The following is a 144,179-nucleotide window of genomic DNA, read 5'->3' on the forward strand; positions in this document are numbered from 1 at the left end:
CTGGAGGCCGGGGGCAGCGGGAGGCTGACGCCAGGGCTGGGGGTGGTCACCTGGGGGGGGAACATATAGGGACAGTATAGGGGCCATAGGGGTTCTATAGGGGCTCTATAGAGGGACATAGGGGTCTATACGGGTGAGGGGCTGAGAAGGGACATGGGGGTATAGGAGGAGAGGGCCCATGGGATGTATGGGTGCCATATGGAGACCTGGGGGCATATAGGGACTAGGGGACCATATGGGGACAGGGACCATATGGAGGCAGGGAGTAGGTGTTATATGGGGCCATATAGGGATGAGGGACCCTATAAGACCCAGGGGTTCCGTATAGGGATGAGGGACCCTATAAGACCCAGGGGTTCCATATAGGGATGAGGAGCCCCATAGGACCCATGGGTTCCATATAGGACCATATAGGGATGAAGGACCCCATAGGACCCATGGGTTCCATATAGGACCATATAGGGATGAAGGACCCCATAGGACCCATGGGTCCCATATAGGACCATATAGGGATGAGGAACCCTATAGGACCCATGGGTTCCATATAGGACCATATAGGGTTGAGTGGCCCCATAGGACCCATGGGTCCCATATAGGGTTATATAGGGATGAGGACCCCATAGGACCCATAGGTCCCATATAGGACCATATAGGGATGAGGAACCCTATAGGACCCATGGGTTCCATATAGGACCATATAGGGATGAGGACCCCATAGGACCCATAGGTCCCATATAGGGTTATATAGGGATGAGGACCCCATAGGACCCATGTGTTCCATATAGGACCATATAGGGATCAGACACCCCATAGGACCCCATAGGCTCACCACATGTGGGCTGTATGCAGGCCCCTTGCTGCCGGTGCCGGTGCCGGTGCCATAGGACCCCATAGAACCCATAGGACCCCATAGGCTCACCACATGTGGGCTGTATGCAGGGCCCTTGCCGGCGGTGCCGGTGCCGGTGCCGCAGTACCCCATAGAACCCATAGGTCCCATACAGGATCAGACACCCCATAGCACCCATGGGTCCCATATAGGGTTATATAGGGATGACCATAGTCTCACCACATGTGGGCTGTATGCAGGGCCCTTGCTGCCGGTGCCGGTGCCGCAGGACCCCATAGAACCCATAGGTCCCATATAGGACCATATAGGAATGAGGACCCCATAGGACCCATGTGTTCCATATAGGACCATATAGGGATCAGACACCCCATAGGCCCCCATAGGCTCACCACATGTGGGCTGTATGCAGGGCCCTTGCTGCCGGTGCCGGTGCCGGTGCCAGTGCCGCAGGACCCCATAGAACCCATAGGACCCCATAGTACCCATAGGTCCCATATAGGGTTATATAGGGATGACCATAGGCTCACCACATGTGGGCTGTATGCAGGCCCCTTGCCGGCAGTGCCGGTGCCGGTGCCGCAGTACCCCATAGAACCCATAGGTCCCATATAGGATCAGACACCCCATAGAACCCATAGGTCCCATATAGGGTTATATAGGGATGATGACCCCATAGGCTCACCACATGTGGGCTGTATGCAGGGCCCTTGCTGCCGGTGCCGGTGCCGCAGGACCCCATAGAACCCATAGGTCCCATATAGGGATCAGACACCCCATAGGACCCATAGGGATGACCATAGGCTCACCACATGTGGGCTGTATGCAGGCCCCTTGCTGCCGGTGCCGGTGCCGGTGCCGGTGCCATAGGGGTTGATCCTCTTCTCCTTCTGGCGCCGGTTGCAGAACCAAACCCTGATCACCTCCTTCTCCATGTGCAGCTGCTCCGCGATCAGCAGGATCTCCTCTGACGTCGGCTTCTGGTTCTGGGGGGGGAATACACACAGTGAGGGGTATTGGGGTGTATTGAGGTGTATTGGGGTGTATGGGGGTGTATTGGGGTGTATGGGGGTGAATGGAGGGGGTATTGGGGTGTATGGGAGTGTATTGGGGTATATTGAGGGGGTATTGGGGTATATTGAGGGGGTATTGGGGGGTATTGAGGGTGTATTGGGGGGTATTGGGGTGTATTGAGGTGTATTGTGGGGGTATTGGGGTGTATGGGGGTGTATTGGGGGGTATTGAGGGGGTATTGAGGGGGTATTGAGGGGGTATTGGGGTGTAGTGAGGGGGTATTGGGGTGTATTGGGGGGTATTGGGGGGTATTGGGGGGTATTGAGGGGGTATTGAGGGGGTATTGAGGGGGTATTGAGGGGGTATTGGGGGGTATTGAGGGGGTATTGGGGGTGTATGGGGGTATATGGGGGTGTATTGAGGGGGTATTGAGGGGTATTGAGGGGGTATTGGGGGGTATTGAGGGGGTATTGAGGGTGTATTGAGGGGGTATTGGGGTGTATTGGGGTGTATGGGGGGGTATTGAGGGTGTATTGGGGTGTATTGGGGGTGTATTGAGGGTGTATCAGGCTGTAGTGAGGGGGTATTGGGGTGTATTGAGGGGGTATTGAGGGGGTATTGGGGTGTATTGAGGGGGTATTGGGGTGTATTGGGGTGTATTGGGTGTATGGAGGTGTATTGAGGGGGTATGAGTTTGTATTGAGGTGTATTGAGGGTGTATTGAGGGTGTATTGAGGGTATATAGTGATGTATTGAGGGTGTATGGGGGTGTAGTGAGGGGGTATTGAGGGTGTAATTGGGGTGTATTGGGGTGTATGGGTTTGTATTGGGGTGTATTGAGGGTGTATTGGGGTGTATTGGGGTGTATTGAGAGTGTATTCAGGTGTATTGAGGGTATATTAGGGTGTATCAGGGTGTAGTGAGGGGGTATTGGGGTGTATTGAGGGTGTATTGAGGGTGTATTGAGAGTGTATTGAGGGTGTATTAGGGTGTATTGAGGGTGTATTAGGGTGTATTTTCCCCCTTTTTCCTCCATTTTTCCCCATTTTCACCCATTTTTCCCCCATTTTCCCCCATTTTTGCTGATTTCCCCCCATTTTCCCCCATTTTTTCCCATTTTCCCCAGTTTTTCCCCCATTCTCACCGCCAGGAAACTCTTCTCCAGCGCGAACCGGACGTTGGTCTCGATGCTGGTTCTCTTCTTGCGGCGCCGGCCGGGGAGGGCCTCGAACCCCCCCAGGGACCCCGAGCCCAGCGCGTGGGGGCTGGGCAGGGCCGAGTCCACTGACATGGTCTCTATGGGGGACACAGGGGGTATAGGGATATAGGGGGTATGGGGTATATGGGGGATATGGGGGGTATAGGGGGTATAGGGGCTATAAGGAGGTATGGGGGTGTAGGGGGGTATAGGGGGTATGGGGGGTATGGGAGGCATAGGGGGGTACAGGGGGGTATGGGGAGATATAGGGGGATATAGGGGCTATAGGGAGGTATAGGGGTGTAGGGGGGTATAGGGGGTATGGGGGATATGGGGCTATAGGGGGATATGGGGTATATGGGGGCTATGGGGGGTATAGGGGGTATAGGGAGTATGGGGGATATGGGGTATATGGGGGATATGGGGGATATGGGGTATAGGGGGGATATGGGGGCTATGGGGGATATGGGGTATATGGGGGATATGAGACCATATGGGTTATATGGGACCATGGGGTATATGGGATCATGGGGGATAGGGAGACCATGGTGTATATGAGGACTATGGGGTATATGGGGGATATGGGTCCATCTGGGATATGGGGACTATTGGGTATATGGGGACTATGGGGTATATGGGGCCATATGGGGGATAGGGGACCATGGGGTATATGGTGATGGAGACCATATGGGGATGAGGACCAGATGGTGACGGACCCCATGGGCTCTATAGGGCTGAACCCCATGGCTCCCTATGGGTCTGTGCCCCATGGCTCCCTATGGGTCTGTGCCCCATAGCTCCCTATGGGTCTGTGCCCCATAGCTCCCTATGGGTCTGTGCCCCATAGCTCCTATGGGTCTCACCAGCATCATTGAGCCACTTCTCGAGCAGGGGCTTGAGCTTGCACATGTTCTTGAAGCTGAGGTTTAGGGCCTCGAAGCGGGAGATGGTCGTCTGGCTGAAGTCGTTCCCATAGAGCTTCCCCATGGCCAGACCCACATCACCCTATGGGGAGGGGATGGGGTGGGGATGGATGGGGGGTCAGGAGGTGTTTGCCCCATCTGTTCCCATGCTGGAGCATCCCAGAGCATCCCATTGTATCCTAGAGCATCCTAGAGCATCCCACTGTATTCTAGAGCATTCCAGAGCATTCCAGAGCATCCTAGAGCATCCTAAAGCATCCCAGAGCATCCCAGAGCATTCCAGAACATTCCAGAGCATCTCAGTACATCCTAGAGCATCCCATGGCATCCCATAGGTGTCTATGGGCTCTATGGGCTCTATCGCCCCCATTGCATCCCACTGGATCCCATTGCATCCCATTGCATCCCATAGGATCCCGTAGGTGTCTATGGGCTCTATGGGCTCTACGGGATCCCATTGCATCCCATTGCCTCCCATTGCATCCCAGTACATCCCATAGCCTCCCAGTTCACCTGGGTGAAGCCCAGTTTGATGCGCCGCTGCTTGAAGGTCTATGGGTGTCTATGGGTGTCTATGGGCTCTATGGGTTCCCATTACATCCCAGTACATCCCAGTACATCCCATAGCCTCCCAGTTCACCTGGGTGAATCCCAGTTTGATGCGCCACTGCTTGAAGGTCTATGGGTGTCTATGGGTGTCTATGTGCTCTATGTCTCTATGGGTTCCCATTGGATCCCATTGCATCCCAGTACATCCCAGTACATCCCATAGCCTCCCAGTTCACCTGGGTGAAGCCCAGTTTGATGCGCCGCTGCTTGAAGGTCTATGGGTGTCTATGGGCTCTATGGGTTCCCATTGCCTCCCATTGGATCCCATTAGATCCCAGTACATCCCACAGCCTCCCAGTTCACCTGGGTGAAGCCCAGTTTGATGCGCCGCTGCTTGAAGGTCTATGGGTGTCTATGGGTGTCTATGGGCTCTATGTCTCTATGGGTTCCCAGTACATCCCATTACATCCCATAGCCTCCCAGTTCACCTGGGTGAATCCCAGTTTGATGCGCCGCTGCTTGAAGGTCTATGGGTGTCTATGGGCTCTATGGGTTCCCATTGCATCCCAGTACATCCCAGTACATCCCATAGCCTCCCAGTTCACCTGGGTGAATCCCAGTTTGATGCGCCGCTGCTTGAAGGTCTATGGGTGTCTATGGGTGTCTATGGGCTCTATGGGTTCCCATTGCCTCCCATTGGATCCCAGTACATCCCATTGCATCCCAGTACATCCCAGTACATCCCAGTACATCCCAGTACATCCCATAGCCTCCCAGTTCACCTGGGTGAATCCCAGTTTGATGCGCCGCTGCTTGAAGGTCTATGGGTGTCTATGGGTGTCTATGGGCTCTATGGGTTCCCATTGCCTCCCATTGGATCCCAGTACATCCCATTGCATCCCAGTACATCCCAGTACATCCCAGTACATCCCAGTGCCTCCCAGTTCACCTGGGTGAATCCCAGTTTGATGCGCCGCTGCTTGAAGGTGCGTGCGAACTGCTCCAGCTCCTCCAGGTCACTGGGCTCCTCGGGGGGGGCTGGGGGGGGGTCCACACACTTGGGGGGCCCGGGGGGGTCTGGGGCACCCGCTCGAGGCTGGAACAGAGGGGGAATGGGATGGGAATGGTGTCTATGGATGTCTATGGGTGTCTATGGGTGTCTATGGGGGTCTATGGGGTGTCTATGGGGTGTCTATGGATGTCTATGGGTGTCTATGGGTGTCTATGGGTGTCTATGGGTGTCTATGGATGTCTATAGGTGTATATGGGTGTCTATGGGGTCAATGGATGTCTATGGATGTCAATGGATGTCTATGAGGCCGATGAATGTATATGGATGTCCATGGATGTCTATGGGGTCAATGGATGTCTATGGATGTCTATAGGTGTATACGGGTGTCTATGGGGTCAATGGATGTCTATGGATGTCCATGGATGTCTATGGGGTCAATGGATGTCTACGGATGTTTATGGGGCCCATGGATGTCTATGGGGCCCATGGATGTCTATGGATGTCTATGGGTGTCTATGGGTGTCTATGCGGTCCATGGATGTATCTGGGCTCTATAGGCTCCATAGGGCTCTATAGGCTCCATAGGCTCCATAGGGCTCCATAGGCTCCATAGGGCTCCATAGGGCTCCATAGGCTCTATAGGGCTCTATAGGCTCCATAGGCTCCATAGGGCTCCATAGGGCTCTATAGGCTCCATAGGCTCCATAGGGCTCCATAGGCTCCATAGGGCTCTATGGGGCGCATACCTGTGCTGGCAGCCCCCCCCGGGGCTGGCTGGGGAGCAGCCCCCCCCCGGGGCTGTGCTGAGGTAGCTGAAAGAGGTTGGGGGTGGGGAGCAGCCCTGCAAGAGAGGGGGGACCCTGGAGACCCCAATGCATCCCAATGCATCCCAATGCACCCCAATGCACCCCAATGTACCCCAATGCACCCCAATGTACCCCAATGGACCCCAATGCACCCCAATGCACCCCAATGCACCCCAATGGACCCCAATGCACCCCAATGGAACCCAATGGAACCCAATGCACCCCAATGCACCCCAATGCACCCCAATGTACCCCAATGGAACCCAATGCACCCCAATGCACCCCAATGCACCCCAATGGAACCCAATGCACCCCAATGGACCCCAATGCATCCCAATGCATCCCAATGGAACCCAATGCACCCCAATGCACCCCAATGGACTCTATAGGACCCCAATGCACTGCATGGGACACCGATGTTCCCATTACTCCATAGGGACCCCAATCCCTATGGGGACGCCAATGCCCCCATTACCCCCATTACCCCCATTACCCCATTACCCCCATTACCCCCATTACCCCCATTACCCCATTACCCCCATTACCCCCATTACCCCATTACCCCATTATCCCCATTGCCCCCATTACCCCATTACCCCCATTACCCCCTCACCAGTACCTTGCTGTCCCTGCTGGGCGGGCGGCAGCAGGAACTGGGGGGGCTGCAGGGGGTGCCCGGGAACCAGCACCAATTGCTGGAGCTGGAGGAGCTGCTGGATGTCCTATAGGGGGCAATGGGGCAATGGGGGTAATGGGGGTGATGGGGTAATGGGGGTAATGGGATAATGGGGGTAATGGGGGTAATGGGGTAATGGGATAATGGGGGTAATGGGGGTAATGGGGGTAATGGGGGCAATGGGGATAATGGGGGGCAATTGGGTCACAGACACACATAGAGAGGACCTGAGTAACCCTGGGGCACTTGGGGGACCCCAATACCCCCCCAATATGACCATTACCCCATTACCCCCCATTAACCCCATTCCCTCCATTCACCGCCATTCACCCCATTGACCCCCATTCACTCCCATTCACCCCCATTCCCATCATTCCCTCCCATTCACCCCATTCACCCCCATTGATCCCCATCGCCCCCATCCCCCCTATTCACCCCCATTCACCCCCACTGACCCCCATTCATTCCCATTCACCCCATTCACTCCCATCGATCCCCATTCACTGCCATTGATCCCCATTCCCCCACATCACCCCCATTCCCCCCATTCACCTCCATCCCCCCATCCCCCCCATTGCCCCCTATTCCCCCCATTCACCCCATTCCCTCATTCACTCCCATTCACCTCATTCCCCCCATTCCCCCATCCCCCCATTGCCCCCCATTGCCCCCATTCACTCTCATTCCCCCCATTCACCCCCATTGATCCCCATTGCCCCCCCCCCACCTGCGCTGTCAGCTGGATGGGCTGGCTCAGTGCAAGCTGTGGGGCTCCCTCATTGGCCGGGGGGGTTCCGGTCTGGGGGGGTCCCTGTGTGTGGGGGGGGGTGGGGGGGGGCGGGGCGGGGGGGGGGTGCGGTGGGTGCTGCTGCACCGCGGCCGCCAGCAGCTGAGCCTGAGCCTGGTGCAGCAGCAGCTGCTGGGGGGGGGGCAGCAGTGCGGCCAGCTGCCGGCAGGGGGCGCCACAGACAATGGGAGCCAATGGGAGCCAATGGGAGGCAATGGGAGTGAATGGGGGTGAATGGGGATCAATGGGATCAATGGGAGTGAATGGGATAAATGGGGGTGAATGGGGGAGAATGGGAGCAGTGGGATCAATGGGAGGTAATGGGAGCAATGGGAGTGAATGGGAGTGAATGGGCATCAATGGGAGTGAATGGGGAGCAATGGGATCAATGGGAGGCAATGGGGGTGAATGGGAGGCAATGGGGAGCAATGAGAGTGAATGGGAATCAATGGGAGTGAATGGGGAGCAATGGGTGTGAATGGGGGTGAATGGGATCAATGGGATCAATGGGGGTGAATGGGGATCAATGGGGAGCAATGGGATCGATGGGAGTCAATGGGGATCAATGGGAGCAATGGGGGAGAATGGGGGTGAATGGGGAGCAATGGGGGGAATGGGGAGCAATGGGGGTGAATGGGGAGCAATGGGAGCAATGGGATCGATAGGGGTGAATGGGAGTGAATGGGGAGCAATGGGATCAATGGGATCAATGGGAGTCAATGGGAGGTAATGGGAATGAATCGGAGGTAATGGGAGGGAATGGGGAGCAATGGGGGTGAATGGGGAGCAATGGGGAGCAATGGGATCGATGGGGGTGAATGGGAGTGAATGGGGGGGAATGGGAGTGAATGGGGTGAATGGGGGTGAATGGGAATGAATGGGGGTGAATGGGGGGGAATGGGGGATGTATATGGGGATGCATAGGGGATGTATAGGGGGTGTATGGGGTATGTATAGGGGGCATATAAGAGATGTATAAGGGATGTATAGGGGTGTATGAGGGATGTATAGGGGCATATAAGGGATGCATAGGAGATGTATGGGGCACACATATGGTAACACACAGCAATGATCCCATATAGGAAGGGGGGGGGGGGGCAGCAGGTCAGTATCAGCCCCAAGCGCCCCTCCCCCCCATGCAGCAGCAGCGAAGCCCCCCCCAAGCCCCTCCCCCTCCCCCCCCATTGCCCCTCCCCCTCCCCCAGCCCCTCCCCCTCCCCCAAGCCCCTCCCCTCCATGCCCCTCCCCCACTCACCCCAGCCAATTGGCTCCCGGCCAGCATCAGCTGATGGGGGGGGGTGGGGGGGGGGGGGGGTGGGCCTCGCCGGGGGGGCCTCGGCTTTAACCTGGGGGGGGGGGGGAGATTTTGGGTTCATTTCAGGCGATTTTGGGGCTTTTCCCCCCCCCCCCCCCCCCCATTTGAGGTGTTTCCTGTTTTGATGCTCTGGGATTTCCCCTCCCCCCCCCCCCCCCCCCATTTGAGTCATCAGAGGCCAAAACAGGAACCGGGTGGGGGGGGGGGGGGCACTTATGGGGCTGGGGGGGGGCAATTGTGGGGCTGAGGGGGCAGTTATGGGGCTGGGGGGGGGCAATTGTGGGGCTGGAGGGGCAGTTATGGGGCTGGGGGGGGTACTTGTGGGGCTGGGGGGGCAATTGTGGGGTTAGGGGGACACTTGGGGGGCTGGAGGGGGGGCACTTATGGGGCTGGGGGGGGCAATTGTGGGGCTGGGGGGGCAGTTATAGGGCTGGGGAGGGGCACTTGTGGGGCACTTATGGGGCTGGGGGGGGGGTCACTTATGGGTCTCTTACCTTGGTTCCGGGCGCGGGGGGGGTTGGGCTGAAGGGAGGGGGTTTGTTCTGCTGGGCCTGGGGGGGGAGGGGAGAGGTCAGTGGTGGGGGATGGGCACAGGGACCCCATGGCTGCCCTATGGCTGCCCTATAGCGGCCCCATGGCTGCCCCATGGCTGCCCCATAGCGGCCCCATGGCTGCCCCACGGCTGCCCCACGGCTGCCCCATGGCTGCCCCATAGCGGCCCCATGGCTGCCCCATCGCACCTGGTGGTTGGTGTCGGGTCCATTCCTTTGTGTGTCTGTGGGGGGAGGGCACAGATCCCATGGGATACACACATCCCATAATAACCCATATCCCATAGTAACCCATATCCCATAGTAACCCATATCCCATACCCCATATCCCATACCCCATATCCCATAATAACCCATATCCCATAATAACCCCAGCCCATAATAACCCATATCCCATACCCCATATCCCATAATAACCCATATCCCATAATAACCCACATCCCATAATAACCCATACCCCATATCCCATAATAACCCATATCCCATACCCCATATCCCATACCCCACATCCCATAATAACCCACATCCCATAATACCCCATATCCCATATCCCATAATAACCCATATCCCATACCCCATATCCCATACCCCATATCCCATAATAACCCACATCCCATAATACCCCATATCCCATACCCCATAATATCCCATATATCCCATAATATCCCATATATCCCATAATATCCCATATATCCCATAATACCCGTGCGCTCCCCGTGCAGCTCCACTCGCTCCTTCTCCAGCTCCAAGGGCTTCGACATCCTTATTGCTGGGGGGGGAAACCCCATAGGGATGTGATGGGGACCCCAATATATGGGGGGACCCCAATGTATGTGATGGGGACCCCAATGTATAGGGCGGACCCCAATGTATGTAATGGGCACCCCCATATATGGGGCTCCCCCCCTCATTTGCATATCCCATTGAGTCACTTATGGGGGGGGGGAACACGCATGCGCAATGGGGGGCAATGGGGGGGTAATGGGGGGGGTAATGGTGGGTAATGGGTGTCAATGGGGATCAATGGGTGTCAATGGGGATCAATGGGGGGCAATGGGGGTCAATGGAGGGCAATGGGGGAGCCCCATTTTGCCCCCCCCTTCCCCCCCTTTCACTTCTGTTCCCATTTCCCCTTTTTTGTGCTTTAAATGGGCCCCAATTTACTGAAAACGGCCCCAAATTGGGTGGCCGGAACCCGCCGGGGCCCCCCCGGGACCTCCCAGCCCCATAGAGCCCCATAGAGCCCCATAGAGCCCCATAGAACCCCATAGAGCCCCATAGAAACCCATAGAGCCCCATAGAACCCCATAGAGCCCCATAGAGCCCCATAGAGCACCATAGCATCCATAGAGCATCCCTATAACATCCCTAGAGCATCTCAGAGCATCCCATAGCGTCTCCATAGCACCCGTGGCATCCACACAGCCTCCATACAGCTCTATAGGGACACACAGGACCCCATAGCACCCACACAGCCCCATAGAGCCCCATAGAGCCCCACAGAACCCCATAGAGCCCCATAGCATCCCCACATCCCTATGGAGCCCCATAGCATCCCCACAGCCCCATAGCATCCCCACAACCCCATAGAGCCCCATAGCATCCCCACAGCCCCATAGAGCCCCATAGCATCCTCACAGCCCCAGAGCATCCCCGCAGCCCCATAGAGCCCCATAGAGCCCCATAGCATTCCCACACCCCCACACAGCCCCATAGAGCCCCATAGACCCCCATAGAGCACCATAGAGCCCCATGTATCACCATAGCATCCCCATGTAACCCCATATCACCCCCATAGATCCCCCATCGCTACCTGCGCCCCACATGTTGGGGTTCACCATGGCCCTGGGGGTGTCGCTCGTGCTGCTCCCGCCCCACAGCTGCCCCCGATGTGTGGGGCGGGGAACGGGGGGGGGCGGGGGGGGGGGGGGGGGGTTCCCCTTCCTCCCCCTCCCCCCCCCCAAGACAAAGGGGGGGGGGGAAATGGGGGGGGGGCACCAGGAAGCAGCTGAGAGGAAATGATGGTGCACGTGGGGCAGCCCCGAGCACGTGAGCGAGAAACACCCAAAACCGGCCCAAAATGGCCCAAAACTGACACAAAATGGCCCAAAACTGACACAAATTGACCCAAAATGGCCCAAAACGGACCCAAAACAGCCCAAAATGGACCCAAATTGACCCAAAATGGCCCAAAATGGCCCAAAATTATCCAAAACGGACCCAAAACTGACCCAAAGTGACCCAAACTGGCCCAAAAATGGCCCAAAATGACCCAAAACAGCCCCAAACTGAGCCAAAACAGCCAAAAATGGCCCAAAACAGCCCCAAAATTGCCACAAATGGCCCAAAGTGACCCAAAATAGCCCCAAACTGACCCAAAATGGCCCAAAAGTGGCCCCAAATGGCCCCAAAATTACCCCAAATGGACACAAATTGACCCAAAACAGCCCCAAACTGACCCAAACTAGGCCAGAACAGCCCAAAATGGCCTGAAATGGCCCCAAACTGACCCAAAACAGACAGAAACGGCTGAAAACAGAAGAAAAGGCCCAAAAAGGCCCAAAATGGCCAAAACCAGACCCAAAACCAGGCAGAAACAGCCCAAAACAACCCCAAACCAGCTGATTGTGTGTTCCCATCACACCCAGACACATGGACACGTGTGTACACCCCCATGGCACTGCATTGGTTGTACCATCGGCTGTTACCGGTACCATTCACTATACCAGTACCATTGTCCATTACCGGTACCATCGGCTGTTACCAATACCATTGTGATGTAGGGATGCAGGGATGGGGATACAGGGATACAGGATACAGGGATACAGGATACAGGGATACAGGATACAGGGATACAGGGATGCAGGGATACAGGATACAGGGATACAGGATACAGGGATACAGGATACAGGGATACAGGGATGGGGATACAGGGATGCAGGGATACAGGGATGCAGGGATACAGGGATGCAGGATACAGGGATACAGGGATACAGGGATACAGGGATACAGGGATGCAGGGATGCAGGATACAGGGATACAGGATACAGGGATACAGGATACAGGGATACAGGATACAGGATACAGGGATACAGGGATACAGGATACAGGGATACAGGATACAGGGATACAGGATACAGGGATACAGGGATGCAGGATACAGGGATGCAGGGATGCAGGGATACAGGGATACAGGGATGGGGATACAGGGATGGATGGGAAGGGTCTGGGTGGGGGTTTGGCACCGTGCCTGTATCCATATGTGTCCATACATGGATACACATGGAAAGACATGGACATACATGGAAATGCATGGAGATACATGGATATACATGGAAATACATGAACATACATGAACACATATGGATATACATTTAAGCACATGGACACACATGGATATACAGGGATATACATGGAAACACATGGACATACATGGATAGACATGGAAATACATGGATACACATGGACATACATTGAAATACATGGATACACATGGATGGACATGGAAACACATGGATGTACATGGATATACATGGACATACATGGATATACATGGATATACATGGACATACATGGATATATATGGACATCCATGGATCCACATGGACACATGGAAACACAGACGCCTGTGCTCCCCTCCCCCTCTTCCCCTCCCCCTCCCCCTCCCCCTCCCCCATCGATCGGTCTCGCGGCGCCGCCAGGATCGATCGGGAATTTTCCGGGATTGGATTTTGGGTCTTTTTTATTTTTTTTGGTGTTTTTGTTGTGGTTTTTTTTTGGTTTTTTTTTTCCCTTCCCTCGATTTCATTTTTTTGGGGGGGGGGAGGGGGAGGGGGAGGGGGAGGGGGAGGGGGGGGTGGGGATGGGATGGGGGTAGGGATGATGGGGATGGGGGGAGGATGAGGATGGGGATGAAGGCAGAGAGGGGGGATGGGGATAAAGGGAATGGGGATGGGATGGGGACGAAGGGGATGGGATAGGAATGGGATGAGGATGAAGGCAGGGAGGGGGGATGGGGATGAAGGGGATGGGAATGGGATGGGGATAAAGGGAATGGGGATGAAGAGGATGGGGATGGGATACGAATGGGATGGGGATGAAGGCGGGGGGGGTGGGGATGAAGGGGATTGGATGAAGAGGATGGGGATGGGATGGGGATGGGGGGAGGATGGGGATGGGGATGAAGGGGATGAAAGGGATGGGGATGGGATGCAGGGAATGGGGATGGAGGGAATGGGATGGGGATGGGATGAGGATGAGGATGGGGATGAAGGGATGAGGATGGGGATGAGGATGGGATGCAGGGAATGGGGATGGAGGGGGGGGATGGGAATGGGATGGGGATGGGATGAGGATGAGGATGGGGATGAAGGGGGGGCGGTCCCTGCTCTTACCGGTGGCCACAGCCTCTGGGTCCCTTCGCCGCAGCCTCCATCGGCGCTGTGGGGCCACCGGAGCAGGGAATGGGAATGGGAATGGGAATGGGGATGGGATGGGATGGGAATGGGGGGGGGGGGTCGGGATCCGAACGGCAGAGCCCCCCCGCCCCCCCCTTCTGCCTTCCCCCACCCCCATAACCCCATAGACCCCCCCTCAGTACATATGGAACCCCCCCCAGTACATACTGGGACCCCCCCCCCCAGTTCATAATGGGAACCCCCCCAGTACATACTGGGACCCCCCAATACACATAAGGACCCCCCAGATTATAATGGGACACCCCCAGTTCATAATGGGTACCCCTCTGGTACATAATGGGACCCCCCCAGTACACATGGACCCCCCCCCCAGTACATACTGGGACCCCCCAGTACAAATAAGGACCCCCCCAGTCCACACCAGTACCCCCCCAGTTCATACTGGACCCCCCCAGTGCGCCCCCAAGCCTGCAGCACCGGCCCCATCGACCATCATGGACCCCCCCATTGCCCCCCCCCATCCCAGTCCAACCCAGACAAAAGCCATTAATGGGGGGGGGGGGGGGGCACTGTCCCCATAGAGGGGAGATGGGGGGGACATGACAATGGTCACCATATAGGGACATGGTTACCATATAGGGGCATGGTCACTATATAGGGACACCATAGTGATGATGGTCACCATCATGGTGACACCATAGAGATGATGGTCACCATAAGGACACCATAGGGATGATGGTCACCATGGGGACACCATAGTGATGGTCCCCATCATGGTGACACCATAGAGATGATTGTCCCCATCATGGTGACACCATAGAGATGATGGTCCCCATCATGGTGACACCATAGAGATGATGGTCACCATAGGGACACCATAAAGATGATGGTCACCATGGGGACACCATAGAGGTGATGGTCACCATGGGGACACCATAGGGATGATGATCACCATGGTGACACCATAGTGATGATGGTCACCATGGGGACACCATAATGATGGTCCCCATGGTGACACCATAAAGATGATGGTCACCATAAGGACACCATAGAGGTGATGGTTACCATGGTGACACCATAGTGATGGTCCCCATCATGGTGACACCATAGAGATGATTGTCCCCATCATGGTGACACCATAGAGGTGATGGTTACCATGGTGACACCATAGAGATGATGGTTACCATCATGGGGACACCATAGAGGTGATGGTTACCATGTTGACACCATAATGATGGTCCCCATCATGGTGACACCATAGAGATAATGGTTCCCATCATGGTGACACCATAGAGATGATGGTCACCATGGTAACCCCCTATATCCCTGGTGTCACCCCACGTCCCCCTGTACCTGTCAGGCAGAAGCGGCCGCTGTAGGACATTCACTCCGCTCCAGTGCAGGACCTGTGGGGACAATGGGGGGGTTGGACCCCAACATCTGTGTGACCCCCACCCCCCCCCATGTCCACAGGGGCACCCCAACATCTGGGATGGGGGGAAAGAGGGAGGGAAGGAGACAAAATAGGGGTGAATGGACCCAAAAGAGGGGTGAATGGACCCAAAATAGGGATGGAAGAACTCAAATCAGGCCGGAACAGTTCCAAATCAGGGCTAAACAGCCCCAAAACAGCCCTAAACAGGCCCAAAACAGCACTAAACAGCCTGAAAACAAGGCTAAACAGCCCCAAAACCGGGCTAAACTGCCCCAAAACCGGCTTAAGCAGCCCTAAAACCGGCTTAAACAGCCCCAAAAAAGCCCCAAATCCGGGTTAAACAGCCCCAAAACAGCCCTAAACAGCCCCCAAACCGGGTTAAAGAGCCCCAAACAGCCCCACATCAGTGTTAACAGCCCCAAAACCAGGTTAAACAGCCCCAAATCAGTGCTAAACAGCCCAAAACCAGCCCCAAAACAGCCTCAAACAGCCCCAAATCCGGGTTAAACAGCCCCAAGACCGGCTTAAACAGCCCCAAAACAGCTCCAAAACCGGGTTAAACAGCCCCAAAACAGCCCCAAAACCGGGTTAAACCGCCTCAAAACTGGATTAAACAGTCCCAAATCAGCACAAAACAGCCCCAAAACCGGGTTAAAAGCCCCAAAACCGGGTTAAACAGCCTCAAATCCAGCTTAAACAGCCACAAACCAGCCCTAAACAGCCCCAAAAACGGCTTAAACAGCCCCAAATCAGGACTTAACAGCCCCCAAACAGCCCCAAAATGGGGTTAAACAGCCCCAAATCAGTGCCGAACAACCCCAAAACAACCCCAAAACAGAACCCAAAACGGGGTTAAACAGCCCCAAATCAGCACTAAACAGCCCCAAAACAGCCCCCAAACAGCCTCAAACAGCCCCAAAACAGCCCCAAATCAGTGTTAAACAGCCCCAAAACAGCCTCAGCCCCAAAACCAGCCTCAAACAGCCCCAAAACAGCCCCCAACCGGGTTTAACCCCCCCCAAGCCGGGTTTAACCCCCCCCAAGCCGGGTTAACCCCGGGTGACCCCCGGCGGGGGGGAGGGGAGGGGTTTCCCCGTGTCCCCCTCCCCCCGCGGTGTCCCCGCGGCCGCTCCCGGCGGAGATTTAGGGCCGGGATCGATCGGGAATTCCCGGATCGATGAGCGGAGCAGACGGATCGATGGGTGCATTGAGCGGGGGGAGGGGAGGGGGAGCCCTGAGGGGGAGGGGAGAATGGGATATTGGGAATGGGGATGGGATACTGGGATAATGGGAATGGGAATGGGATACTGGGAGAATGGGAATGGGGTAATGGGGTAACTGGGAATGGGGTAATGGGAATGGGGACGGATCGATGGGTGCATTGAGCGGGGGGAGGGGCAGGGGGACAGCCCTGAGGGGGAGGGGAATGGGGATGGGATAATGGGGATGGGATAATGGGATAACTGGGGGGTAATGGGGTAACTGGGATGGGGATGGGATACTGGGAATGGGGTAATGGGGATGGGGTAATGGGGTAACTGGGAATGGGGTAATGGGGATGGGGTATGGATCGATGGGTGCATTGAGCGGGGGGAGGGGAGGGGAGAGCCCTGAGGGGGAGGGGAATGGGGATGGGGATGGGATAATGGGAATGGGGATGGGATACTGGGATGGGGTAACTGGGGGGTAATGGGGTAACTGGGAATGGGGGAATGGGGATGGGATAACTGGGGACGGATCGATGGGTGCATTGAGCGGGGGGGGAGGGGGGACCGGGAGAGCCCTGAGGGGGAGGGGAGAATGGGATAACGGGAATGGGATACTGGGATAATGGGAATGGGATAATGGGGATGGGGATGGGGGAATGGGAATGGGGTAATCGGGGAATGGGGATGGGAATGGGGATGGGGTAACTGGGGGGAATGGATCAATGGCGTTCATCGAGCAATGGGGTTGCAATGGGAGCAGAGGGGGGACACTGGGATAGCCCTGATGGGAAATGGGAATGGGATAACGGGAGAATGGGATAATGGGAATGGGACAACGGGGATGGGGATGGGATAACGGGAATGGGAATGGGGTAACTGAGGGGAATGGATCAATGGCGTTCATTGAGCAATGGGGTTGCAATGGGAGCGGAGGGGGGACACTGGGATAGCCCTGATGGGAAATGGGAATGGGATAACTGGAATGGGATAGCAGGAATGGGATCATGGGAATGGGGGAATGGGAGAACGGGATAACGGGATAATGGGAATGGGATAATGGGGATTGGGGAATGGGGGGGATGGATCAATGGCGTTCATTGAGCAATGGGGCCACAAGGAGAGCGGGGGGACACCGGGATAGCCCTGATGGGGGATGGGAATGGGGGAATGGGAATGGGAATGGGATAACAGGGATGGGATAACGGGATAATGGGAATGGGAATGGGAGAATGGGGGGAATGGGGGTGATGGGGGCTGATAACAGAGGGGTAAGAGAGGAATGGGATGGGGATGGGATGAGGATGGGATAATGGGGGAGAATGGGGGGAATGGGAGGGAATGGGAGTGATGGGGGTAATGGGGCTAATAGGGGGTATTGGGGGTAATAGGAGGTAATAGGGAGGTATTGAGGGGCAATGGGGGGTACTGAGGTGCATTGGGGGAATGGGGGGATTTGGGATAATAGGAGGGTATTGGGGGGTAATGGGGGTAATAGGGTTTATTGGGAATAATAGGAGCATTGGGGGCTCATTGGTAATGGTATTAATGGTGGTACCGGTGCTATTGATGCTGGTGTTCATGGTGGTACTGGTGGGACCCCAAGATGGATGGGACATGGATGCGGACACCCCCAAAGGTGGCTTGATGTGGGGAGAGATGGAGAACAGTGTGAATACAGGCAGAAACAGGCCAAATACAGGCAGAAACAGCCCAAATACAGGCAGAAACAGCCCAAATACAGGCAGAAACAGGCCAAATACAGGCAGAAACAGGCCAAATACAGGCAGAAACAGGCCAAATACAGGCAGAAACAGCCCAAATACAGGCAGAAACACCCCATATTTGGCCCTGGGAACACCCTGAATACAGGCAAAGAACACCCCAAATACAGGCAGAAACAGCCCAAATACAGGCAGAAACAGCCCAAATACAGGTAGAAACACCCCAAATACAGGCAAAGAACACCCCAAAGGCAATTGGGGTCCAGGCAGAGCTGCAGCCCAATGGTGGCTGTGGGTACCCCCACAACTACACCCTGAACACCCCCTGAATGGAACACCCTGAATACAACCGGAACAGGCCCAAACAGGCCCAAAACACCACAAAACCCACCCAAAACAGCCCAAATGGCCCCAAAACAGCCCAAATGGCCCCAAAACAGCTCCAATGCACACCCTGAGTACAGCCAGAGACACCCCAACAGCATCCAGAGCTAGAGCTGGGCTACAGCTGAATGCAGCCAGGGATACAAGTGGGATACAGGCAGGGATGCAAATGGAATACAGGCAAGGATACAGGCGGGATACAAGTGGGATATAGGTAGGGATACAAGCAGGTTACCAGCGGGTTACAAGCAGGATACAAGCAGGATACAGGTGGGATACAGGGGGGATAAAGGTGGGATACAAGTGGGATACAATCGGGATATAAGCGGGATACAGGTGGGATACAAGCGGGATACAATCGGGATATAAGCGGGATACAAGCGGGACATAAGCAGGATACAAGAGGGATACAAGCGGGATACAAGTGGGATACAGGCATGGATACAAGTGGGATGCAAGCAGGATACAGGCGTGGATACAGGTGGGATATAGGCAGGGATACAAGCAGGATACAAGCAGGATACAAACGGGATACAGACAGGGATACAAGCGGGACACAGGAAGGGATACAAGTGGGATACCAACGGGATACAAGCAGGATATAAGTGGGATACAAGTGGGATACAGGCATGGATACAAGTAGGATATAGGCAGGGATGCAAGCGGGATACAGGAAGGGGTACAAGTGGGATACAAGCAGGATACAAGCAGGATACAAGTGGGATACAAGCAGGATACAAGTGGGATACAAGCAGGATACAAGCAGGATACAGGCATAGACACAAGCACATTACAGACACCCCCAAACCCCACAGCACGACGGGGGTGTCACCGTCACCACTTGGGGGACACACACACAAACAGCCCCCCCCAGACCCCCCCCCGGACACAGGCACAACCGGTTACCCCCTTGTCTGCCTGACGCACAGGCGGCCGGTGGGGCTGATGCTGACATGGAGCCGCGGTCACTCTCCGGCCAGCAAATGGCTGCTGCCAGGTACAGGCGGCAAAGGGGGGGGGGTACAGGCAGCAAAGGGATGGACAACAGGCGGCAGAGGGGGGGGCAGCAAGGAGCTAATGGGGGGACACACACACAGGCGGCTATAGGGGGTTACAGGCAGCAAAGGGGGTAACAGGCAGCTACAGGCGGCAGGGGGGAAGCGGTTGTAGCTGTCAGTGCGGGTGACACCCCGAAAGGAGCACAATGAACACCCCGACTCTATGGAGCCCCCCCCAGATACACACACACACACCCCGAGATGCAACAGCGCAACTCAATGCACACCCCCATACAATACACCCCCAATACAATCAATGGAGCTACAACCTGCAGGGTGAACACCCCAACTGCAGCTACAGCCCCCCCCATAGGGACCCCATCATGGGGGGGGTGTTGGTATCACAACAGCAGACGGGTGTCACCCCCCCCCCATCATCCACTATGGGACCCCCAAACACAGCCCCAAATACAGCTTGTGCCCCCCCCACAACACCTCCTATCCCCCCTAAATGCACCTTGTACATCCCAAATACACATTGTACAGCCCTAAATACACCTTGTACGCACCAAATAACCCCTTTTCACCCCAAAATACCCCTTTTACACCCCAAAACACCCCTTTTACACCCCCGAAAATGCCTTGTACACCCCTAAATACCCTTTGTCCACCCCAAATACCCTTTGTACACCCCAAATACCCCCTGTACAGCCCCAAACACCTCTTTTACACCCCAAATACCCCTTGTATCCCCAAACACCCATTGTACCCCCCCAAACACCCATTGTACCCCCCCAAATACCCCTTGTACACCCCCAAATACCCCTTGTACACCCCTAAATACCCTTTGTACACCCCAAATACCCCTTGTACTCTACTAAACACCCCTTGTACCCCCCCAAATATCCCTTTTACACCCCAAAATACCCCTTGGACACCCCCAAATACCCCTTTTACACCCCCAAATACCCCTTTTACACCCCAAACACCCCCTCTACCCCCCCAAATACCCCTTGTATCCCCATTCACACCCCCCATTATCCCCCCATCAACCCAACACAAAGGCTTTGGGGGGGGGGGGGGTGTTAAAAGGGAATAAAGGGGGGGACCCCCCCTATATAACAATGTAAGGGGGGGGGGGAAGCAGACAAAAGAGCCTTGGGGATGGGGGGGGCTTCTATTGGGGTGAATGGGGGGGTTCAATGGGGGTGAATGGGGGTTCAATGGGGGTGAATGGGGGTGAATGGGGGGGCAATGGGGGGTCAATGGGGGGGGTTCAATGGGGGTGATGGGGGGGGGGGGGGGGCGCTGCCGTTGCGCCGCTGCCGCTCCTCGCGCTGCCCGCCCTCCCCCCCCCCATCCCTCCCCTCCCCCCCCTCCTCCCCTCCCCCCCCATCCGCAATCAATATGCAAAACACCTTCGATATGCAAAACTTGCCCGAATCCGCCTCTTTTCACCTCATTTCTTCTCCTGCCCCCTCCCCCCCCCCCCCCGGTTGCCTTTCACTCTTCTTTCCCCTATAGATATCTATACATTAAAGGGGGGGGGGTGTTTTTGGGGGGGGGGGGGGGGATGGGGGGGTGATGGGGGGGGGGGAGCTGCACCAACCTCCGCCTCCATCGGTGGGCGCACGGAGACTCCTCCATGCGCTGGGGCGCAGCGGCAGAGCCCGATGGGGGGGGGGGGGGATGGTAAAAAGGGGGGGGGGGTATGGGAAAAGAAGGGGGGGGAGGGGGGAGGGGGGTGGGGGAGGGGGAGGGGGGGGTGGGGGAGGGGGCATCGAGAAAAAAAATCATGGAAATCGCCCCCGGAATGGGGGAAATATGGAAATAAACGGGGGGGGGGATGGGCAATGGGGGGGGGAGGGGGAATGGGGGGGGAGGGGAATGGGGGGGGGGAGGGGGAATGGGGGGGGGGAGGAGGAGGTGCCCCTCCCCCCCCCCCCGCAACGCTCCATCCCCCCCCCCCCCCCGCTCGAGCATCCTCGGGTTGCCATGGAGACGGGTGGGGGGAGGGGAGGGGAGAGGGGGATGGGAGAGGGGGATGGGGGAGGGAGAATGGGGGGCAATGGGGGGGGTTATGTGTGTGTGTTGTTACATGTGTGTTATATGGTCTATAGCATGTGTTATGCATGATATCACATGTTACATGTGTTAGTTGTGTCATTACATGTATGTTATATGGTCTATAACATGTGTTATATATGATTTCACATGTTACATGTGTTAGTTGTGCCATTACATATATGTTATATGGTCTATACCATGTGTTATTTGTATTTCACATGTTACATGTGTTAGTTGTGTCATTACATGTGTGATATATGGTCTATAGCATGTGCTATGTATGATTTCACATGTTACATGTGTTAGTTGTGTCACATTGTGTGTGTCACGTGCTCTTTCCCATGTTAACCCATGTGTTCGGCATGGGTTTACATGTTACATGTGTTATACATGCCCTGTACATGTCATCCCATGTCATAGGTGTGTGTAGACACGTGTAGACCCACTTATAGACGTTATTGATCCATTTATAGACGTTATTGATCCATTTATAGATGTTATAGACCCATTTATAGACGTTATTGATCCATATATGGACATTATAGACCCATTTATAGATGTTATTGATCCATTTATGGACATTATAGATCCATTATGGACATTATTGATCCATTTATGGACATTATAGATCCATTATGGCCATTATTGATCCATTTATGGACATTATAGATCCATTATAGACATTATTGATCCATTTATGGATGTTATAGACCCACTTGCAGACGTTATTGATCCATTTATGGACGTTATTGATCCATGTATAGATGTTGTAGACCCATTTACAGACATTATAGACCTGTTACGGACATTATAGATCCATTTATAGATGTTATTGATCCATTTATGGACTTATAGACCCATTCATGGATGTTATAGACCCATTCTTAGACACTATAGACCCATTTATGGACCTTATAGATCCATTTATAAGCATTATTGATCTATTTATGGACATTATAGATCTAATTATAGACGTTATTGATCCATTTATAGACATTATAGTCTCATTTATAGACGTTATAGATCCATTTATAGATGTTATAGATACATTTAGGGACAGTACAGATCCATTTATAGACGTTATAGATCCATTTAGGGACATTACTGATCCATTTATGGACATAATAGCTCCATTTATAGATGTTATTGATTCATTTATGGACATTATAGATCCATTATGGACATTATTGATCCATTTATGGACTCTATAGATCCATTTATAGACATTATAGACCCACTTGCAGACGTTATTGACCCATTTATGGACATTATAGACCCATTTATGGACGTTATAGACCCATATATGTAGATTAGGGATCCATTTATGGACATTATAGACCCATATATGGATATCAGAGATCCATTTATGGCCATTTCAGACCCATTTCTAAGCATTTTAGACCCAAAAAGGGCAGTTCCAGACATTAAACTTGGCTTGAAAATCCAAATTTACATTAAAAATTCGAATTAAAAGTCACATTTAGCTTAAAAATTTGATAGAAAATCCAAATTCACTTGAAAAATTCCATTTCAAACTTCAAATTTACACCAAAATTTGACTGAAAATTCAGATTTGCATCAAAAATTCCATTTAAAATCCAAATTTACGTTAAAAAATTGATTTGAAATTTGATTTTGCATTAAAATTTCGGTTTCAAATTCAATCTTACATGAAAATTTCCATTTAAAAGTAAATTTTACAGTAAAAATTTGATTTCAAAGTCAATTATTCCCCAAAAATTTGTTTAAAATTCAGAATTCCATTAAAAATTCGATTTAAAATTCAATTTCACATGAAAATTTCGATTTTAACCTTAAAATTCCCGTTTAAAATTCAATTTTCGTTCAAATTTCCATCAAAATTCAAATTTCCTCCCCAAATCTGACCCAAAATTCAAATTTCCCTCCAAATTCCCAGTTCAATCCCATTTTGTAGCGGATTTGCAGCCCTCATTTGCATATCTGCATGTTAAACACCTTCATTTGAATACTTGAACCGTTTCCATGGCTTTTGACCCCAATTCTGTGCGTGACGTCATCACCCCCGTGACGTCATCACCCCCCTGTGACGTCATCACCCCAAGAAAGGCAAAGCAGGAGGCAAGGGCCTTAAGGAATCACTTTAATTCAGCTCATTTACATATTCATGAGACTCATTTACATACATCGAGCCCCTTCCCCTTCATGTTGTGGTGGTCTCAGCCCTATAGGGCTGGGTTAATGGGGGTCAATGGATGTGGGGCTGGGTTAATGGGGTTCTATGGATGTGGGGTGGCGTTAATGGGGGTCTATGGGGGTTAATGGGGTTCTATGGGGGTTAATGGGGGTCAATGGATGTGGGGCTGGGTTAATGGGGTTCTATGGATGTGGGGCTGCGTTAATGGGGTTCTATGGGGGTTAATGTGGGTTAATGGGGGTTCTATGGATGTGGGGCTGGGTTAATGGGTGTGAATGGATGTGGGGCTGGGTTAATGGGGGTCTATGGATATGGGGTTCGGTTAATGGGTGTCTATGGATGTGGGGCTGGGTTAATGGGGGTTAATGGGGTTCTATGGATGTGGGGCTGGGTTAATGGGGGTTAATGGGGTTTAATGGGGGTCAATGGATGTGGGGCTGGGTTAAAGGGGTTCTATGGATGTGGGGCTGGATTAATGGGGGTCTATGGGGGTTAATGGGGTTCTATGGATATGGGGCTGGGTTAATGGGGGTTAATGGGGTTTAATGGGGTTCTATGGATGTGGGGCTCCGTTAATGGGGGTTAATGGGGGTCTATGTGGGTTAATGGGGCTCTATGGATGTGGGGCTGGGTTAATGGGGTTCTATGGAGGTTAATGGGGGTCAATGGATGTGGGGCTGGGTTAATGGGGGGTCTATGGATGTGGGGCTGGGTTAATGGGGTTCTATGGATGTGGGGCTGCGTTAATGGGGGTCTATGGAGGTTAATGGAGGTTAATGGGGGTCAATGGATGTGGGGCACCCCATAGCCCCCCCTCAGCCCCACATCTCCCCCCTCCCCCTCCCCCATCCCGGGTCCTTTTACCTCCGGACCCGTGGCCCATTGCTCCTTCTGGTCCCTTCCATCCCCTGCGCATGCTCAGTCCAAGCTCCCTCACCCCATTGGCTGCTCCCCCCCTTAAAACCCCCTCCCTCCCTCCAGCAGCCAATCAGAAGCGTCCTAAGGGCTCTCGTCCCCCCCATCATAAGGATGAATGGGGAGGGACAAAGCTCCTCATAAAAGGCGGACGCTGATTGGTCAGCCTGAAGCTGGGGGGGGGGGTTGGTTGCTTAGCGACGCGATGCCCATGGAGCCGCAGGCGCTGATTGGCTGTTGCTTAGCAACGCGCGGAGGTCGACGCTCATTGGCTGTTGCCTGGCAACGTGGAAGCAGAGCGATGGGAGGGGCCTCGGTGCCATCGTGTGGCCATAGGCGGTACTGCAGGTGATGCACAATGGAGCCCTATGGAGAGCAACCCTGAGCCCCCATTGGTCACCATCAACGTGACGTCATCACTGACCCCAGGTCCCCATTGGTCACCATCAATCCCCAGTGTCCCCATTAACCCCAATGTCCCCATTGATCCCCTTCAATCCCCATTGATCCCATGTCCCCATTGGTCACCATCAACCCCAATGTCCCCATTAACCCCAATGTCCCCATTGATCCCCTTCAATCCCCATTGATCCCAGGTCCCCATTGGTCACCATCAACCCCAATGTCTCCATTAACCCCAATGTCCCCATTGATCCCATGTCCCCATTGACCCCCATCAACCCCAATGTCCCCAGTAACCCCAATATCCCCATCAACCCCAATGTCCCTATTGACCCCAATGTCCCCATTGACCCCCATCCCTTTGTCCCCATTGTCCCCTGATGCCACCACCCCCAATACCCCAAATGGCCCCAAAAGTCCCCTTTTTCAACACCATTTGTCTCCATTGCCCCATTTCTTGCCTTTTTTGGGGGGTTTCACCCCAAAACGACCCCCCCCATGTCCCACATCTCCCTGTGTCCTATTGGGGACAATTGGGGTCACCTCAACTTGTGCTGGGGGCTCCTATGGAGAAATGGGGCTCAGGGGGGGCAAACCCCCATACCCCATATCCCATACCCCATATCCCATACCCCATATACCCCATATCCCATACCCCATATCCCATATCCCATATCCCATACCCCACACCCCATACCCCATATCCCATATCCCATACCCCATACCCCATATCCCACACCCCATACCCCATATCCCACACCCCATACCCCATATCCCATACCCCATACCCCATACCCTATACCCCATACCCCATACCCCATATCCCATACCCCATACCCCATACCCTATACCCCATACCCCATATCCCATTATCCCATACCCCATACCCCATACCCCATTATCCCATACCCCATACCCCATATCCCATATCCCATATCCCACACCCCATATCCCATATCCCACACCCCATACCCCATGTTCCTCCGTACCTATGGGTCCCATCACCCCATAGCACCCACAAGTGGGGCCCTTGCTCCTTCTCCTTGAAGGTCAGTGCTGAGATAAGGCCCCATTAATGATTAACACACCCCACAGCTGCCCCATTGCCTGCCCCATAGCCTGCCCCATTGCCTGCCCCATTGCCTGCCCCACTGATAAGGGCCCTGCTGATAAGGGGAAGGACGTCAAGGACACGGCCCTATAGGGAGGGACCAGGCTTGGGGGTCACCTTGGGCTAGGGTATAAGGGGAGGCTGTGGGGCTGGGAGTGACTGGGAGCGACTGGGAGCAACTGGGAGTGACTGGGAGCAACTGGGAGCTGCCATGGGGAAGGAGGTGAGGGGGAGATGGGGGGAATGGGGGGGATGGAGGGATGATGGGATGGTGGGATGGAGGGATGGACATAGGGATGGACATAGGGATGGATGGATGGACATAGGGATGGACATAGGGATGGATGGATGGACATAGGGATGGAGGGATGGACATAGGGATGGACATAAGGATGGATAGAAGGACATAGGGATGCAGGGATGGACATAGGGATGGATGGACATAGGGATGGATGGACATACGGATGGATGGAGGGACATAGGGATGGACATAGGGATGAATGGACATAGGGATGGAGGGATGGACATAGGGATGGACATAGGGATGGACATAGGGATGGAGGGATGGACATAGGGATGGATGGATGGACATAGGGATGGACATAGGGATGGACATAGGGATGGACATAGGGATGGATGGACATAGGGATGGATGGACATAGGGATGGACATAGGGATGGAGGGATGGACATAGGGATGGATGGACATAGGGATGGATGGACATAGGGATGGACATAGGGATGGACATAGGGATGGACATAGGGATGGATGGATGGACATAGGGATGGACATAGGGATGGAGGGATGGACATAGGGATGGACATAGGGATGGACATAGGGATGGATGGACATAGGGATGGACATAGGGATGGATGGACATAGGGATGGATGGGTGGACATAGGGATGGACATAGGGATGGACATAGGGATGGACATAGGGATGGATGGATGGACATAGGGATGGACATAGGGATGGAGGGATGGACATAGGGATGGACATAGGGATGGACATAGGGATGGATGGACATAGGGATGGACATAGGGATAGAGGGATGATGATGATGATGACGTCACTGCCGATGATGACGTCACCGATGACGTCACTGATGACGTCACTGCCCCTGTCCCCCCTCTCCTGCCCAGAGCTATGAGATGTCCCCTAAGGGCAAAGCCGCAGGGAAGGGCAGAGGCCGCAGGGAGAAACTGGAGGACATGAAGAAGGAGATGGACATGGTGGGAGGAACTGGGAGGGACTGGGAGGCACTGGGAGGCACTGGGAGGAACTGGGAGGCAATGGGAGGCAATGGGAGGCACTGGGAGGCACTGGGAGGCACTGGGAGGCAATGGGAGGCAATGGAGGCAATGGGAGGCACTGGGAGGCAATGGGAGGCACTGGGAGGCACTGGGAGGCAATGGGAGGCACTGGGAGGCACTGGGAGGCACTGGGAGGCAATGGGAGGAACTGGGAGGCACTGGGAGGCAATGGGAGGCACTGGGAGGCACTGGGAGGCACTGGGAGGCACTGGGAGGCACTGGGAGGCACTGGGAGGCAATGGGAGGAACTGGGAGGCACTGGGAGGCAATGGGAGGCACTGGGAGGCACTGGGAGGCACTGGGAGGCAATGGGAGGCAATGGAGGCAATGGGAGGCACTGGGAGGCAATGGAGGCAATGGAGGCAATGGGAGGCACTGGGAGGCACTGGGAGGCACTGGGAGGCAATGGGAGGCAATGGGAGGCACTGGGAGGCAATGGAGGCAATGGGAGGCAATGGGAGGCACTGGGAGGCACTGGGAGTCAATGGAGGCAATGGGAGGCACTGGGAGGCAATGGGAGTCAATGGAGGCAATGGGAGGCACTGGGAGGCAATGGGAGTCAATGGAGGCAATGGGAGGCAATGGAGGCAATGGGAGGCAATGGGGGCACTGGGAGGTCCATACTGGGAGGGACTGGGAGGCACTGGGAGGTGAGAGGTCAGAGGTCGCTGTCCCCAGGATGACCACAAGCTGGACCTCAAGGACCTGGAGATCAAATACAGCACAAGTGTCACCAAGGTGAGATCATTGATCCCATTGATACCCATTGATACCCATTGATCCCCATTGACACCCATTGATCCCATTGATCCCCATTGATCCCCATTGACACCCATTGATCCCCATTGATCCCCATTGATCCCATTGATACACATTGATACCTATTGATACCCATTGATACCCATTGATACCCATTGATACCTATTGATACCCATTGACACCCATTGATCCCCATTGATCCCCATTGACTCCCATTGATCCCATTGATCCCCATTGATCCCCATTGACACCCATTGACCACACTGACACCCATTGAAAACCATAGATGCCCACTGACACCAATAGACCCCATTGACCCCCACTGATCCCCATTAACACCCATTGACCCCATTGACACCCATAGACCCCCATTGATACCCACTGATCCCCATTGACCCCATTGCGTCCCATAGACCCCCATTACCCCCATTGATTCCCATAGACACTCATTGATCCCCATTAACACCCATAGACCCCCATTGATACCCACTGATCCCCATTAACACCCATTGACCTCATTGACACCCATTGATCCCCATTGAGCCTCATAGATCCCCATATACCCATTGACACCCATAGACCCCCATTGATACCCACTGATCCCCATTGACCCCAATAGATCCCCATATACCCCAATGACACCCATTGACCCCCACTGATCCCCATTGATCCCCATTGATCCCATTAATCCCATTCCCCCCATTGATCCCCATTGACCCCCATTGACCCAATAGACCCCCATAGATCCCCATAGACCCTCATTGATTCCCATTGATCCCCATTAACACCCCTAGACCCCATAGACCCCATTGATACCCACTGAGTCCCATTGATCCCACTGATCCCATTACCCCCATTCCCCCCCATTGCCCCCCATAGACCCTCATTGACCCCCATTGCCCCCCATATACCCCCACTAACCCCCCCCCCCCCCCCCCAGGGCCTGTCCCCCCCCGCAGCCTCCGAGCGCCTGCTCCGGGACGGCCCCAACGAGCTCCGTCCCCCCAAGGGGACCCCCGAGTGGCTCAAGTTCGGGCGGCAGCTGGCGGGAGGCCTCCAGTGCCTCATGTGGGTCGCGGCCCTCATCTGCCTCATTGCCTATGGGGTGCAGGAGGGCGAGGGCCAGCGCGGCAGCGCCGACAACGTACGGGGGCTGTGGGGCTGGCTATGGGGCTGGGGGGCTATGGGGCTGGGGGCTATGGGGCACACATTCACCCCATAGAATCTATGGGGCACACATTCACCCCATAGAATCTATGGAGCACACATTCACCCCATAGAATCTATGGGGCTGAGGGGGTTCTATGGGGCACACGTTCACCCCATAGAATCTATGGGGCTGGGGGGGTTCTATGGGGCACACATTCACCCCATAGAATCTATGGGGCTGGGGGGTCTATGGGGCACACGTTCACCCCATAGAATCTATGGGGCTGGGGGGTTCTATGGGGCACACATTCACCCCATAGGATCTATGGGGCTGGGGGGGTCCTATGGGGCTGGGGGGTTTCTATGGGGCTGGGGGATTCCTATGGGGCTGGGGGCGGTGGGACCCACATTCACCCCATAGAATCTATGGGGCTGGAGGGTTCTATGGGGCTGGGGGGGTTCTATGGGGCTGGGGGCGATGGGGCACACATTCACCCCATAGAATCAATGGGGCTGGGGGGGGTTCTATGGGGCTGGGGGGTCCTATGGGGCTGGGGGGGTCCTATGGGGCTGGGGGGGTCCTATGGGGCTGGGGTGCGGTGGGACCCACATTCACCCCATAGACATCTATGGGGCTGGGGGGGTTCTATGGGGCTGGGAGGTCCTATGGGGCTGGGGGGGTCCTATGGGGCTGGGGGGTCCTATGGGGCTGCGGGGTTCTATGGGGCTGGAGGGGTCCTATGGGGCTGGGGGGGTTCTATGGGGCTGGGGGTTCTATGGGGCTGAGGGGGCCTATGGGGCTGGGGGGCGATGGGACCTACATCCATCCCTATAGGGGTCAATGGGGCAGAGAACAAAGGGGGGCTATTGGGGACCCACAGCCACCCCATAGACATCAATGGGGCTGGGGGGCAGTGGGACCCACACTCACCCCATAGACGTCAATGGGGCTGGGGGGCATTGGGACCCACACTCACCCCATAGACATCAATGGGGCTGGGGGGCAGTGGGACCCACACTCACCCCATAGACATCAATGGGGCTGGGGGGCATTGGGACCCACACTCACCCCATAGACATCAATGGGGCTGGGGGGCATTGGGACCCACACTCACCCCATAGACACCAATGGGGCTGGGGGGGGCATTGGGACCCACACTCACCCCATAGACGTCAATGGGGCTGGGGGGCATTGGGACCCACACTCACCCCATAGACATGAATGGGGCTGGGGGGCATTGGGACCCACACTCACCCCATAGACATCAATGGGGCTGGGGGGCATTGGGACCCACACTCACCCCATAGACACCAATGGGGTGATGCTCTGCCCCATAGCTGTACTTGGCCGTTGCCCTCATCGCTGTTGTCATGGTAACCGGATGCTTCGGGTACTACCAGGAGTTCAAGAGCACCAACATCATTGCCAGCTTCAAGAACCTGGTGCCGCAGGTGGGGGCTGTGGGCACCCTATAGATCATATAGGGGACATAGGGGCAGCCTATAGATCATATAGGGGACATAGAGGCATCCTATAGAGACCATAGGGGCACCCTATAGATCATATAGGGGACATAGGGGCATCCTATAGAGACCATAGGGGCACCCTATAGATCATATAGGGGACATAGGGACATCATATAGGGACCATAGGGGCATCCTATAGATCATATAGGGGCCATAGGGACACCCTATAGATCATATAGAGACCATAGGGGCATCCTATAGATCATATAGGGGCCATAGGGGCATCCTATAGATCATATAGGGACCATAGGGGCGCCCTATAGATCATATAGGGGACATAGGGACATCCTGTAGATCATATAGGGGACATAGGGGCAGCCTATAGATCATATAGGGGACATAGGGGCACCCTATAGATCATATAGGGGCTATGGGGCACCCTATAGATTATATAGGGGCCATAGGGACATCATATAGGGACCATAGGGGCATCCTATACAGCTTATAGGGACCATAGGGACATCGTATACAGCATATAGAGACTATAGGGGCATTCTATACATCATATAGGGACCATAGGGGCACCCTATGCATCATATAGGGACCATAGGGGCATCCTATACATCACATAAAGACCATAGGAACATTGTATACAGCATATAGAGACCATCATATAGAACCCCATAGGGGCATCTCCATGTAGAACCGATATGGACCTTACCTTCACCCTATAGATCCCCTATGGACTTCACCTTCAATCTATAGACCCCCATATGGACCTCTCCTTCACCCCATAGACCCCATATGGAACTCACCATCACCCCATAGACCTTCATATGGACCTCAACTTCACCCTACAGATCCCCTATGGACCTCACCCTCACCCTATAGACCTCACCTTCACTCTATAGATCCCATATGAACCTCACCTTCACCCTATAGACTCCATATGGACCTCACTCTCACCCTATAGACCCCACCTTCACCCTATAGACACCCATATAGACCTCACCTTCACCCTATAGACCCCCCTATGGACCTCACCTTCACCCTATAGACCCCATATGGAGATCACCTCCAATCTATAGACCCCATATGGACCTCACCATCACCCTATAGACCTCACCTTCACCCCATACACCTCTATGGGGCTCACCCTATAGACCCCATAGATCACTATGGGTCCCATTGCCCCCAGCAAGCCACAGTGATCCGGGATGGAGAGAAGCTCCAGGTTAATGCCAATGAGCTGGTGGTTGGAGACCTGGTGGAGATCAAGGGGGGAGACAGAGTCCCTGCTGACATCAGGGTGATCATGGCACAGGGATGTAAGGTGGGAATGGGATGGGAATGGGATGGGGATGGGATGGGGATGGGATGGGGATGGGGATGGGATGGGGATGGGATGGGATGGGATGGGGATGGGATGGGAATGGGGATGGGATGGGGATGGGATGGGGATGGGATGGGGATGGGATGGGATGGGGATGGGATGGGAATGGGGATGGGATGGGATGGGGATGGGATGGGATGGGATGGGAATGGGGATGGGATGGGATGGGGATGGGATGGGATGGGATGGGATGGGGATGGGGATGGGATGGGGATGGGATGGGATGGGATGGGATGGGGATGGGGATGGGATGGGATGGGATGGGATGGGATGGGATGGGGATGGGATGGGATGGGATGGGATGGGATTGGATGGGGATGGGATGGGATGGGATGGGGATGGGATGGGGATGGGATGGGATGGGGATGGATGGAGATGATGGAGATGAATGGGGATGAATGGGGATGGATGGGGATGGATGTCAATGGATGTCGATGGATGTGGATGGATGTGGATGGACGTCAATGGACGTCAATGGGCGTCAATGGATGCCAATGGATGTCAATGGATGTCAATGGATATCAATGGACATCAATGGACGTCAATGGATGTCAATGGATGTCAATGGGTGTCAATAGACGTCAATGGACGTCAATGGGTGTGAATGGATGTCAATGGATGTCAATGGATGTCAATGGGTGTCAATGGATGTCTATGGATGTCAATGGGTGTCAATGGATGTCAATGGATGTCAATGGGTGTCAATGGATGTCAATGGGTGTCAATGGATGTCAATGGATGTCAATGGATGTCAATGGGTGTCAATGGATGTCAATGGATGTCAATGGATGTCAATGGACATCAATGGACGTCAATGGATGTCAATGGATGTCAATGGGTGTCAATAGACGTCAATGGACGTCAATGGGTGTGAATGGATGTCAATGGATGTCAATGGATGTCAATGGGTGTCAATGGGTGTCAATGGACATCAATGGATGTCAATGGATGTCAATGGACGTCAATGGATGTCAATGGGTGTCAATGGGTGTCAATGGACATCAATGGATGTCAATGGATGACAATGGACATCAATGGATGTCAATGGATGTCAATGGGTGTCAATGGGTGTCAATGGATGTCAATGGATGTCAATGGATGTCAATGGGTGTCAATGGACATCAATGGATGTCAATGGATGTCAATGGGTGTCAATGGACATCAATGGATGTCAATGGGTGTCAATGGACGTCAATGGATGTCAATGGATGTCAATGGATGTCAATGGATGTCAATGGATGTCAATGGATGATGGATGTCAATGGATGTCAATGGATGTCAATGGATGATGGATGTCAATGGATGTCAATGGACGTCAATGGACATCAATGGATGTCAATGGGTGTCAATGGATGTCAATGGACGTCAATGGACGTCAATGGGTGTCAATGGATGTCAATGGGTGTCAATGGGTGTCAATGGATGTCAATGGGTGTCAATGGGTGTCAATGGATGTCAATGGGTGTCAATGGGTGTCAATGGATGTCAATGGGTGTCAATGGGTGTCAATGGACATCAATGGGTGTCTCCAGCCCCACATCCACGGCTCCATCACCTCCATCCTCATCCTCTCCAGGTGGATAACTCATCCCTGACGGGGGAGTCGGAGCCTCAGACCAGGTCCCCTGAGTGCAGCCATGAGTCCCCCCTGGAGACCAGGAACATTGCCTTCTTCTCCACCATGTGCCTGGAGGGTGGGTGCCATGGTAACCTATGGGTGACACCATAACCTATGGGTGCCATGGTAACCTATGGGTGTCATAGGAACCTATGGGTGCCAATACACCTATGGGTGCCATAGGAACCTATGGGTGCCATGGTAACCTATGGGTGCCAATACACCTATGGGTGCCATAGGAACCTATGGGTGCCATGGTAACCTATGGGTGTCATAGGAACATATGGGTGTCATAGTAACATATGGGTGCCATGGTAACCTATGGGTGCCATAGGAACCTATGGGTGCCATAGGAACATATGGGTGCCATAGGAACCTATGGGTGCCATGGTAACCTATGGGTGCCATAGTAACCTATGGATGCCATGGTAACATATGGGTGCCATAGGAACCTATGGGTGCCATAGGAACCTATGGGTGTCATGGTAACCTATGGGTGCCATGGTAACCTATGGGTGCCATGGGAACCTATGGGTGCCATGGGAACCTACGGGTGCCATAGTAACATATGGGTGCTACCATAACCTATGGGTGCTACCAGCACTTATGGGGCCCAACATCACCTGTGGGTCCCATCAAGACCTTTGGGTACCTCAAGTCCCTTTAGGTCCCACCAAGCCCCATTAGACCTCATCACCCCCATTAGACCCCATTACACCCCACCAACCCCATTAGATCCAACCAACCCCATCACCTGCCACCAACCCTATTAGATCCCATTACACCCCATTAGACCCCATTACACTCCATTACACCCCATTACACCCTATTACACCCCATTAGACCCCATTACACCCCACCACCCCCATTAGTTCCCACCAACCCCATTACACCCCACCAACCCCATTCCACCCCACCAACCCCATTAGCCCCCATCCCACCCATCCCACCCCATTACCCCCATTACCCCCCATCCCACCCCATCACCCCCATCCCACCCCATCCCACCCATCCCACCCCATTCCACCCCATTACACCCCATCCCACCCCATTCCACCCCACCAACCCCATTAAACCCCATTAGACCTCATTCCACCCCATTACCCCCATTACCCCCCATTCCACCCCATCCCATCCCATTCCACCCCATTACACCCCATTACAGCCCCATTAAACCCCAGTATCCCCCATTCCACCCCATCCCACCCCATTACACCCCATTAGCCCCCATTACACCCTATTAGACTCCACCCCATTACCCCATTCCCCCCCCTAGGCACAGCCCTGGGCACCGTGATCAACACCGGTGACCGCACCATCATCGGCCGCATCGCCAGCCTGGCCTCTGGGGTGGACAACGAGCAGACCCCAATAGCCATCGAGATCGAGCACTTCGTGGACATCATTGCTGGCCTGGCCATCCTCTTTGGGGCCACCTTCTTTGTGGTGGCCATGCTCATTGGGTACCCCTTCCTTAGGGCTATGGTCTTCTTCATGGCCATCGTGGTGGCCTATGTGCCCGAGGGGCTGCTGGCCACTGTCACGGTAAGGGGTGGGAGAGGACAAGGGGGGAGCCATGGGGTGCATTGGGTTCCATTGGGTCCCATTGAGTCCATTGGGTCCCATCGAGTCCATTGGGTTCCATCGAGTCCATTGGGTTCCATCGAGTCCAGTGGGTTCCATTGAGTCCCAGTGGGGTCCCACTAAGTCCATTGGATCCCATTGAGTCCATTGGATCCCATTGAGTCCATTGGGGTTCCATTGAGTCTACTGGATCCCATTGAGTCCATTGGGTCCCATCAAGTCCATTGGGTCCCATTGAGTCCCAGTGAGGTCCCACTAAGTCCATTGGGTTCCATTGGGTCCCATTGAGTCCATTGGATCCCATTGAGTCCATTGGGTCCCATTGAGTCCATTGGATCCCATTGAGTCCATTTGGTTCCATTGAGTCCCAGTGAGGTCCCACTAAGTCCATTGGGTGCCATCGAGTCCATTGGGTTCCATTGAGTCCATTGGGTTCCATTGAGTCCCAGTGAGGTCCCATCGAGTCCAGTGGGTTCCATTGAGTTCATTGAGTGCCATTGAGTCCATTGGGTTCCATTGAGTCCATTGGGTTCCATTGAGTTCATTGGGTTCCATTGAGTCCATTGGGTTCCATTGGGTTCCATTGAGTTCATTAGGTTCCATTGAGTCCATTGAGTCCATTGGGTCCCATTGAGTCCATTGAGTTCCATTGAGTCTATTGGGTTCCATCAAGTCCCAGTGAGGTCCCACTAAGTCCATTGGGGTCCATCGAGTTCATTGGGTTCCATCGAGTCCATTGGGTTCCATCAAGTCCCAGTGAGGTCCCATTGAGTCCATTGAGTTCCATCAAGTCCGTTGGGTTCCATCAAGTCCCAGTGAGGTCCCACTAAGTCCATGGGGTCCCATCGAGTCTACTGGATCCCATCGAGTCCATTGGGTCCTATTGAGTCCATTGGGTTCCATCAAGTCCCAATGAGGTCCCACTAAGTCCATTGGTTCCCATTGAGTCCATTGGGGGTCATTGAGTCCATTGAGTCCCATTGAGTCCATTGAGTTCCATCGAGTCCCAGTGAGGTCCCACTAAGTCCATTGGGGTCCATTGGGTCCCATTGAGTCCATTGGGTCCCATTGAGTCCATTGGGTCCCATTGAGTCCCAGTGAGGTCCCACTAAGTCCATTGGGTTCCATTGAGTCCCGTCGAGTCCATTGGGTCCCATTGGATCCCATCGAGTCCACTGGGTCCCATTGAGTCCCTATATGTCCCAGGTGTGCCTGTCGCTGACTGCCAAGCGCCTGGCACGCAAGAACTGTGTGGTGAAGAACCTGGAGGCCGTGGAGACCTTGGGCTCCTATGGGATCCCTATGTTCCCTATGGCTCCCATCCCATGTCCCCTATGGGATCCCTATGGTCCCTATGGGTTCCATCCCATATTATGGCTCTTATGGGAGTCCTTATGGTCTTGATGGACCCATGGAACCCATATGGGTCTCTTGATGTTCCTATGGGTCCCATTCAATCCCATGGGTCCTATGGGAGTCCTTATAGTCTTGATGGACCCATGGAACCCATATGGGTCTCTTGATGTCCCCATGGCTCCCATCCCATATTATGGCTCCTATGGGATCCCTAAGGTCCCTATGGGTTCCATCCCATGCCATGGGTCCTACGGGAGTCCCTATGGTCTTGATGGACCCATGGAACCCATATGGATCTCTTGATGTCCCCATGGCTCCCATCCGATCCCATGGCTCCTATGGGAATCCTTAAGGTCCCTATGGGTCCCATCCCATATTATAGATCCTATGGGAGTCCTTATGGTCTTGATGGACCCATGGAACTCATACAGGTCTCTTGAGGTCCCTATGGGTCGCATCTGATCCCATGGCTCCTATGGCAGTCTTTAAGGTGTTGATGGACCCATGGAGCTCCTATGGATCTCTTGATGTCCCCATAGCTCCCATCCCATATTATGTCCCCTATGGGATCCCTATGGTCCCTATATGTCCCTGTGTCCCAGGTGTGCCTGTCGCTGACGGCCAAGCGCCTGGCCCGCAAGAACTGTGTGGTGAAGAACCTGGAGGCCGTGGAGACCTTGGGCTCCACCTCCACCATCTGCTCCGACAAGACTGGGACCCTGACCCAGAACAGGATGACTGTGGCTCACCTCTGGTTCGATAACCACATCCACAGCGCGGACACCACCGAGGACCAGTCTGGTGCCTGGGGGGGGGCATGGATGGGGGGAGCTATGGGGCACTATGGGGTCCTTCTATTGCTATGGGTCACTATGGGGCACTTCAAGGCTGGGGGGTGCTATGGGGCCATTCCATTGCTATAGGTTGCTATGGGGTCCTTCCATTGCTATGGGTCATTATGGGTGCTTTCCATCACTTATGGGTTGCTATGGGGTCATTCCATTGCTATGGGTGCCTTCCATTGCTATGGGTCCCTTCCAGTGCTATGGGTCGTTATGGGGTCCTTCTATTGCTATGGGTTGTTATGGGTCCCTTCCATTGCTATGGGTTGCTATGGGTGCCTTCCATCACTTATGGGTTGCTATGGGGCCCTTCCATTGCTATGGGTTATGATGGGGATCTTCCATTGCTATAGGTCCCTTTCATTGCTATGGGTCGCTATGGGGCCCTTCTATTGCTATGGGTTGTTATGGGGATCTTCCATTGCTATGGGTCACTATGGGGCTCTTCCATCACTTATGGGTCGCTATGGGGCCCTTCCATTGCTATGTGTTGTTATAGATCCCTTCCATTGTTATAGGTCCCTTCCATCCCTATGGGTTGTTATGGGTCCCTTCCACTGCTATAGGTCATGATGGGTCCCTTCCATCCCTATAGGTCACTATGGCTGATTAGGCCCATAAACACCTCTCCCAGCCCCATATATGTCCCCTATAGACCCCTATGGTGACCCCCATCCCTTGTGCCCCCCGCTATAGGGCAGAGCTTCGACCAGTCCTCAGAGACCTGGACCATGCTGAGCCGCGTCATTGCCCTCTGCAATAGGGCCCAGTTCAAGCCAGGCCAGGACAACGTCCCTATAGCCAAGGTGGGACCTATAGGGACCCTATAGGGGGCTTATATGGGGCTGGGAGGGGGGGGTTGTATGGGCAGCAAGGGGTTATAGGGGTTTTCTATAGGGATTAGAGGGAGGTATGGGGCGCTTATGGGGTTTGGGGGACTTATAGGCACCCTATATGGGGCTTATATGGGGCTGGAAGGAAGGTATAGGGTGCTTATGGGGCTGGAAGGGTATATAGGGACACTATATGGGGCTGGGAGGCGTCTTTAGGGACCATATATGGGGCTGGGAGGGTCTTATAATGCCCATATATGGGGCTGGTAGGGGCTTATAATGCCCATATATGGGGCTGGGAGTGGCCTATAATGCCTATATATGGGGCTGGGAGGGGCTTATAATGCCCATATATGGGGCTGGGAGGGGCTTATAATGCCCATATATAGGGCTGGGCATGGCTTATAATGCCCATATATGGGGCTGGGAGGGCCCTATAGCTATGGGTCTGGTTGGCCCCGCCCCTTTGACACTGACCCCGCCCCCTTTAGCGTGACGTCATCGGTGACGCGTCGGAGACAGCCCTGCTCAAGTTCGCGGAGGCCTCAATGGGACCAGTGGGGACATTGAGGGACCAGTACCCGAAGGTGCTGGAGCTGCCATTCAACTCCAGTAACAAGTTCCAGGTGACCCATAGGGATCAATGGGATCAATGGGGATCAATGGGAGTCAATGGGATCAATGGGGATCAATGGGAGTCAATGGGAGTCAATGGGGATCAATGGGGATCAATGGGGATCAATGGGGGTCAATGGGGATCAATGGGAGTCAATGGGGACATTGAGGGACCAGTACCCGAAGGTGCTGGAGCTGCCATTCAACTCCAGTAACAAGTTCCAGGTGAGCCATAGGGATCAATGGGATCAATGGGGATCAATGGGAGTCAATGGGAGTCAATGGGGATCAATGTGGGTCAATGGGGGTCAATGGGGTTCAATGGGGACATTGAGGGACCAGTACCCGAAGGTGCTGGAGCTGCCATTCAACTCCAGTAACAAGTTCCAGGTGACCCATAGGGATCAATGGGGTCAATGGGGATCAATGGGATCAATGGGGATCAATGGGGGTCAGTGGGGATCAATGGGGATCAATGGGATCAATGGGGGTCAGTGGGGATCAATGGGATCAATGGAGGTCAATGGGGATCAATGGGGATCAATGGGGATCAATGGGAGTCAATGGGGATCAATGGGGGTCAATGGGGATCAATGGGGATCAATGGGGATCAATGGGAGTCAATGGGAGTCAATGGGGATCAATGGGGATCAATGGGGATCAATGGGAATCAATGGGATCAATGGGTGTCAATGGGATGATGGCGCACTCCCACCTGAAGTACCGCGGTGCGCCACGGGGGGCAGCAGTGAGCAGCGCCCATTGATGCCTATGGGGGGCAATGGGGATCAATGAGGATCAATGGGGATCAATGGGGACCAATTCCCCCCTTCCCCCATTCCCCCCATTCCCCCCATCACCCCATTACCCCATTACCCCCATTACCCATTCCCCCCTTCCCCCATTGCCCCCCATTATCCCCATTACCCCACTGCCCCCCATCTCCCCATTGATCCCATTGCCCCCATTGATCCCCATTCCCCCCTGCCCCCCATTGCCCCATTGCCCCCCATTACCCCATCACCCCCATTACCCCATTCACCCCCATCACCCCCATTGCCCCCTTCTCCCCACTGCCCCATTACCCCCATTCCCCCATCACCCCCATTACCCCATTGAACCCATTACCCCCATTCCCCCATTGCCCCCATTCCCCCCATCACCCCCATCACCCCATTGACCCCCATTCCTCCCCTTACCCCATTACCCCTATTAACCCCATTGCCCCCCATCTCCCCATTGCCCTTATTGATCCCCATTACCCCATTGCCCCATTACCCCCATTGCCCCATTGATCCCATTACCCCATTACCCCCATTGACCCCATTGATCCCATTACCCCATTGCCCCCATCACCCCACTGCCCCCATTACCCCATTGCCCCCATTACCCCCAGGTGTCAGTGCACGCCGCAGGTGAGCGCCAGCTCCTGGTTCTCAAGGGGGCTCCGGAGCGGGTCCTGGAGCGCTGCAGCCACGTCCTGCTCAAGGGGCAGGACCTGCCCCTGGACCCACAGTGGACTGAGGCCTTCGAGGGAGCCTATGCGGAGCTGGGGGGGCGGGGAGAGCGGGTGCTGGGTGAGTCCTGACACATAGGAACCCATAGGAACCCATTATAGACCATAATATACCATATAGCCCATATATACCATAATAACCCATAATAGACCATAATAACCCATAATAGACCATAATAACCCATAATAGACCATATAGCCCATAATATACCATGATAACCCATAATAGACCATAATAACCCATAATAGACCATATAGCCCATATAGCCCATAATAACCCATAATATACCATAATATACCATATAGCCCATATAGCCCATAATATACCATATACCCATATAGCCCATAATAAACCATAGTATACTATAATATACCATATAGCTCATATAGGCTATAATATCCCATAAATCCCATAATATCCCACAATATGCTATATATCTCACAATATCCCATAATATTCCACATATCCCATAATATCCTGTAATATCCCATAATATACCATACCCCATATCCTACATACCCCCTATACACCCTATACCCCCATACACCCCATACGCCCCATTACCCCCATTACCCCATTCCCCCCATTGACTCCATTGATCCCCACTGACTCCCATTGATCCCCATTAACTCCCATTGATCCCCATTGACTCCCATTGATCCCCATTGATCTCATTGATCCCCATTGACTCCCATTGATCCCCATTGATCTCATTGATCCCCATTGACTCCCATTGATCCCCATTGGCTCTCATTGACTCCCATTGACGCTCATTGATCCCCATTGACTCCCATTGATTCCCATTGACTCCCATTGACTGTCATTGACTTCCATTGATCCCCATTGACTCCATTGACACCCATTGACTCTCATTGATCCCCATTGACTCCCATTGACTCCAATTGATCCCCATTGATCCCCATTGCCCCCCATTGATCCCATTGCCCCCATTACCCAGGGTTCTGTTCCCGCTGGCTCCCAGCTGGCTCTGTGGCTCCGGATCAGGATCCAGAGGAGCTCCTGGCTCTGACCTCGGGGCCCATTGATCCCATTGACCCCCATTGATCCCATTGACCCCCATTGACTCCCATTGACCCCCATTGATCCCCATTGACTCCCATTGCCCCCATTGACTCCCATTGATCCCCATTGACTCCCATTGATCCCATTGATCCCTATTGACTCCCATTGATCCCCATTGATCCCCATTGACTCCATTGATCCCCATTGATCCCATTGCTCCCATTGATCCCATTGACTCCCATTGCCCCCATTACCCAGGGTTCTGCTCCCGCTGGCTCCCAGCCGGCTCCGTGGCTCCGGATCAGGATCCGGAGGAGCTCCCAGCTCTGACCTCGGGGCCCATTGATCCCATTGATCCCCATTGATCTCATTGATCCCCATTGACTCCATTGATCCCCATTGACTCCCATTGACCCCCATTGATTCAATTGACTCCCATTGACTGCCATTGACTCCCATTGATACCCATTGGCTCTCATTGACTCCCATTGACCGACATTGACTGCCATTGACGCCCATTGATCCCCATTGACTCCCATTGATTCCCATTGACTGTCATTGACCTCCATTGATCCCCATTGACTCCATTGATCCCCATTGACTCCCACTGATCCCCATTGACCCCCATTGATCCCATTGACTCCCATTGACCACCATTGATCCCATTGATCTCCATTGACTCTCATTGATCCCCATTAACTCCCATTGATCCCCATTGACTCCCATTGATCCCCATTGATCCCATTGATCTCCATTGACTCTCATTGATCCCCATTGATCTCATTGATCCCCATTGACTCCCATTGATCCCCATTGATTCAATTGACTCCAATTGACTGCCATTGACTCCCATTGATTCCCATTGGCTCTCATTGACTCCCATTGACCGACATTGACTGCCATTGATGCCCATTGATCCCCATTGACGCTAATTGATCCCCATTGACTCCCATTGACCGCCATTGACTCCATTGATCCCCATTGATCCCATTGACTCCCATTGATCCCAATTGACTCCCATTGATCCCATTGATGCCCATTGATCCCCATTGATCCCATTGATCCCATTGACCCCATTACCCAGGGTTCTGCTCCCGCTGGCTCCCAGCCGGCTCTGTGGCTCCGGATCAGGATCCAGAGGAGCTCCCGGCTCTGACCTCGGGGCCCATTGATCCCCATTGACTCCATTGATCCCCATTCACTCCCATTGATCCCATTGATCCCCATTGACTCTCATTGATCCCATTGACCCCCATTGACCCCATTACCCAGGGTTCTGCTCCCGCTGGCTCCCAGCCGGCTCTGTGGCTCCGGATCAGGATCCAGAGGAGCTCCCGGCTCTGACCTCGGGGCCCATTGATCCCCATTGATCCCCATTGACTCCATTGACTGTCATTGACTGTCATTGACTCCCATTGATCCCCATTGACTCCCATTGATTCCCATTGACTCCCATTGACTGTCATTGACCTCCATTGATCCCCATTGACACCCATTGATTCCCATTGACTCCATTGATTCCCATTGACTCCCATTGACTGTCATTGACCTCCATTGATCCCATTGACTCCCATTGATTCCCATTGACGCCCATTGATCCCCATTGATTCAATTGACTCCCATTGATTCCCATTGACTCTCATTGACTCCCATAGATGCCCATTGATCCCCATTGACCCCATTGATCCCTATTGACTCCCATTGACTGTCATTGACCTCCATTGATCCCCATTGACTCCCATTGATCCCCATTGACTCCATTGACACCCATTGACTCCCATTGATCCCCATTGACACCAATTGATCCCCATTGACTCCCATTGACCGCCATTGACTCCCATTGACTCCAATTGATCCCCATTGATGCCCATTGATCCCCATTGCCCCCCATTGATCCCATTGCTCCCATTACCCAGGGTTCTGCTCCCGCTGGCTCCCAGCCGGCTCCGTGGCTCCGGATCAGGATCCAGAGGAGCTCCTGGCTCTGACCTCGGGGCCCATTGATCCCATTGACCCCCATTGATCCCCATTGACTCCCATTGATCCCATTGACCCCCATTGATCCCCATTGATCCCCATTGACTCCATTGACTCCCATTGACTCCCATTGATCCCCATTGACTCCATTGACTCCCATTGACTCCCATTGATCCCATTGACTCTCATTGATCCCCATTGACACCCATTGATCCCCATTGATCCCATTGCCCCCATTACCCAGGGTTCTGCTCCCGCTGGCTCCCAGCTGGCTCCGTGGCTCCGGATCAGGATCCAGAGGAGCTCCCAGCTCTGGCCTCAGGTCTCTGCTTCAGTGGCCTCGTGTCCATGATCGACCCTCCCAGAGCCACAGTCCCACAGGCTGTGCTCAAGTGCAGGACGGCCGGGATACGGGTCAGGATAACTGGGATATATGGGATATAATGGGTTATAATGGGATAGAATGGGATAGAATGGGATGGAATGGGATATAATGGGATACAATGGGATAGAATGGGATATAATGGGATGGAATGGGATAGAATGGGATATAATGGAATAGAATGGGATGGAATGGGGGATAATGGGATATAATGGGATAGAATGGGATAGAATGGGATGGAATGGGATATAATGGGATAGAATGGGATAGAATGGGATGGAATGGGGGATAATGGGATATAATGGGGTTATAATGGGGTGTAATGGGGTTATAGTGAGGGATAATGGGATGGAATGGGGTATAATGGGGTTATAATGGTGTATAATGGGGGATAATGGGGGATAACGGGGGATAATGGGATGTAATGGGGGATAATGGGGTGGAATGGAGGGTAATGGGGTGGAATGGGGTGTAGTGGGGGATAATGGGATGTAATAGGTTATAATGGGTTATAATGGGGTATAATGGGATGTAATGGGTTATAATGGGTTATAATGGGGTTATAATGGGGTATAATGGGGGATAATGGGATATAATGGGGTTATAATGGGTTATAATAGGTTATAATGGGTTATAATGGGGTATAATGGGGTTATAATGGTGTATAATGAGGTTATAATGGGGTTATAATGGGTTATAATGTGGTTATAATGGTGTATAATGGGTTATAATGTGGTTATAATGGGGTTATAATGGAGTTATAATGGGTTATAATGGGGTATAATGGGGTTATAAAGGGTTATAATGGGGTATATGTATTATTATGGGCTGTGACCCCATCCTTGCCCCCCCATCACCCCACAGGTGATCATGGTGACCGGGGATCACCCCATTACAGCCAAGGCCATAGCATCAGCTGTGGGCATCATATCCGAGGGCAGTGAGACCCCCGAGGAGGTGGCAGCAAGGATGAGGGTACCCCTGGAGCGTGTGGACCCCAGGTGGGGCTATGGGGGCTATTGATGGCCATTGGGGGCTATTGGGGGTCTTTGGTGGCCACTGGGAGCCATTGGGGGACATTGGTCTGGGGTATCTATTGATGGGCCATGGTTGCCCTTGATGGACAACAATGGCCATTGATGGACCATGGTGGCAATTGATGGACCATGATGGCCATCGATGGTCATTGGGGGCTATTGGGGGCCATTGGTCTGTAGTAGCTATTGATGGGCTATGGTTGCCCTTGATGGACCATAATGGCCATTGGTGGCCATTGAATGACCACGGTGGCCATTGATGGACCGTGGTGGCCATTGGTCTGTAGTAGCTATTGATGGACCATGGTTGACATCAATGGACCACAATGGCCATTGATGGACCATGGTTGACATTGATGGACCATGATGGTCATCAATGAGCCATGGTGGCCATTGGTGGTCTATGGTGGCCATTGACTTACCATGGTGGCCATTGATGGACCATTGTTGACGTTGATGGACCATGATGGCCATTGATGGACCATGGTAGCCATTGATGGTCTATGGTAGCCATTGATGGACCATGGAGCCCATTGCTGCCCTATGATGCCCTATGGAGCCCATTGCTGCCCTATGGCTCCCATTCCTACCCTATGGCTCCCATTGCTCCCTATGTCTCCCATTACTCCCTATGGCTCCCATTGCTCCCTATGGCTCCCATTACTACCCTATAGTCCCCATTACTACCCTATGGCTCCCATTGCTCCCTATGCCTCCCATTGCTCCCTATGGCTCCCATTGCTCCCTATGGCTCCCATTGCTCCCTATGGCTCCCATTGCCCCCTATGCCTCCCATTGCTCCCTATGGCTCCCATTACTACCCTATAGTCCCCATTACTCCCTATGGCTCCCATTGCTCCCTATGGCTCCCATTGCTCCCTATGGCTCCCATTACTCCCTATGTCCCCATCACCACCCTCAGCCCCACAAGCCCCATCCCTGCCCCATAGACAGGCCCGGGCACGGGTGGTGACGGGGGCAGAGCTGGCGGCCATGACACCCCAAGACCTAGAGGGTCTGCTCCGGACTCACCCCGAGATGGTCTTTGCTCGCACGTCCCCACAGCAGAAACTGGTCATAGTGGAGAGCTGCCAGAGACTGGTGGGATATAGGGTCTATGGGGTCTATGGGGTCTATGGGGTCTATGGGGTGTATGGGGTGTATGGGGTCTATGGGGTGTATGGGGTCTATGGGGTGTATGGGGTGTATGGGGTCTATGGGGTGTATGGGGTCTATGGGGTCTATGGGGTGTATGGGGTCTATGGGGTGTATGGGGTCTATGGGGTGTATGGGGTCTATGGGGTGTATGGGGTCTATGGGGTGTATGGGGTATGGGGTGTATGGGGTATGGGGTGTATGGGGTATGGGGTGTGTGGGGTATGGGGTGTATGGGGTATGGTGTGTATGGGGTATGGGGTATGGGGGGTATGGGGTATGGGGGGTATGGGGTATGGGGTGTATGGGGTATGGGGGGTATGGGGGGTATGGGGTATGGGGGGTATGGGGTATGGGGTGTATGGGGTATGGGGTGTGTGGGGTATGGGGTGTATGGGGTATGGGGTATGGGGTATGGGGTGTATGGGGTATGGGGTATGGGGGGTATGGGGTGTGTGGGGTATGGGGTGTATGGGGTATGGGGTGTATGGGGTATGGTGTGTATGGGGTATGGGGGGTATGGGGTGTATGGGGTATGGAGTGTGGGGTATAGGGTGTATGGGGTATGGGGTATGGGGGGTATGGGGTATGGGGGGTATGGGGTGTATGGGGTATGGGGGGTATGGGGTGTATGGGGTATGGGGTGTATGGGGTGTATGGGGTGTATGGGGTATGGGGGGTATGGGGTGTATGGGGTATATGGGGTGTATGGGGGGTATGGGGTGTATGGGGTATGGGGTGTATGGGGTATGGGGTGTATGGGGTATGGGGTGTATGGGGTGTGGGGTATGGGGTGTATGGGGTGTATGGGGTGTATGGGGTATATGGGGTGTGTGGGGTGTATGGGATATGGGGTATGGGATATGGGGTATGGGATCGATGGGGTATGGGATGTATGGGAAATTGGATCGATGTGGTATGGGATATGGGATGTATGGGGTATGGGATATAAGGTGTATGGGATATGGGGTATGGGATATGGGGTATGGGATATGGGATGTATGAGATATGGGATACAGGATGGGGATGGGATATATGGGATATGGGGTATGGGATATGGGGGTATGGGATATGGGATATATGGGATATGGGATGGATGGGATACAGGATACAGGATATGGGATACGGGATGGGGATATATGGGATATGGGGTATGGGATGGATGGGATATGGGCATGGTCTCCACATCCCCATCTCCATATCAAAGCCTTTGGTCCATGCCTCTCCAGGTATTCAATCTTTACCTCCTTAGCTCCTCCTGCATCCCATATCTGCATCCCAATATCCCATTACCCCCTTACCCCATTTCCCCCATACCCCATATCCATCCCTAGGGCTCCATTGTAGCCGTGACCGGTGATGGGGTCAATGACTCCCCGGCCCTAAAGAAGGCTGACATTGGGGTCGCCATGGGCATCGCTGGCTCCGATACCCCATTAACCCCATTAACCCCATTAACCCCATTAACCCCATAACCCCATTAACCCCATAACCCCATTAACCCCATACCCCATACCCTATATCCATCCCTAGGGCTCCATTGTAGCAGTGACCGGTGATGGGGTCAATGACTCCCCGGCCCTAAAGAAGGCTGACATTGGGGTCGCCATGGGCATCGCTGGCTCCGACGCAGCCAAGAACGCGGCTGACATGATCCTATTGGATGACAACTTCGCCTCCATCGTCACTGGGGTCGAGCAGGGTGAGAGGGACTTGTGGGGCGCTATGGGGTGGGGGGGGGTCAATGGGGTGGGGTATGGGGTGGGGGGGGGCAATGGGGTGGGGTATGGGGTGGGGGGGTCAATGGGGTGGGGTATGGGGCGGGGGGGGTCAATGGGGTGGGGTATGGGGTGGGGGGGGATCAATGGGGTGGGCTATGGGGTGGGGGGGGGTCAATGGGGTGGGGTATGGGGCAGGGGGTGCTCAATGGGGTGGTCTATAGGGCATTGGGAACCCAACGTTGAGGTCTATGGGGCATTGGGTACCCAATGGGGTGGTCTATGGGGCAGTGGGTATCCAACGTTGAGGTCTATGGGGCAGTTGGTACCCAATGGGGTGGGCTATGGGGCGGGGGGGGGGGCAATGGGGTGGGCTATGGGGCAGTGGGTATCCAACGTTGAGGTCTATGGGGCAGTTGGTACCCAATGGGGTGGGCTATGGGGTTTGGGAACTCAGTACCATGGTCTTTGGGTCCTTGGGTCCATTGGGTCTTTGGCCATTGGGTCCTTGACCATTGAGTCTTTGGCCATTGGGTCCTTGGCTCCATCACCATTGGGTCCTTGGCCATTGGGTCCATTGGGTCCATGACCATTGGGACCATGACCATTGGGTCCATTGAGTCCTTGGCCATAGGGTCCTTGGGTCGTTGGCCATTGAGTCCATGGGGTCTTTGGGTCCATTGGGTCCATGTCCATTGGGTCCATTGGGTCCTTGGGTCTTTGGGTCCATTGAGTCCTTGGCCATTGAGTCTTTGGCCATTGGGTCCATGTCCATTGGGTCCATGACCATTGAGTCCATTGGGTCCATGTCCATTGGGTTCTTGGGTCTTTGGCTCCATGTCCATTGGCTCCATTACCTCCACACCATTGGCCCTTTCCCCTTGCCCCATAACCGACCCCATTGACCCCCCCAGGCCGCCTGATCTTCGACAACCTCAAGAAGTCCATTGCCTACACCCTGACCAAGAACATCCCGGAGCTGACCCCATATCTGATCTACATCACAGCCAGCATCCCCCTGCCCCTGGGCTGCATCACCATCCTCTTCATCGAGCTCTGCACTGACATAGTGAGTGTGCCCTATAGGGACAGTGGGGAGACCCAATGGGGTCCCATATGGATGTGGGGGTCTCCATCATCTGTATCCCATTGACCAACGTCCATCCATTGAGGTTCTCCATAGAGACATTGGGATCCTCCATAGGAGATGATGGAGCCATTGGGTTCCCATATGGGTGTGGGGGTCATCACCATCTATATCCCATTGAGTAGGATCCATTCATTGAGGTTCTTCAGCCTCCTGCCCCATAGGAGGTGATGGAGCCATTGGGTTCCCATATGGGTGTGGGGGGCAGCAGCATCCCCCTGCCCCTGGGCTGCATCACCATCCTCTTCATCGAGCTCTGCACTGACATCGTGAGTGTGCCCTATAGGGACAATGGGGAGACCCATAGGGGTCCCATATGGGTATGGGGGTCTCCATCATCTGTATCCCATTGACCAACGTCCATCCATTGAGGTTCTTCAGCCTCCTGCCCCATAGGAGGTGATGGAGCCATTGGGTTCCCATATGGGTGTGGGGGGCAGCAGCATCCCCCTGCCCCTGGGCTGCATCACCATCCTCTTCATCGAGCTCTGCACCGACATAGTGAGTCTGACCCATAGGGACAATGGGGAGATGATGGAGCCATTGGGTTCCCATATGGATGTGGGGGTCTCCATCATCTGTATCCCATTGACCAACGTCCATCCATTGAGGTTCTTCACCCATGGTATCCATAGGGACAATGGGGAACTCCATAGGAGATGATGGAGCCGTTGGGTTCCCATATGGATGTGGGGGGCATCATCATACATACCCCATTGACCAAGGTCCATCCATTGAGGTTCCTCACCCATGGTATCCATAGGGACAATGGGGAGATGATGGAGCCATTGGGTTCCCATATGGGTGTGGGGGGCAGCAGCATCCCCCTGCCCCTGGGCTGCATCACCATCCTCTTCATCAAGCTCTGCACCGACATAGTGAGTGCGACCCATAGGGACAATGGGGAGACCCATAGGGGTCCCATATGGATATGGGGGTCTCCATCATCTGTATCCCATTGACCAAGGTCCATCCATTGAGGTTCCTCACCCATGGTATCCATAGGGACATTGGGGAGATGATGGAGCCATTGGTTCCCATATGGATGTGGGGGGCACCAGCATCCGTATCCCATTGAGTAGGGTCCTTCCATTGAGGTTCTCCATAGGGACATTGGGGAGCCCCATAGGAGATGATGGAGCCATTGGGTTCCCATATGGACATGTGGGGCACCCCATCTACTCCCCATTGACTCCATCCATTGAGCTCCTCCATAGGGACCAATGCAGTGCCCCATAGATCTGCCCTATAGATGTGTGGGTCACACCCATTGACTCCATCCATTGAGCTCCTCCATAGGGACCAATGCAGTGCCCCATAGATCTGCCCTATGGATGTGTGGGTCACCCCCATTGACTCCATCCATTGAGCTCCTCCATAGGAACCAATGGGCTGCCCCATAGATCTGCCCTATGGATGTGTGGGTCACACCCATTGACTCCATCCATTGAGCTTCTCCATAGGGACCATTGTGGTGCCCCATAGATCTGCCCTATGGATGTGTGGGTCACCCCCATAGACTCCATCCATTGAGCTCCTCCATAGGGACCAATGGGCTGCCCCATAGATCTGCCCTATGGATGTGTGGGTCACCCCCATTGACTCCATCCATTGAGCTCCTCCATAGGGACCAATGCAGTGCCCCATAGATCTGCCCTATAGATGTGTGGGTCACCCCCATTGACTCCATCCATTGAGCTCCTCCATAGGGACCAATGCAGTGCCCCATAGATCTGCCCTATAGATGTGTGGATCACCCCCATCCACTCCCCATTGACTCCATCCATTGAGCTCCTCCATAGGGACCATTGTGGTGCCCCATAGATCTGCCCTATAGATGTGTGGGTCACCCCCATTGACTCCATCCATTGAGCTCCTCCATAGGAACCAATGGGGTTCCCCATAGATCTGCCCTATGGATGTGTGGGTCACCCCCATTGACTCCATCCATTGAGCTCCTCCATAGGGACCAATGCAGTGCCCCATAGATCTGCCCTATGGATGTGTGGGTCACCCCCATTGACTCCATCCATTGAGCTCCTCCATAGGAACCAATGCAGTGCCCCATAGATCTACCCTATGGATGTGTGGGTCGCACCCATTGACTCCATCCATTGAGCTCCTCCATAGGAACCAATGCAGTGCCCCATAGATCTGCCCTATGGATGTGTGGGTCACCCCCATTGACTCCATCCATTGAGCTCCTCCATAGGAACCAATGCAGTGCCCCATAGATCTGCCCTATGGATGTGTGGGTCACACCCATCCACTCCCCATTGACTCCATCCATTGAGCTCCTCCATAGGGACCAATGGGCTGCCCCATAGATCTGCCCTATAGATGTGTGGGTCACCCCCATCCACTCCCCATTGACTCCATCCATTGAGCTCCTCCATAGGGACCAATGGGGTACCCCATAGATCTGCCCTATAGATGTGTGGGTCACCCCCATCCACTCCCCATTGACTCCATCCATTGAGCTCCTCCATAGGGACCAATGGGGTACCCCATAGATCTGCCCTATAGATGTGTGGGTCACACCATTGACTCCATCCATTGAGCTCCTCCATAGGGACCAATGGGCTGCCCCATAGATCTGCCCTATGGATGTGTGGGTCACCCCCATTGACTCCATCCATTGAGCTCCTCCATAGGGACCAATGGGCTGCCCCATAGATCTGCCCTATGGATGTGTGGGTCACACCATTGACTCCATCCATTGAGCTCCTCCATAGGGACCAATGGGGTGCCCCATAGATCTGCCCTATAGATGTGTGGGTCGCACCAGACCATAGGGGTCCCTGACCCACACATCCTGCCCCATAGTTCCCCTCCGTGTCCTTGGCCTATGAGAGGGCTGAGAGTGACATCATGCACCTGAAGCCACGTGACCCACGGCGAGACCGGTTGGTCAATGAGCCCTTGGCTGCATACTCCTACTTCCAGATAGGTGAGGATCAATGGGGTGGGATTGAGTCTATGGGGCTGTGGGGCTATGGGGCTATGGGGGGGATCAATGGGGTGGGATTGGGGCTATGGGGCTATGGGGCTATGAGGCTATGGGGCTGTGGGGCTATGGGGCTGTGGGGCTATGGGGCTGTGGGGCTGTGGGGCTATGGGGCTGTGGGGCTATGGGGCTATGGGGGGATCAATGGGGTGGGATTGGGGCTGTGGGGCTGTGGGGCTATGGGGCTATGGGGGGGATCAATGGGGTGGGATTGGGGCTATGGGGCTGTGGGGGGGATCAATGGGGTGGGATTGGGGCTATGGGGCTATGGGGGGGATCAATGGGGTGGGATTGGGGCTATGGGGCTGTGGGGCTGTGGGGGGGATCAATGGGGTGGGATTGGGGCTATGGGGCTGTGGGGCTGTGGGGCTATGGGGCTATGGGGCTGTGGGGCTATGGGGCTGTGGGGCTGTGGGGCTATGGGGCTATGGGGCTATGGGGCTGTGGGGCTGTGGGGCTATGGGGCTGTGGGGCTGTGGGGCTATGGGGCTATGGGGCTATGGGGCTGTGGGGCTGTGGGGCTGTGGGGCTGTGGCGCTGTGGGGCTGTGGGGCTGTGGGGCTATGGGGCTGTGGGGCTATGGGGCTGTGGGGCTGTGGGGCTATGGGGCTGTGGGGCTATGGGGCTGTGGGGCTGTGGGGCTGTGGGTCTATGGGGGGGATCAATGGGGTGGGATTGGGGCTATGGGGCTGTGGGGGGATCAATGGGGTGGGATTGGGGCTATGGGGCTATGGGGGGATCAATGGGGTGGGATTGGGGCTATGGGGCTGTGGGGCTATGGGGCTATGGGGCTGTGGGGCTATGGGGCTGTGGGGCTGTGGGGCTGTGGGGCTATGGGGCTATGGGGGGGATCAATGGGGTGGGATTGGGGCTATGGGGCTATGGGGCTGTGGGGCTATGGGGCTATGGGGCTGTGGGGCTATGGGGCTGTGGGGCTATGGGGCTGTGGGGCTGTGGGGCTATGGGGCTATGGGGCTGTGGGGCTATGGGGCTATGGGGCTGTGGGGCTATGGGGGGGATCAATGGGGTGGGATTGGGGCTATGGGGCTATGGGGGGGATCAATGGGGTGGGATTGGGGCTATGGGGCTGTGGGGCTATGGGGCTGTGGGGCTATGGGGGGGATCAATGGGGTGGGATTGGGGCTGTGGGGCTGTGGGGGGGATCAATGGGGTGGGATTGGGGCTATGGGGCTATGGGGGGGATCAATGGGGTGGGATTGGGGCTATGGGGCTATGGGGCTATGGGGCTATGGGGCTGTGGGGCTGTGGGGGGGATCAATGGGGTGGGATTGGGGCTATGGGGCTATGGGGCTATGGGGCATTGAGGCTATGGGGCTGTGGGGGGGATCAATGGGGTGGGATTGGGGCTATGGGGCTATGGGGGGGATCAATGGGGTGGGATTGGGGCTGTGGGGCTGTGGGGCTATGGGGCTGTGGGGCTATGGGGGGGATCAATGGGGTGGGATTGGGGCTATGGGGCTATGGGGCTGTGGGGGGGATCAATGGGGTGGGATTGGGGCTATGGGGCTATGGGGCATTGGGTCTATGGATCCTGCCCCATCGATCCCATTGATCCTTGGGCTCTATGGGTCCTGCCCCATCGATCCCATAGCCCCGCCCCCTGACCCATGGCCCCGCACCCTGACTCTCGGCCCCGCCCCCTACCCCTTGGCCCCGCCCCCTCAGGCGCCATCCAATCATTCGCCGGCTTCTGTGACTACTTCGTGGCCATGGCCCAGGAGGGTTGGTGGCCAGAGCAGTGCCTGGGGCTGAGGGCGCAATGGGAGGACCCCCACGAGCAGGAGCTGCAGGACAGCTACGGGCAGCAATGGGTACAGGAGGACCCCTATAGACACCCTATAGACCCCTATAGAGACCCTATAGAACCCTATAGACCCCTATAGAGACCCTATAGAACCCTATAGACCCCTATAGACCCATATAGACACCCTCTGGACCCCTATAGAGACCCTATAGAACCCTACAGACCCCTATAGAGACCCTATAGACCCCTATAGAGACCCTATAGACACCCTCTAGACCCCTATAGAGACCCTATAGAACCCTATAGACCGCTATAGAGACCCTATAGACCCCTATAGAGACCCTATAGAACCCTATAGACCCGTATAGAGACCCTATAGACCCCTATAGAGCCCTATGGGAGCCTATAGAGACCCCTATAGAGACCCTATAGACCCCTATAGAGACCCTATAGGACCCTATAGACCCGTATAGAGACCCTATAGACCCCTATAGAGCCCTATGGGAGCCTATAGAGACCCCTATAGACCCCTATAGAGAACCTATAGACCCCTATAGAGACCCTATAGAACCCTACAGACCCCTATAGAGACCCTATAGACCCCCACAGAGCCCTATGGGAGCCTATAGATACCCCTATAGAGACCCTATAGACCCCTATAGAGACCCTATAGACCCCTATAGAGAACCTATAGACCCCTATAGGGACCCTATAGACCCCTATAGACACCCTCTAGACCCCTATAGAGACCCTAGAGAACCCTATAGGGACCCTATAGACACCTATAGAGACCCTATAGACCACTATAGACCCCTATAGAGACCCTATAGACCCCTCTAGACCCCCATAGAGACCCTATAGACCCCTATAGACCCCTATAGAGACCCTATAGACCCCTATAGAGACCCTCTAGACCCCTATAGACACCCTCTAGACCCCTATAGTGACCCTACAGAACCCTATAGACCACTATAGACCCCTATAGAGACCCTATAGAACCCTATAGACCCCTATAGAGACCCTATAGAACCCTATAGACACCCTATAGACCCCTATAGAGACCCTATAGACCCCTCTAGACCCCTCTAGAGACCCTCTAGACCCCTCTAGAGACCCTATAGACCCCTATAGACCCTTATAGAGACCCTATAGAACCTTATAGACCCCTATAGAGACCCTCTAGACCCCTATAGACACCCTATAGACCCCTATAGAGACCCTCTAGACCTCTATATACCCCTATAGAGACCCTATAGAACCTTATAGACCACTATAGAGACCCTGTAGACCCCTATAAAGACCCTATAGACCCCTATAATCCCCTAATAGAGACCCTCTAGACCCCTATAGAACCCTATAGGGACCTATAGAGACCTATGGCACCCCATAGACCTTCTGGCAGCGCCGCTGGCAGCAGTACACCTGCTACACCGTGTTCTTCATCAGCATCGAGATGGGGCAGCCCCACTGTTCCCTATAGACCCACTCCCTATAGACCCCTATAGAGACCCTCTAGACCCCTATAGAGACCCTACAGACCCCTATAGACCCCTATAGAGACCCTATAGAACCCTATAGACCCCTATAGAGACCCTATAGACCCCCATAGAGACCCTATAGACCCCTATAGAGACCCTATAGACCCCTCTAGACCCCTCTAGAGACCCTCTAGACCCCTCTAGAGACCCTATAGACACCCTCTAGACCCCTATAGAGACCCTAGAGACCCCTATAGACACCCTATAGAGACCCTATAGACGCCTATAAACCCCTATAGAGACCCTATAGACCCCCATAGCGACCCTATAGACCCCTATAGACCCCTATAGAGACCCTATAGAGCCCTATAGAGACCTATGGCACCCCATAGACCTTCTGGCAGCGCCGCTGGCAGCAGTACACCTGCTACACCGTGTTCTTCATCAGCATCGAGATGGGGGAGCCCCACTGCTCCCTATAGACCCACTCCCTATAGACCCCCATAGAGACCCTATAGACCCCTATAGAGACCCTATAGACCCCCATAGCGACCCTATAGACCCCTATAGAGACCCTATAGACCCCTATAGACACCCTCTAGACCCCTATAGAGACCCTATAGAACCCTATAGACCCCTATAGAGACCCTCTAGACCCCTATAGAGACCCTATAGACCCCTCTAGACCCCTATAGAGACCCTCTAGACCCCTATAGAGACCCTATAGACCCCTATAGACACCCTATAGACCCCTATAGAGACCCTATAGAACGCTATAGAACCCTATAGAGACCCTATAGACCCCTATAGACACCCTCTAGACCCTTACAGAGACCCTATAGAAGCCTATAGAACCCTATAGAGACCCTATAGACCCCTATAGACACCCTATAGACCCCTATAGAGACCCTCTAGACCCCTATAGAACCCTATAGACCCCTATAGACACCCTATAGAACCCTATAGACCCCTATAGAGACCCTCTAGACCCCTATAGAGACCCTATAGAACCCTATAGACCCCTATAGAGACCCTATAGACCCCTATAGACACCCTCTAGACCCCTATAGAGACCCTATAGAACCCTATAGACCCCTATAGAGACCCTCTAGACCCCTATAGAGACCCTATAGACCCCTATAGAGACCCTATAGACCCCTATAGACACCCTATAGAACCCTATAGACCCCTATAGAGACCCTATAGACCCCTATAGACCCCTATAGACACCCTATAGGACCCTATAGAGACCTATGGCACCCCATAGACCTTCTGGCAGCGGCGCTGGCAGCAGTACACCTGCTACACCGTGTTCTTCATCAGCATCGAGATGGGGCAGCCCCACTGCTCCCTATAGACCCACTCCCTATAGACCCCCATAGCGACCCTATAGACCCCTATAGAGACCCTAGAGACCCCTATAGAGACCCTATAGACCCCTATAGAGACCCTATAGAACCCTATAGACCCCTATAGAGACCCTATAGAACCTTATAGTCCCCTATAGAGACCCTATAGGCCCCTATAGAGACCCTATAGACCCCTCCAGACCCCTATAGAGACCCTATAGAACCCTATAGACCCCTATAGAGACCCTATAGAATCCTATAGACCCCTATAGAGACCCTATAGAACCTTATAGTCCCCTATAGAGACCCTATAGGCCCCTATAGAGACCCTATAGACCCCTCCAGACCCCTATAGAGTCCCTATAGAACCCTATAGACCCCTATAGAGACCCTATAGAATCCTATAGACCCCTATAGAGACCCTATAGAGACCCTATAGAACCTTATAGACCCCTATAGAGACCCTATAGAACCCCTATAGACACCCTATAGACCCCTATAGAGACCCTATAGACCCCTATGGACACCCTATAGACCCCTATAGAGACCCTATAGACCCCTATAGAGACCCTATAGAACCCTATAGACCCCTCTAGAGACCCTACAGACCCCTATAGAGACCCTATAGACCCCTATAGACCCCTCTAGAGACCCTACAGACCCCTATAGAGACCACATAGACCCCTATAGACCCCTATAGACACCCTATAGACCCCTATAGAACATTATAGACCCCTATAGACCACTATAGACCCCTATAGAGACCCTATAGACCCCTATAGAGACCCTATAGACCCCTATAGACACCCTCTAGACCCCTATAGAGACCCTCTAGACCCCTATAGAGACCCTATAGAGCCCTATAGAGACCCTATAGACCCCCATAGAGACCCTATAGACCCCTATAGACCCCTATAGGGACCCTATAGAGACCTATGGCACCCCATAGACCTTCTGGCAGCGCCGCTGGCAGCAGTACACCTGCTCCACCGTGTTCTTCATCAGCATCGAGATGGGGCAGCCCCACTGCTCCCTATAGACCCACTCCCTATAGACCCCCATAGCGACCCTATAGACCCCTATAGGGACCCTATAGACCCCTATAGAGACCCTATAGACCCCTATAGAGACCCTAAAGACCCCTATAGACACCCTCTAGACCCCTATAGAGACCCTATAGAACCCTATAGACCCCTATAGAGACCCTATAGACCCCTATAGAGACCCTATAGAACCCTATAGAACCCTATAGACCCCTATAGAGACCCTATAGAACCCTATAGACACCCTATAGACCCCTATAGAGACCAATAGAGACCCTCTAGACCCCTATAGACCCCTATAGGGACCCTATAGACACCCTCTAGACCCCTATAGAGACCCTATAGACCCCTATAGAGACCCTATAGAACCCTATAGACGCCTATAGACCCTTATAGAGACCCTATAGAACGTTATAGACCCCTATAGAGACCCTATAGACCCCTATAAAGACCCTATAGACCCCTATAAACCCCTATAGAGACCCTATAGAAGCCTATAAAGACCCTATAGAGCCCTATAGAGACCTATGGCACCCCATAGACCTTCTGGCAGCGCCGCTGGCAGCAGTACACCTGCTACACCGTGTTCTTCATCAGCATCGAGATGGGGCAGCCCCACTGCTCCCTATAGACCCACTCCCTATAGACCCCCATAGAGACCCTATAGACCCCTATAGGGACCCTATAGACCCCTATAGAGACCCTCTAGACCCCTATAGCGACCCTCTAGACCCCTATAGACACCCTATAGACCCCTATAGAGACCCTAAAGACCCCTATAGACACCCTCTAGACCCCTATAGAGACCCTATAGACCCCTATAGAGACCCTATAGACACCCTCTAGACCCCTATAGAGACCCTATAGAACCCTATAGACCCCTATAGAGACCCTATAGAACCCTCTAGACCCCTATAGAGACCCTCTAGACCCCTATAGAGACCCTCTAGACCCCTATAGAGACCCTACAGACCCCTATAGACACCCTATAGAACCCTATAGACCCCTATAGAGACCCTATAGACCCCTATAGAGACCCTATAGACCCCTATAGACACCCTATAGACCCCTATAGAGACCAACAGAGACCCTATAGACCCCTATAGGGACCCTATAGGACCCTATAGAGACCTATGGCACCCCATAGACCTTCTGGCAGCGCCGCTGGCAGCAGTACACCTGCTACACCGTGTTCTTCATCAGCATCGAGATGGGGCAGCCCCACTGCTCCCTATTGACCCACTCCCTATAGACCCTTATAGAGACCCTATAGAGACCCTATAGAACCCTATAGACCCCAATAGAGACCCTAGAGACCCCTATAGAGACCCTATAGAACCCTATAGATACCCTATAGACCCCTATAGACACCCTATAGACCCCTATAGAGACCCTATAGAACCCTATAGACCCCTATAGAGACCCTACAGACCCCTATAGAGACCCTATAGACCCCTATAGACCCCTAGAGACCTTATAGACCCCTATAGACCCCTATAGAGACCCTAAAGACCCCTATAGACACCCTCTAGACCCCTATAGAGACCCTATAGAACCCTATAGACCCCTATAGAGACCCTATAGACACCCTCTAGACCCCTATAGAGACCCTATAGAACCCTATAGACCCCTATAGAGACCCTATAGACCCCTATAGACACCCTCTAGACCCCTATAGAGACCCTATAGACCCCTATAGACACCCTCTAGACCCCTATAGACCCCCATAGAGACCCTATAGACCCCTATAGACCTCTATAGGGACCCTATAGGACCCTATAGAGACCTATGGCACCCCATAGACCTTCTGGCAGCGCCGCTGGCAGCAGTACACCTGCTACACCGTGTTCTTCATCAGCATCGAGATGTGCCAAGTGGCCGATTGCCTCATCCGCAAGAGCCGACGACTGTCACTGCTGCAGCAGGGGCCCTGCCGGTCAATGGGGCTATGGGGGCACTATGGGGTTATGGGGGCTATGGGGCACTATGGGGCTATGGGGGCTATGGGGTCAATGGGGCTATGGGGGCTATAGGGGCTATGGGGTTATGGGGGGTATGGGAGGTATGGGGGTATGGGGGCTATGGGGGGTATGGGGTCAATAGGGGGCTATGGGGTTATGGGGGCTATGGGGGGCATGGGGGGTATGGGGGGTATAGGGGTATGGGGGTATGGGGGGGATGGGGGGTATGGGGTATGGGGGGTATGGGGGGGATAGGGGGGATGGGGGTATGGGGGGTATGGGGGTTATGGGGGGTATGGGGGTATAGGGGGTATGGGGGGTATGGGGGGTATGGGATTATGTGGGGTATGGGGGTATAGGGGGGATGGGGGTATGGGGGGTATGGGGGTTATGGGGGGTATGGGGGGTATGGGGGTATAGGGGGTATGGGGGGATGGGGGGTATGGGGGTATGGGGGGCTATTGGGGCTACAGGTTTCTATAGGGGTCTATTACAGGCTCTAGGGGGGTATAATGGGCTATTGGGTCTATAGGGGTCTATAGGGGGGTATAGAGGTCTATAAAGGGCTATAGGGGCTATTGGGTCTGTAGGGGTCCATGGGGTCCATAGGGGTCTATGAGGGCTACAGGCATCTATAGAGAGGTATAAGGGTCTATAGAGGAGTAGAGGGGTCTATAAGTGGCTACATGGGTGGTATAAGGGGCTATAGGGGCTATAGAAGTCTATGGGGTCCACAGGGATCTATAGAGGGGTATAGGCGTCTATAAGAGGCTATAGGGAAGGTATAAGGGGCTACAGAAGGATATTGGGTCTATACGGGCTATAGACGTCCAGAGCAGTCTATAGGGGTGTATAGGGGTCTATGGGTCTATAGGGATCTGTAGGGGTCTATAAAGGGCTAGAGGGGGGGTATAAGGGGCTATAGCAGGGTATAAGGGGCAATTGGGTCTATAGGGGCTATAGAAGTCTATAGAGTCTATAGGGTTGATATAAGGGGCTATAGGGTTCTATAGGAGTCTATAGGGTCTATATGTGCCGTGTCCCATAGGAACCGCATCCTGGTACTCGCCATCGTGTTCCAGGTTTGCATCGGCTGCTTCCTGTGCTACTGCCCTGGGATGGCTCATATCTTCAACTTCATGCCTATCCGGTGACTGAGCCCCATAGAGACCCATAGAGACCCATAGAGACCCACTGAGACCCATAGAGACCCACTGAGACCCATAGAGACCCATAGAGACCCATTGAGACCCATAGAGACCCACTGAGCCCCATAGAGACCCACTGAGCCCCATAGAGACCCATTGAGACCCATAGAGACCCATAGAGACCCATTGAGACCCATAGAGACCCATAGAGACCCACTGAGACCCATAGAGACACACTGAGACCCATAGAGACCCACTGAGACCCATAGAGACCCATAGAGACCCACTGAGACCCATAGAGACCCACTGAGACCCATAGAGACCCATTGACACCCATAGAGACCCATTGAGACCCATTGAGACCCATTGAGACCCATTGATACCCATTGAGACCCATAGAGACCCACTGAGCCCCATAGAGACCCATTGATACCCATTGAGACCCATAGAGACCCATTGAGACCCATTGATACCCATTGAGACCCATTGAGACCCATTGAGACCCACTGAGCTCCATTGACACCCATTGATCCCCGTTGACGCCCATTGATACCCATTGTCCCTATTGATACCCATTGATGCCCATTGATACCCATTGAGCCCCATAGAGACCCACTGAGCCCCATTGATACCCACTGAGCCCCACTGAGACCCATTGGGACCCATTGAGACCCACTGATCCCCACTGATCCCCATTGAGACCCATTGATACCCATTGATACCCAATGTCCCTATTGATACCCATTGATGCCCATTATTCCCCACTGACACCATTGACACCCACTGAAGTCCCATTACCCCCATAGCCCCATTGCCCCCATTACCCCATAGCCCCCATTACGCCCATAGCCCCCCATTACCCCATAGCCCCCATTACGCCCATAGCCCCCCATTACCCCATAGCCCCCATTAACCCATAGCCCCCATTCCCCCCATAGCCCCATTACCCTCATTACCCCCATTACCCCATAGCCCACATTGCCCCCATTGACCCCATAGCCCCCCACTGACCCCAGTCCCTGCCTAGCTTCCAGTGGTGGTTCGTCCCGATGCCCTTCGGCCTCCTCATCCTCATCTACGACGAGATCCGGAAGCTGGGAGTGCGCCGGCACCCGGGCAGTGAGTGCTATGGGGCTATGTGGGCTATAGGGGCTATGGGGGGTATGGGGGCTATGGGGGGTATAGGGGATATAGAGGGTATAGGGGCTATGGGGGCTATAGGGGTTATGGGGGCTATAGGAGCTATAGGGGGTATAGGGGCTATGGGGGGTATAGGGGCTATAGTGGCTATAGGGAGTATAGGGGCTATAGGGTGCTATGGGTGCCCATAGAGTGCTATAGGGACTATAGGAGCAATAAGGCTATAGGGTGCTATAGGTGCCCATAGGATGCTATAGGGTGTTATAGGCACCTATAGAGTGCTATAGGGTGCCATAGGGTGCTATGGGTGCCCATACAATGCTATAGGGGCTATAGGGTGCTATAGGTGCCTATAGATCCTCACCTCTCTCTTTCTCCCCCCAGGCTGGTGGGACCGGGAACTCTACTATTGACCTGGGGCACCCTATGGACCCCCCCCCCCACCTATGGGTGCCCCCATCACCCTATAGACCCCCCCCCCACCTATGGGTGCCCCCATTACCTATGGGTGCCCCCATCACCCTATGGACCCCCCCCACCTATGGGTGCCCCCATTACCTATGGGTGCCCCCCATCCCCTATGGGTACCCCCATACCCTATGGGTGACCCCCATCCACTATGGGTGCCCCCATCACCCCCCCTGTACCCCAATAAACGTCTGTGCTCCCCCCCATCAATGGGTGCCCCCAGGGGCTATGGGTCTCTTTGGCACCCTATGGGTGCCCCCCAACCTATGGGTCTCACCCACAAGCTACAGCCACCCACCCTATATACCCCCCATAACCCCTATATACTTTCCATATACACTAATATACCTCCCATATACCCCTATAATCCCCCCATATAACCCTATAGACCCCCCATATACCCCTATACTCTCCAATATACCACTAGACCCCCCCATACACCCCCATATACCTCTATATACCCCCCCATATCCCCCCCACAGATCCCTATATACCCCCCTATACCCCCCGATATACACCCATAACACCCCATAGACCCCTATATACCCCCCATATGCCCCCCATTGACCCTTATATACCCCCCATACCCCTCTATATACCTCCATACACTCCCATAGACCCCTATATACCCCCCATACACTCCTATATACCCCCCTATACCCACCCATACACCCTATATACCCCCCCATACCCCCTATATACTCCTATAGACTCTCCATAGACCCCTATATACCCCCCTATACCTCCCCATATAACCCTATAGACCCCCCCAATGGACGCCCATACCCCCCCATAACCACGCCCCATACCCCCCTATACCCCCCCATATACCCCCCTATAGACCCCATACCCCACCCCATACCGCCGTAGCCCCGCCCCTCAGTGACGTCACGCCGCTCTCCCATTGGCCACCGTTTACTTCAGCGGGGGGGGCGGGGGCAGGAGCGGGGTCATGACCCGGAGCGCCCCCAACCCCAGAGCCCCCGCCCCCACCGCGCGCAGCCCCAGCCCCCCCCACGGCCCCAGCCCCAGCGCCTGCCCCGCCCACCTGTGACGTCATAAGGGGGGGGAGAGAAGGGGGAGGGGGGAGAGAAAGGGGAGGGGCGTCAGTCAGGACACGCCCCCCTCCATTCATCCCTATTAGATCCCACCCCCATTCATCCCCATTGAACCCCCCATTCATTCCTATTGGAACACCCCTACTCATCCCCATTGAACCCAATTGATCCCTATTAGACCCCAGCCCCATTCACCCCATTGACCCCCCATTCATCCCCATTGAACCCCCCCATTCATCCCTATTGAACACCCCCATTCATCCCCATTAGACCCAGTCCCATTCACCCCCATTATACCCCCACATTCATCCCCATTGAACCCCAGTCCCATTCACCCCCATTAGACCCCCCCATTCATCCCTATTGAACCCCCCCATTCATCCCCATTAGACCCCTCAATTCATCCCCATTGGACCCCCCCATTCATCCCCATTGAACCCCCCCATTCATCCCCACTGAACCCAATTCATCCCTATTAGACCCCCCCCATTCAACCCCATTGGACTCCCCATTCTTCCCCATTGAATCTCCCCATTCATCCCCATTAGACCCCCCCATTCATCCCCATTAGACCTCCCCATTCTTCCCCATTGAATCCCCCCATTCATCCCCATTAGACTCCCCCATTCATCCCCATTAAACCCCATTCATCCCCATTGAACGCCCCCATTCATCCCTATTGGACCACAGCCCCATTCATCCCCATTGAACCCCCCCATTCATCCCCATTGAACCCAATTAATCCCTATTGAACCCCAGCCCCATTCCTCCCCATTGGACCCAATTCATCCCCATTAGACCCCCCCATTAATGCCCATTGAACCCCCCCATTCACCCCTATTAGACCCAGTCCCATTCACCCCCATTGGACCCTCCCATTCATCCCCATTGAACCCCCCCATTCATCCCCATTGGCCCCTCCCCTCTCTAAGCCCCGCCCCCAGCCCCCCCGCCCTCGCACCCCATTGCACCCTCCCCTCTTTAAGCCCCTCCCCTCTTCAAGCCCCTCCCCTCTCTAAGCCACGCCCCCCAGCCCCCACACTCTCGCACCCCATTGGCCCCTCCCCTCTTTAAGCCCCGCCCCCTTCAAGCCCCACCCCCACCGCCCTCACACCCCACTGGCCCCTCCCCTCTCTAAGCCCCGCCCCCAGCCCCCACACTCTCGCACCCCATTGGCTCCTCCCCTTCAAGCCCCGCCCCTTCGGCCCCGCCCCCTCACCCGCTCAGGAACCCCTCGTACGCCGCCGCCAGCAGCAGCCCCATCAGCGGAACGCGCATGCGCGGAGGGAGCTCCTGCCGGCCCGAGGCCCAGAGCAGCGCGGCCGCGGCCACGTGACGGGCCTGGGGGGGGAGTGACGTCAGTGACACCCCCAGTGCATCCCAGTACATCCCAGTACATCCCAGTGCATCCCAGTACATCCCAGAGCATCCCAGTGCATCCCAATAACATCCCAGTGCATCCCAGTACATCCCAATCCATCCCAGTGCATCCCAGTACATCCCAATCCCATCCCAGTACATCCCATTCACATCCCAGTGCATCCTAGTACATCCCAGTACATCCCAGTGCATCCCATTCACATCCCAGTACATCCCAGTGCATCCCAATACATCCCAGCGCATCCCAGTGCATCCCAATCCATCCCAGTGCATCCCAATCCCATCCCAGTGCATCCCAATGCATCCCAGTACATCCCAATCCATCCCAGTGCATCCCAGTCCCATGCCAGTGCATCCCAATCACATCCCAATGCATCCCAGTACATCCCAATCCCATCCCAGTGCATCCCAGTACATCCCAATTCCATCCCAGTGCATCCCAGTCACATCCCAATCCCATCCCAGTACAACCCAGTGTATCCCAATCACATCCCAGTACATCCCAGTGCATCCCAATGGATCCCAATCCCATCCCAGTGCATCCCAATCCTATCCCAGTGCATCCCAGTACATCCCAATCCCATCCCAGTGCATCCCAATCACCTCCCAATCCATCCCAGTGTATCCCAATCCCATCCCAGTGCATCCCAATGTATCCCAGTGCATCCCAACCCCATCCCAGTACATCCCAGTGCATCTCAATCCTATCCCAGTACATCTCAGTACATCCCAATGGAACCCAATCCATCCCAGTGCATCCCAATCCCATCCCAGTGCATCCCAATGGATCCCAATCCATCCCAGTGCATCCCAATCACATCCCAGTGCATCCCAATCCCATCCCAGTGCATCCCAATGGATCCCAATCCATCCCAGTGCATCCCAATCACATCCCAGTGCATCTCAATCCCATCCCAGTGCATCCCAATGGATCCCAATCCATCCCAGTGCATCCCAATCACATCCCAGTGCATCCCAATGCATCCCAATCCCATCCCAGTGCATCCCAATCCATCCCAATCCCATCCCAATCCCATCCCAGTCCATCCCAGTTCCCATTCCCAGTGCTCACCAGGCTGATGTTGGAGTCCAGCCCCATCTGCAGGTGCCTCCAGTCGAACTCCACTCCCCGCGCCCCGACCCACAGCGGCACACACCTGAGCCCACAGGCAGCTATAGGGCACCCTATAGGTCCTATAGGGCCCACAGAGCCCATAGACCCCATAGGGCACATAGACCCCATAAACCCCATAGAACCTATAGAGTCTACAGGGCCCATAGAGCCTATAGAGACCATAGATGCCAAAAGAGAGCCTCTTCCCAGAGCCCTTAAACCCAGCCCCTAACCCCTATATCCCCCGTACACCCTATATCCCCCATAACCCCCTATACCCCCATACTGCCCCATAACCCCCATACCCCCCATAGTGCTCCATACCCCCTATACCCCCCCTACCCCCCATAGCCCCTATACCCCCTATACCCCCCATACCCCCTATACTCCCTATACCCCATACACGCCTATAACCCCCATACCCCCCATAGTGCCCCATAGCCCCCATAACCCCCTATACAGCCTATACCCCCCACACCCCCCATACCCCCCACACCCCCTATACCCCCCATAGCCCCCATACTGCCCCATAGTGCCCCATAGCACCCCATAGCCCCCATAGAGCCCCACACTGACCTGGATGTGAGCAGCTCGGCGCTGGCCCAGCCCAGGGCAGCCACAAGGATCCGCAGCTCCCCCCGGCCCCCCCCCCTGCCCAGGGCCAACTGCAGCCCCCCCAGATCCAGCACGTCCACTGTGGCCCTCAGGAACTCCTGTGGGCAATGGGGGGTATGGGGTCTATGGGGGCCATAGGGGATAATGGGGCTATAGGGGTAATGGGGGGTATGGGGGGATATGGGGGTAATGGGGACAATGGGGGCTATGGGGTAATGGGGGGGTATGAGGGGTGTGGGGGGTATGGGGGGTGTGATGGGTATGGGGGCTATGGGGTTCAATGGGGCTATGGGGCGTATGGGGCACTATGGGGCTATGGGGGATCAATGGGGTTCAATGGGGGTCAATGGGGATCAATGGGATGGTCCAGCACGTCCACTGTGGCCCTCAGGAACTCCTGTGGGCAATGGGGCGCTATGGGGCACTATGGGGCTATGGGGGGTATGGGGCTCATAGGGGGGAATGGGGGCATGGGGGGATATGGGGGCTATGGGGCACTATGTGGCTATGGGGGGATATGGGGCTATGGGGTAATGGGGGGTATGGGGGCTATGGGGTTATGGGGCACTATGGGGGCTATGGGGGTAATGGGGGGATATGGGGGGTATGGGAGCTATGGGGCTATGTGGGTCAATGGGGACAATGGGGCACTATGGGGGCTATGGGGGTATGGGGGGTATGGGGGCCATAGGGGGATATGGGGGTCAATGGGGTAATGGGGGTGATGGGGGGAATGAGGGTTCAATGGGGCTCAATGGGAGCCATGGGGTTCAATGGGGTTAAGTGGGGTCAATGGGGATCAATGGGGTTCAATGGGGATCAATGGGGATCAATGGTGTTCAATGGCAATCAATGTGTGTCAATGGGGTTCAATGGGGATCAACGGGGTGCTACAGATGCTATAGGGTTCTATAGGGACTCACCCCCACCAGGTCGAACCCCCCCGATGGCCCCTCCCACGTGGGGAAGAACGTGGCCAAGAACAGCATCTGGGGGGGAAATGGGGGTCAGGGGGGGCCAGAGCCCCTATAGGGGACCCAAACCCCATAGGGTCCCTATAGGGTCACTTTATAGGGTCCCCATAGGGTCCCCCTATAGAGTCCCCCATAGGGTCCCCACAGGGTTTCCCCATAGGGTCTCCCCACAAAGTCCTTATAGGGTCCCCATAGTGTGTCTATAGGGTCCCCTATAGGATCTCCCCATAGAGTGTCTATAGGGTGTCTATATGGTGCCCTATAGGGTCCTACCTTTCCCAGCTGCACCAGCACATAGGTGGCTCCGGCCTGGACGCAGCGCCAGAAGGCGCTGTACTCGGACCTGTCCCAGTTCAAACCAGTTCAAACCAGTTCACACCAGTTACAACCCATTATAACCCCATTATAACCTATTTTAACCCCACTATACCCCATTGTAGCCCATTTTAATCCCATTGTACCCCAATATAGTCCACTACAATGCCCCTATATCATCATTATATCCCCTTATAACCAAACACAACCATACTATAACCCATTATACCCCATTGCAACCCTATTATAATCACATTATACCCCACTACAACTCACCATAACCCATTATATCCCATTGAACCCCATTATAACCCCATTATAACCCCATTACACCCATTATAACCCCATAATAACCCACTATAACGCCACTATATCTCCATTATACTCCATTACTACCACGTTATAACCCCATTATACCCCATTTAACCCCATTATAACCCCATCATATCCCACTATAATGCCACTATAACTTCATTATATCCCACTATAACTCCATTTACCCCATTATATCCATTATAATCCCATTATAACCCTACTATACCCCATTATACCCCATTATAACTCCACTACAACCACAATATAACTAGTTATACCCAATTTGGCCCCATTACACCCCATTATAACCCCACTATACTCCATTCTACCCCATTACACCCCATTATACCCCACTATAACCCCATTATAACCCCATTCCCCCCGATCCCCCCTCCACTCACAGGCCGCTGCACTTGTACGTGATGAAATAGGGGAAATAGGCGAGAGCGAAGCAGTTCCCGAAGTGAAACAGGGTCATGGCCGTGCCCTATAGACGTGGGGCACCCTATAGATGGGGGGGCACCCTATAGATGTGGGGCACCCTATAGAAACACCCTATAGAAGTGGGGGGGGACCCGTGTGGTAAGGTCCGGCCGCGCGGTGCACTCTGGGAAGGAGGCGGTCCCCCCTCCCCTTATAGACTACAAGTCCCAGCGTGCCTTGCGGCGCAGCAGCCAATCAGCGAGCAGGAAAGCGCCGCTCGGACTACAAGTCCCAGCGTGCCTTGCGGCGCGGCAGCCAATCAGCGAGCAGGAAAGCGCCGCTCGGACTACAAGTCCCAGCGTGCCTTGCGGCGCGGCAGCCAATCAGAGCGAGGCGAGCTCCCGGCGCGCCAAAGTGCCTGAGGTGAGGCCACGCCCCGCTGTGAGGAGACCCCAAAAGAGCGAGAAATGGCCCCAAAATGGACGTAAGGAGACCCCAAAACGGGCTCGGGGACCCCAAAAACGCGTCCGGGACCCCTGAAAATGGGTTGGGGAGCCCAAAAAACCCGATTAAAGAGTCAAAAATGACTTAATCGCCACAAAAACGACTTAAATCACCCCAAAACCCCCTTAAAGACCCCAAAATCTGTTTAAGGACACCAAAACCCCCTTAAAAACCCCAAAATCAGCCTTAAACACCCCAAAATCACCTTAAATCCCCCCCAAAAACCCATAAACCCCATTAAACCCCCCCCGAACGCCTTTAAATACCCCAAAACCACCTTAAAAAACCCAAAACTCCCTTAAATCCCTTTAAAACCCCTTTAAAACCCCCAAAACCCCTTTAAATGCCCCAAAACCCCCTTAAATCCACCCAAAACCCCTTTAAAACCCCAAAACCCCATTAAAAACCCCAAAACCCCCTTAAATCCACCCAAAACCCCTTTAAAACCCCAAAACCCCCTTTAAAACCCCAAAACCCCTTAAATCCACCCCAAAAAACCACATTTCCACCCCTTTATTTCTCTAAAACCCTTTATTTGACCCCATAAAAAAGAACCCCCCCCAAAATGACCCAAAATCGCCTGAAATGGCCCCAAAACAGCCATTGGGGGTCGGGGGGGGGGCAGATGTGTGGGGTGCCCCATAGATGTGGGGCTCAGACCACGAGGCTCTCACGGCTCAGGGCATCCTATGGGGGGGGAAAGGGGTTGGGGGGGGCACAAAGGGGGGGGGGCCCCCAATGCATCCCTATGGGACCCATAGGGACCCCCCCCACCCAATGCATCCCTATGGGACCCATAGGGACCCCCCCCCCACCCAATGCATCCCTATGGGACCCATAGGGACCCCCCCCACCCAATGCATCCCTATGGGACCCATAGGGACCCCCCCCACCCAATGCATCCCTATGGGACCCATAGGATCCCCCCCCAGTGATCCCTATGGGACCCATAGGGACCCCCCCAATGCACCCCAATAGCCCATAGGGACCCCCCCCACCCAATGCATTCCAATGGGACCCCCCCCCACCCAATGCATTCCAATGGGAGCCCCCCCACCCAATGCATTCCAATGGGACCCATAGGGACCCCCGCACCCAATGCATCCCTATGGGACCCATAGACCCCATAGGGACCCCCCCCCCCCATGCACCCCATAGGACCCCAATAGCCCCCCATAGACCCCTATAACCCCCCATAAGACCCCTATAGCCCCCCATAGGACCCCTGTAACCCCCATAGGACCCCTATAGGACCATCATAGGACCCCTATAACCCCCATAGAACCCCATAGGACCCCTATAGCCCCTATTAGAACCCCCATAGGACCCCCATAGGACCCCTGTAGCCCCCTATAGGACCCCTATAGCCCCCCATAGGACCCCCATAGACCCCCATAGCCCCCCCATAGGACCCCTATAACCCCCATAGCCCCCCATAGAACCCCCATAGGACCCCTATAGGACCCCCATAGCCCCCATAGGACACCCATAGGACCCCTATAGCCCCCCCCATCCCCTCCCCACCTTCCGAAGCCTCCTTGGGGGGGGTTGGTGTTGTTCTCCACGTGACCTCTGCGATGTGGGGGGGGTCCACCCCCCCCCGACCTCATCACGTGACCGGGACCGGGGTCGAGGCTCCGCCCCCTCCTCTGGCCCCGCCCCCCCCAGGAGCTCGGCCGAGCGCCAGCGCCCCCTGCAGGCCGGGAGGTGGGGGGGGGGCTCGTGGAGGGAGCTGACGTCACTGAGGGGCGGGGCTACGGGGGGGGAGGGGGGGTTAATGCTGCCCTATGGGGGGTATTTAATACTATAGGGGGGTATTTATACCTATAGGGGGGTATTTAACAGTATAGGGGGTATTTAACACTATAGGGGGGTATTTAACACTATGGGGGGTATTTAACACTATAGGGGGTATTTAATACTATGGGGGGTATTTAACACTATAGGGGGTATTTAACACTATGGGGGGTATTTAACACTATAGGGGGTATTTAACTCTATAGGGAGGTATTTAACACTATAGGGGGTATTTAACACTATAGGGGGTATTTAACACTATGGGGGGTATTTAATACTATGGGGGGTATTTAATACTATGGGGGGTATTTAATACTATGGGGGGTATTTATCACTATGGGGGGTATTTAATACTATGGGGGGTATTTAACACTATGGGGGGTATTTAACACTATAGGGGGGTATTTAACACTATAGGGGAGTATTTAACACTATGGGGGGGATTTATCACTATGGGGGGGTATTTACCCCTATTGGGGGCATATTTACCCCTATAGGGGGGTGTATTTACCCCTATGGGAGGTTATTTACCTTTATGGGAAGGTATTTACCCCTATGGGAAAGTATTTACCCTATGGGGGGCTATTTACCCCTATGGGAGGGTATTTACCCCTATGGGGATGTATTTACCCCTGTGGGGGTGTATTTACCACTATAGGGGGTATTTACCCCTATTGGGGGATAATTACCCCTATTGGGGGGTGTATTTACCCCTATGGGAAGGTATTTACCCCTATGGGTAGGTATTTACCCCTATAGGAGGGTATTTACCCCTTTGCCCCCCCCATAGGTACCCACCTGGTTTCAATGGGGGGCAATGGCCGTGGGGCTCCAAGGAGCTGACCTGAGCCTCCAGGTACCGCAGGAGGGGTGGGGGGGGGGCCTGTGGGGAGACCCCATTGTTAATGGGGGGGCATAAAGATACCCCCCCCATAAGGCATCATATGTATATAGGAGGGGACCCTATAGATGTATAGCACTCTATAGATACATAGGGCATACACCATAACCCCATATAGACACACAGGGACACCCCATAACCCTCTATAGGCACATAGGGACACCCCATTAAACCATATAGGTACATAGGGACACCCCATAACCCCCTATAGGCACATAGGGACACCCCATACCCCCCTATAGACACATAGGGGATACCCCATAACCCCTATAAACACATAGGGGACACCCCCCTCCCTATACCCCCATCCATACACACCCAGAGAGCCCTATATATGCTCCCTATAGGGCTCCCTATAGATCTATAGGACCCCAACCTACCTGACACAACGCTGCCATCAACATCCCTCAATAGGGGCACTTGGGAGCTATGGCTGCTCTCTATAGGGGGGGACACAACAGGCATTAAAGGGGTGGGAGGGCCACCCTATAGACCCCCCCATTGTCACCCTATAGGGGGGTCTCCCCCCCCCATTCTATAGGTGCTTACCGAGGCTATGGAGGGCAATGGAAGGTGGGGGGGGGCCATAGGTGATGCTGACCCCCCCCGAGGTGGCTGCTTTACCTGCCAGGTACACTGGGGGGGACACACAGTATGGATGTGAGGGGTGACCCATAGGGTGCCCTATGGGGCTCTATAGGGCTCAGAGGTGACATTGATGCCCATTGATGCCCATTGATACCCATTGAACCCCATTACCCCCCATACCCCCTATGGCACCCATTGCCCCCATTCCCTCCTATATCCCTTACAGTCCCCATTCCCCCCATTGCCCTCGTAGCCCAATTACCCCCCTATACCCCTATAGCCCCTATTTCCCCCTATACCCCCTATAGGCCCATTACGCCCCATACCCCCTATGGCCCCATTACCCCCCATAAACCCCATAGCCCCCATTCCCCCCTATAGCCCCATTCCCCCTATAGCCCCATTACCCCCCATTGTCTCCATTACCCCCTATTGTCCCCATTACCCCCATACCCCCTATACCCCCATTCCCCCTATAGCCTCCATTACCCCCTATACCTCCCATTCCCCCCCATACCCCCATTACCCCCATACCCCCTATACCCCCATAACCCCATAAACCCCTATACCCCCCATACCCCCATTACCCCCCATACCCCCTATACCCCCATAACCCCTATACCCCCCATACCCCCCACCCCATAGCATCCATACAGGCCTCGGGGCAGCAGCAGCGCTGGGGGCAGCATGGGCAGCGCAGGAGGCAGCAGCAGGTATGGGGGCAGCACTGGCACCAGCACAGCCCCAGCCCCAGTGCTACCAGTGCAGCTCCCAGTAACACCAGTACCACAAAGAGCCAGTCTAGAGGGGGGCAATGGGGTCAGAATCCCCTATGGATCCATAGGGGGCAGAGCTAAACCCCTATAGATCCATATGGGGTGATTCCACCCCATAGGGCACGGCCCCAGTGCTCCCAGTAAGATTCCCAGTAAGACCAGTACCACAAACAGACAGTCTAGGGGGGGGTAATGGGGTCAGACCCCCCCTATAGATCCATAGGGGGTGGGGCTGAACCCCTATAGATCCATATTGGGGTGTACAGGGGTATAATGGGAGGGTATTGGGTTGGACTGGGATAGACTGGGAGGGTAATGGGAGGACACTGGGATATAGTGGGCCAGAGTGGGCTATACTGGGCTGTACTATACATATATATACAGGTTTATACTGGTCTATACAGGTTTATATTGGTCTATCCAGATCTATACAGGTCTGTGCTGGTCTATACTGGTTTATACTGATCTATACTGGTCTGGTCTATAGTGGCCTATACAGGTCTATACTGGCCTATACAAGCTTATACTGGTATATACAGATCCATATAAGTCTATATTGGTCTATACAGGTCCATACTGGTTTATACTGGTCTATACTGGGAGCTCTGTACCTGGCAGGGCCCCCAGTTGGATGCCTGGGAAGAGGCCGGTGCCCTCCGGTAGGGACCCTGTGGGGGGGGGACATGGGGCACCCATTGTAGTCTATGGGGCACCCATTGTAGTCTATGGGGCACCCATGGGGGTCTATGGGGCACCCATGGGGGTCTATGGGGCACCCATTGGGGTCTATGGGGCACCTATGGGGGGGGCACCCATAGGGGTCTATGGGGTTCTGGTGCCTCCCAGTCTATCCAATGTCCTCCCATCCCCATCCCCATCCCATCCCCATCCCATCCCATTCCCATCCCATTCCCATCCCATCCCCATCCCATCCCATCCCATCCCATTCCCATCCCCATCCCCATCCCATCCCATTCCCATCCCATTCCCATCCCATCCCCATCCCATCCCATCCCATCCCATCCCCATCCCATCCCCATCCCATCCCATCCCCATCCCCATCCCATTCCCATCCCCATCCCCATCCCCATCCCCATCCCATCCCATCCCATCCCCATCCCATCCCCATCCCATCCCCATCCCATCCCCATCCCCATCCCATCCTCATCCCATCCCATCCCCATCCCATCCCATCCCCATCCCATCCCATCCCATCCCATCCCATCCCATCCCATTCCCATCCCATCCCCATCCCCATCCCATCCCATCCCATCCCATTCCCATCCCATCCCCATCCCCATCCCATCCCATCCCCATCCCATCCCCATCCCCATCCCATCCCATCCCCATCCCATCCCATCCCATCCCATCCCATCCCATTCCCATCCCATCCCCATCCCCATCCCATCCCATCCCATCCCATTCCCATCCCATCCCCATCCCCATCCCATCCCATCCCCATCCCATCCCATCCCATTCCCATCCCATTCCCACCCAGCACCAGTAGCTCGGCCACAGCCTCATTGTTCCCCTCCAGGTCCTGGATGGAGTTCACGGTGCACACATAGAAGCCACTGTCACCCCATGCAGCCGGCCCCAGATCCAGGTTTGCCTCTGCCGGACCCATAGAGACCCCATAGAGACACATAGAGACCCCATAGAGACTCATAGAGACCTCATAGAGACCCATAGAGACACATAGAGACCCAAGTCCCCCCCAGCACCACAAGTACCCCATGAGTGCCCCATAAGTATCCCACAAGTGCCCCATAAGTACACCCATAAGTGCCCCCACCCCATAAGTGCCCAAGTACCTTACAAGTACCCCCTTGTGCCCCACAAGTACCCCCATGTGCCCCACAAGTGCCCCCCAGCCCCACAAGTACCCATAAGTACCCATGTACCCCATAAGTACCCCCTTGTGCCCCATAAGTACCCCACAAGTACCCCCTTGTGCCCCACAAGTACCCCCATGTGCCCCATAAGTGCCCCCCCAGCCCCACAAGTACCGCACAAGTACCCCATAGGTACCCGCATGTGCCCCATAAGTGCCCCCCCAGCCCCACAAGTACCCCATAAGTGCCCCCCCAGTCTCACAAGTATCCCCTAACTGCCCCATAAATACCCCCTTCTGCCCCACAAGTGCCCCCATTTGCCCCATAAGTGCCCCCCCTCCCCATAAGTGCCCCACAAGTACCCCCTTGTGCCCCACAAGTGCCCCACAAGTACCCCCTTGTGCCCCACAAGTGCCCCATAAGTACCCCCCTGTGCCCCACAAGTACCCCATAGGTACCACATTGTGCCCCATAAGTGCCCCACAAGTACCCCATAGGTCCCCCCCTGTGCCCCATAAGTGCCCCATAGGTACCCCCCTGTGCCCCATAAGTACCCCACAAGTACCCCATAGGTACCCCCCTGTGCCCCATAAGTGCCCCACAAGTACCCCCATAAGTACCCCACAAGTACCCCATAGGTACCCCCATAAGTGCCCCACAAGTACCCCATAAGTGCCCCCTTGTGCCCCACAAGCACCCCATAGGTACCACATTGTGCCCCATAACTACCCCACAAGTACCCCATAGGTACCCCATAAGTACCCCATAGGTACCCCCATAAGTGCCCTCACCTCCCTCAATGGTCACCCCTCTCCCCCTATAGAACTCCCCCACGGTCACCGTCCCCCCCTGCTTGGAGGCCACGATGCGCTGGGTGCGCGCAGCTCCGTCCGCGCATGCGCCGGGCGCGCTCCCGACGCCCCCCCCTTGCGTCGGGGACGCGCACGGGGCCAGGAACTTCCACGTGACCAGGGGGGGGGGCTCCGGCGCGGAGGTCTCGTAGCTACAGCGCATGCGCACGGGCTGGAACAGCAGCGCCACCGTGCGCGCGGCCGGAGCCCAGACCTGCAGCGGGAGCGCGCGCGGGGCCAGGCCTGCGGGGGGAGACAGAGAGAGGGGGGGGGAGGGGGATACATAGGGACATATGGGGACATATAGGGACCCTATAGAGACCTATAGGGACCCATAGAGACACATAGGGACCTATAGGGATCCCATAGAGACACATAGAGACCCCATAGAGACCAATGGGGACACAGAGAGACCATAGAGACACATAGAGACACATAGAGATCCATAGGGACACATAGAGACCATAGAGACCTCATAGGGACCCAATAGACACCCATAGAGACCCATAGGGACCACACAGAGACCCATAGAGACCCATGGAGATTCTATAGAGACCAATAGGGACTCCATAGACACCCAAAGAGACCCCACAGAGACCCCATAGAGACACATAGAGACACATAGAGACCCCATAGGGACCCCATAGAGACACATAGAGACATATGGGGACACATAGAGAACAATGGGGACACATAGAGACCATAGAGACACATAGAGACCATAGAGACACATAGAGACCATAGAGACACATAGAGACACATAGAGACCCATAGAGACCCATAGAGACACATAGAGACACATAGAGACACATAGAGACACATAGAGACCATAGAGACACATAGAGACACATAGAGACCATAGAGACACATAGAGACACATAGAGACACATAGAGACACATAGAGACCATAGAGACACATAGAGACACATAGAGACACATAGAGACACATAGAGACACATAGAGACACATAGAGACACATAGAGACCCCATAGGGACCCAATAGACACCCATAGAGACCCATAGGGACCACACAGAGACCCATAGAGACCCATGGAGATCCTATAGAGACCAATAGGGACCCCATAGACACCCAAAGAGACTCCACAGAGACCCCATAGGGACCCATAGAGACCCTATAGAGACCCATAGAGACCCAAAGATACCCATAGAGACCCCATTAATCACCCCCATACCCATTAATTACCCCATTAATTACCCCATTAAACACCCCATACCCATGAATTACCCCATTATTTACCCCATACCCATTAATTACCCCATAAATTACCACCATACCCATTAATTGCCCCATTAATCACCCCATAACCATTAGTTACCCCATTAATTACCCCATACCCATCAATTACCCCATTAATTGCCCCATTACCCATTAATAACCCCATTAATTGCCCCCCCCCCCATTGCCCCTCTCCCCACCGAGCAGCAGCAGCACCGTGGCCATGGCGGCGGCCATGTTGGACAGGTATGGGCGGGGTCAGGTGAGCTTGGCCACGCCCCCTTCCGGGTCCAAGCCACGCCCCTCCCCTGCCCCGCCCCGGCCCTACCTGGGCGAGACCATTGGCGGCGGGGGGGGGACGGGGCTCCCATAGGGATCAATGGGGCTCCCATAGGGATCAATGGGGCTCCCATAGGGAGCTATGGGGCACACATAGGGGTCTATGGGGCACACATAGGGGTCTATGGGGTAGACATAGGGGTCTATGGGGCACACATAGGGGTTAATGGGGCACCCATAGCACTCCATAGGGCACCCAAAGGGATCTATAGGGCACCCACAGGGCTGTATGGGGCACCTATAGGGTTCTATAGGGCACACATAGGGCTCCATAGGGCACCAATAGGGATCTATAGGACACCCACAGGGATCTATAGGGCACCCATAGGGCTCTATAGGGCACCCATAGGGTTCTATAGGGCACCCATAGGGATCTATGGGGCACCCACAGTGATCTATAGGGCACCCAAAGGGATCTATAGGGCACCCATAGGGCTCTATAGGGCACCCATAGGGCTCCATAAGGCACCCATAGGGGTCTATAGGGCACCCATAGTGTTCTATAGGGCACCCATAGGGCTCCATAAGGCACCCATAGGGTTCTATAGGGCACCCATAGGGTTCTATAGGGCACCCGTAGGGCTCTATAGGGCTCCATAGACTCCTGCCCCCCCAGCCCCATTCATTCCCATGCAGGGGGGTCCCAAGGGGGGGTCCCCGAGGTCCAGATGGGACCCAAAGGCTCCGCCCCCTCCTTGGCCCCGCCCCTTGACCCCCCCTTGACCCCCCCTTTGGTCCCTCCCCCCCCCCTTATAACCCCCTTTGTGCCCCCCCCAGGTCAGCACCAGGAGCCTCGGACCCACAGCGGTAGGTCTATGGGAGCCCCATTGATCCCTATGGAGCCCCATTGATCCCTATGGAGCCCCACTGATCCCTATGGGTGCCCCACTGATCCCTATGGGTGCCCTATAGATCCCTATGGGTGCCCCACTGATCCCTATGGGTGCCCTATAGATCCCTATGGGTGCCCCACTGATCCGTATGGGTGGCCCATTGATCCCTATGGGTGCCCTATTGATCCCTATGGAGCCCCATTGATCCCTATGGGTGCCCTATAGATCCCTATGGGTGCCCCACTGATCCCTATGGGTGGCCTATAGATCCCTATGGGAGGCCCACTGATCCCTATAGGTGCCCCACTGATCCCAATCGGTGCTCTATAGACCCCTATGGGTGCCCCATTGATCCCTATGGGTGCCCCATTGATCCCTATGGGTGCCCCATAGACCCCTATGGGTGCCCTATAGATCCCTATGGGTGCCCCACTGATCCCTATGGGTGCCCCATTGATCCCTAAGGGTCCCCTATATCTCCCTGTGGGTGCCCCACAGACCCGTAAGGGTGCCCCACTTATCCCTATGGGTGCCTTATAGCTCCCTATGGGTGCCCCATTGATCCCTATGGGTGCCCCATAGCTCCCTATGCATCCCCTATAGCTCCCTATGCGTCCCCTATATAGCTTCCTATGGGTGCCCCATACACCCCTATGGGTTCCCCATTGATCCCTATGGGTGCCCCATAGACCCCTATGGGACCCCCCCCATAGCCCCAGATGTTCCCCCCCCCCCTTACGTCCCCCGGTGACGTCATCACGCAGGACAAACGGCCCCTTGTGGCCGCGCTGGTGGCACCAGGCGCCGCTGGGACCGCCCCCCCCCCCCCCCCCCCCCACCGATGGGGGGGGGCACAGACACCTATGGAGCCCCATAGAAACCTATGGAGCCCCATAGACCCCTATTGACCCCTATGGAACCCCATAGACCCCTATGGAGCCCATAGACCCCTAAGGAGCCCATAGACCCCTATAGAGCCCCATAGACCCTATAGAGCCCCATAGAGCCCTATAGAGTCCCATAGACCCCTATGGGTGTACATAGACCCCTATAGGACCCTATAGAGCCTTATAGAGACCTATGGGTGCAAAGACCCCTGTGGAGCCCCATAGACCCTATAGAACCCCATAGACCCCTACGGAGCCCATAGACCCCTATAGAGCCCTATAGATTCCAATGGAGCCTCTAGACCCCTATAGAGCCCCATTGACCCCATGGAACCCCATAGACACCAATGGAGCCCATAGACCCCTATAGAGCCACATTGACCCCACGGAACCCCATAGACCCCTATAGAGCCCTACGGACCCCATAGATCCCTATAGGGCCCGATAGACCCCTATTGACCTCTATAGACCCCCATAGACCCCTATGGAAACCCATACACCCTATAGACCCCTATAGAGCCCCATGGACCCCATAGACCCCAATGGAGCCCCATAGACCCCTACAGAACCCATAGACCCCAATGGAGCCCCATAGCCCCCAATGGACCCCAATGGAGCCCCATAGACCCCAATGGACCCCCATAACCCCCTCCCCCCCCAAGCCCCGCCCCCCGGGGGCGGCGCAGGCGCACACAGGACCCCATTGTCCCCTATGGGGCCGTGGGAGGGGCCGAGCGCGAGAGGAATGCGCCCCCTATAGCGTGGGAGGACCAATGGGGGGGGGGGGGGGGCGATGACGTCACCCGGCACCGACTGGGACCAATGGGAACAATGGGAACAATGGGATGGGTATTATGGGATGGGATGGGTATTATGGGATGTGGGGTATGGGATATATGGGGTATGGGGTATGGGGTATGGGATATGGGGTATATGGGGTATGGGGTATGGGGTATGGGGTATGGGATATGGGGTATGGGATATGGGATATGGGATATGGGGTATGGGATGTATGGGGTATGGGATATGGGGTATGGGATATGGGATATGGGGTATGGGATGTATGGGGTATGGGATATGGGGTATTATGGGGTATGGGGTATGGGATATGGGATATGGGGTATGGGATATGGGATATGGGATATGGGGTATATGGGGTATGGGGTATGGGATATGGGGTTATGGGGTATGGGATATGGGGTATGGGGTATGGGGTATGGGGTATGGGATATGGGGTATGGGATATGGGGTATATGGGGTATGGGATATGGGATATGGGGTATGGGGTATGGGATATGGGGTATGGGGTATGGGGTATGGGATATGGGGTGTGGGATATGGGGTATGGGGTATGGGATATGGGGTGTGGGGTATGGGGTATGGGATATGGGGTGTGGGATATGGGGTATGGGATATGGGATATGGGGTGTGGGGTATGGGGTATGGGATATGGGGTGTGGGATATGGGATATAGGTTATTATGGGTTATAATGGGTTGTTATGGGTTATAATGGGTTATTATGGGGTGTTATGGGTTATTATGGGATGCCTGATGGGGTCGCTCCCGCCCCACAGCGCCCCCATGTGGCCGTTCCTCGCTGCCCTCACGGCGGCCCTGCTGCTGCTGCCCCCAGGTACCCAAAACCCCATTACTGACCCCAAAAACACCATAAATAACCCCCAAAACACCCAGAAACACTGTTATTAACCCAAAAAACACCATTATTAACCCCAAAAACACCATTATTGACCCCAAAAACACCAGGCTCTCACCCATCCCACTGGTCAGCCTGGATGCCCCCATCCCTCTCCGGTGTCCCCGGTTCCTGCCTATCCATCCCATGCCGGTTCCCATCCCATCCCCATCCCATCCCATCCCCATCCCATCCCCATCCCATCCCATCCCCATCCCATCCCCATCCCCATCCCATCCCCATCCCATCCCCATCCCCATCCCATCCCCATGCCATCCCAACCCCATTAACCCCATTCCCATTCCCATTACAGGCTGTGTCCCATCCCATTGGTCAGCCTGGATGCCCCCATCCCTGTCCGGTGTCCCCGGTTCCTGCCTGTCCATCCCATGCCGGTTCCCATCCCATCCCCATCCCATCCCCATCCTGATCCCTATCCCAACCCCATCCCCATCCCATCCCCATCCCATCCCCATCCCATCCCCATCCCATTATCCCCATCATTCCCATTACCCCCATCCCATTAACCCCAATCCCATTCCCATTACAGGCTGTGTCCCATCCCATTGGTCAGCCTGGATGCCCCCATCCCTCTCCGGTGTCCCCGGTTCCTGCCTCTCCATCCCATGCCGGTTCCCATCCCATCCCCATCCTGATCCCAATCCCATTCCCATTACAGGCTGTGTCCCATCCCATTGGTCAGCCTGGATGCCCCCATCCCTCTCCGGTGTCCCCGGTTCCTGCCTCTCCATCCCATGCCGGTTCCCATCCCATCCCCATCCCATCCCCATCCCATCCCCATCCTGATCCCTATCCCAACCCCATCCTCATCCCAACCCCATCCTGATCCCTATCCCAACCCCATCCTCATCCCATCCCCATCCCATCCCCATCCCATCCCCATCCCATCCCCATCCTGATCCCAATCCCATTAACCCCAATCCCATTCCCATTACAGGCTGTGTCCCATCCCACTGGTCAGCCTGGATGCCCCCATCCCTCTCCGGTGTCCCCGGTTCCTGCCTGTCCATCCCATGCCGGTTCCCATCCCATCCCCATCCTGATCCCATTAACCCCATTACTCCCATTAACCCCAATCCCATTCCCATTACAGGCTGTGTCCCATCCCATTGGTCAGCCTGGATGCCCCCATCCCTCTCCGGTGTCCCCGGTTCCTGCCTATCCATCCCCATCCTGATCCCAACCCCAATCCCATTAACCCCATTACTCCCATTACAGGCTGTGTCCCATCCCATTGGTCAGCCTGGATGCCCCCATCCCTGTCCGGTGTCCCCGGTTCCTGCCTGTCCATCCCATGCCGGTTCCCATCCCATCCCCATCCTGATCCCTATCCCATCCCCATCCCATCCCCATCCCCATCCTGATCCCAATCCCATCCCCATCCTGATCCCTATCCCAACCCCATCCCATCCTGGTCCCTATCCCAACCCCATCCCATCCCCATCCTGATCCCTATACCAACCCTATCCCAACCCCATCCTGATCCCAATCCCATTCCCATTACAGGCTCTCACCCATCCCATTGGTCAGCCTGGATGCCCCCATCCCTCTCCGGTGTCCCCGGTTCCTGCCTCTCCATCCCATGCCGGTTCCCATCCCATCCCCATCCCATCCCCATCCCAACCCCATCCCATCCCCATCCCATCCCCATCCCATCCCCATCCCATCCCCATCCCATCCCCATCCCATCCCATCCCCATCCCATCCCCATCCCAACCCCATCCCCATCCCATCCCCATCCCCATCCTGATCCCAACCCCATCCCATTAACCCCATTACTCCCATTACAGGCTGTGTCCCATCCCATTAACCCCATTACTCCCATTACAGGTTCTCACCCATCCCATTGGTCAGCCTGGATGCCCCCATCCCTGTCCGGTGTCCCCGGTTCCTGCCTGTCCATCCCATGCCGGTTCCCATCCCATCCCCATCCTGATCCCATTAACCCCATTACTCCCATTAACCCCAATCCCATTCCCATTACAGGCTGTGTCCCATCCCATTGGTCAGCCTGGATGCCCCCATCCCTGTCCGGTGTCCCCGGTTCCTGCCTGTCCATCCCATGCCGGTTCTCCTTCCCGGACGAGCTCCGTCCCACATCCATTCGGGGTCTGTGGTTCTTCGGGAGCCCCTATCCCCGTTCCTACCCCCCGGTGGTGGCTCGATCCCGGGGGGGGGCCGTGCACGAGAGCTTCCAGGGAAGAGCCGTCCTTATAGGGGATCCCAACCTGCGGGACTGCTCCCTGCTGCTGGACCCTTTGGGGTCGGAGATGGGGGGGAAGTACTACTTCCGGGGGGACCTGGGGGGGTACAACCAGTACTCGTTCTCCGAGCACGTCACTGTGGAGGTGGTGGGTGAGTATGGGATGGGATGGGATCAATATGGGGTGATGGGGATCGATATATGGTGATGGGGATCGATATGGGGTGATTGGGATCGATATGGGTCAATGGGGATCAATATGGGGTGATGGGGATCAATATATGGTGATGGGGATCAATATGGGGTGATGGATGTGATGGGTACCACTATGGGGAGATGGGGATTAATATGGGGTGATGGGGATCAATATGGGGTGATGGGGATCAATATGAGTCAATGGGGATCAATATGGGGTGATGGATGTGATGGGTACCACTATGGGGTGATGGGGATCAATATGGGTCAATGGGGATCAGTATGGGGTGATGGATGTGATGGGGATCAATATGGGGTGATGGATGCTGTGGGTAACACTATGGGGGGACCTGGGGGGGTACAACCAGTACTCGTTCTCCGAGCACGTCAATGTGGAGGTGGTGGGTGAGTATGGGATGGAATGGGATCGATATGGGGTGATGGATGCGATGGGGATCAATATGGGTCAATGGGGATCAATATGGGTCAATGGGGATCAATACAGGGTGATGGGGATCAATACGGGGAGATGGGGATCAATATGGGGTGATGGGGATCAATACAGGATGATGGGGATCAATATGGGGTGATGGATGCTGTGGGTACCACTACGGGGTGATGGATACAGGGATGGATGCGATGGGTACCAATATGGGGTGATGGGGATCAATACAGGGTGATGGATGCTGTGGGTAACACTATGGGGTGATGGGGATCACTATGGGTCAATGGGGATCAATATGGGGTGATGGATGCTGTGGGTAACACTATGGGGGGACCTGGGGGGGTACAACCAGTACTCGTTCTCGGAGCACGTCAATGTGGAGGTGGTGGGTGAGTATGGGATCAATATGGGGTGATGGGGATCAATATGGGGTGATGGGGATCAATATGGGTTAATGGGGATCAATATGGGGTGATGGGGATCAATATGGGGTGATGGATGTGATGGGGAACAATATGGGGTGATGGGGATCAATATGGGGTGATGGGGATCAATATGGGGTGATGGGGATCACTATGAGTCAATGGGGATCAATATGGGGTGATGGATGCGATGGGTACCACTATGGGGTGATGGATGCAGGGATGGATGCTATGGGTACCACTATGGGGTGATGGGGATCAATACGGGGTGATGGGGATCACTATGAGTCAATGGGGATCAATATGGGTCAATGGGGATCAATATGGGGTGATGGGGATCAATACAGGGTGATGGATGCGATGGGTACCACTATGGGGTGATGGGGATCAATACAGGGTGATGGGGATCAGTATGGGTCAATGGGATCAATATGGGGTGATGGGGATCAATATGGGGTGATGGGGTCAATATGGGTCAATGGGGATCAATACAGGGTGATGGGGATCAATATGGGGTGATGGATGCTGTCTATGGGGGGACCTAGGGGGGTACAACCAGTACTCGTTCTCGGAGCACGTCAATGTGGAGGTGGTGGGTGAGTATGGGGTCGATATGGGGTGATGGGGTCAATATGGGGTGATTGGGATCGATATGGGGTGATGGGGATTGATATGGGGTGATGGGGATCAATACAGGGTGATGGATGCGATGGGGATCAATATGGGGTGATGGGGATCAATACAGGGTGATGGATGCAATGGGTACCACTATGGGGTGATGGGGATCAATATGGGTCAATGGGTACCAATATGGGGTGATGGATGCAGGGATACAGGGATGGATGCGATGGGTACCACTATGGGGTGATGGGGATCAATACGGGGTGATGGGGATCGATACAGGGTGATGGGGATCAATATGGGGTGATGGTTGCAATGGGTACCACTATGGGGTGATGGGGATCAATACAGCATGATGGGGATCAATATGGGGTGATGGGGATCAATATGGGGTGATGGGGATCAATATGGGGTGATGGATGCTGTGGGTACCACTATGGGGTGATGGGGATCAATACAGGGTGATGGGGATCAATACGGGGTGATGGATGCGATGGGTACCACTATGGGGTGATGGATGGATGCAGGGATGGAGGGATGCAGGGATGGGATGGGATGGGGATCAATATGGGGTGATGGGGATCAATACAGGGTGATGGTGATCCCTATGGGGTGATGGATGCTGTGGGTACCACTATGGGGTGATGGGGATCAATATGGGGTGATGGATGCGATGAGTACCACTGTGGGGTGATGGATACAGGGATGGATGCTATGGGATGATGGATGTGATGGGTACCGCTATGGGGGGATGGATGGATGCAGGGAGGGATGCTGTGGGTACTACTATGGAGTGATGGGACCATTATGGGGTGATGGATGCTTTGGGTCCACCCAATCAATTCCCATTGTCTCTTCTCTCCACCCCCATCCCCATCCCATCCCATCCCATCCCATCCCCATCCCCATCCCATCCCATCCCATCCCCATCCCATCCCATCCCATCCCATCCCCATCCCATCCCATCCCCATCCCATCCCCATCCCCATCCCATCCCATCCCCATCCCATCCCATCCCCATCCCATCCCCATCCCATCCCATCCCCATCCCCATCCCATCCCATCCCATCCCCATCCCCATCCCATCCCATCCCATCCCATCCCATCCCCATCCCATCCCCATCCCATCCCCATCCCATCCCATCCCATCCCATCCCATCCCCATCCCATCCCCATCCCCATCCCCATCCCCATCCCATCCCATCCCCATCCCATCCCATCCCCATCCCCATCCCATCCCATCCCATCCCCATCCCATCCCCATCCCCATCCCATCCCCATCCCATCCCCATCCCCATCCCATCCCATCCCATCCCCATCCCATCCCCATCCCCATCCCATCCCCATCCCCATCCCATCCCCATCCCATCCCCATCCCATCCCCATCCCCATCCCATCCCATCCCATCCCCATCCCATCCCCATCCCATCCCATCCCATCCCATCCCATCCCCATCCCATCCCCATCCCATCCCCATCCCATCCCCATCCCCATCCCATCCCATCCCATCCCATCCCATCCCATCCCCATCCCATCCCCATCCCCATCCCATCCCATCCCATCCCATCCCCATCCCATCCCCATCCCCATCCCATCCCATCCCCATCCCATCCCATCCCATCCCCATCCCATCCCATCCCATCCCATCCCCATCCCATCCCATCCCCATCCCCATCCCCATCCCATCCCATCCCATCCCCATCCCATCCCCATCCCCATCCCATCCCCATCCCATCCCCATCCCCATCCCATCCCATCCCCATCCCATCCCCATCCCCATCCCATCCCCATCCCATCCCCATCCCATCCCCATCCCCATCCCATCCCCATCCCATCCCCATCCCCATCCCATCCCATCCCATCCCATCCCCATCCCATCCCCATCCCCATCCCATCCCCATCCCCATCCCATCCCCATCCCATCCCCATCCCCATCCCATCCCATCCCATCCCATCCCCATCCCATCCCATCCCCATCCCATCCCATCCCCATCCCATCCCCATCCCATCCCATCCCATCCCCATCCCATCCCCATCCCATCCCCATCCCCATCCCATCCCCATCCCATCCCATCCCATCCCCATCCCATCCCATCCCCATCCCATCCCCATCCCATCCCATCCCATCCCCATCCCATCCCCATCCCATCCCCATCCCATCCCCATCCCATCCCCATCCCATCCCATCCCATCCCATCCCCATCCCATCCCCATCCCCATCCCCATCCCATCCCCATCCCATCCCCATCCCATCCCATCCCATCCCCATCCCATCCCATCCCCATCCCATCCCATCCCATCCCCATCCCATCCCCATCCCATCCCATCCCCATCCCATCCCATCCCCATCCCATCCCATCCCCATCCCCATCCCATCCCCATCCCATCCCCATCCCCATCCCATCCCATCCCATCCCCATCCCATCCCCATCCCCATCCCCATCCCATCCCCATCCCATCCCATCCCCATCCCATCCCCATCCCATCCCCATCCCATCCCATCCCCATCCCCATCCCATCCCCATCCCATCCCCATCCCATCCCCATCCCATCCCCATCCCATCCCATCCCATCCCATCCCCATCCCATCCCCATCCCCATCCCCATCCCATCCCCATCCCATCCCCATCCCATCCCATCCCATCCCCATCCCATCCCATCCCCATCCCATCCCATCCCATCCCCATCCCATCCCCATCCCATCCCATCCCCATCCCATCCCATCCCCATCCCATCCCATCCCCATCCCCATCCCATCCCCATCCCATCCCCATCCCCATCCCATCCCATCCCATCCCCATCCCATCCCATCCCCATCCCATCCCCATCCCCATCCCATCCCCATCCCCATCCCATCCCATCCCATCCCCATCCCATCCCCATCCCCATCCCCATCCCATCCCCATCCCATCCCATCCCCATCCCATCCCCATCCCATCCCCATCCCATCCCATCCCCATCCCATCCCATCCCCATCCCATCCCATCCCATCCCATCCCATCCCCATCCCATCCCATCCCCATCCCCATCCCATCCCCATCCCATCCCATCCCATCCCCATCCCCATCCCATCCCCATCCCATCCCATCCCATCCCATCCCATCCCATCCCCATCCCATCCCATCCCATCCCATCCCAGCTGAGCCTCTCCTAGAGCTGCCTCCCATCCTGGTCGCCGGCCTCGAGGCCGAGCTCCGGTGCCGGATCCCAGACTCCTGCCCCCGGCTCCGTCCCCGGTTATTATGGGATGGGATCCAGGATCTTCCCGACCATTCCCAATGGGAATCCCGGGATGAGGCCTCGGGAGCCGCTTCCGTCCTCGCCTCCCTGCGCTTCCGGCCTCGCCGCCAGGATGGAGGCCGCAGCCTCCGCTGCCATGCGGCCTTTGATAACAGCTCATTGGCTCTGCAGGCGGAGGTGGAGCTGGATGTGGAGTGTGAGCTATGGGGTGCTATGGGGCGGGATGTGGGGTGGGATATGGGGTGGGATGTGGGGTGGATATGGGGTGGATATAGGGGGTCTATGGGGTGGGATATAGGGGGGATATAGAGGTCTATGGGGCACTATGGGGCGGGATATGGGGTGGGAGATAGGGTGGGATATAGGGGGTCTATGGGGTGGGATATGGGGTGGGATATAGGGTGGGATATAGAGGTCTATGGGGCGCTATGGGGTGGGATATGTGGGGGTTATGGGGTGGGATATAAGGTGGGATATAGGGGGGTTATGGGTGTCTATGGGGTGGGATATGGGGCGGGATATAGGATGGGATATAGAGGTCTATGGGGCGCTATGGGGTGGGATATGGGGGGTCTATGGGGCGCTATGGGGTGGGATATGGGGTGGGGTATAGGGGATCTATGGGGTGGGATATAGGGGGGTTATGGGGGTCTATGGGGTGGGATATAGGGAGGTTATGGGGTGGGATATAGGGGTGCTATGGGGCGGGCTATGGGGGTTATGTCAATTTTGTCACATTTTATGTGACTGTTGAGTTTTGGGTCAATTTCGTTGCATTTTAGGTCATTTTGTTGGGTTTGGGTCAATTTTGTTGCTTTTTAGGTCATTTAGTCGCTTTTTTGTTAATTTTATCATATTTTTTGTCAGTTTTATCACATTTTGCTTAATTTTATCACGTTTTTTGTTAATTTTATCCCATTTTGGCTCAATATCCTCACGTTTTTAGTCAATTTAATCACATTTAGTGTCAATTTTTTTGCTTTTTAGGTAATTTTTTGCGTTTCTGTTAATTTTATCACTTTTTTTGTCAATTTTATCACATTTTTTGTTAATTTTATCACTTTTTTGTTAATTTTATCACTTTTTTGTCAATTTCATCCCATTTTTTCTCAATTTTATCACTTTTTTGTCATTTATATCCCATTTTGTGTGATTTTCACCCCATTTTCTCCCCTCCCCCCCAGTCCCCCCCCAGGTGCTGTCAGTCCAAGGCCCCCCCCAAGCCCCCGCAGGGTCCCCCCTGACCCTGCTGTGTGAGGCCGAGGGTCGCCCCTCCCCCCTCCTGTCCTGGTTCCGGGGGGCGGAGCTCCTGCGGGAAGAGCCGGGGGCCTCGAGGTTGGAGCTGCCCCTCCCCCGCCTGAGCCCCGCCCACGCGGGGACCTACACGTGCGTGGCTGAGAACAGGCACGGGGTGGACAACCGCAGCCTGGAGCTGGAGGTGCACTGTGAGTACCCCATAGGGGTCCATTGGGGTGTATGGGGGTCTATGGGGGTGTATTGAGGTCTATGGGGGTCCATTGGGGTCTATGGGGGTATTGGGGTCTATGGGGCTATGGGGTCTATGGGGGTTATGGGGACTATGGGGGCTATGGGGTCCATTGGGGTCTATGGGGGCTATGGGGGCTATGGGGTCTATGGGGGCTATGGGGGCTATGGGGTCTATGGGGGCTATGGGGGCTATGGGGTCTATGGGGGCTATGGGGTCTATGGGGGTTATGGGGTCTATGGGGGCTATGGGGGCTATGGGGGGTATGGGGGTATTGGGGTCTATGGGGTCTATAGGGGTCTATGGGGGTCTATGGGGGTATTGGGGTCTATGGGGTATTGGGGATGGCAGCCACAACCGCAGCCTGGAGCTGGAGGTGCACTGTGAGTCACTACATGGGGGGCTATGGGGTCCATTGGGGTCTATTGGGGGCTATGGGGGCTATGTGGTCTATGGGGTCTATGGCGTCTATCTCTATAGGGTATCCATAGGGTATCTCTATGGGGTATTTCTATAGGTCTCTATAGGGTATCTCTATAGAGTATTCATAGGTTTCTATAGATCTCTATAGGTTATCTCTATAGGGTATCTCTACAGGTTATCTCTATAGGTCTCTATGGGGTATCTCTATAGGGTATCCATAGGGTTCTATAGGGTCTCTATAGGTCTCTACAGGTTATCCCTATAGGGTATCTCTATAGGGTGTCTATAGGGTATCTCTATAGGGTGTCTCTATAGGGTATCCATAGGTCTCTATAGGTCTCTATAGGTTATCTCTATAGGGTATCTCTATAGAGTATCCATAGGGTATCTCTATGGGGTCTCTATGGGGTATCTCTATAGGTTATCTCTATAGTGTCTCTATAGAGTATCTCTATAGGGTATCCATAAGGTTCTATAGGGTCTCTATAGGTCTCTATAGGTTATTCCTATAGGTATCTATATGTCTCTCTCCCCCCCCCCCCAGACCCGCCCCTCCCCCCGCAGGTCACGGGGTCACTCCGCGCCCTGGCCGGTGACCCCCTGCGGGTCACGTGCTCGGCGCGGGGTCACCCCCCCCCCGCGCTGACGCTGACGCGGGGGCGGCGCCTCGTGGCCGTGGGGGCGGGGCCCGAGCCGGAAGTGACGTTGGAGCGTCAGGGGGCGGGGCCACGCGACGGGGGCGGGTACGAGTGCCGGGCCGAGAACCAATACGGGCACAGCAGCCTCGGTTTCAACATCACCGTGGAGTGTGCGTCGTGACGTCAGCGCGCGGGGGGGGGCGGGGCTTGGGAGGGGGGCGGGGCTTGGGGAGAGGGGAGGGGCTAGGGGAGGGGAGGGGCTTGGGAGAGGGGAGGGGCTTGCGGGAGAGGGGAGGGGCTTGGGGAGGGGGCGGGCTTGGGGAGGGGGCGGGGCTTGTGAGAGGGGAGGGGCTTGGGAGAGGGGAGGGGCTTGGGGAGGGGGAGGGGCTTATGGGGGATATAAGGGCTATAGAGGGGGGTATAGGGGGTATAAGGGGGGGGTATAAAGGGGGTATAAGGGGGGTATAGGGGTACGGGGGGTATAGGGGGGGTATAGGGGGGGTTTAGGGGGGATAAGGGGTCATATAGGGGTGGCTATAGGGGATATGGGGGGTATGGGGTATATAGGATATATAGAGGGGTATAGGGGGTACAAGGGGGTATGGGGGGTATGCTGAGTATAGGGGGTATAAAAGGTATAGGGGGGTATGGGGGGAATAGGTGTCTATTGCTGTGCTTAAGGTGGTATTGCCTTTTAAGGTGGTATTGCCCCTTAAGGTGGTATTGCCCTTTAAGGTGGTATTGGCGTCCTTAAGGTTGTATTGCCCCTTAAGGTGGTATTGCCAACCTTAAGGTAGTATTACCATTCTTAAGGTGGTATTACCGTCCTTAAGGTGGTATTACTGTTCTTAAGGTGGTATTGCCCCTTAAGGTGGTATTGCCCCTTTAAGGTGGTATTGCCCCTTAAGGTGGTATTACCGTCCTTAAGGTGTTATTACCCCTTTAAGGTGGTATTGCCGTCCTTAAGGTGGTATTACCATTCTTAAGGTGGTATTGCCGTCCTTAAGGCGGTATTAATGTCCTTAAGTTGGTATTGCCCCCTTAAGGTGGTATTGCCTTTCTTGAAGTGGTATTACCGTTTTAAGGTGGTATTGCCGTCCTTAAGGTGGTATTACCATTCTTAAGGTGGTATTAATGTCCTTAAGGTGGTATTGCCTCTCTTAACGTGGTATTGCCCTTCTTAAGGTGGTATTGTCCCTTAAGGTGGTATTACCCCTTTAAGGTGGCATTGCCCCTTAAGGTGGTATTACCCCTTTAAGGTGGTATTGCCCCTTTAAGGTGGTATTACCCCTTAAGGTGGTATTACCATTCTTAAGGTGCTATTGCCCCTTTAAGGTGGTATTACCCCTTTAAGGTGGTATTACCCATTACCCCTCTAACCCCTCCCCCCCCCAGTCCCCCCCCAGCTCCTTGGCTCCTCCCACTGCACCGTGACGTCATCAGACGGCGCCCGCTGCCGCTGCTCGGCCTGGGCCGTGCCCGCGCCCACCGTGACCTTTGAACTCCCGTCGCGCAACGTCACCGTCACCGAGGGCCACGGCGACTTCCGATTGGTCCCCGGGGGGGCGGCGGATGATGACGTCACTTCCGGGGCGGTGACCACGGCCATGCTGAGCCTCAGGGGGGCCTTGGAGCCAGAGCTGTCCATCATCTGCCGGGCTGGGAACGGGCACGGGAGTGTGAGGGGGCAGCTGCGCTTCCGGTACCCAGGTGGGACACATTGATTGGCTATTGATGACCCATTGGTTACCTATTGGGACCTATTGATAACCCATTGGTTACCTATTGATAACCCATGGGTTACCTATTGGGACCTATTGATAACCCATTGGTTACCTATTGGGACCTATTGATAACCCATTGGTTACCTATTGGGACCCATTGATACACATTGATCGCCTATTGGTTACTTATTGAGACCCATTCATACCTATTGATTACCTATTGATTGCCTATTGGTTACCTATTGGTAACATATTGATTACCTATTGATTACCTAATACCTATTGATTGCCTATTGGGACCCATTGACACCCATTGATTACCTATTGGTAACCTATTGATGGCCTATTGGGACCAATTGATCTATTGGTAACCTATTGACACCTCTGATTACCTATTGGTAACCTATTGGGACCCATTGTTACCCATTGATTGCCCATTGGTTACCTATTGAGACCCATTGATACCCATTGATTACCTATTGGTTACCTATTGTTGCCCATTGATACCCATTGATTACCCATTGGTTACCTATTGAGTCCCATTGATACCCATTGATTACCTATTGGTAACCACTGATACCCATTGACACCCATTGATAACCTATTGGGACCCATTGATACCCATTGATTACCCATTGATAACGCACTGATTACCTATTGGTACCCATTGATACCCCATTGATAACCTATTGGTACACATTAATAACCTATTGGTACCCACTGACACCCCTTGGTACCCATTGATAACCCATTGATTACCTAATGGTACCCATTGATACCCATTGACACCCGATAGCCATTGATAACCCATTGATAACCTATTGAAAACCCATTGGTACCCATTGATGACCCATTGATACCCATTTATGCTCCATTGATATCCCAATTGAGGCCCCATTGATACCCACTGATAACCATTGGTACTCATTGATACCCATTGATACCCATTGATAGGCATTGCTGCCCCATTGCTGCCCCATTGCTACCCCATTGATGCTCCCCAGGTTGGGAGGGGTGGAGCAGGGTAATTACCCCCTTTGGGGGGGGTAAATACCCCCTTGACCCCCCCCTTTATTTGCCCCTAGGGGGTCTGGTCTGGGCTAAGGTGGGGCCGGTCGGGGCCGTCGTGGCCTTCGCCATCATCATCGCCCTCGTGTGCTACCTCAGCCAGAGCCGCCGCAAGTGAGACGCGCCATGGCGATATGGGGGGGGTATCGCGATAAGGGGGGTGTATATGGTGATATATAGGGGATATATGGGGGTATATGGCGATATATGGGGGATATATATGGGATATATCGCGATATATGGTGGGGTATATCGCAATATATGGGGGTATATGACTATATATGGGATATATCGCGATATATAGGGGACATATTGAGATCTATTGGGGAGTATTGCGATATATGGGGGTATATCATGATATATGGTGGGGTATATCGTGATATATGGGGGGTATATCAAGATATATGGGGGTATATGGCGATATATGGGGGGTATATGGCTATATATGGGATATATCGCGATATATGGTGGGGTATATCGTGATATATGGGGGTATATTGAGATATATGGGGGGTATATGGCTATATACGGTGGGATATATCACGATATATGGGGGTACATCGCGATATATGGGATGTAACACGATATATGGTGGGGTATATCGTGATATATGGTCAGTGTATTGTGATATATGGGGGCATATCGAGATATATTGGGGGAGTATTGTGATATATGGGATATGGGATATCCCATATATATGGGATATAGGGGATATATGGGGATATATGGGATATATCGCAATATATGGGGGGTTATTGTGTTATATGGGGGGGCAGGTGGGGGAGTGGGAGGGGCCAGGGTGGGAGCCGGGGGTCACGTGACCTCCATTCATGCAGGAAGGCGGCGGGAAGCCCGGCGGTGACCCCGGGTCAGGGGGCGGAGCCTGAGCCCGAGCAGCGCCCCCTGCAGGTGGGATATTATGGGATGGAGATGGGGTATTATGGGATGGAGATGGGGTATTATGGGATGGGTATGGGGTATTATGGGATGGATATGGGGTATTATGGGATGGATATGGGGTATTATGGGATGGGTATGGGGTATTATGGGATGGATATGGGGTATTATGGGATGTGGTGGGGTATTATGGGATGTTGTGGGGTATTATGGGATATTATGAGATATTATAGGATATTATGGGATATTGTGGGGTATTACGGAATATTATGGAGTGTTGTAGGGCATTGTGGAATATTATGGGATATTATGGGATATAGGGTATTATGGGATATTATGGGATACAGGATATTATGGGATATTATGGGATATAGGGTATTATGGGATATTATGGGATATAGGATATTATGGGATATTATGGGATATTATGGGATATAGAATATTATAGGATATTATGAGATATGGGTTATGGGATATTATGGCATATGGGGTATATTGCATGTATGTTCATGCATGTCCCATGAATGTTAACGTGTCTCATATGTTCATGTGTGTCCCGTGTGTGTTAATGTATGTCCCATGTATGTCCCATGTATGTTCATGTGTGTCCCATGTATGTCAATGTATGTTAATGTATGTTCATGTGTGTTAATGTATGTCCCATGTATGTTAATGCATGTATGTCAATGTGTGTCCCATGTACGTTCATGTATGTTAATGTATGCTAATGTATGTCCCATGTATGTACCCCCCTCCCCCAGGCCCGGTGGCTGCGCTGGGCCCTGCAGGGGGGGGAGGGGCCGGGAGCCCCCCCGGACCCTGCCCCTCCCCCCAAGCTCAGCCGGGACCCCCCCGAGGAGCCCCCGGAGTACGCGGAGATCCGGGTCAAGTGACCCCGCCCCCTTCTGGCCACGCCCCCTAATCAGGCCACGCCCCCTCCTCCCATTCATGCCCTTGGAGTCCCCATTGTGGCCTATGGGGGCTTTAAGCTCCGCCCACCACCCCTCTTTAGCCACGCCCCCATTCATGCCCTCCCCATTGTGGCCTATGGGGGCTTTAAGCTCCGCCCACCCTCCTTTAGCCACGCCCCCCTCCTCCCATTCATGCCCTCCCCATTGTGGCCTATGGAAGCTTTAAGCTCCGCCTACTTTGCATTTAGCCACGCCCCCATTCATGCCGTCCCCATTGTGGCCTATGGAAGCTTCAAGCTCCGCCCACTTTGCCTTTAGCCACGCCCCCTCCTCCATTCATGCCCCCCCATTGTGGCCTATGGGGGCTTCAAGCTCCGCCCACTTTGTCTTTAGCCACGCCCCCCTCCATTCATACCCTCCCCATTATCCCCTATGGAGGCTTCAGCCCAGCTCCCATTGGCCACACCGTAGCCCCGCCCTCCCTCTCCGATTGGCTGTGGGCATTGAGGCCCCGCCCCCTCCCCGGGCTGGCCCCGCCCCCTCCCCGTAGTTATTTATTGCCCCCTCGGGGTCGCCCTTAATTAACACCTCTATAATGAGCCCCCAGTGACCTTTGACCCCCTACGAGGCCACGCCCCCCCAATAAAATGGATGTGCCTCAAGCCACGCCTCCTTTTGGGGGTTCTATAGGTGCTTATGGGGGTTCTATAGGTGCTTATAGGGGTGCTATGGGTGCTTATGGGGTTCTATGGGTGCTTATGGGGGTCCTATAGGTGCTTATGGGGGTTCTATGGGTGCTTATGGGGATTTTATGGGTGCTTATAGGGGTCCTAAAGGTGCTTATGGGGGTTCTATGGGTGCTTATGGGGCTTCTATAGGTGCTTATGGGGGTCCTATAGGTGCTTATGGGGGTCCTATGGGTGCTTATAGGGGTCCTATGGGTGCTAGGATTTGGTCTATAGGGGCTGGAGGGTCCTGTAGGTGCTTATGGGGGTTCTATGGGTGCTAGAATGGGATCTATAGGGGAGGGGGATCCTATAGGTGCTTATAGGGTTTCTATAGATGTTTATGGGGGTTCTATGGGTGCTTATGTGGGTCCTATGGGTTCTATAGGGCTCTTCATCCCCCCCTCCCATTCCCTATATGACACTCCATGTGCTATGGGGCCTCTTCCGGTCCTATAGGACCCCACTGAGTCCCTATAGGAACCCCCCTTCCCATAGCTCCCTTTTGCCCCTATAGAAACCCTATAGGACCCCTCCCAGCGGCCCCACTTCCGGGTCCTTTAAACCACGCCCCTTATGGGCGTGCCCTCCACAAGCCCCTCCCCTATTACTTGCACCCCTTTAAGCCCCGCCCCTTTCTCCCATCCACTTCCTGCTCCTTTAAACCCCTCCCCCTTTATAGCCGTGGCCACACCCCCACCCTTCAAGCCCCGCCCCCTTCTCCTCCCCTCCCCCTGCGCATGCGCCCCCTTTTAAACCCCGCCCCCTCCCCTCTCCATCCTCACTGCTGCCTCCTTCAGACCCCTCCCCTTTATGGGCGTGGTCTCCAAGCCCCGCCCCCTTATCCCCTCCCCCGCGCATGCGCACACTTTAAACCCCTCCCCCTCTCCTATCCCTGCCGTTCCCTCCCCCCACTTCCGCCTCTTATAAACCCCTCCCCTTTATAGCCGTGGCCACACCCCCACCCTTAAGCCCCGCCCCCTTCTCCTCCCCTCCCCCCTCCACTTCCGGCTCTCTAAACCCCTCCCCCTTCCCCCCTCCCCCCCACTTCCTCCTCCTTTACACCCCTCCCCCTTCCCCCCCACCCCTCCCCCCGCGCATGCGACCCCTTTAAAACCCCTCCCCCTCCCCCCCTTCACCCCTTCCCCTCCTCCCTTCCCCTCCCCCCCACTTCCTCATCTAAGCCCCTCCCCTTCACACCCTCCCCCTCCCCTCCGCGCATGCGCCTCCTTAAGCCCCTCCCCCCTCCCCTTCCCCTCCCCCCCTCCCATCCCCGTTCCCCTCCCCCCCACTTCCTCCTCCTTTTCACCCCTCCCCCCTCCCCTCCCCCCTGCGCATGCGCCTCCTTAAGCCCCTCCCCCTTTCCCCCTCCCCCCTCCCTTCCCCTCCCATCCCCGTTCCCCTCCCCCCCCCTTCCTCCTCCTTCCCCCCCTCCCCCCTGCGCATGCGCCCCTTAAGCCCCTCCCCCTCCCCCCCCCTCCCCCCTCCCTCCCCTCCCCCCCTCCTCCCGCCGCCGCCGCCGCTCTCCCCTCGCTCCGGTTCCGCCGCTGCCCCTCCCCCCACCGGGGACCCGGAGGTCACGCGACCCCCTCCGCCCCTCCCCCCACCTCACCCCTCCCCCCCCCACCCCCTCCCCCCCCCTTCGGTTTCCTTTCCCACCCCTCCCCCCCCCTCCTTTAACCCCCCCCCATTGGGTGGGGGGAGGGGGGAGGAAACCGGAAGTGAAGGGGGGAGGGGGGGACAAGGACACGTGACCGCCTCCCCCCCCCACCCCCACCACCCGCCCCGATCACGTGACGCGGGTGTTTGGCCTCGTGATCCCGTAAAGGGGCGAGGGGGGAAGAGGGGGGAGGGGGAGGGGGGAGGGGGGAGAGAGAGAGGTTCCCCTCCCCCCCCTCCCCCCCCCTTTCTGACCCCCACCCCCCCCCCATAGGAACCCCCCATAGCGGAGCCTATAGGGAGAGCCCCATAGGGGCTGCTGAGGGCTGCGCCTATAGGAGAGCCCCATAGGAAACCCCTTTACCCCTATAGATCCCCCCTATAGACTCCCCTTTACCCCCTATAGACCCCCCCTTTACCCCCCATATATCCCCCTTTACCCCCTATAGATCTTCCCCTATAGATCCCTATAGATCTCCCTTTACCCCCTATAGACCCCCCCTTTACCCCCCCTTTATCCCCTATAGATCCCCCCTTACCCCCTATAGATCCCCCCTATAAACCCCTATAGGCCCCCCCTTTACCCCCCTATAGATCCCCCTTTACCCCCCCTTTACCCCCCTATAGATCCCCCTTTACCCCTCCTTTACCCCCCTATAGATTCCCCCCCTTACCCCCCCATAGCCCCCCCTTTACCCCTTATAGGACCCCCCCTTTACTCCCTATAGACCCCCCCCTTACCCCTATAGCCCCCCCTATAGACCCCTATACCCCCCCCCTTTTACCCCCCCCCCCCCCCCCCCCATGGACATGCTCGACCCCGGCCTGGATTCGGCCTCTGGCTCTGCTGCCCCCAGGTAAGGGGGGGACCCCAATATGGGGCAATGGGGGTCAATGGGGGGACCCCAATATGGGGCAATGGGGGGTAACCCTATATATGGGGTCAATGGGGGGGAACCCAATATAGGGGGCAATGGGGGGGGAACCAATGGGGGGCAATGAGGGGGACCCCAATATAGGGGGGGCAATGGGGGGTAACCCTATATATGGGGTCAATGGGGGGGAACTTAATGGGGGGCAATGGGGGGACCCTAATATATGGGGTCAATGGGGGGAACCCAATATAGGAGGGGCAATGGGGGGGGAACCCAATGGGGGGCAATGGGAGGGACTTTAATGGGGGTCAATGGGGGGGACCCCAATGGGGGCAATGGGAGGGACCTTAATGGGGGGCAATGGGGGGGACCCCAATAGGGGTCAATGGAGGGGACCTGAATAGGGGGCAATGGGGGGGTGCCCAATAGGGGTCAGTGGGGGGGACCTTAATGGGGGGCAATGGGGGGAGCCCAATGGGGGTCAATGGGGGGGACCCCCATATATGGGGGGAGCCCTTAAAGGTTTTGGGGTCCCCCCCCCCCATTCGCAGCCATGAGAAGAGCCAAGAGCCTGAAGAGAGCACGGAGCTGCAGGAGGGTGAGGGGCACCCATGGGTGCTATGGGGCAGCCATAGGGGCTATGGGGCAGCTATAGGGGCTATGGGGCAGCTATTGGGGGCTGTGGGGCACCATTGGGGGCTATAGGGCAGCCATAAGATTCTATGGGGTACCCATGGGTGGGGGGCACCCACTGGGGTCTGTGGGTCCCCATTGAGTTCTATGGGTCCCCATTGGGGTTCCATGGGTGGGGGGCACCCATTGGGGTCTGTGGGTCCCCATTGGGTTCTATGTGTCCCCATTGGGATCTATGGGTCCCCATTGGTGTCTAGGGGTCCCCATTGGGGTTCCATGGGTGGGGGGCACCCATTGGGTCTATGGGTCCCCATTGGGATCTATGGGTCCCCATTAGTGTCTATGGGTCCCCATTGGGATTTATGTGTCCCTATTGGGATCTATGTGTCCCCATTGGGATCTATGTGTCCCCATTGGGATCTATGGGTCCCCATTGGTGTATATGGGTCCCCATTGGGATCTATGGGTCCCCATGGGATCTATGTGTCCCCATTGGGATCTATGTGTCCCCATTGGTGTCTATGGGTCCCCATTGGTGTCTATGTGTCCCCATTGTTGTCTATGTGTCCCCATTGGGATCTATGGGTCCCCATTGGGATCTATGTGTCCCCATTGGTGTCTATGTGTCCCCATTGGTATCTATGGGTCCCGATTGTTGTCTATGGGTCCCCATTGGTGTCTATGGGTCCCCATTGGTGTCTATGTTTCCCCATTGGGATCTATGTGTCCCCATTGGTGTCTATGGGTCCCCATTGGGATCTATGAGTCCCCATTGGTATCTATGGGTCCCCATTGGGATCTATGCGTCCCCATTGGTGTCTATGTGTCCCTATTGGGATCTATGGGTTCCTAATGGATCTATGTGCCCCCATTGGTGTCTATGGGTCCCCATTGGGATCTATGTGTCCCTATTGGTATCTATGTGTCCCCATTGGTATCTATGTGTCCCCATTGGGATCTATGGGTCCCCATTGGATCTATGGGTCCCCATTTGTGTCTATGGGTCCCCACTGTCTCCCCATGGCAGGGGAGGGGCCCTCGGGGGAGGAGGCAGCCGTGGCCATTGCCAGTGTCCCAGGTCCCTATGGGGAGCAGGGACTCCAGTACCAGTTCCGCAGCGAGAGCAATGGGGGGCAGGTGAGCAGCACCTATGGGGGCTATGGGGTGCCTATGGGGCACCTATGGGGTGCGTATGGGTGCTATGGGGTGAATGGGGCACCTATGGGGGCTATGGGGTGTCTATGGGTCACATATGGGGCACACATGGGGGCTATGGGGCACCTATGGGGCATGTATGGGTGCTATGGGGTGAATGGGGCACACATGGGGGCTATGGGGCGCCTATGGGGGCTATGGGGTGCCTATGGGGCACATATGGGGCACACATGGGGGCTATGGGGTGGCTATGGGGTGGCTATGGGGCGCGTATGGGTGCTATGGGGTGCCTATGGGGCACCTATGGGGGCTATGGGGGTAATGGGGCACCCATGGGTGCTATGGGGTGCCCATGGGTGCTATGGGGTGAATGAGGTGCCTGTAGGGTGAATGGGGTGCCTATGGGTGCTATGGGGTGAATGGGGTGGCAATGGGTACCTATGGACATGATGGGGGGCATGCATGGGAGAGCCCCAGCACCTCCCATTGATTCCCATTGATCCCCATTGCCCCCATTGGTTCCCATTGATCCCCATTGATCCCCATTGGTTCCCATTGATCCCCATTGACCCCATTGATCCCCATTGATCCCATTGATTCCCATTGACCCCATTGATCCCATTGATCCCCATTGATCCCCATTGACCCCATTGATCCCATTGCCCCATAGGTCACGTACCGGGTGGTGCAGGTGACGGAGCCGCTCGAGGGCCCTGAGGGAGCTGCTGTCAGTGTCGTCTCCAGCTTCGCGGGGGGCACCCAGGTGTGGGGCAGCCCCATAGAGGTCTATGGGGCTCTATGGGTCTCTATGGGTCTCTATGGGGTCTCTGTGGGGTCTCTATGGGGGCTCTATGGGTCTCTATGGGGTCTCTATGGGGCTCTGTGGGGTCTCTATGGGTCTCTATGGGGCTCTATGGGGTCTCTATGGGGCACTATGGGGCTCTATGGGGCTCTATGGGTCTCTATGGGGTCTCTGTGGGTCTCTATGGGGTCTCTATGGGGCACTATGGGTCTCTATGGGGTCTCTATGGGGCTCTATGGGGCTCTATGGGGTCTCTATGGGTCTCTATGGGGTCTCTATGGATCTCTATGGGTCTCTATGGGGTCTCTATGCGTCTCTATGGGGATTTATGGGGTCAATATGGGGGCTCTATGGGTCTCTATGTGTCTCTATGTGTCCCTATGTGTCTCATGTGTCTCTATGTGTTTCTATGGTCTCTATGTGTCTCTATGGGTCTCTATGTGTCTCTATGTGTCTCTATATGTCTCTATGTGTCTCTATGTGTCTCTATGTGTCTCTATGGGGTCTCTATGGGTCTCTATGGGTCTCTATGTGTCTCTCTCTATGTGTCTCTATGGGTCTCTATGTGTCTCTATGTGTCTCTATGTGTCTCTATGTGTCTCTATATGTCTCTATATGTCTCTATGTGTCTCTATGGGTCCCTATGGGGTCTCTATATGTCTCTATATGTCTCTATATGTCCCTATGGGTCTGCCCCACAGGCTGTGCTCCAGACCCCCTTCAGTAACGGGGGCAGTCCCGGCGCTGAGGGGGGGGCGGAGCCAAGGTTCGCCTGGGGGGGGGAGGGGACAGTGTCGGTGCAGGCGGAGCCCGGATTGACCCCGGCTGGAGGTGAGGGGGCAATGGGGTCAATGGGGGTTAATGGGGATCAATGGGGGGCAATGGGGGGTTAATGGGGGCAGTGGGAATCAATGGGTGTCAATGGGGATCAATGGGGTCAATGGGCATCAATGGGGATCAATGGGGGGCAGTGGGGGCAATGGGGGGCAATGGGGTCAATGGGGATCAATGGGCACAATGGGATCAATGGGGATCAGTGGGGGCCAATGGGGGACAATGGGATCAATGGGGGACAATTGGGGTGCATTGGGGGTCAATGGAGATCAATGGGGATCAATTGGGTCAATGGGAGTCAATGGGAGTGAATGGGGGTCAATGGGGATCAGTGGGTTCAATGGGGATCAATGGGGGGCAATGGGGTCAATGGGGATCAATGGGGGGCAATGCTGATCAATGGGGCAGCTCCATATGGGGCTGCTCTTGGGGGGTGATCCCCTATTCGGGGTCCCCCCCATCCCTTCCCCCCCCATAGGTCAGTTCTATGTGATGATGACCCCCCAGGACGTGCTGCCCCCTCCCCCATCGCAGCGTATGGGGCCCCATGGACACCCCTATTCCCCGTGGGTACCCCCCCTTTGGCTCCGCCCCCTTTAAACCCCATCAATGGGGGGGATTAAGCTCCGCCCCCTTTAAACCCCATCAATGGGGGGGATTAAGCTCCGCCCCCTTTAAACCCCATCAATGGGGGTTTAAGCTCCGCCCCCTTTTCCCACGGTGCCCTCCCATTGATGACTGTCGCCCCCCCCCCCTTTAAGCCAAGTCCCCTCCCATTGGTGGAGGAGGGAGGGGGCGTGGCCTCGGTGCTGAGGCTCCGCCCCCTTTGGGGTCCCCATTGCAGGAAGCTGGAGGGACCCCGAGTGCCTCGGGATGAGCGGCGCCGAGCGCAGCACAATGAGGGTGAGGGGGGCTGAGGCCCTATGGAACCCTATGGAGCCCTATAGACCCTATATGGATCCTCTATGGAGCCCTATAGAACCTTATGGAATCCTATAGAACCCTATATGTGCCCCTATGGATCCCCTATAGACCCCTATAGAACCCTATGGACCCTATATGTGCCCCTATGGATCCCTTATGGACCCCTACGGAGCCCTATAGATCACCTATGGAGCCCTATAGACCCTATATGTGCCCCTATGGATCCCCTATGGACCCCTGTGGAGCCCTATAGAACCCTATAGACCCCATATATACTCCTATGGATCTCCTATAGATCCCCTATGGAGCCCTATAGACCTTACATGGACCCCTATGGATCCCTATGGATCCCCTATGTACCTCTGTGGATCTCCTGTGTACTCGTATGGATTCCTATATACTCCTATAGACCCCATATGTAGTCTTATGGACCCCCTTTGGACCCCATATGTACTCCTATGGATCCGCTATGGACCTCTATGTATATACCTATGTATATCCCTATATCTCTCCCTATGGATGCCCTCCCTATGGATCTCTCTGTCTCTCCCTATGGCTGCTCTCCCTATGGATCCCACTGGATCCCTATGGATCCTAATGGACCACAGTTGATCCCTATGGATCCAAGTGTATCCCACTGGATCCCGATGGATCCCTATGGATCCCTATGCATCCCAATGTATCCCTATGGATCCCTATGGATCCCAATGCATCCCTATGGATCCCGTTGGCAGTGGAGCGCCGGCGCCGGGACAAGATCAACAACTGGATCGTGCAGCTCTCCAAGATCATCCCTGACTGCGGCACCGACAACAGCAAGAGCGGCGCGGTGGGGACCTATGGGGCTGTGGGGTCCTATGGGGGCTATGGGGCTGTGGGGTCCTATGGGGGCTATGGGGCTGTGGGGTCCTATGGGGGCTATGGGGCTGTGGGGGCTATGGCGCACTATGGGGCTATGGGGTCCTATAGGGGCTATGGGGCACTATGGGGCTATGGGGCTATGTGGGGTATAGGGGTCCTATAGGGGCTATGGGGCTATGGGGGGTATGGGGGATATGGGGGGTATGGGGGCTATGGGGCACTATGGGGCTATGGGAGCTATGGGGGGTATGTGGGATATGGGGCTGTGGGGGATATGGGGGGTATAGGGGGTATGGGGATATGGGGGTATGGGGGCTATGGGGGGTATGGGGGATATGGGGGGTATGGGGGATATGGGGGTCTATAAGGGTGTATAAGGGTCTATGGGGGTCTATGGGCGTCTATGGGGTGGGTTTGATTCTATTCTATGGAGGGGTCCTATAGGGGCTGTATGAGCCCTATAGGGGTGGGTTTGGCTCTATTCTATGGGGGGGGTCCTAGGGGCTGTTGGTGGGGTCCTATAGGGTGGGCTTCATTCTATTCTATGGGGGGGTCCTATAGGGCCTAATGGGGGGTTCCTATAGGTATCTTATGGGGTGGGTTTGATTCTCTTCTATAGGGGGGTCGTATAGAGACTATAGGGTCCCCTTAGGTAGCCTATGTGGTGCGTTTCCTTCCCTTCCATACCACCTCCCCATAGATCTCCCTTCAGCCCCTTTGGGGGGGGGGGGGGTTATGTGCATACATTCCTATAGGTCCCCTATAGGATACTCCTATAGGATAGCCCTATAGGACACCCCTATAGGATACCGTTGTTTGGGGGGGTACAGAGCAAAGGGGGGATCCTATCCAAGGCCTGTGACTACGTCCGGGAGCTGCGTCAGAGCAACCAACGGCTGCAGGAGACCCTAAAGGAGGCCGAGCGCCTCCATATGGACAACGACCTCCTCCGGCATCAGGTGACCCCCCCCCCCCTTGCCATCCCATAATAACCCCCATAGGGCAGCGCCTATAGCGTTCTATACATCCCATTCCCATCCGCTCCCATGCGTTGTCAATGGGAGGCAGCGCTGGGGTTCGGCTGGCTAAGCCACGCCCCCTAGTGGTTAAGCCACGCCCCCTGGTGGGAAGCCACGCCCCCTCACTGCCTATTGATGCCAATGGGCGCCGCCCCCGCGCTCGGCGCTCATTGGCTGAGGGGGTGGGGGAGGTTCCCACGCCCCCCCCGCAACCCCGGCGAGGCCACGCCCATGGGGGGGAGGGGGCGGGGCTATGGGGGTAAGGGGGAGCTATAGAGGGGATGGGGGGGACCCATAGAAGGGATGTGGGGGATATAGGGATAATGGGGGGGTCCATAGAGGTAATGGGGGACCCATAGAAGGGATGGGGGGGGCTATAGGGAGAAGGGGGGACCCATAGAAGGGATGGGGGGGGCTATAGGGAGAAGGGGGGACCCATAGAAGGGATGGGGGGGTCCATAGGGATAAGGGGGGGATGCATAGAATGGCTGGGGGGGGATATAGGGATAAGGGAGGACCCATAGAAGGGACGAGGGGGATATAGGGATAATGGGGGGTCCATAGGGATAAGGGAGGACCCATAGAAGGGACGAGGGGGATATAGGGATAATGGGGGGTCCATAGGGATAATGGGGGAACCCCATTTGTGCTTCCCATTGACTAAATTGAATGAAGGGGGGGGGGTGGTGGTGGTCCCCTTCAAGCCCCGCCCCCTTTACCTAAGCCACACCCCTATACCCAAGCCCCACCCCCATCCCCAAGCCCCTCCCCTCTCCCTAAGCCCCCCCTTTACCTAAGCCCCACCTCCCTGTACATAAGCCACGCCTCCAAGCCCCACCCCCTTACCTAAGCCCCTCCCCTTTGCCTAAGCCCCACCCCCTTACCTAAGCCCCGCCCCCTTACGTAAGCCCCTCCCCCTTACGTAAGCCCCGCCCCCTTGCAGATGGAGGAGCTCAAGAGCGAGAACGCTGTCCTCCGAGCTCAGCTCCAGCAACGGGGCCTGGATGGGACCCCCGAGGGGAACCCCCAATGACGTCACAAGGGGGTGTCCCCCCCCCACGTGACCCCTATGGGGACACCCCCTTCTTCAATGGGGTCTGTGTCCTCCCCTCCCCCCCCCCATAGACACACAATGGGGACCCCCCTTCCCATCCCCCCCCTCCCCCCCCCCCAATGTAAGCAAAGGGGGAGGGGCCCCTCCCCCCTCCCCCCCCCCTTTGTAATTAACGTTATTGTAATTAATGACTGGTTTATATTGGGGGGGGAGGGGTGGGGGAGGGGGGGGAGGGGTGAGGGGGGGGAGGGGTTGGGGGTGGGGGAGGGGCCGCGTCGAAACCCCCCCAAATAGGGATAAATGGAGGGGGGATGGGGGGGAGGAGTGACCTTTGACCTTAAAGGGACAGCTCGGTGTTATTGTCACCCCCCAGGCCAAGGGCACTGGCACCTGCCATGCCCCATATCCCATAATATCCTGTATCCCATACCCTGTATCCCATAATATCCCATAATATTCCATATCCCATAATATTCTATACCCCCATTCTGTAATATCCCATATCCTATAATATTCCATATCCCATAATATCCCATACCTATATCCCATAATATTCCATATCCCATACCCCATATCCTATATCATATAATATTGAATCACCCATAGTATCCCATACCCCATATCCCATAACATTCCATACCCCTGTTCCATAATATCCCATACCCCATATCCCATCATATTCCATACCTCATATCCCATAATATTCCATGCACCCTATCCCATCATATTCCATATCCCATACCCCATATCCCGTACCCTATATCCCATATCCCATAATATACCCCATATCCAGCCCCCATATCCCATAATATCCCATACCTCATATCCATCCCTATATTCCATCATATCCCATCATATCCCTTACCCCATATCCCATAATATCCCATCACATCCCATAATATCCCATCATATCCCATCATATCCCATAATATCTCTTACCCCATATCCCATCATATCCCATAATATCCCATCCTATCCCATCACATCCCATAATAACCCATCCCATAATACCCTGTGTCCCCCCCCATGTCCCTGCCCTGGCGCCTCCATGTCTGCCCCACACTGACCCTGGCCTGGGGTCAGCAAACACAGCGGCGGCAGCCGGGCGCCTGCCCCATGGCCTGGGGGGGGTCAATGGGGTGGGGGGGGTCAATGGGGGGGGATCAATGGGGAGGTGTCAATGGGGGGTATGAATGGGGAGGGATCAATGGGGGGATCAATGGGGGGTATGAATGGGGAGGGATCAATGGGGGGATCAATGGGGGGGTATCAATGGGGGTATCAATGGGGGGATCAGTGGGGGGGATCAATGGGGGGGGAGGGTATCAATGGGGGGAGATCAATGGGGGTATCAGTGGGGAGGGAGGGTATCAATGGGGTGGGTATCCATGGGGGGATCAATGGGGGTTATCAATGGAGGGTATTAATGTGGGTATCAATGGGGGTATCAATGGGGGGGATCAATGGGGGGGTGTCAATGGGGGGGGTATCAATGGGGGGTATTGTGAGTATCAATGGGGGTATCAAGGGGGTATCAATGGAGGTATCAGTGGGGGGGTATCAGTGGGGGGGAGATCAATGGGGAGGTATCAATGGAGGGTATCAATGGGGGGATCAATGGGGAGGGGATCAATGGGGGGGGATCAATGGGGGTATCAATGGGGTTATCAATGGGGAGGTATCAATGGGGGGGTATCAATAGAGGGGGTATCAATAGGGAGGGTATCAATGGGGTTATCAATGGGGAGGTATCAATGGAGGGCACACAAAGGACCTGGATCCAACTGGGAGGGGTGGGCACTAGGACCCAGAGGCTGCTTTGGGAGTCCCCATTCACTTCAATGGGGGGGGGGGTTCCCCATTCACTACAATGGGGGGGGAGGTCCCCATTGACTCCAATGGAGTCCCTTGTCCCCCCCCATTGCAATGCCCCATCCCCCCCATCCCCTACCAGGAAAGCCCCAAACTTGGCCTTTTTCCACCCAAATCAGGGTCACGGGGGGGGGGGGGGAGGGGGGGGTGGATCCTTCCTGGAATGCCAATGGAAAAGGGGGGGGGGGGGGGGGATAAATGGGGCTGGAAGAGCCGGACCCCCCCATAGGCACAATGAAGGCGTCCGGAGTCATCCTCATCCTCCTCCTGCTCTTCCCTATGGATGCCAATGGGGTGAGCAATGGATGGGATATGGGGGGGGACCCCATAATGTGGGGGGGGCACCCCCATAATCACCTCTTTATATCCCCCCCTTCCCCATAGGCTTTGCTGCAGGATGGGGCCATGGAGATGGGGACCCCCCCAAGTCAATGGGGGGGACCCCAAAGGCAAGGGGGGACCCCACATTATGGGGGGGGCACCCTCAGAAGGCTATGGGGTGATGGACAGGTGAGTGCAAGGGGGGGGGCATCCCCATAAGGGGATATGGGGTCTATGGGGTGAAGGGGGGACACATAGGAGGGATGGGGGGGGCTATAGGGATAAGGGGGGGACCCATATAAGGGATGGGGGGGTCCATAGGGATAATGGGGGGGTCCATAGGGATAAGGGGGGGTCCATAAGGATAATGGGGGGTGTCTATAGGGATAATGGGGGCCCACAAAAGGGATGGGGGACCCATAGAAGGGATGGGGGGGGGCTATAGGGATAATGGGGGGGTCCATAAGGATAATGGGGGGGTCTATAGGGATAATGGGGGGGGTCTATAGGGATAATGGGGGGTCCATAGGGATAAGGGGGGGTCTATAGGGATAAGGGGGGGTCTATAGGGATAATGGGGGGGTCCATAAGGATAATGGGGGGGTCCATAGGGATAATGGGGGGGTCCATAAGGATAATGGGGGGGTCCATAGGGATAATGGGGGGTCCCATAGAAGGGATGGGGGGGTCCATAGGGATAATGGGGGGGTCTATAGGGATAATGGGGGGGTCCATAGGGATAATAGGGGGGTCCATAGGGACAATGGGGTCCGTCCCCCCCCTTTAACCCCATTGCCCCCCCAGCCCCCCCGGATCCGCCGCCACAGTTCCCACTTCCCCCTCTGCTCCTATTGCTGCAACTGCTGCCGGAACCGGGGCTGTGGCCTGTGCTGCCGGACCTGAACCCCAAAACCACATGGGGACCCCAAAATGGGGTCCGGGACACCCGAAAACCCCCATTTGGACCCCAAAACCGGATCCGGGACACCTGAAAACCCCCATTTGGACCCCAAAATCGGCTTCAGGACACCCGAAAACCCCCATATGGACACCAAAATCATCAATGGGGGCCTTGAATTCATCAATGGAGACCCCAATGTCATCAATGGGGACCTTGAACTCATCAATGGAGACCTCGAAGTCATCAATGGGGACCCCAGTGTCATCAATGGGGACCCCAAAACCCCCATGGGGACCCCAAAATCGGCTTCAGGACCCCCAAAAACCCCCATTTGGACCCCAAAATCATCAATGGGGACCCCAAAATGATCAATGGGGACCCCAAAATCATCAATGGGGACCCCAATGTCATCAATGGGACCCCAATGTCATCAATGGGACCCTGAATTCATCAATGGAGACCTCGAAGTCATCAATGGGGACCCCAAAGTCATCAATGGGGACCCCAATGTCATCAATGGGGACCCCAAAGTCATCAATGGGGACCCCAACCCCCCCCCCCCTCGAGCACCCCATAGCCCCCATCACCCCCCAACACCCCCCCCCTATTTATTGCCCCATTCCCCCCATTCATGTGTTGGGATCGTGGGAATAAAGTGGTGTTTTCTATTGGCTTGTGATGGAGTTTGGGGGTTATGGGGTGGGGGGGGCACCTATAGGGTCTATGGGGCACCTATAGGGTCTATAGGGCACCTATAGGGTGTACAGGCATCCATAGGTTCTATAGGGCACCCCTAGGGTCCATAGGCATCCATAGGGTCTATGGGGCACCCCTAGGGTCTATATGCATCCATAGGGTCTATAGGGCACCGATAGGGTGTATAGGCATCTATATGCTCTATAGAGCACCCATTGGGTCTATAGGCATCCATAGTGTCTATAGGGCACCTATAGGGTCTATATGCACCCATAGGGTCTGTAGAGCACCGATAGGGTGTATAGGCATCTACAGGCCCTATAGGGCACCTATAGGGTCTACAGGACACCTATAGGATCTATAGGCATCCCTAGGCTCTATAGGGCACCTATAGGGGTCGGGGGGGGGTCTCAGATCCCTTTGCCCCCCCTTTAACCCCACTTCCATAGGCTACCCCTCCTCCCCACGTGACCTGGGTAGGCCCCGCCCCGTCCGCTGCGCCTGTCAATGGAGGGGGCGTGGGAACGGAGGGGGGCGGGGCCTCTGAGGGAAGGGGCGTGGCCTGGAGCGGAGGGGGCGTGGCCTGGGGCGGAGGGGGCGTGGCCTGAGCGCGATGGCGCCGCTGAAGGTGCTCGTCGGGGTGAAGAGGGTCATTGACTTCGCCGTTAAGGTGCGAGGGGGGGGGGAGGGGGGGAACCCGCCCTATAGAGACCCTATGGGGACCTATAGAGCCTATGGGGGCCCTATGGGGTCCCTATGGGGTCAATATGGGGCCTATGGGGTCCCTATGGGGACTATAGGGGCACTATGGGGTCCTTATGGGGGCCTTATAGAGCCTATAGGGGCCCTATAGCGTCCATAGGGTCCCTAAGGGGGGGTATGGGGGTTTTATAGAGCCTATAGGGTGCTTTGTAACCCTTATGGGTACAATTGAACCCTATGGGAGCCCCTAAACCCTATGCCTGCACTTTGAACCCTATGGGTGCCTTCCAGCCCCATTGACTCCCGTATCATCCCCTATACCCCCCTATACTCCTCATACCCCCCATACCCCCTATACCCCCTATAACCCCCATATCCCCTATACCCCCCCTATACCCCCCATACCCCCTATATACCCTATACCCCCTATACCCCTATATCCCCTATACCCCCATACCCCCTATATCCCCCCCCATACCCCTATAACCCCTATTCCCCCCATACCCCCTATACCTCCCTATACCCTCTATACTTCCAATACCCCCTATATCCCCTATACCCCCTATACCCTATATACCCCCCTATACCCCCCATACCCCCATACCCCCTATACTCCCCATACCCCCTACACCCCCTATACCCCCTATACTCTCTATATATACCCTATATACCCTGTACCCCCCTATATCCCCTATACCCCCTATACCCCCCTATATACCCTATACCCCCTATAGGTGCGGGTGGCCCCCGGCGGTCACGTGGTGCAGGAGCAAGGGGTCAAGCACTCGCTGAACCCGTTCTGTGAGATCGCGTTGGAGGAGGCAGTGCGCATGCGCGAGAGGGGGGAGGCGGCCGAGGTCATCGCGGCCACCGTAGGGAGCCGGCAGAGCCAGGTCTGCCCTATAGAGACACATAGAGACCTATAGAGACACATAGAGACCATAGAGACACATAGAGACACATAGAGACACATAGAGACCCATAGAGACACATAGAGACACATAGAGACACATAGAGACACATAGAGACACATAGAGAGACATAGAGACCCATAGAGACACATAGAGACACATAGAGACACATAGAGACCTATAGAGACCTATAGAGACCTATAGAGACACATAGAGACCCATAGAGACACATAGAGACACATAGAGACCCATAGAGACACATAGAGACACATAGAGACACATAGAGACACATAGAGACACATAGAGAGACATAGAGACCCATAGAGACACATAGAGACACATAGAGACACATAGAGACACATAGAGACCTATAGAGACCTATAGGGACACATAGAGACACATAGAGACACATAGAGACACATAGAGACACATAGAGACCCATAGAGACCCATAGAGACACATAGAGACCCATAGAGACACATAGAGACTCATAGAGACACATAGAGACACATAGAGACACATAGAGACCCATAGAGACACATAGAGACACATAGAGACACATAGAGACACATAGAGACCATAGAGACACATAGAGACACATAGAGACACATAACCAGCCCCATAGAGCCCCATAGAGCCCCATTGTCCCCTATAGCTCCATTTATCCCTGTGGCCCCATTGTTCCCTACAGCCCCATTGATCCCTATAGATCCCCATTGATCCCTATGGGTCCCCATTGATCCCTATAAATCCCCATTGTCCCCCATAGACCCCCATTGTCCCCTATAGACCCCCATTGATCCCTATAGCCCCATTGTTCCCTATGGCCCCATTGTTCCCCGTGGCCCCCATTATCCTCTATAGACCCCCATTGTTCCCTATGGCCCCATTGATCCCTATAGATCCCCACTGATCCCTATGGGTCCCCATTGTCCCCATACCCCCATTGATCCCTATAGAACCCCATTGATCCCTATAGAACCCCATTGATCCCCATTGTCCCCTATAGCCCCATTGATCCCATAGATCCCCATCGTCCCCTATAGACCCCCATTGTTCCCTATGGCCCCCATTATCCCCTATAGACCCCCATTTTTTCCTATAGCCCCATTGATCCCCATTGATCCCCATTGATCCCTATGGGTCCCCATTGTCCCCTATAGCCCCATTGATCCCTATAGAACCCCATTGATCCCTATAGAACCCCATTGATCCCCATTGATCCCTATGGGTCCCCATTGTCCCCTATGGCCCCATTGATCTCTATAGACCCCCATTGATCCCCATTGATCCCTATGGTCCCCATTGATCCCCATTGACCCCCATTGATCCCCATTGATCCCCATTGACCCCATTGCCCCCATTGACACCCATTGATCCCCATTGATCCCCATTGACTCCCCATTGATCCCCATGTGTCCCATTGATCCCAATGGCCGCTGCTCTCTGCCGCCCCCTGCAGGACGCTCTCCGCACTGCGCTTGCGCTGGGCGCGGACCGGGCGGTGCTGGTGGAGCTGCCGGGGGCGGGGCCAGAGCAGGGGGCGGGGCCAGGGGCGGGGCCAGGGCAGGGGGCGGGGCCTCCCCTGGTGGCGGCGGCGCTGGCCAAGCTGGTGGAGAGAGAGAAACCCCAACTGGTGCTGCTGGGGAAGCAGGTGAGGGGGGAGCCTATAGATACCCTATAGATACCCTATAGACACCCTATAGATACCCTATAGAGATACCCTATAGATACCCTATGGGGGGAGCCTATGGGAACCCTATAGAGATACCCTATAGAGACCCTATAGAGATACCCTATAGAGATACCCTATAGACACCCTATAGAGATACCCTATAGAAACCCTATAGACACCCTATGGGGGGAGCCTATAGAGATACTCTATAGACATACCCTATAGAAACCCTATAGACACCCTATAGACACCCTATAGAGATACCCTATAGAGAAACCCTATAGAAACTCTATAGACACCCTATAGAGATACCCTATAGAAACCCTATAGACACCCTATGGGGGGAGCCTATAGAGATACTCTATAGACATACCCTATAGAAACCCTATAGACACCCTATAGAGATACCCTATAGAGATACCCTATAGAGAGACCTATGGGGGGAGCCTATAGAGAGAGCCTATAGAAACCCTATGGGGGGAGCCTATGGGGGGAGATGTATGGGGAGAGACCTATAGAGATACCCTATGGGGGGAGCCTACGGGGGGAGATGTATGGGGGGAGCCTATAGAAACCCTATGGGGGGAGCCTATAGAAACCCTATGGGGGGAGCCTATGGGGGGAGATATATGGGGAGAGCCTATAGAAACCCTATGGGGGTAGCCTATGGGGGGAGATGTATGGGGGGAGCCTATAGAAACCCTATGGGGGGAGCCTATGGGGGGAGATGTATGGGGAGAGACCTATAGAGATACCCTATGGGGGGAGCCTATGGGGGGAGATGTATGGGGAGAGCCTATAGAAACCTATGGGGGGAGCCTATAGAATGCTTCTGAGCCCCTATAGAAACCCATAGGCCCCTGGAGGGGGTGGGGCAGTGTCTCTATGGGGGGGTCCCCTATAGGTCTCTATGGGTCCTATATATGCCCCTATATCCCCTATGGGTCCCCCCAGGCCATAGACGATGACTGCAACCAGACCGGCCAGATCCTTGCCGCCATCTTGGATTGGTCCCAGGTGAGCCCCTCCCCCCCCCCCCGCGGGGCATTGTGGGATAGTGGGGGGGGACAGTGGTACCCAGGTGGGATGCTCCCATTCCCAGTCCCATTCCCATACTGGGATGCTCCTATTCCCATTGCCATTCATGTTCCCATTCCCATTGTTCCCAATCCCATCCCCATCCCCATTCCCAGTTATTCCCAGTTATTCCTGTCCCCATTCCCTGTTATTACTGGTATTCCTGGTATCCCATGCGCAGGGCAAGTTCCTGTCCCCATTCCCAGTTCCCATTCCCGGTTATCCCCTGTTATCCCAGTTATTCCCAGTGTTCCCATTGCTGCACAGGGCACATTCCCATACCCATCCCATTCCCATCCCCATTCATGTTATCCCATTATCCTATTATCCCGTTATCCCATGATCCCTACGCAGGGCACGTTCCTGTCCCCATCCCCATCCCATTCCCGTTATCCCATTCCCATGATCCCATTATCCCATTCCCATTATCCCATTATCCCATTATCCCATTCCCATTATCCCATCCCCATTATCCCATTCCCATTATCCCATCCCCATTATCCCATTATCCCATTCCTATGATCCCATTATCCCATCCCCATCCCCATTCCCAGTCATTCCCATTATCCCATTATCCCATCCCCATTATCCCATTCCCATTATCCCATTATCCCATTATCCCATCCCCATTATCCCATTATCCCATTCCCATTATCCCATTATCCCATCCCCATTATCCCATCCCCATTATCCCATTATCCCATTATCCCATTCCCAGTCATTCCCAGTATTCCCATTACCCCATTCCCAGTATTCCCATGATCCCATTACCCCATCCCCATTCCCAGTCCCTCCCAGTCACTCCCAGTATCCCCATTCCCAGGGCACGTTCCTGTCCCGCCTGGAGCTGGATCCAGGCTCCAGCTCCGTGCGGATCCAGAGGGAGGTGGACGGGGGCTTGGAACAGCTGCGGCTGCAGCTGCCGACTGTGCTGACGGCTGATCTGAGGCTCAACCAGCCCCGATACGCCACCCTGCCTAACATCATGGTACCTATAGATACCCTATAGATACCCTATAGATACCCTATAGACACCTATAGGTACCCTATAGACACCTATAGATACCCTATAGACACCTATAGATACCCTATAGACACCTATAGGTACATACATACCATAGAGAGCCTCAGGCTGCAGCTGCCGACTGTGCTGACGGCTGATCTGAGGCTCAACCAGCCCCGATACGCCACCCTGCCTAACATCATGGTACATATAGATACCTATAGACACCTATAGATACCCTATAGACACCTATAGGTACATACATAGCATAGAGAGCCTCAGGCTGCAGCTGCCGACTGTGCTGACGGCTGATCTGAGGCTCAACCAGCCGCGCTATGCGACCCTGCCTAACATCATGGTACCTATAGACACCTATAGACACCTATAGACACCTATAGACACCTATAGATACCTATAGACACCTATAGATACCCTATAGATACCTATAGACACCTATAGATACCCTATAGATACCCTATAGACACCCTATAGATACCTATGGACACCCTATAGACACCTATAGGTACATACATACCATAGAGAGCCTCAGGCTGCAGCTGCCGACTGTGCTGACGGCTGATCTGAGGCTCAACCAGCCGCGCTATGCGACCCTGCCTAACATCATGGTACCTATAGATACCCTATAGACACCTATAGACACCTATAGATACCCTATAGACACCTATAGATACCTATAGACACCCTATAGACACCTATAGACACCTATAGACACTATAGATACCCTATAGACACCCTATAGACACCTATAGACACCCTATAGATACCCTATAGATACATATAGACACCCTATAGACACCTATAGACACCTATAGATACCCTATAGACACCTATAGACACCCTATAGACACCTCTACATACATACCATATAGATACACACATACATACCATATACATACATACATATGTACATACATACCATATACATACATACCATATAGAGACCCTATAGATACATACATACCCTAGAGAGCCTCAACCAGCCCCACTATGTGACCCTATATCACCTATACACCCATACCCCTATAACCCCCATACCCCCCATACCCCCTATACCCCCCTATAGCCCCATAGACCCCCATAGAACCCTATGTCCACATAGACCCCTATATCCCCCTATACCCCTATATCCTCCTATACCCCCATACCCCCCTGTAGCCCCATAGACCCCTATACCCCCCATACCCCTTATATCCCCCATACCCCCTATACCCCCATACCCCCTATACCCCCCATAGACCCCTATATCCCCTATATCCCCATAGACCCCTATATCCCCCATACCCCCCATAACCCCCCATATCCCCCATACCCCCTATACCCCCATACCCCCCATACTCCCTATATCCTCTATATCCCCCATACTCCCCTATATACCTTATACCCCCCATACCCCCTATACCCCCCATACCCCCTATACCCCCCATACCCCCTATACCCCCTATAACCCCATACCCCCTATATCCCCATTGACCCCCATATCCCCCCCTATAGAAAGCCAAGAAGAAGCCCCTGGAGGTGCAGCCCCTGGAGCAGCTGCTGGGCGGCCCCGTGCCCCCCCCCCGGCTGCGGGTGCTGCGGCTGGAGGAGCCTCCCGTCCGCCAGGGGGCGCAGCGGGTCGAGAGCGTCCCCGCTCTGCTCGAGCGCCTCGCTGCCCTGGGCCGCATCTGAGGCCACGCCCCCTAACGGAGTGACCAATGGGAGGGCGGGGAGGCGGTGACGTCAGGCGGGAGATGGTGACGTCAGGCGGGAGATGGTGGCGTCGCGCGGGAGGGGGTGGTGTCACGTGGGAGGGGGTGGTGGCAGGAGGGAGATGGAGGTGTGGATAAATAGAGGATGAAATGAGGTGTGGGGGTGTTTGTGGACCAGTTTGGACCAGTATGGGCCAGTATGGACCAGTATGGGGCAGTATTGGCCAGTATGGGCCAGTATGGGCCAGTTTGGGCCAGTATGGACCCCATTGAGTCCCATTTTAAGCCCATTAAGTCCCAGTTAGACAGCATTGGGAACCAGTTTGCTACCATTGGGTCCCAGTTTGACCTGAATGGAACCCAGTTTGGACCCCTTGGGTCCCAGTTTGACACCATTGGGAACCAGTTGGACCCCATCGAGTCCCAGTTTAAGCCCATTAAGTCCCAGTTTGATCCCATTGAATCCCAGTTTGGACCCATGGGGAGCCAGTTTGACCCCATTGGGAACCAGTTTGCTACCATTGAGAACCAGTTGGACCCCATTGGGTCCCAGTTTGACCTCAATGGAACCCAGTTGGACCCCATTGGGTCCCAGTTTGACACCATTGGGAACCAGTTTGACCTCAATGGAACCCAGTTGGACCCCATTGGGTCCCAGTTTAAGCCCATTAAGTCCCAGTTTGGTCCCATTGGGAACCAGTTTAACCCTATTAAGTCCTATTTTGGCCCCATTGGGAACCAGTTTGGTCCCATTGGGAACCAGTTGGACCCCATTGGGTCCCAGTTTGGTCCCATTGGGAACCAGTTGGACCCCATTGGGTCCCAGTTTAAGCCCATTAAGTCCCACTTTGGCCCAATTGGGTCCCAGTTTAATCACATTAAGTCCCAGTTTGGCCCCATTGGAACCAGGTTGGACCCCATTGATCCCCATTTGACCCCCCTTGGGTCCCAGTTTGAATCCATTGGAACCCAGTTTAACCCCATTGGTCCCACTTTGACCTCAGTGGAACCCAGTTGGACCCCATAGGGTCCCAGTTTGGCCCCATTGCAACCCAGTTTGGTCCCATTGGGTCCCAGTTTGATCCCATTAAGTCCCAGTTTGACCCCATTGGGTCCCAGTTTAGTCCCATTGGGTCCCAGTTTAACCCCCTTAAGTCCCAGTTTGACTCCATTGTCTCCCAGTTTAACCCCATTGATCCCCATTCCCCCCATCACCCCCAAGTCCTCCCGTTGCCACGCAACGCGTAGCCCCTCCCCCTGTCCAATCAGAACCCACCTCCCCCCAACCAATCCCCATCACGCATGGGCGGGACTTAGACCCGTCCTAGCCAATCAGCGCCCGAGCCCCTGCAGGAGGGGGCGGGCGGCCCCGTGCGGGCCTCAGAGCGGCGTGAGGGGAGGAAGGAGGAGGACAAAGATGGCGGCGGCGGACGGGGACGATTCCCTTTACCCCATCGCTGTGCTGATCGATGAGCTCCGCAACGAGGATGTGCAGGTACCGGTAACAACGGGAACAACCGGTTACAACCGGTTACAACCGGTTACAACCGGTTACAACCGGTACAACCGGTACAACCGGTAACCGGGGCCCGGTTCTCTTCTGGGGGTGCTCCGCGATAAAAGCGGCGCTCTGATTGGCTGGAGGGGCTCGGTCGCCTCAGGCGGTGGCGAATGGGGAGGGGTGTTGTATGCGTCGAAGGGAGGGGGTGATGCGGGTGAGACGCGCGCTGTGATTGGCTGGTGGGGGTACTGGAGGATAGGACGGCGCTTCTGATTGGTTGAGGGGGGGAAGGGGGCGGGGCCGGCGCTGCGGCCTCCATCGCCCCGGTTCTCTTCCCCATAGAACGGGGGTACTCGGCGATAAAAGCGGCTCTCTGATTGGCTGGAGGGGCTCGGTCCCCTCAGGCGCTGGCGAATGGGGAGGGGTGTTCTATGCTTGGGGGGGGGGGAGGTTGGTTGCGGGTGAGACGCGCGTTGTGATTGGTTGGTGGAGGTGCCCGAGGGTAGGACGGGGCTTCTGATTGGTTGAAGCGCGGCTGAGGGGGGGCGTCCGGTGCGGCGGAGGGAGGGGCTTAGGCCCCCCGGTGCGGACCAATGGGAGGGCTCCTTAGAGGTGCCGCGGCGCTGCGGTGCGATGAGAGGCGGCTCCTGATTGGTCGGCTCTGAGGAGGGGCGGGGTTTCGTGCTCTGACGAGGCTTTATTTGCCCCTGGGGGGGGGTATTTGCCCCATGGGGGGGTAAATCCTGACCCCCCCCCCCATTGCAGCTCCGCCTGAACAGCATCAAGAAGCTCTCGACCATTGCTTTGGCCTTGGGGGTCGAACGCACCCGCAGCGAGCTCCTGCCCTTCCTTACCGGTATGGGGGGGCAATTGCCCCAATGGGGGGGGGTAATTGCCCCAATGGGGGGGCAATAAGGGGGGGGGTCCGAGGGGCTCATATGGGGCCTGAAAACGGGGTTAAAGTGGCCTAAAATTGAGCCATTTTAGCCTAAAATGAATGTGTGTCCCCCCTATGGGCAAGGGCAGTCAATGGGGTGGGGGGAGGGGGCGGGGCTTAAGGGGTGGGAGGGGCTTAAGGGGTGGGAGGGGCTTAAGGGGTGGGAGGGGCTTAGGGTGTTGGAGGGCTTAAGGAGTAGGAGGGGCTTGGGTGGGTGGGGTTTATGGAGTGGGAGGGGCTTAAGTGATGGGAGGGGCTTAAAGGCTAGTAGGGGCTTAAGGGATGGGAGGGGCTTAAAGGCTAGTAGGGGTTTAATGGGTAGGAGGGGCTTACACTGTGGGAGGGGCTTAAAGGCTAGGAGGGATTTAATGGATGGGAGGGGCTTAAGGAGTGGGAGGGGTTTAGGAGGGGTGGGAGGGGATTAAGGTGCCATGGGTGCTGGTGCCGTGTTTCCCATGGGTGCCATGGGTGCTATGGGTGCCGGTGCCATGGCTGCTGGTTCCCATGGGTGCTATGGGTGCTGGTGCCCAGGGGTGTTGGTTCTATGGGTGCTGATTCCCATTGGTACTGGTTTTCATGGGTGCCATGGGTGCCGGTTCCCATGGGTGCTGTTGCCATGGTTACTGGTTCCCATGGGTGCTATGGGTGCTATGGGTGCCGGTACCATGGGTGCTATGGGTGCTATGGGTGCCGGTACCATGGGTGCCATGGGTGCTATGGGTGCCGGTACCATGGGTGCCATGGGTGCTATGGGTGCTATGGGTGCCGGTTCCCATGTGTGCTATGGGTGCCATGGGTTCTGGTTCCCATGGGTGCCATGGGTGTTGTTCCCATGGGTGCTATGGGTGCCGGTACCATGGGTGCTATGGGTGCTATGGGTGCCATGGGTGCTATGGGTGCTATGGGTGCTATGGGTACTATGGGTGCTATGGGTACTATGGGTGCTATGGGTACTATGGGTGCTATGGGTGCTATGGGTACTATGGGTGCTATGGGTGCCATGGGTGCTATGGGTGCTGTTGCCATGGTTCCCATGGGTGCTGTCCCCACAGACACCATCTACGATGAGGACGAGGTGCTGCTGGCGCTGGCAGAGCAGTTGGGAACCTTCACTGCACTGGTCGGGGGGCCGGAATACGTGCACTGCCTGCTGGTACGGACATGCATATGGAGGGGGGGGCAAGGGGGGTACCATTGGGTGTCATTGGGTGCTATTGGGTCCCATTGGCTTCCGATTGGGTGTCATTGGGTACCATTGGCTACCATTGGATGCCCATTGGGTATCACTGGCTGTCCATTGACTGTACTATCATTGGCTACCATTGGATGCTCATTGGGTACCATTGGCTTCCAATTGGGTATCATTGGGTACCATTGGTTACTATTGGCTGCCTATTGGTTGTCATTGGTTGCCATTGGATGCCCATTGGGTACCATTGGCTACCATTGGCTGCCTGTTGGTTGTCATTGGTTACCATTGGATGCCCATTGGGTACCATTGGCATCCAATTGGGTATCATTGAGTACCATGGGCTGCCTATTGGTTCCCATAGGATGCTCATTGGCTCCCATTAACCCCATTGATTCCTGTTGGTTCCCATTGACTCCCATTAACCCCATTAACCCCATTGCCTCCCCTTGCAGCCCCCCCTGGAGAGCCTGGCCACGGTGGAGGAGACAGTGTCATTGGTTCCCATTGATTCCCATAGGATGCTCATTGGCTCCCATTAACCCCATTGGTTCCCATTGGTTCCCATTGGATCCCATTAACCCCATTGGTTCCCATTGGTTCCCATTGGATCCTATTAACCCCATTGGTTCCCATTGGCTCCCATTGCCCCCCATTAACCCCATTGCCTCCCATTGCAGCCCCCCCTGGAGAGCCTGGCCACGGTGGAGGAGACAGTGTCATTGATTCCCATTGGTTCCCATTGGTTCCCATTGGTTCCCATTGGCTCCCATTGCCCCCCATTAACCCCATTAACCCCATTGTCTCCCATTGCAGCCCCCCCTGGAGAGCCTGGCCACGGTGGAGGAGACAGTGTCATTGGTTCCCATTGGTTCCCATTGATTCCCATTGGTTCTCACTGTTTCCCATTGGTTCCCATTAACCCCATTAACCCCATTGGATCCCATTAACCCCATTGCAGCCCCCCCTGGAGAGCCTGGCCACGGTGGAGGAGACAGTGTCATTGGTTCCCATTGATTCCCATTGGTTCCCATTGGCTCCCATTGCCCCCATTAACCCCATTGGTTCTCATTGGTTCTCATTGGCTCCCATTGGATCCCATTAACCCCATTGGTTCTCATTGGTTCTCATTGGCTCCCATTGGATCCCATTAACCCCACTGGTTCCCATTAACCCCATTGGTTCCCATAGGATGCTCATTGATTCCCATTAACCCCATTGGTTCCCATTGCAGCCCCCCCTGGAGAGCCTGGCCACGGTGGAGGAGACAGTGTCATTGGTTCCCATTGGTTCCCATTGGCTCCCATTGGTTCCCATTGATTCCCATTGGTTCCCATTGGATCCCATTAACCCCATTGCCTCCCATTGCAGCCCCCCCTGGAGAGCCTGGCCACGGTGGAGGAGACAGTGGTTCGGGACAAGGCTGTGGAGTCCCTTCGGGCCGTGTCCCATGAACACTCCCCCCCCGACCTCGAGGGCCACTTTGTGCCCCTGGTCAAGCGCCTGGCGGGGGGAGACTGGTTCACATCCCGCACGTCAGCCTGCGGCCTCTTCAGTGTGTGCTACCCACGGGTGTCCAGCCCCGTCAAGGCTGAGCTCAGGCAGTGAGTGGGGCACCTATGGGGTCTGTGGGGTCCTAAAGGGGGCTTATGGGGGGCTATGGGGTCTCTATGGGGTCCTAAAGGGGGTCTATGGGGTGTTATGGGTGTCTATGGGGTCAGTGGGGTCTATGGGGAGTCCTTCAGTGTGTGCTACCCACGGGTGTCCAGCCCCGTCAAGGCTGAGCTCAGGCAGTGAGTGGGGCACCTATGGGGTCTGTATGGGGTGCTGTGGGGTGTTATGGGGCTCTATGGGTCTCTATGGGGTCCTAAAGGGGGTCTATGGGGGTCTATGGGGTGCTAAAGGGGGTCTATGCGGTGCTAAAGGGGGTCTATGCGGTCCTAAAGGCATTCTATGGGGGTTTGTGGGGGATCTATGGGTCTCTATGGGGTCCTAAAGGGGGTCTATGTGGTGCTAAAGGGGGTCTATGGGGGTCTATAGGGTCTCTGTGGGGCGCTATGGGGTCTCTATGGGGTCCTAAAGGGGGTCTCTATAGGGTCTCTATGGGTCTGTATGGGGTGCTGTGGGGTGCTATGGGGTCCTAGAAGGGGTCTATGTGGTCTAGAGGAGGTCTATGGGTCTTTATGGGGTCTCTATGGGGTGTCTGTGGGGTCTATAGGATCAGTGGGGTTAATGGGGAGTCCTTCAGTGTGTGCTACCCATGGGTGTCCAGTCCTGTCAAGGCTGAGCTCAGGCAGTGAGTGGGGCAGCTGTGGGGTCCTAAAGGGGGGTTATGGGGGGATATGGGTCTATAGGGTCTCTATGGGGTCCTAAAGGGGGTCTGTGTGGTGCTATGGGGCACTATGGGGCTGTATGGGGGTTGTATGGGTCTTTATCAGGTCTCTATGCAGCGCTATGGAGTCTGTGGGGTCTTAAAAGGGGTCTATAGGGTCCTAAAGGGGATGTTATGGGGTCCTAAAGAGGGTCTGTGGGGTACTATGGTGTCCTAAGGGGGGTCTGTGGGGTGCTAGGGTGTTTTAAAGGGGGTCTGTGGGGCTCTATGGGGTTCTAAAGGGGGTCTATGGGGTTTTAAAGGGGGTCTGTTGGGTGCTATGGGTCTCTATGGAGGTTCCAGCAGGCTCCAGGCAGCGTGCTGCTTGGCATCCACCAGGGGGCGGTATAGTGCCATGCTCCCTCTGCTCTATGTGTCTCTATGTGTGTCTATGGGGTTTCTATGGGTCTCTATGTGTCTCTATGTGTCTCTATGGGTCTCTGTGGGTCTCTATGGTCTCTATGGTCTCTATGGTCTCTATGGTCTCTATGTGTCTCTATGTGTCTCTATGTGTCTCTATGTGTCTCTATGGGTCTCTATGTGTCTCTATGTGTCTCTATGATTTCTATGTGTCTCTATGTGTCTCTATGGTCTCTATGTGTCTCTATGGTCTCTATGTGTCTCTATGGGTCTCTATGTGTCTCTATGTGTCTCTATGGTCTCTATGTGTCTCTATGCTCTCTATGGTCTCTATGTGTCTCTATGGGGTCTCTATAGGGTCTATGGGGTGTTGCTCAGCCTCTGCTACCCCTATCCCACCCCACACAGGTACTTCCGCACGCTGTGCTCTGATGACACCTAAAGGGGGTCTATGGGTCTCTATAGGGTCTATGGTGTTTCTATAGGGTCTATGGGTCTCTATAGGGTCTATGGGTCTCTATAGAATCTATGGTGTCTCTATAGGGTCTATGGTGTCTCTATAGGGTCTATGGTGTCTCTATAGGGTCTATGGGTCTCTATAGGGTCTATGGGTCTCTATAGGGTCTATGGGGTCTCTATGGGGTGTTGCTCAGCCTCTGTACCCCTATCCCCATGGCTGCAGGTACTTCCGCACGCTGTGCTCCGATGACACCCCCATGGTTCGCCGCGCGGCCGCTTCCAAGCTTGGGGAATTCGCCAAGGTCCTGGAGCTGGAGCACGTCAAGAGTGAGATCATCCCCATGTTCTCCAGCCTGGCCTCCGACGAGCAGGTCTGGGGCCTTCCCTATGGGATTCCCATTGCTCCCTATGGGATTCCCAGTGTTCCCTATGGGATTCCCAGTGTTCCCTATGGGATTCCCAGTGTTCCCTATGGGATTCCCGTTGTTCCCTATGGAATTCCTATTATTCCCTATGGAATTCTCCATTATTCCCTATGGGATTCCCATTGTTCCCTATGGAATTCCCAGTGTTCCCTATGGAATTCCTATTGTTCCCTATGGGATTCCTCTTTTTCCCAAAGGAATTTCCTATTTTTCTTATGGAATTCCCGTTATTTCCTATGGAATTCCCGGTATTCCCAATGGAATTCCTGTTATTCCCTATGGAATTCCTGTTATTTCCCTTGAATTCCCATTATTCCCAATAGAATTCCCATTATTCCCGATGGAATTCCCTATATTCCCCATGGAATTCCTGGTATTCCCAATGGAAGTCCTGGTATTACCAATGGAATCCCCATTATTCCCCATAGAATTCCCCATTATTCCCAATGGAATTCCTATTTTTTCTTATGGAATTCCCATTATTCCCCATGGAATTCCCTATATTCCCAATGGAATTCCTGTTATTCCCGATGGAATTTTCATTATTCCCAATGGAATTCCCCATTATTCCCAATGGAATTCCCATTATTCCCAATGGAATTCCCGTTATTTGCCATGGAATTCCCATTATTACTTATGGAATTCCCATTATTCTCATGGAATTCCCATTATTTTCTATGGAATTCCCATTATTCTCATGGATTTCCCATTATTTCCCATGGAATTCTCGGTATTCCCCATGGAATTCCTGTTATTCCCGATGGAATTCCCTATATTCCGGATAGAATTCCCATTATTCCCAATGGAATTCCTATTATTCCCCATGGAATTGCCATTATTCCCTATGGAACTCCCTGTTGTTTCCTATAGAATTTCCATTCGTTATGGAATTTCCTAATTATTCCCTGTGGAATTCCCCATGGAATTCTCATTTGTTCCCTATGGAATTCACAGTCCTTATGGAGTTATCATTCCCTATGTCATTCCCTATGGATCCCTATGTATCCCATAGGACTCGGTGCGGCTGCTGGCGGTTGAGGCCTGCGTGAGCATCGCGCAGCTGCTGCCGCAGGAGGAGCTGGAGCCTCTGGTCCTGCCCTATCCATCCCTATGGGCTCATTCCCTATGGATCCCTATGGGCTCATTCCCTATGGATCCCTATGGGCTCATTCCCTATGGATCCCTATGGATCCCTATGTATCCCATAGGACTCGGTGCGGCTGCTGGCGGTTGAGGCCTGCGTGAGCCTCTGGTCCTGCCCTATCCATCCCTATGGGCTCCTTCCCTATGGATCCCTATGGGCTCATTCCCTATGGATCCCTATGGGCTCATTCCCTATGGATCCCTATGGATCCCTATGTATCCCATAGGACTCGGTGCGGCTGCTGGCGGTTGAGGCCTGCGTGAGCATCGCGCAGCTGCTGCCGCAGGAGGAGCTGGAGCCTCTGGTCCTGCCCTATGGATCCCTATGGGCTCATTCCCTATGGATCCCTATGGGCTCATTCCCTATGGATCCCTATGGGCTCATTCCCTATGGATCCCTATGGGCTCCTTCCCTATGGATCCCTATGGATCCCTATGTATCCCATAGGACTCGGTGCGGCTGCTGGCGGTTGAGGCCTGCGTGAGCATCGCGCAGCTGCTGCCGCAGGAGGAGCTGGAGCCTCTGGTCCTGCCCTATCCATCCCTATGGGCTCATTCCCTATGGATCCCTATGGGCTCATTCCCTATGGATCCCTATGGATCCCTATGTATCCCATAGGACTCGGTGCGGCTGCTGGCGGTTGAGGCCTGCGTGAGCCTCTGGTCCTGCCCTATCCATCCCTATGGGCTCATTCCCTATGGGTCCCTATGGGCTCATTCCCTATGGATCCCTATGGGCTCATTCCCTATGGATCCCTATGGATCCCTATGTATCCCATAGGACTCGGTGCGGCTGCTGGCGGTTGAGGCCTGCGTGAGCATCGCGCAGCTGCTGCCGCAGGAGGAGCTGGAGCCTCTGGTCCTGCCCTATCCATCCCTATGGGCTCATTCCCTATGGATCCCTATGGGCTCATTCCCTATGGATCCCTATGGGCTCATTCCCTATGGATCCCTATGGATCCCTATGTATCCCATAGGACTCGGTGCGGCTGCTGGCGGTTGAGGCCTGCGTGAGCCTCTGGTCCTGCCCTATCCATCCCTATGGGCTCCTTCCCTATGGATCCCTATGGGCTCATTCCCTATGGATCCCTATGGGCTCATTCCCTATGGATCCCTATGGATCCCTATGGATCCCATAGGACTCGGTGCGGCTGCTGGCGGTTGAGGCCTGCGTGAGCATCGCGCAGCTGCTGCCGCAGGAGGAGCTGGAGCCTCTGGTCCTGCCCTATCCATCCCTATGGGCTCATTCCCTATGGATCCCTATGGGCTCATTCCCTATGGATCCCTATGGGCTCATTCCCTATGGATCCCTATGGATCCCTATGGATCCCATAGGACTCGGTGCGGCTGCTGGCGGTTGAGGCCTGCGTGAGCCTCTGGTCCTGCCCTATCCATCCCTATGGGCTCATTCCCTATGGATCCCTATGGGCTCATTCCCTATGGATCCCTATGGGCTCATTCCCTATGGATCCCTATGGATCCCTATGTATCCCATAGGACTCGGTGCGGCTGCTGGCGGTAGAGGAGCTGGAGCCTCTGGTCCTGCCCTATCCATCCCTATGGGCTCATTCCCTATGGATCCCTATGGGCTCATTCCCTATGGATCCCTATGGATCCCTATGGATCCCTATGGATCATTCCCTATGGATCCCTATGGCTGTATCCCTATGGATCCCTATGGGCTCATTCCCTATGGATCCCTATGGCTGTATCCCTATGGATCCCTATGGGCTCATTCCCTATGGATCCCTATGGGCTCATTCCCTATGGATCCCTATGGATCCCTATGTATCCCATAGGACTCGGTGCGGCTGCTGGCGGTTGAGGCCTGCGTGAGCCTCTGGTCCTGCCCTATCCATCCCTATGGGCTCATTCCCTATGGATCCCTATGGGTTCATTCCCTATGGATCCCTATGGGCTCATTCCCTATGGATCCCTATGGGCTCATTCCCTATGGATCCCTATGGATCCCTATGTATCCCATAGGACTCGGTGCGGCTGCTGGCGGTTGAGGCCTGCGTGAGCCTCTGGTCCTGCCCTATCCATCCCTATGGGCTCATTCCCTATGGATCCCTATGGGCTCATTCCCTATGGATCCCTATGGGCTCATTCCCTATGGATCCCTATGGGCTCATTCCCTATGGATCCCTATGGATCCCTATGTATCCCATAGGACTCGGTGCGGCTGCTGGCGGTTGAGGCCTGCGTGAGCATCGCGCAGCTGCTGCCGCAGGAGGAGCTGGAGCCTCTGGTCCTGCCCTATCCATCCCTATGGGCTCATTCCCTATGGATCCCTATGGGCTCATTCCCTATGGATCCCTATGGCTGTATCCCTATGGATCCCTATGGATCCCTATGTATCCCATAGGACTCGGTGCGGCTGCTGGCGGTTGAGGCCTGCGTGAGCATCGCGCAGCTGCTGCCGCAGGAGGAGCTGGAGCCTCTGGTCCTGCCCTATCCATCCCTATGGGCTCATTCCCTATGGATCCCTATGGGCTCATTCCCTATGGATCCCTATGGATCCCTATGTATCCCATAGGACTCGGTGCGGCTGCTGGCGGTTGAGGCCTGCGTGAGCATCGCGCAGCTGCTGCCGCAGGAGGAGCTGGAGCCTCTGGTCCTGCCCACCCTGCGCCAGGCGGCCGAGGACAAGTCCTGGCGGGTCAGGTACATGGTGGCCGACAAGTTCACGGAGGTTAGTGATGTCATCAGTGACGTCATCGTCATTATTGTGACGTCATCAATGGGGGAGCATCAATGGGGGGAGATGGGAGGATCAATGGGACTCAATGGGAACACCAATGGGACTCAATGGGAGCAGCAATGGGAGCATCAATGGGGAGAGATGGGAATCAATGGGGCTCAATGGGAGCATCAATGGGTAGAGATGGGAGCATCAATGGGACTCAATGGGAACACCAATGGGACTCAATGGGAGCAGCAATGGGGAGCAATGGGAGCATCAATGGGGAGGGATGGGAGCATCAATGGGGCTCAATGGGAGCATCAGTGGGGAGTATCAATGGGAGTGTCAATGGGGAGCAATGGGAGCATCAATGAGAGCATCATTGGGGCATCAATGGGAACATCAGTGGGACTCAATGGGAGCATCAATGGGGAGCAGTGGGAGTATCAATGGGGCTCAATGGGAGCAGCAATGGGGAGCAATGGGAGCATCAATGGGGAGGGATGGGAACATCAATGGGGCATCAATGGGGAGAGATGGGAATCAATGGGGCTCAATGGGAGCATCAATAGGAGCATCAATGGGGAGGGATGGGAACATCAATGGGACTCAATGGGAGCATCAATGGGGAGAGATGGGAGCATCAATGGGACTCAATGGGAGCATCAATGGGGAGGGATGGGAGCATCAATGGGAGTAATGGGAACATCAATGGGAGTGTCAATGGGAATCAATGGGGCTCAATGGGAACATCAATGGGACTCAATGGGAGCAGCAATGGGGATCAATGGGGCATCAATGGGAGCATCAATGGGGCATCTTTAGGAGCATCAATGGGTATCAATGGAGCATCAATGGGGAGTATCAATGGGAGCAATGGGAACATCAATGGGAGCATCAATGGGAATCAATGGGGCTCAATGGGGATCAATGGGAGCATCAGTGGGACTCAATGGGAACATCAATGGGAATCAATGGAGCTCAATGGGACTCAATGGGAGCATCAATGGGAGCATCAATGGGGCTCAATGGGAGCATCAGTGGGAGCATCAATGGGAGTATCAATGGGGGACAATGGGGTGGTCGACAAGTTCACTGAGGTCAGTGACGTCATTGGTGACGTCATCACCTGTGTGATGTCATCAATGGGGGGGCATCAGTGGGGGACTGGTGGGAGAGCATCAATGGGAGCATCAATGGGGGCATCAATGGGGGCATCAATGGGAACATCAATGGGGCTCATTGGAAACATCAATGGGAATCAATGGGGCAGGCCCCACTGACCCCCCCCCTCTGCCCCATAGCTCCAGCGCGCTGTGGGGCCGGAGATCACCAAGAGTGACCTGGTTGGGGCCTTCCAGAGCCTGATGAAGGACTGTGAGGCTGAGGTGCGAGCAGCAGCATCCCATAAGGTGAAAGGTGAGACCCATAGCGACCCATAGAGACCCATAGAGACACATAGAGACACATAGAGACCCCATAGAGACACATAGAGACCCCATAGAGACCCCATAGCGACCCATAGCGACGCATAGAGACCCATAGTGACCCATAGAGACCCATAGAGACGCATAGTGACCCCATAGAGACACATAGAGACCTCATACAGACCTCATAGAGACCCATAGGGACCCCATAGCGACCCATAGAATCCCATAGAGACCCCATAGAGACCCATAGGGACCCCATAGCGACCCATAGAGACCTCATAGTGACCCATAGAGACCCCATAGCACCCCATAGAGACCATAGAGCCCCACAGATACCCCATAGCACCCCATAGAGACCATAGAGCCCCACAGGTACCCCATAGCGCCCCATAGAGACCCATAGAGACCCATAGAGACCCCATAGACCCCCCATGTCCTTCTCCCTACAGAGTTCTGTGAGAACCTGGCCCCCGACTGCCGCGAGGCTGTGATCATGGGGCAGATCCTGCCCTGCATCAAGGTAAGGCCCCTATGGGGCACCCTATAGCACCCTATGGACACCCTATAGCAGCCTATGGGCACCCTATAGCGCCCTATGGGCACCTTATAGCACCCTATGGGGCACCCTTTTTGGGGGGGGGGGGTGATGGGGTCCTATGGGGGTGTTCTCACACCCATGGGTGTCCCTTTGCTGCTGCCCCATTGATTCCACCCCATTGCTGCTGCCCCATTGCCACCCCATTGATACTACCCCATTGCCACCCCATTGCTGCCCCATTGATTGTGCCCCATTGCTTCCCTATTGATGCCCCATTGATACCACCCGGTTGCTGCCCCATTGCCACCCCACTGATGCCCCATTGCTGCCCCATTGTTGCCCCATTGCTGCCTCATTGCCTCCCCATTGCCACCCCATTGCTCTCCCATTGCTGCCCCATTGCTACCCCATTGATTCCACCCCATTGATTCCACCCCATTGATTGCTGCCCCATTGATTCCACCCCATTGATTCTTCCCCATTGCTACCCCATCGATTGCCACCCCATTGATTCCGCCCCATTGATTCCACCCCATTGATTCTGCCCCATTGCTACCCCATTGATTCTGCCCCATTGCTACCCCATTGATTCTACCCCATTGCCACCCCATTGCTGCCCCATTGATACCACCCCATTGATTCTGCCCCATTGATTCCACCCCATTGCCACCCCATTGATTCCACCCCATTGATTCTTCCCCATTGCTACCCCATTGATTCCACCCCATTGATTCCACCCCATTGATTCTTCCCCATTGCTACCCCATTGATTGCTGCCCCATTGATTCTGCCCCATTGATACCCCATTGATTGCCACCCCATTGATTCTGCCCCATTGGTTCCACCCCATTCCTGCTCCATTGATTCTGCCCCATTGATTCTGCCCCATTGATTCCACCCCATTGACTCCGCCCCACTGACTCTGCCCCACTGACTCTACCCCACTGACTCTGCCCCATTGCCACCCCATTGATTCCACCCCATTGATTCCACCCCACTGACTCTGCCCCATTGATTGTGCCCCATTGATTGTGCCCCATTGCTGCCCCACAGGAGCTGGTGTCAGATGCCAACCAACACGTGAAGTCAGCTCTGGCCTCAGTCATCATGGGCCTGTCCCCGATCCTGGGCAAGGACAACACAGTCGAGCACCTGCTGCCCCTGTTCCTGGCCCAGCTCAAGGACGAGGTGGGATCTATGGGGCTCTATGGGGCACTATGGGGTGTCTATGGGGCGCTATGGGGTCTATGGGGTGTCTATAGGGCTCCATTGGGGTCTATGGGGCTCCAGTCGAGCACCTGCTGCCCCTGTTCCTGGCCCAGCTCAAGGACGAGGTGGGATCTATGGGGCACTATGGGGTCTATGGGTGTCTATGGGGTGCTATGGGTCTCTATGGGGCGCTATATGGGGTCTATGGGGGTCTATGGGGTCCATTGGGGTCTATGAGGCTCCAGTCGAGCACCTGCTGCCCCTATTCCTGGCGCAGCTCAAGGACGAGGTGGGATCTATGGGGCTCTATGGGGTGTCTATGGGGTGTCTATGGGGGGCTATGGGGTGTCTATGGGGCTCCATTGGGGTCTATGGGGCTCCAGTCGAGCACCTGCTGCCCCTATTCCTGGCCCAGCTCAAGGACGAGGTGGGTGCTATGGGGCGCTATGGGGTGCTATGGGGTGTCTATGGGGCGCTATGGGGTGCTATGGGGTGTCTATGGGGTCTATGGGGCTCCAGTCGAGCACCTGCTGCCCCTATTCCTGGCCCAGCTCAAGGACGAGGTGGGATCTATGGGGCTCTATGGGGTCTATGGGGTGTCTATGGGGCGCTATGGGTCTCTATGGGGTCTATGGGGTGTCTATGGGGTGCTATGGGGTCTATGGGGCTCCATTGGGGTCTATGGGGCTCCAGTCGAGCACCTGCTGCCCCTGTTCCTGGCGCAGCTCAAGGACGAGGTGGGATCTATGGGGCTCTATGGGGCGCTATGGGTCTCTATGGGGTGTCTATAGGGCGCTATGGGGTGCTATGGGGTGTCTATGGGGTCTATGGGGCTCTATTGGGGTCTATGGGGCACCAGTCGAGCACCTGCTGCCCCTGTTCCTGGCCCAGCTCAAGGACGAGGTGGGAACTATGGGGATCTATGGGGCACTATAGGGTGTCTATGGGGCTCCATTGGGGTCTATGGGGTGTCTATGGGGTGCTATGGGGCACCACTCAAGCACCTCCTGCTCCTCCCTTTAAGTACCTATAGGACGCCTTAGAACCATTAGGGACCCCTCTAAGCACCTTAAGGACCCCATAGGACCCCATTAAGCCCAGGGCTGCCCGTTGCAGTGCCCGGAGGTTCGCCTGAACATCATCTCCAACCTGGACTGTGTGAATGAGGTCATTGGGATCAGGCAGCTCTCCCAGTCCCTGCTCCTGCCGGACCCCTTAGGGCCCCTATAACCACCTTAAGGACCCCTTAGGACCCCTTTAAGCTCCTTAAGGACCCCTTTAACCACCTTAAGGACCCCTTAGGACCCCTTTAAGCACCTTAAGGACCCCTTAGCACCCCCTTAAGCACCTTAAGGACCCCTTTAAGCACCTTAAGGACCCCATTAGGACCCCTTTAAGCCCCATTAGGGCCCCTTTAAGCACCTTAAGGACCCCATAGGACCCCATTAAGCCCCCATAGGACCCCATTAAGCCCCGGGCTGCCCCTTGCAGTGCCCGGAGGTTCGCCTGAACATCATCTCCAACCTGGACTGTGTGAACGAGGTCATTGGGATCAGGCAGCTCTCCCAGTCCCTACTTCCGGCCATAGTGGAACTGGCCGAGGATGCCAAGTGGCGAGTGCGGCTGGCGATCATTGAGTACATGCCCCTGCTGGCAGGGCAACTGGTACCTAACTGGGAGCACTGGGAGCACTGGGATCACTGGGATAGCATTGGGATAACACTGGGATAACTGGGATAACATAGGGATGATGATGGGGTGATGATGGGATAACAGTGGGATAGCATTGGGATAACTCACGATCATTGAGTACATGCCCCTGCTGGCAGGGCAACTGGTACCTAACTGGGAGCACTGGGATCACTGGGATAGCATTGGGATAACTGGGATAACACTGGGATAACTGGGATAACAGTGGGATAGCATTGGGATAATGATGGGGTAATGATGGGATAACAGTGGGATAGCATTGGGATAACTCGTGATCATTGAGTACATGCCCCTGCTGGCAGGGCAACTGGTACCTAACTGGGAGCACTGGGATAACACTGGGGTAACACTGGGATAACAATGGGATAACAGTGGGATAACAGTGAGATAGCAGTGGGATAATGATGGGGTAATGATGGGATAACAGTGGGATATAATGGGATACAATGGGGTGCAATGGGATGCAATGGGATAACAGTGGGATATAATGGGATACAATGGGATGCAATGGGATAACAGTGGGATATAATGGGATACAATGGGATACAATGGGATACAATGGGATACAATGGGATATAATGGGATACAATGGGATACAATGGGATAACAGTGGGATACAATGGGATAACAGTGGGATATAATGGGATAACAGTGGGATACAATGGGATGCAATGGGATATAATGGGATGCAATGGGATACAATGGGATACAATGGGATACAATAGGATAACAATGGGATGCAATGGGATACAATGGGATACAATGGGATAACAGTGGGATACAATGGGATAACAATGGAATACAATGGGATACAATAGGATAACAATGGGATGCAATGGGATATAATGGGATACAATGGGATGCAATGGGATATAATGGGATAACACTGGGATAACCCCCCCAGGGTGTGGAGTTCTTCGATGAGAAGCTCAACTCGCTCTGCATGGCCTGGCTGGTTGACCACGGTGAGGCACTGGTTTATACTGGTTTGTACTGGGCCAGACTGGTTTAGACTGGGCCAGACTGGTTTATACTGCTATAACTGGTTTAGACTGGTTTAGATTGGTTTATACTGGTATAACTGGTCCATACTGGTTTATACTGTTTTATACCGCTATAAGTGGTCCATACTGGTTTATAATGGTTTATAATGGTTTATACTTGTCTTTAATACTATACCTGGTCTATACTGGTTTATACTGGTATATACCGCTATAACTGGTTTATACCAGTTTATACCGCTATAACTGGTCCATACTGGTTTATACTGGTTTATACATCTATAACCAGTCCATACTGGTCTATACTGGTTTATACTGGTTCATACTGGTTTATACTGGTTTACACTGATTTATACCTCTATAACCAGTCCATACTGTTTTATATTGGTTTATGCCTCTATAACCAGTCCATACTGGTTTATACTTGTTTATGCCTCTATAACTGGTATACTGGTTTATACTGATCTATACTGGTTTATACTGGTTTATACCCCTATAACCAGTCCATACTGGTTTATATGGTTTATACTGGTTCATACTGGTTTATACTGGTTTACACTGATTTATACCTCTGTAACCAGTCCATACTGGTTTATACTGGTTTATGCCTCTATAACCGGTCCATACTGGTTTATACTGGTCCATCCTGGTTTATACTGGTTTATGCCTCTATAACTGGTCCATACTGGTTTATACCTCTATAACCAGCCCATACTGGTCCATACTGGTTCATACTGGTTTATACTGGTTTATGCCTCTATAACAGGTCCATACTGGTTTATACTGGTTTATGCCTCTATAACTGGTTCATACTGGTTTATACCTCTATAACTGGTTCATACTGGTCCATACTGGTTCATACTGGTCCATACTGGTTCATACTGGTTTATACTGGTCCATACTGGTTCATACTGGTTTATACTGGTCTCTCCCCAGTGTACGCCATCCGGGAGGCCGCCACCAGTAACCTACGCAAACTGGTGGAGCGCTTCGGGCCAGGCTGGGCCCAGGGAACCATCGTACCCAAGGTGCTGGCCATGGCTGGGGACCCCAATTACCTGCACCGCATGACCACCCTCTTCTGCATCAATGTAGGTGATGGGGACCCTATATGGGTCATGGGGACCCTATATGGGTGATAGGGACACCCCTATATGGGTGATGGGAACCATCCCTATATGGGTGATGGGGACCCTATATGGGTGATGGGGACCCTATATGGGTGATGGGGACCCTATATGGGTGCTGGGGACCCTATATGGGTGCTGGGGACCATCTATGGGTGATAGGGACCCTATATGGGTGATGGGGACCCTATATGGGTGATAGGGACCCCTATATGGGTGATAGGGACACCCCCATATGGGTGCTGAACACCCTACTATGGGTGCTGGGGACCCCAATTACCTGCACCGCATGACCACCCTCTTCTGCATCAATGTAGGTGCTGGGGACCCTATATGGGTGATAGGGACCCTATATGGGTGATGGGGACCGTCTATAGGTGCTGAGCCACCCCTATAGGTGCTGAGCACCCCCATTTATGGGTGCTGGGGACCCCTATATGGGTGCTGAGCATCCTACTATGGGTGCTGGGAGTCACCTATGGGTGCTGGGGACACCCCTATATGGGTGATGGGGACCCCCATCTATGGGTGCTGAGCCATCCTACTATGGGTGCTTGGAGTCATCTATGGGTGATGGGGACCCTATATGGGTGATGGGGACCATCTATGGGTGATGGGAACCATCCCTATATGGGTGATGGGGACACCCCTATATGGGTGATGGGGACCCCCATGTATGGGTGATGGGGACCCCACTATGGGTGCTGAAGCCCCCTGCTCCTTACTCCCACTGCATTGGGACCCCATAGAACTCCATTATAACCCCATAGACACCACAAAGACACCACATAGACACCACATAGCACCCCATAAACACCCATAGCCCCCATAGCACCCCAAAGACACCCCATACACACCCATAGACACCCAATAGCACCCCATAGACACCCCATAGCACCCCATAGACCCCCATAGACACCCCATAGACACCCCATAGACACCCCATAGCACCCCATAGACACCCATAGACACCCCATAGACACCCCATAGCACCCCATAGACACCCATAGACACCCCATAGACACCCATAGCACCCCATAGACACCCATAGACACCCCATAGACACCCATAGCACCCCATAGACACCCCATAGACACCCATAGACACCCATAGACACCCCATAGAGCCCATTGGTGCCGGTGCAGGTGCTGTCGGAGGCCTGTAGGCCGGAGCTGACGTCGCAGCAGCTGCTGCCCACAGTGCTGCGCATGGCCCATAGCCCCCATAGACACCCCATAGACACCCCATAGACACCCCATAGACACCCATAGACACCCATAGACACCCCATAGACACCCATAGCACCCCATAGACACCCCATAGACACCCCATAGACACCCATAGCACCCCATAGACACCCCATAGACACCCCATAGACACCCCATAGCACCCCATAGACACCCCATAGACACCCCATAGCACCCCATAGACACCCATAGACACCCATAGACACCCATAGACACCCCATAGAGCCCATTGGTGCCGGTGCAGGTGCTGTCGGAGGCCTGTGGGCCGGAGCTGACGTCGCAGCAGCTGCTGCCCACAGTGCTGCGCATGGCCCATAGCCCCCATAGCACCCCATAGACACCCCATAGCACCCCATAGACACCCCATAGACACCCATAGACACCCCATAGCACCCCATAGACACCCATAGCACCCCATAGCACCCCATAGACACCCCATAGACACCCCATAGACACCCCATAGACACCCATAGCACCCCATAGACACCCATAGCACCCCATAGACACCCCATAGACACCCCATAGCCCCCCATAGACACCCATAGCACCCCATAGACACCCCATAGAGCCCATTGGTGCCGGTGCAGGTGCTGTCGGAGGCCTGTGGGCCGGAGCTGACGTCGCAGCAGCTGCTGCCCACAGTGCTGCGCATGGCCCATAGCCCCCATAGCACCCCATAGACACCCCATAGCACCCCATAGACACCCATAGCACCCCATAGACACCCCATAGACACCCCATAGCACCCCATAGACACCCCATAGCACCCCATAGACACCCCATAGACACCCATAGACACCCATAGACACCCCATAGACACCCATAGCACCCCATAGACACCCCATAGACACCCATAGCACCCCATAGACACCCCATAGACACCCCATAGACACCCCATAGAGCCCATTGGTGCCGGTGCAGGTGCTGTCGGAGGCCTGTGGGCCGGAGCTGACGTCGCAGCAGCTGCTGCCCACAGTGCTGCGCATGGCCCATAGCCCCCATAGCACCCCATAGACACCCCATAGCACCCATAGCACCCCATAGACACCCATAGACACCCATAGACACCCATAGACACCCCATAGCACCCCATAGACACCCATAGACACCCATAGACACCCCATAGACACCCATAGAGCCCATTGGTGCCGGTGCAGGTGCTGTCGGAGGCCTGTGGGCCGGAGCTGACGTCGCAGCAGCTGCTGCCCACAGTGCTGCGCATGGCCCATAGCCCCCATAGCACCCCATAGACACCCCATAGCACCCCATAGCACCCCATAGACACCCCATAGACACCCATAGACACCCCATAGCACCCCATAGACACCCATAGACACCCCATAGCACCCCATAGACACCCCATAGCACCCCATAGCACCCCATAGACACCCATAGACACCCCATAGACACCCCATAGACACCCCATAGACACCCATAGACACCCATAGCACCCCATAGACACCCCATAGACACCCCATAGACACCCCTTAGCACCCCATAGACACCCCATAGACACCCCATAGACACCCATAGCACCCCATAGACACCCCATAGACCCCCATAGACACCCCATAGACACCCCATAGAGCCCATTGGTGCCGGTGCAGGTGCTGTCGGAGGCCTGTGGGCCGGAGCTGACGTCGCAGCAGCTGCTGCCCACAGTGCTGCGCATGGCCCATAGCCCCCATAGCACCCCATAGACACCCATAGCACCCCATAGCACCCCATAGACACCCATAGCACCCCATAGACACCCCATAGACACCCCATAGAGCCCATTGGTGCCGGTGCAGGTGCTGTCGGAGGCCTGTGGGCCGGAGCTGACGTCGCAGCAGCTGCTGCCCACAGTGCTGCGCATGGCTGGGGATGCTGTGGCCAACGTGCGCTTCAATGTGGCCAAGTCCCTGCAGCGGCTGGGGCCTCTGCTGGACCCTGGGTAAGTGCTGGTGGGGGGGACATATGGAACCCTATAGATCCTATGGGGCAGCCCGTAGAACCCTATGGAACCTATGGGGCACCCTATGGAATGTGTGGGGCACACTATGGAACATATAGAATGTATAGGGCATCCTATAGAATATATGGGGCATCCTATGGAACATATAGAGCATCCTATAGAACATATAGAATGCATAGAACATCCTGTAGAACGCATAGAGCATCCTATAGAACATATAGGGCATCCTATAGAATGTACGGAACACATAAAATGTATAGAGCATCATATAGAACATATAGGGCATCATATGGAACATATAGAATGTATAGAGCATCCTATAGAATGTACAGGGTATCATATGGAACACATAGAACCTATAGAGCATGCTATAGAACATATAGGGCATGCTACGGCACCTATAGAGCATTCTATAGAATGTATAGGACACCCTATGGAACATATAGGACGTATAGAGCATTGTATAGAACATATAGGGCACCCTATGGAATGTATAGAACATATAGCACCTATAGAACACATAGAGCATTCTATAGAACGTATAGGGCATGCTATGGAGCATATAGAACATATAGGACATCCTATAGAACGTACAGGGCATCATGTGGAACACATAGAATGGGTAGAGCATCTTATAGAACATATAGGACATCCTATGGAACATATAGAACATATAGCACCTATAGAGCATCCTAGAGCACATAGAGAACATATAGGGCACCCTATAGAACCTATAGGGCACCCTAAAGCATGTCTGGGGCACTTTATAGAACACTCTATAGCACCTATAGCACATGTAGAGCATCCTATGGAACCTATAGAACCTATAGGGCACCCTAGAGCAGCCCTACATAGCCCTATTGACCCCCATAGACCCCATTGAGCCCCATAGCCCCCATGGGTCACCTGCCCCCATAGGACCCTGCAGGCTGAGGTGAAGCCTGTGCTGGAGAAGCTGACCCAGGACCAGGACGTGGATGTCAAGTACTTTGCCCAGGAGGCACTGACGGGTATGGGGCTATAGGGGATATAGGGACATATAGGGGCTATGGGGGGTATAGGGGGTATAGGGACCTATAGGGGTCTATGGGGGGTATGGGGGGTATAGGGGATATAGGGGGTATGGGGGGTATAGGGGGTATGGGGCCTATGGGGGGAATAGGGGGTATGGGGAGTATGGGGGGTATAGGGGGGTGTGGGGGTTATGGGGGGCTATAGGGTTCTATAGGGGATATAGGGGCAATGAGGGTTATTGGGGTAATGGGGGCAATAGGGGTAATGACAGTCGGGGGCTGTAGGCATCTATAGGGGGTATAGAGGGTATAGGGGGAATGGGGCAATAGGGGTAATGGGGGATATAGGGGGGATAATGGGGGGATATAGGGGTCTATAGGGGTAATGGGGGCAATGGGGGGTAATGGGGGTAATGACAATGGGGGGCTATAGGGGATATAGGAGCTATGGGGCACTATAGGGATCTATAGGGGCAATGGGCTTCAATGGGGGCCTATAGGGGTCAATGGGGTCTATAGGGATCTATAGGGGGTCACATAAGGACACAAGGGGGGTCACATGGTCACTGACGATGACCTCTGACCCCCCCCATTCTCTCCCCCCTCAGTGCTGGCGCTCGCCTGACCACGCCCCCTCCCTCCCCCCTCCTCCCCCTCCCCCCCCCGCATGTGCCATTGGCCCCGCCCCCCTCGTGACGTCACCGTTCATTCATTAAACGAGGTTCTATGTCCACGCAACGTTATCAATGGGGGGCGGGGCTTAAAGGGGAGGGGGCGGAGCTAAGGGAAGGGGCGGGGCTAAAGGGGAGGGGGCGGAGCCACGGGAACATCCGGGTCCTTATGGGGGGGGTGGGTATAGGGGGGGTGTTAAGGGAACCAATAGGGACACAGAGCTCCCTCTTCCGCTGCTGTGATTGGCCCTCAGCTCCTGCGCTCTGATTGGCCGCCGCTCGATCACGTGGTGTCTGTAAGAGGCCGCCTGGCCCTTTAATACCCCCCATAGCTCCGCCCCCTGGTGACGTCACAGGTTGCCTGGCAACGGAGGCTTAGCCCCTCCCACCCTCGCAGCCATCCGCGCATGCGCAGTGGCGTCTCCCTGCGCTCGTCCGTCCTATAGCCCCATATAGAGCCCCATAGGGTCCTATGGGGCCTGCGCTGCCCCATAGCGCCCCCTATGGCCCTTCCGCTGCCCCATAGACCCTCCTATACCCTCTATAGCCCCTCCTATATACCCTATAATGCCCTATAGCCCTTCCCCCTATAGACACTCCTTTTCCCCCTATGGCCCCTCCTCTTCCCCCTATAGCCCCTCCCCTTCCCCCATACCGCCGCTCCTTCCGCTTATAGCCCCGTTTCCCCCCCTATAGAATCCATTTACCCCCCTATAGAACCCGTTTCCCCCACCCCATAGCCCCGTTTGTCCCCTATGATCCCATTACCCCCTATAGAACCCATTTACCCCTTATAGAACCCAATTACCCCCCTATAGAACCCAATTAACCTCTGTAGAAACCCTTTGCCCCCTATAAAACTAATATACTCCCCTATAGAATCCATTTACCCCATATTGAACCCATTTACCCCTATAGTACCCAATTACCCCTTATAGAACCCATTTATCCCCCTATAGAACCCATTTACCCCTTATAGAACCCATTTACCCCCCTATAGAATCCACTTACCCCTTATAGAACCCATTACCCCCCCATAGAACCGAATTAGCCACTGTAGAACCCAATTACCCCCCTGTAGAACCCATTTGCACCCTATAGAACCCATTCCCCCCTTATAGCCCCATTACCCCCTATAGCCCCATTACCCCTATACCCCCTATATCCCCATTGTCCCCTATAGCCCCATTACCCCCTATATCCCCATTACCCCTATAGCCACCCTATATCCCCCATACCGATGTCGGACTCCGGTCAGAGCCCTGCCCCCGGCGGGCGGCGCCGCTGGACCCGGGACAAGGAACCGGAGGGGGGCGGAGAGCGACGGGTAGGCGGGGCCTAGGGGAGGGGCGTGGCTTAGGGGAGGGGCGGGGCTAAAGGAGGGGGCTCTGATTGGCTGGGGGCAGGAGGAGGGGGCGGGGCTACGGGTGGGCGCTGTGACTGGCTGGGGGCAACAGGGGGAGGGGCTTAAGGAGGGGGCTGTGATTGGCTGGGGGCAAGAGGGGGAGGGGCTAAAGGAGGGGGCTGTGATTGGCTGGGGGTAGGTGGAGGGGGAGGGGCTTAAGGAGGGGGCTGTGATTGGCTGGGAGGCAACGGGGGCGTGGCTACGGGGGGGCGCTGTGATTGGCTGGTGGAGCCAGGAGAGGGAGGGGCTAAAGGAGTGGGCTCTGATTGGCTTTGGGGACAACAGGGGGCGGGGCTTTGGGAGGGTGATTGACAAGGGGAGGGGCTAAGGAGGGAAGGGGCGTGGCCTCGCTGACCCCGCCCCCTTGTCACGTGGCAGGAGGCGGGGGAGGAGCCTGCGGGGCTGATGCAGAAGACCCCGATCATCCTGGCCAAGCCCCCTGGGGAGCGGGTGAGAGCCCATAGAGACCTATGGGAGCCTATAGAGAACCTATAGACACCTATAGCTACCCAAAGACACCTATAGAGACCCTATAGATAACCTATAGACACCTGTAGATACCCATATATACCCTATAGACACTTATAGATACCCATAGATACTCTATAGACACCCTATAGATACCCGTAGATATCCTATAGACACCCATAGATACCCATACATACCCTACAGACACCTATAGATACCCTATAATCTATAGACACCTATAAATACCTATAGATACCCTATAGACACCCATAGATAACCATACATACCCTATAGACACCTATAGATACCCAATAGGCATTCTATAGCTACTCTATAGATACATACCCTATATATATTCCCCATAGGTACCCCATAGATACCCCATAGCCACCAACAGGCAGCCTACAGATACGCCATAGATACCCATGCATACCCCATAAATACCCTATAGATGCCCAATACAGCCCTGTAGATCCCCTATAGAGCCCTATAGATCACTATAGATCCCCTATAGAGCCCTATAGATCACTATAGATGCCCTATAGAACCCTAAAGACCGCCCATTGACTGCTATAGACCCCCATAGCCCCCCTATAGACCCCCATAGCCCCTGATAGACCCCTATAGACACCCATAGAAACCTCATAGACCACTATAGGCCCCATAGACCCCATAACCTATAGACCCCCATAGAAACCCCATAGACCCCCATAGCAACCCTATAGACCTACATATCCCCCTATAGACCCCATAGCCCCCCTATAGCCCCCCCATACCCCCCCCACTAACCCCCTCCCCCCCCCCAGGCACAACCGAAGGCGGGGCCAGGTCCGGCCCCGCCCCCTCCGGCCCCGCCCATCCTGCTGATGAAGGCGCGGGGGGGGGCGGGGCCGGGGGAGGAGTCCGCGCGCGGAGGGGGCGTGGCCGGAGGCGCCGGGGGGGAGGGGCCAGCGCAGGCCCCGCCCCGCGAGAGGGAGGGGGGGCCACGACCCACCCAACCTGTGTATCAACTGCATGGGAGGGGGCTGGGACCCCCCGGAAACATGGAGGGTGAGAGGGGGAGGGGCTAAGGGGTGGGAGGGGCTAATGGGGTGGGGGGGCTATGGGGGTGGGAGGGGCTTGGGGTGGGAGGGGCTATGGGGTGGGAGGGGCTATGGGGTGGGAGGGGCTAAGGGGGTGGGAGGGGCCAGGGGGAGGGGCTATAGGGGTGGGAGGGGCCAATGGGGTGGGAGGGGTTATGGGGGTGGGAGGGGCTATGGGGGTGGGGGGGCTATGGGGGATGGGAGGGGCTAAGGGGGTGGGAGGGGCTAATGGGGTGGGAGGGGCTATGGGGGTGGGAGGGGCTATGGGGGTGGGAGGGGCCAATGGGGTGGGAGGGGCTATGGGGGTGGGAGGGGCTGGGACCCCCCGGAAACATGGAGGGTGAGAGGGGGAGGGGCTATGGGGTGGGAGGGGCCAATGGGGTGGGAGGGGCCAAGGGGAGTGGGAGGGGCTATGGGGTGGGAGGGGCCAATGGGATGGGAGGGGCTATGTGTGTGGGAGGGGCTATGGGGTGGGAGGGGCTATGGGGTGGGAGGGGCTAAGGGGTGGGAGGGGCTACGGGGTGGGAGGGGCTAAGGGGGTGGGAGGGGCCAATGGGGTGGGAGGGGCTATGGGGTGGGAGGGGCTAATTGGTGGGAGGGGCTAAGGGGGTGGGAGGGGCTAAGGGGGTGGGAGGGGCTAAGGGGGTGGGAGGGGCTTGGGGTGGGAGGGGCTAAGGGGGAGGGAGGGGCCAAGGGAGAATGGGGGGGGCTAAGGAGGTGGGAGGAGTCAATGGGCATGGGAGGGGCCAAGGGGGTGGGAGGGGCTTGGGGTGGGAGGGGCTAAGGGGTGGGAGGGGCTAAGGGGGTGGGAGGGGCTAAGGGGGTGGGAGGGGCTGATGGGGTGGGGTTATGGGGGGGAGGGGCTATGGGGTGGGAGGGGGCTGGGACCCCCTGGAAACATGGAGGGTGAGATGGGGAGGGGCTATGGGGTGGGAGGGGCTAAGGGGGTGGGAGGGGCTTGGGGTGGGAGGGGCTATGGGGGTGGGAGGGGCCAATGGGGTGGGAGGGGCTATGGGGGTGGGAGGGGCCAATGGGGTGGGAGGGGGCTGGGACCCCCCGGAAACATGGAGGGTGAGAGGGGAGGGGCTATGGGGTGGGAGGGGCTAAGGGGGTGGGAGGGGCCAATGGGGTGGGAGGGGCTATGGGGGTGGGAGGGGCTATGGGGGTGGGAGGGGCTATGGGGGTGGGAGGGGCTATAGGGGTGGGAGGGGCTATGGGGTGGGAAGGTCTAAGGGGGTGGGAGGGGCTATGGGGGTGGGAGGGGCTATGGGGTGGGAGGGGCCAATGTGAGTGGGAGGGGCCAATGGGGGTGGGAGGAGCTAAGGGAGAATGGGAGGGGCTATGGAGGGTGGGA

At 55.1% G+C, this 144,179-nt stretch overlaps 9 protein-coding genes and 1 long non-coding RNA gene across 10 annotated transcripts in view; 6 read left to right on the forward strand and 4 right to left on the reverse strand.

Moving 5' to 3' along the window:
* POU2F2 (POU class 2 homeobox 2) overlaps nucleotides 1-10,439 on the reverse strand; it is a 13,041-nt gene extending 2,602 nt beyond the window's left edge. Inside the window, exons 1-12 of the mRNA XM_034072281.1 lie at nucleotides 10,382-10,439; nucleotides 9,868-9,902; nucleotides 9,622-9,678; nucleotides 9,068-9,097; nucleotides 7,753-7,971; nucleotides 6,969-7,071; nucleotides 6,284-6,384; nucleotides 5,481-5,627; nucleotides 3,923-4,064; nucleotides 3,006-3,157; nucleotides 1,657-1,833; nucleotides 1-50 (exon numbers count right to left, since the gene is read on the reverse strand). The exon at nucleotides 1-50 is cut by the window's left edge and continues 17 nt beyond it. Coding sequence (XP_033928172.1) covers nucleotides 1-50; nucleotides 1,657-1,833; nucleotides 3,006-3,157; nucleotides 3,923-4,064; nucleotides 5,481-5,627; nucleotides 6,284-6,384; nucleotides 6,969-7,071; nucleotides 7,753-7,971; nucleotides 9,068-9,097; nucleotides 9,622-9,678; nucleotides 9,868-9,902; nucleotides 10,382-10,439 — 1,271 coding nt within the window. The remainder of the gene's footprint in view (nucleotides 51-1,656; nucleotides 1,834-3,005; nucleotides 3,158-3,922; nucleotides 4,065-5,480; nucleotides 5,628-6,283; nucleotides 6,385-6,968; nucleotides 7,072-7,752; nucleotides 7,972-9,067; nucleotides 9,098-9,621; nucleotides 9,679-9,867; nucleotides 9,903-10,381) is intronic.
* A 17,226-nt stretch (nucleotides 10,440-27,665) lies between these two features.
* On the forward strand, nucleotides 27,666-62,703 carry ATP4A (ATPase H+/K+ transporting subunit alpha). The gene is made up of 22 exons (XM_034072282.1): nucleotides 27,666-27,746; nucleotides 28,506-28,565; nucleotides 29,527-29,730; nucleotides 31,074-31,187; nucleotides 32,401-32,535; nucleotides 34,172-34,289; nucleotides 35,490-35,758; nucleotides 37,756-37,954; nucleotides 38,692-38,801; nucleotides 39,320-39,454; nucleotides 40,840-41,020; nucleotides 44,205-44,374; nucleotides 45,207-45,343; nucleotides 46,330-46,480; nucleotides 48,068-48,236; nucleotides 49,167-49,321; nucleotides 52,226-52,349; nucleotides 54,093-54,238; nucleotides 59,844-59,977; nucleotides 61,051-61,152; nucleotides 62,178-62,269; nucleotides 62,675-62,703. Exons 1-22 carry the CDS (start codon nucleotides 27,666-27,668, stop codon nucleotides 62,701-62,703), a joined length of 3,015 nt encoding a protein of 1,004 aa, XP_033928173.1.
* A 970-nt stretch (nucleotides 62,704-63,673) lies between these two features.
* Nucleotides 63,674-69,124, reverse strand: TMEM147 (transmembrane protein 147). The gene is made up of 7 exons (XM_034072283.1): nucleotides 68,931-69,124; nucleotides 68,173-68,242; nucleotides 67,849-67,914; nucleotides 66,887-67,023; nucleotides 66,269-66,353; nucleotides 65,036-65,157; nucleotides 63,674-63,806 (listed from the first exon to the last, which is right to left on the reverse strand). The coding sequence occupies exons 1-7, from the start codon at nucleotides 69,005-69,007 to the stop codon at nucleotides 63,674-63,676; spliced, it is 690 nt and encodes a 229-aa protein (XP_033928174.1). The 5' UTR covers nucleotides 69,008-69,124.
* Nucleotides 69,125-69,984: 860 nt separating this feature from the next.
* Nucleotides 69,985-72,131, reverse strand: LOC117437720 (uncharacterized). The gene is made up of 3 exons (XR_004550493.1): nucleotides 72,052-72,131; nucleotides 70,981-71,210; nucleotides 69,985-70,143 (listed from the first exon to the last, which is right to left on the reverse strand). It is a non-coding gene; the product is annotated as an uncharacterized lncRNA (long non-coding RNA).
* Nucleotides 72,132-72,421: 290 nt separating this feature from the next.
* On the reverse strand, nucleotides 72,422-77,688 carry LOC117437711 (lipolysis-stimulated lipoprotein receptor-like). The gene is made up of 7 exons (XM_034072284.1): nucleotides 77,642-77,688; nucleotides 76,145-76,447; nucleotides 75,013-75,132; nucleotides 74,130-74,186; nucleotides 73,397-73,543; nucleotides 72,704-72,790; nucleotides 72,422-72,594 (listed from the first exon to the last, which is right to left on the reverse strand). The coding sequence occupies exons 1-7, from the start codon at nucleotides 77,676-77,678 to the stop codon at nucleotides 72,422-72,424; spliced, it is 924 nt and encodes a 307-aa protein (XP_033928175.1). The 5' UTR covers nucleotides 77,679-77,688.
* A 5,518-nt stretch (nucleotides 77,689-83,206) lies between these two features.
* LOC117437721 (Schwann cell myelin protein) lies at nucleotides 83,207-95,568 on the forward strand. Its single transcript, XM_034072320.1, has 8 exons — nucleotides 83,207-83,570; nucleotides 88,241-88,537; nucleotides 89,526-89,786; nucleotides 90,795-91,058; nucleotides 92,284-92,598; nucleotides 93,698-93,794; nucleotides 94,517-94,589; nucleotides 95,339-95,568. Exons 1-8 carry the CDS (start codon nucleotides 83,231-83,233, stop codon nucleotides 95,468-95,470), a joined length of 1,779 nt encoding a protein of 592 aa, XP_033928211.1. The 5' UTR covers nucleotides 83,207-83,230; the 3' UTR covers nucleotides 95,471-95,568.
* Nucleotides 95,569-98,671: 3,103 nt separating this feature from the next.
* USF2 (upstream transcription factor 2, c-fos interacting) lies at nucleotides 98,672-106,109 on the forward strand. Its single transcript, XM_034072316.1, has 10 exons — nucleotides 98,672-98,729; nucleotides 99,299-99,345; nucleotides 100,408-100,517; nucleotides 101,206-101,298; nucleotides 102,039-102,168; nucleotides 102,650-102,737; nucleotides 103,016-103,074; nucleotides 103,830-103,924; nucleotides 104,787-104,915; nucleotides 105,919-106,109. The coding sequence occupies exons 1-10, from the start codon at nucleotides 98,677-98,679 to the stop codon at nucleotides 106,006-106,008; spliced, it is 894 nt and encodes a 297-aa protein (XP_033928207.1). The 5' UTR covers nucleotides 98,672-98,676; the 3' UTR covers nucleotides 106,009-106,109.
* Nucleotides 106,110-110,402: 4,293 nt separating this feature from the next.
* ETFB (electron transfer flavoprotein subunit beta) lies at nucleotides 110,403-116,989 on the forward strand. Its single transcript, XM_034072319.1, has 6 exons — nucleotides 110,403-110,489; nucleotides 111,256-111,414; nucleotides 112,895-113,086; nucleotides 114,062-114,124; nucleotides 115,008-115,172; nucleotides 116,700-116,989. The coding sequence occupies exons 1-6, from the start codon at nucleotides 110,433-110,435 to the stop codon at nucleotides 116,874-116,876; spliced, it is 813 nt and encodes a 270-aa protein (XP_033928210.1). The 5' UTR covers nucleotides 110,403-110,432; the 3' UTR covers nucleotides 116,877-116,989.
* A 1,244-nt stretch (nucleotides 116,990-118,233) lies between these two features.
* Nucleotides 118,234-139,930, forward strand: LOC115945337 (serine/threonine-protein phosphatase 2A 65 kDa regulatory subunit A alpha isoform). The gene is made up of 15 exons (XM_034072288.1): nucleotides 118,234-118,391; nucleotides 119,163-119,253; nucleotides 120,387-120,487; nucleotides 121,895-122,127; nucleotides 123,937-124,084; nucleotides 127,821-127,976; nucleotides 129,272-129,386; nucleotides 129,847-129,917; nucleotides 130,989-131,123; nucleotides 132,636-132,809; nucleotides 133,759-133,819; nucleotides 134,792-134,946; nucleotides 138,023-138,165; nucleotides 139,105-139,196; nucleotides 139,808-139,930. Exons 1-15 carry the CDS (start codon nucleotides 118,314-118,316, stop codon nucleotides 139,822-139,824), a joined length of 1,770 nt encoding a protein of 589 aa, XP_033928179.1. The 5' UTR covers nucleotides 118,234-118,313; the 3' UTR covers nucleotides 139,825-139,930.
* Nucleotides 139,931-141,069: 1,139 nt separating this feature from the next.
* Nucleotides 141,070-144,179, forward strand: part of SMG9 (SMG9 nonsense mediated mRNA decay factor) — an 11,972-nt gene continuing 8,862 nt past the window's right edge. The window contains exons 1-3 of the mRNA XM_034072317.1: nucleotides 141,070-141,197; nucleotides 141,654-141,725; nucleotides 142,550-142,793. Of these exons, the coding sequence (XP_033928208.1) occupies nucleotides 141,111-141,197; nucleotides 141,654-141,725; nucleotides 142,550-142,793 (403 nt within the window). The 5' untranslated portion in view covers nucleotides 141,070-141,110. The remainder of the gene's footprint in view (nucleotides 141,198-141,653; nucleotides 141,726-142,549; nucleotides 142,794-144,179) is intronic.

This window comes from Melopsittacus undulatus, chromosome 26 (assembly GCF_012275295.1).
Source record: "Melopsittacus undulatus isolate bMelUnd1 chromosome 26, bMelUnd1.mat.Z, whole genome shotgun sequence".
NCBI lineage: Eukaryota > Metazoa > Chordata > Aves > Psittaciformes > Psittaculidae > Melopsittacus > Melopsittacus undulatus.

Bases quoted from the DNA above. Each gene is read 5' to 3' on its own strand.
- LOC115945337 (XM_034072288.1), top strand. From the start codon at position 118,314: ATGGCGGCGGCGGACGGGGACGATTCCCTTTACCCCATCGCTGTGCTG. The intron at 131,124-132,635 runs GTGGGATCTATG...TGCCCCTTGCAG, and splicing joins TGGCCCAGCTCAAGGACGAG to TGCCCGGAGGTTCGCCTGAA. The intron at 132,810-133,758 runs GTACCTAACTGG...TAACCCCCCCAG, and splicing joins CCCTGCTGGCAGGGCAACTG to GGTGTGGAGTTCTTCGATGA.
- USF2 (XM_034072316.1), top strand. From the start codon at position 98,677: ATGGACATGCTCGACCCCGGCCTGGATTCGGCCTCTGGCTCTGCTGCC. The intron at 99,346-100,407 runs GTGAGGGGCACC...TCCCCATGGCAG, and splicing joins GAGCACGGAGCTGCAGGAGG to GGGAGGGGCCCTCGGGGGAG. The intron at 103,075-103,829 runs GTGAGGGGGGCT...TCCCGTTGGCAG, and splicing joins CCGAGCGCAGCACAATGAGG to TGGAGCGCCGGCGCCGGGAC.
- TMEM147 (XM_034072283.1), bottom strand. From the start codon at position 69,007: ATGACCCTGTTTCACTTCGGGAACTGCTTCGCTCTCGCCTATTTCCCC. The intron at 66,354-66,886 runs GTCAGTGTGGGG...CTGTGGGCTCAG, and splicing joins GCCGAGCTGCTCACATCCAG to GTGTGTGCCGCTGTGGGTCG. The intron at 63,807-65,035 runs GTGAGGGGGCGG...ATGACGTCACAG, and splicing joins TACGAGGGGTTCCTGAGCGG to GTGGGCGGGGCAGGCGCTGG.
- LOC117437721 (XM_034072320.1), top strand. From the start codon at position 83,231: ATGCCCCCATCCCTGTCCGGTGTCCCCGGTTCCTGCCTGTCCATCCCA. The intron at 88,538-89,525 runs GTGAGCTATGGG...CCTCCCCCCCAG, and splicing joins GGTGGAGCTGGATGTGGAGT to TCCCCCCCCAGGTGCTGTCA. The intron at 93,795-94,516 runs GTGAGACGCGCC...CCATTCATGCAG, and splicing joins CTCAGCCAGAGCCGCCGCAA to GAAGGCGGCGGGAAGCCCGG.
- LOC117437711 (XM_034072284.1), bottom strand. From the start codon at position 77,678: ATGGCCGCCGCCATGGCCACGGTGCTGCTGCTGCTCG. The intron at 74,187-75,012 runs GTGGGAATGGGA...CCCCCCCCACAG, and splicing joins GGCCGAGCTACTGGTGCTGG to GGTCCCTACCGGAGGGCACC. The intron at 72,595-72,703 runs GTAAGCACCTAT...CCCCCCCTATAG, and splicing joins CATTGCCCTCCATAGCCTCG to AGAGCAGCCATAGCTCCCAA.
- ETFB (XM_034072319.1), top strand. From the start codon at position 110,433: ATGGCGCCGCTGAAGGTGCTCGTCGGGGTGAAGAGGGTCATTGACTTC. The intron at 110,490-111,255 runs GTGCGAGGGGGG...TACCCCCTATAG, and splicing joins TCATTGACTTCGCCGTTAAG to GTGCGGGTGGCCCCCGGCGG. The intron at 114,125-115,007 runs GTGAGCCCCTCC...CCCCATTCCCAG, and splicing joins CCATCTTGGATTGGTCCCAG to GGCACGTTCCTGTCCCGCCT.
- ATP4A (XM_034072282.1), top strand. From the start codon at position 27,666: ATGTCCCCTAAGGGCAAAGCCGCAGGGAAGGGCAGAGGCCGCAGGGAG. The intron at 41,021-44,204 runs GTGAGTCCTGAC...CCCATTACCCAG, and splicing joins GCGGGGAGAGCGGGTGCTGG to GGTTCTGCTCCCGCTGGCTC. The intron at 62,270-62,674 runs GTGAGTGCTATG...TTCTCCCCCCAG, and splicing joins AGTGCGCCGGCACCCGGGCA to GCTGGTGGGACCGGGAACTC.